The sequence below is a fragment of the Dendropsophus ebraccatus genome, chromosome 1 (assembly GCF_027789765.1).
Source record: "Dendropsophus ebraccatus isolate aDenEbr1 chromosome 1, aDenEbr1.pat, whole genome shotgun sequence".
NCBI classification, from domain to species: domain Eukaryota; kingdom Metazoa; phylum Chordata; class Amphibia; order Anura; family Hylidae; genus Dendropsophus; species Dendropsophus ebraccatus.
Genome location: NC_091454.1, coordinates 8168659 through 8310796, shown reverse-complemented (window position 1 = coordinate 8310796; position 142138 = coordinate 8168659). Strand labels below are relative to the sequence as shown.

General features: G+C 47.7%; 7 protein-coding genes and 1 long non-coding RNA gene across 8 annotated transcripts in view; 5 read left to right on the top strand and 3 right to left on the bottom strand.

Annotated features, from left to right (window-relative positions):
* Positions 1–2626: 2626 nt before the first annotated feature.
* On the top strand, positions 2627–5599 carry LOC138788344 (E3 ubiquitin/ISG15 ligase TRIM25-like). Its single transcript, XM_069966125.1, has one exon. The coding sequence runs from the start codon at positions 2629–2631 to the stop codon at positions 4291–4293; it is 1665 nt and encodes a 554-aa protein (XP_069822226.1). The 5' UTR covers positions 2627–2628; the 3' UTR covers positions 4294–5599.
* An 11252-nt stretch (positions 5600–16851) lies between these two features.
* On the bottom strand, positions 16852–18084 carry LOC138771384 (E3 ubiquitin/ISG15 ligase TRIM25-like). Its single transcript, XM_069951046.1, has 2 exons — positions 16990–18084; positions 16852–16875 (listed from the first exon to the last, which is right to left on the bottom strand). Exons 1-2 carry the CDS (start codon positions 18082–18084, stop codon positions 16852–16854), a joined length of 1119 nt encoding a protein of 372 aa, XP_069807147.1.
* Positions 18085–21544: 3460 nt separating this feature from the next.
* On the bottom strand, positions 21545–30980 carry LOC138788201 (E3 ubiquitin/ISG15 ligase TRIM25-like). The gene is made up of 2 exons (XM_069965861.1): positions 29813–30980; positions 21545–21593 (listed from the first exon to the last, which is right to left on the bottom strand). Exons 1-2 carry the CDS (start codon positions 30807–30809, stop codon positions 21562–21564), a joined length of 1029 nt encoding a protein of 342 aa, XP_069821962.1. The 5' UTR covers positions 30810–30980; the 3' UTR covers positions 21545–21561.
* A 13288-nt stretch (positions 30981–44268) lies between these two features.
* LOC138788208 (glucose-fructose oxidoreductase domain-containing protein 1) lies at positions 44269–77352 on the bottom strand. Its single transcript, XM_069965889.1, has 2 exons — positions 76767–77352; positions 44269–45756 (listed from the first exon to the last, which is right to left on the bottom strand). Exons 1-2 carry the CDS (start codon positions 77116–77118, stop codon positions 44837–44839), a joined length of 1272 nt encoding a protein of 423 aa, XP_069821990.1. The 5' UTR covers positions 77119–77352; the 3' UTR covers positions 44269–44836.
* On the top strand, positions 64185–67453 carry LOC138788240 (uncharacterized). The gene is made up of 3 exons (XR_011362568.1): positions 64185–64305; positions 64403–64563; positions 67371–67453. It is a non-coding gene; the product is annotated as an uncharacterized lncRNA (long non-coding RNA).
* Positions 77353–82564: 5212 nt separating the features above from the next.
* Positions 82565–86408, top strand: MED21 (mediator complex subunit 21). The gene is made up of 4 exons (XM_069965914.1): positions 82565–82672; positions 84193–84307; positions 85529–85629; positions 85741–86408. Exons 1-4 carry the CDS (start codon positions 82631–82633, stop codon positions 85915–85917), a joined length of 435 nt encoding a protein of 144 aa, XP_069822015.1. The 5' UTR covers positions 82565–82630; the 3' UTR covers positions 85918–86408.
* Positions 86409–100593: 14185 nt separating this feature from the next.
* On the top strand, positions 100594–124205 carry STK38L (serine/threonine kinase 38 like). Its single transcript, XM_069965926.1, has 14 exons — positions 100594–100744; positions 112916–113060; positions 113742–113793; positions 113888–114010; positions 114092–114175; positions 114280–114403; positions 114717–114871; positions 117012–117114; positions 117349–117410; positions 117545–117662; positions 117798–117921; positions 120298–120393; positions 120512–120606; positions 123441–124205. The coding sequence occupies exons 2-14, from the start codon at positions 112927–112929 to the stop codon at positions 123566–123568; spliced, it is 1398 nt and encodes a 465-aa protein (XP_069822027.1). The 5' UTR covers positions 100594–100744; positions 112916–112926; the 3' UTR covers positions 123569–124205.
* Positions 124206–137271: 13066 nt separating this feature from the next.
* Positions 137272–142138, top strand: part of BMAL2 (basic helix-loop-helix ARNT like 2) — a 24319-nt gene continuing 19452 nt past the window's right edge. The window contains exon 1 of the mRNA XM_069965876.1: positions 137272–137430. Coding sequence (XP_069821977.1) covers positions 137394–137430 — 37 coding nt within the window. The 5' untranslated portion in view covers positions 137272–137393. The remainder of the gene's footprint in view (positions 137431–142138) is intronic.

Sequence of the window (142138 nt, the reverse complement as noted above, 5' to 3'; positions counted from 1 at the left end):
CTTTCTGTTTACCGCACATGAGCTGTTTTTACTTTTTGGTATGAAATAAAGATTTTTGAATATTTTTAACACGGAGTGCTGGGACCACCAGTGTATCAAATACTCAACCCCCACCACATATCTTTGTATTCCTGAGAAAGTTTCTTTTCTCTAATCCCGCGAGTCCTCAAAGGAGCAACCACACAGAAATATGCATCTCTGAATAGGATACCAGTTAAACCTGCCGTCGCAGCCAGTGGGGTTTCCTGACTTTCCTCTACTGAACGGACAGGTTGATGAATGTCTGCGCCTTTTACGGCCAACGTTAGATGCAGAACTGGATGACAAAGTTGAATATGAATGACAATGGAAAACTGACATGCATTCTGGAACTGCACCTACTTCCTCTACATGATCTCGGGTGAGGGGCAGTGCTAGGGGCATAAATGGCTTTGAACTGGGGGAAAAAAAAACTGCTTCACAAAAACTCCCCGGAGCTTCCTTCTGCTGCACAGTCTGCAAGAGGATCAGGTCCTGCAGAGGAGGGGCCCAAGCCAAAATGTGCTGGGAGCTGCTAACTATCAAGGGAAGAGTGGAGGGGAACTAGGGGGACACTGAAGTGGGGGGCTTCTCATGTTTAGAGGTGTAGGAGCTGCTCCGGGATTGGACTCATTCAAAGCAGTTGCCTAACAAGAGGATGTGTGGTGTCCCACCACGGGTGTTGCTAGTAGATTCCACCTTCGCAAAAGCCTGCACTCCAAGTGTAAGTGGTGATGTAGTCGTATTTAAGTTATGCCACTAGATGTTGCTAGTATGTATATCCTGTATTCTGTATATCCTGCACAGCTGTAGTACTCTAGGGGTTACTGTTGTTTGTGATTTGTGCACCAATGAGAGCTCTATCTTCTTCTTTACCTATGTCTTTTCTCCTTTCTTCTCACCCACTCACAGCAGGTATTACATACCCTTTAGAAGGTAGGAGAGGAAGTGTTAGGAGTTGTTAGTCTGTTTCCTGAAGAGAAAGGACGCAAGGCAGAAGGGTCCCTACAGCAGTCAAGCTGGGCCCTGGCTTATGCCAGGTCCACTGTGAGAGGACAAGTAGTCAGTGTCCAGTGTAGTCTAAGGTGTAATAGTGAGCAGACACACATAGGAAGCAAGGACACTCTTTTCTTGAAAGCAGCACTTCTACACACTATGCAGTGCTAAAGACTCTCAGAGAGGACGAGTCAGGGATCATCCCAGCCCACGCTGAGAACCAGTCTAAAGGTGCAGGACAGTATCCTGAAGAAAGAGGAACTGATCCAGATAGAGCAAAGTTGTTAGAAGCCTACGTACTCTATCTTGCAGCATGGGTGTAACCAGAGAACACTGACCACTCTGCTCATCCCAGATAACAAGGTCTGGGGCTTGTGTTACCCTCTAGGATGGGTTGCCCAACTCTGGTGGGCAATAGGTGGTGCAAAGACCAAGGAGTCAAAACATGGGCACAAGTATTCTATTTACAAGTATTCTACTTATTCTATTTCTAAAGTTCCGGCAGAGCACAGTACTACATTGGTTTGGGACTCTCTCGACATCCTCCTCTCTACTTCTCTGAACTTACTCTACTTCTTGGAATGCAACCAAGCCAGCACGGCTCCTCTACCTCTCAAGCTCTCAGCACAAGTCTTGTCAGTCCAGTCCAAAGTTTATTGTCAGAAGTCAGAAGTCTATTGTATACCATTGTATCAAGTATTCTTGCAGCAAAGAAGAGTTTATTTATTGTAACAGGACTCAGCACCTATCTCAGCACCAACACAGTAACAGCACCTTCCTTGGGTCATCTCCCCTTTCTGTGGGTGGCGGTACCAATAGTCCGGGTGGGTCACAACTCCACTCCGGACCACCGTGATAAGCACCAAAGGGACCCCCTCGCATCCCGGCAGGTCACCGACTACAGGGGAAAGGGTATAGCCAGCCTATCTAAAATAAAAGCTGGTATGCCATCATACCGTGTGCCCAACTGGCACTGGCGTCACGACAACCTAACATCTGGCTGAGCTATACTCCGACCAACCACCACTGAAGTGGAGTCACACTTCACCATCTGGCAAGTGACCGGTCGCGCCTCACACTGGGGCAGCCACCACAGACGTACTGCCGCCAGCTGCAAAAGTTTTTTCGGTTTTGTGAACACCTCTGCTAGAGACATGCACAGCTACAGACACTGAATGATTGCCGAGAACACGGGGAGGGGGATTGGCTACAGTGGGTCTCTTATCTTGCACTTCTTTTGGTAGATGGAGAGGAGGGCTCAGGCCACCCGCTACAGGTGTTGGGACTTTGGCATTGCTGGATCCAAAGGCATAGAGACAGACTGTACCACGGGGACAGCCATGCTGAAACCTTCTGTCCTCCTCTGCAGGCAGGCAAGGATATTATTACTGTCAACCATGCTGCAGGAGTTACCAGAAGAAAACCGGTGGCAAAAAAACAAAACAAAAACATGTTCCAGGAACCCGAGGCCAATGTGGTCTCTCTTCCTGGTTCTGCATTGAAATATAACAACTATAACCTGCCCCTAGGCCAAACAGAAGAAAGCCCAGCCCTAACCTAAGTGGCTGGTGAACCTGCCCACTTACAGTTTCTATTCTCATAATTCCTGAAGCCATGGCGTCTGCTGACCTGAGAGACGAGCTGCTCTGCTCCATCTGTCTGAGCCTTTATACAGATCCTGTAACCCTGAGATGTGGACACAACTTCTGCCAGCGATGTATTGATCAGGTCCTGAATACACAGGACGAGTCTGGAGTTTATTCCTGTCCTGAATGTAGAGAAGAGTTTCCGGAACGACCAACACTGCAGAGGAACGTAACTCTACGTAATGTAGCAGAACGTCTCCGGTCTACTCAGCCCCATCAGGAGGAGATCACCGGGATCTGCTGCACTTACTGTATTCACTCTCCTGTACCTGCTGTGAGATCCTGTCTGCTGTGTGAGGCTTCTCTGTGTGATAATCACCTGAGAGTTCACAGCAAGTCACCAGAACACGTCCTGACCGATCCCAGCACTTCCCTGGAGAAGAGGAAATGTTCTGTCCATAAGAAGGTCCTGGAATATTATTGCACTGAGGACAATGCTTGTATCTGTGTGTCCTGCAGATTGGATGGAGAACATCAGGGACACCGAGTGGAGATGCTGGATGAGGCATCTGAGAAGAAGAAGAAGAAACTGAGAAATGTTCTGCAAAAACTGATGACAAAGAGAGAGAAGACTGAGGAAAGAGTCCGGAGTGTGGAGGAGCGCTGGAGAAAAGCTCAAGAAAAAGCATCTGGAGAAGCGGAGAGAGTCACTGCCCTGTTTATAGACATCAGGAGACGGCTGGACGACCTGGAGAAGAGGGTCCTGAGCGAGATCTCCAGGCAGAAAGAGCAGCTGTCACTGTCTGATGTCATCCAGAAGCTGGAAATAAAGAAGGACGAGCTGTCCAGGAAGATGAGACACATTGAGGAGCTGTGTAACATGGCGGATCCACTGACTGTCTTACAGGATCCAGAAACAGGTGACTTGTGTGATCCTGAGGAGGAGGGAGGTGATGAGGACACAGGGGGACATGATGGAGGTGATGAGGACACAGGAGGACATGATGGAGGTGATGAGGACACAGGAGGACATGATGGAGGTAATCGGGGTTTGGAGCTGATCTCACAAATATCACATAAATTATCTAATATAATAAGGGATGTAACCTTGTATATACAGGATCCGGCAGGCATATTCCTGGATGTAAACACTGCCAGTAATTATATCCAAATATCAGACGACCTGAAAACTGCAACCTGGATAGATAGAAAGCAGAATCGTCCAGAAACATCAGAGAGATTCCAGAGTCGTCAGGTGATGAGCATCAGGGGATTCTCCTCAGGGCGACATTACTGGGATGTGGAGATCTCTAGGTCATTGGGGTGGGGTGTGGGGATGTGTTACCCCAGTATAGGCAGGAGAGGAGATCAGTCATACATTGGAAATAATAACAAATCCTGGAGTTTATGTAAAGAGCGGAGGTATAATAATCAAGTTTTCATGAGATATAATAGTAAAGAGATCCAGTTACCTCACCAGATCTCCAGTCATGTTGTCAGGATCTGTCTGGATTATGAGGCCGGGCGGCTGTCCTTTTATGAGCTGTGTGACCCCATCAGACACTTATACACCTTCTCCGCCACCTTCACCGAGCCCCTTCATGCTGTATTATATGTATGGAATGGTTCTATAAAGATATCAGGAAAAGGAGGCGACGCTGTGAGGGATCATCATCTGCCCAGAGACCGGTGACATCACAGGGAGGAGAATCTGATTTCTGAAACAGAAACATTGGTGGTAGAAAAATACTTCTGCTCCATCTAGTCCGCCTTATATTATCTTCCTTATTATTTTAGGATAGATATATGTTTATCCTTGGCAGGTTCACAGGCACTTACTATGGCTGGTTGTTCCAAGCTTCTATTCAATAAAATACAGCAGTGGGAGGGGCCTCATTCGGCCTATAGGATGCATCAGTGGGAGGGACCTCATTCAACCTATAGGATGCATCAGTAGGAGGGGCCTCATTCAACCTATGGGATGCATCAGTGGGAGGGGACTGATTCAGCCTATAGGATGCAATAGTGGGAGGGGCTTTATAAAATCCCCACTTATTACCTCTCTCATATGGGGCACATATCTACCAGACACTATGGAGCAATGGCACAAATCTAATATATCCCATAAGTGACCACATATAAGAATAAGGAGAAGGAGGAGGAGTTTATGTGTAGATTAGTTTATACTGGAAAAGCATTGTTTGTGAAGTGAAATTGAAAAGAAAATGTAATTTATTCAGCAAATTGTGTGTGTGTGTGGTGGTGGTGGTGGCGGGGTAATGCCGTTCATTAGGCAGTAAAATTGCAATGTTATCTGCATTCCTCAGGTTGGGGTTGGGGGCTTGTTGTCAAATAATTTTCTGAATAAAGAAAAAATGTCATCCCATAATAAAAAATAAATTACCCCCCTTTCCCATCTTAAACAAAAATTATGAATTTAAAAAAAATTTGAGATGAGCCAATTTTTGGTAATAGTGAAGCACTTCGCTAGTCTCTCGACTTGTCAGCCGACTGCCTTTGAGCTTTGTGCCGCTTCACCCCCCTCGTTGCCTGAAAAAGTTGGATCCAGTCCTGGGAAACTTCTCCCAGTTTCCCAGAATTGGATCCAGCTTTTCCAGGAGCCCGAATCGGCCCTGAGCTCAAAGGCAGCCGGCTGACAAGTCGACCGCTGAGACTAGCGAAGCGCTTCACTATTACTGTAAATTCGCTCATCCCTATAAATAATATTTGGTATCACATGATTGATTCCTTTATATATCTTTATTATGTGATTATTCAGTATATTATTGTAGGATTTTTATATCTCTAGCTGCACATTGTATTCTGCAATATACTAATTTAGCAGCTACCGTAAACCATAAATAGTGGTGTCATGGGGTTAAGTTCCTCCCTCGGAGAACATGGTGTGTTGGCAGTTTATTAGGCATATATGTGATCTGTATCATCCTGATGTTTTCTATGACTTCATATACATATGTATGACAATAAACTAGCATTGTATTGGCTTTGGTGGGTGTTGTATGTTCTATTTTCATTTAATGTTTTATTTCCAGCTTTTCTTGTGTTCTTAGGCCTCATTTACACGATCCGTGCCCCGACCCCCTGCGTGATCCACGCCGCATGTCCAGAGGAGGATGGCAGCACGGATCCCCCAATAGAAGTGATGCTGCGGGGGCAGTCTTTAGTTATGTCAGTCCATTGAATTCTATGGGCTTGTTAGGAACACGTAGCGGTATACTGGCTTTGCAATCTACATACGGATTCTGCTGTGTGTTTTTAGCTCGGTTACTGAAGGGTTAATATTGTCCAAGTTTCGATTCCTCTGTTTCCTGGCATAGACGGCCCCTCAATTCTAAAGAACCGGTCTAACTGCTCACGTGCTGCACCCTCTAAGTGACAGATGACGTTCACTAGGATTATGTATCCATAAATAGAAGGTATTGGAGATTAATAGTTTAGATTCTGTATTATAGACCTGATACTATAATCCTGATTGTTACAGTGGGAGAAAAACATCCTCTTAGTTATGCCGGGGGCTAATGCAGATGGTGCGTGCAGCTGGTGGGCTCTGGTGTTTTGCTACTTGTCACAGTGGCCAGGACTGGTAATACCGGACGCGGGTGCGGCGACAGAGAAGACTGGAACAGTGCTTTAACTTTACTAGAAAAATACTCAATGCAATTCAAAAATAAGAACAGTCCTGGTACAAGTACTAGTGCAAAAATATACTTGGCTTTAAGAACTTCAGAGGTAGATGTGAGCAGACAGTGATAAGAGAGAGTGAGAGAGAGAGAGTGGTGTAGGGGTCGGGTAGGAGCCCTTGCCAAATTAGTAAAGTACTCTCAGGGCCGGTTTTAGACTAGATGTGGCCCTGGGCGAAGTTAAAGGTGGGGCCCCAAATGCTGAAATATTTTAGCAACAATTTAAGGTCCCCATACATGTTACTCTTTTGTTGGTGGTACCTGTTGCTCCTGGTGGGTTCGGCCATCAGTGTAAGGTGTATGGGGCTCTCTGGACAGTCCTCTGACAGATGATATCAGTGGACATAGGGGGTCGAGCTTGATGGAAAATCAACGCCCAACCTCTTTGTTCTCAGAGAGATAAGCCGGCATCAGATCTGTATGGCTATGGCTTTCCCCTCTCATAGAGAACACAGGAACACTCAGATGTGCCAAATTTCTGTGTATGGGGAGGACGGGACCGGATGGGAGAGATAATTGTCAGCTGAAGGATTGTTCAGCCAGCAGTTATTGGAAGTGTACGGCAATACGTATTACACGGCCTGATATTCCGCAGAAGCGAGCGCCAATCTGGTAGAATGGAGCTCGCTTAGAGAGCCTACTACATGGCTCTTTTATGATGCAGCAAAAGCTATGGAGGAGATTTATCAAACTGGTGTAAAGAAGAATTGGCTCAGTTGCCCCTAGCAACCAATCAGATTCCACCTACTTAGAATGTGAGTAATGAAAGGTGGAATCTGATTGGTTGCTAGGGGCAACTGAGCAAGTTTCATTTTACACCATGTTTGATAAATTTCCCCCCCTATGTGTATATATACAGTATATCATTAGTGATGTGTGTGCAATCCTTGCTGTATATAGTAAACAATAAAGATATATACTACCTGATTAAGGTCCCCCGGTGTCCTCAGGCCTTGTCTGTGATATATACTACCTGATCATGTTCCCCAGTGTCCTCTCAGAGCGATAGCGTCCTGATTCGGACAATTTTCGCTCCATGTATTAGGGCCCTTACTCAGTTCAGAAGGTTACATGCCGGGACTGCCGCTATATGCCAGGACTGCCGCTACATGTCAGGACTGCAGCTACATTATGGGTCTGCCGCTACATGTCGGGACTGCCGCTACATGTCGGGACTGCCGCTACATGTCGGGACTGCCGCTACATGTCAGGACTGCCGCTACATGTCAGGACTGCAGCTACATGTCGGGACTGCCGCTACATGTCGGGACTGCCGCTACATGCCGGGACTGCCCCTACATGCCGGGACTGCCGCTACATTATGGGACTGCCCCTACATTATGGGACTGCCCCTACATGGCAGGACTGCCGCTACATTCTGGGACTGCCGCTACATTCTGGGACTGCCGCTACATTATGGGACTGCCACTACATGCCAGGACTGCCGCTAGTGGTGTAAACACAAGAACTATTTATATGAATTGCATTAAAAAAATAAAATAAAAAAATCACTATAATCAGGACCAAATATTACCTCCATACCGTTATTGAAGAAAACACACTATATATAGGCCAATATTACCACCATAAAGTGACCGCCCCATAATGACTTTATATACACTATATACAGACCAATATTACCGCCATAGAGTGACCACCGCATGACTCTTTATATACACTATATACAGACCAATATTACCGCTATAGACTGACCACTGTATAATGAATGACTCTATATACACTGTATACAGACCAATATTATGTGTCTGTAACTCTATGGCTGTACTTTTGGTCTGTATATAGTTTATATATAGAGTCATTATGTGGTGGTCACTGTATGGCGGCAATTTGGCAATATCATTATGTGGTGGTCAATCTATGGCAGTAATGACTATATATACACTATATACCGACCAATATTAATGCCAAAGAGTGACCACCGCATAATGACACTTTATACAGACCAATATTATTGCCAAAGAGTGACCACCGCATAATGGCTCTATATACAGACCAATATTACCGCCATAGACTGACCACCACATAATAACTCTATATACAGACCAATATTACTGCCATACAGTGACCACCACATAACTCTATATACACACTATATACAGACCAATATTACCGCCATAGAGTGACCGCCACATAACTCTATATACACACTATATACAGACCAATATTACCGCCATAGAGTGACCGCCACATAACTCTATATACACACTATATACAAACCAATATTACCGCCATAGAGTGACCGCCACATAACTCTATATACACACTATATACAGACCAATATTACCGCCATAGATTGACCACTGCATGTAACACACACTACATTCATCCATTATACACCTACATTCATACACATTACACACTACATGTACAGTATACTTACCCCCTCTAGCATGCTGGGTGTAGTGGTACATCCCCCTCATGTTCCTTGCAGCAGCAGCAGGCTGTCATCCTCCCCCGGCAGCCCTCTCCTCCATCGTCCCGACAGCTCCACACCAGAGCAGGAAGTCACGTGCAGAGAGGAGCTGGAGGGAGGGGGAGGGGGAGCTACACACACGGAGCAGACACCGAGCAGCGTCCTGCAGCCTCTGCGTGACCCCTGATGGCAGCAGCCGGGGATCACTGCCAGACGCTGCAGGACGCTGTCTGTGCTCTCCTCTCCTACTGGAACTGCGGGAGGGGGCCCCTGGGGGATGGGGGCCCTGGGCATTTGCCCTGCTTGCCCCCCCCTAACGCCGGCCATGAGTACTCTGCCCCGGTGGCCTTCGCTTCCCTTGCAACACTACTATGTCACCACCCGCCGCGTACCCCTTCCTTCCTCCACCGTACAGACACTCCATGCCGCCACTCAACTACCAGCAGCCCCCGCTGCCCCCAATAAGGGAGAGGACTGGGGGACACGGGGATAATGAGGGGAAGGGGAAGGACAGGGAGATAATAAGGGCGAGGACTGGGGGACACGGGGATAATGGGGGAAGGGGAAGGACAGGGGGATAATAAGGGCGAGGACTGGGGGACACGGGGATAATGGGGGAAGGGGAAGGACAGGGGGATAATAAGGGCGAGGACTGGGGGACACGGGGATAATGAGGGGAAGGACAGGGGGATAATAAGGGCGAGGACTGGGGGACACGGGGATAATGAGGGGAAGGGGAAGGACAGGGGGGTAATAAGGGGAAGGGGGAGAGTAGTGCTCGGCCAGTAGTGTGTTTCTCGTGATGCCAGTGCTTGTCCAGCTCACAGGTGTGATGTTGGTACCTGCCTTTAGCTGTGTGGCCGGTTTGTGTCCCCAAAATGGTCGGTGACCTGCAGGGCTGTGATGGCTCACAGTGGTCCTGAATGGCAACTGACCCAAGCGGACTAGTGGTACCACCACCCACTGACCACCTTCTGCCCTACAGTGTCGAGTGACTTGTCCTCCTAGGGTGACAAAAGCCCCAGCCGTGGTTACCTAGGTGTTGCTAAGCTTCCGGTGGTGTCCCAGTTGCTTGCGTTACTAGATAGCATACGTGGACCTTCATAGGTTCATAGGAGACTGCCCTGCACTTTGTCCCTTTAAAGTGCCTAGCACTGCATACTGAGCGTAGTAACTTGCTTAGAAGAAATCTGGAGCTTTACTTGCATCTGAACTTGGTTCCTGTCAGGGGTCCTGGCAGCAGCCAGGCCCTGGCTTAACTATAGCAGGAACTGTTGTCTTGTGTGCCCTCTCTCAATAAGAATCTGACTAGAACTGAACTACTCCATTTCCTCCCACCAGTGTAAGTAACTCCCTATAGGGACGGAGTAATCTACCCTGTGAGTGGTGGGGAAGCGCGTGTGAGAAAGCAAGAAGAAGAATGATAGGTTCGAAAAGGGGTTACTAAGAGCACATGGTACATAGAGAACATCAACCCATTAGGACCTTCAGCAGTGCCTTCAACCATAGCAATACATACAATATTGACATCTAGTGGTGAAACCATAGAAATACCTTCATCACCACTTAACCTGGAGAAAGAAGCTTTTGTGACAGGTGTATAAGAGAAAAGAACACCAGTGGTGGGACACCACAAAATATATCACTGAATGCCTTGTTACAAGTTTCACTTCTGAGCTGATGTGAAAAACTAGAAGAAAGGACGGGAATTGCCTTATGTGCAGGAGGTGACGTATAAACTGGAATAACCTCCCTCCCCAGGTAATGTGCCCACCCGAGGAAGCTGCAGTATATATATATATATATATATATATATATATATGTATATATATATTTATTTAGGCCCTGTATACAAGAGAACAGATGGACCTGCAGGGACGGGGGGAATAGTATGCAGTGCCCGCAGCCTCTTCTCCGGTCCTGGGCTCAGCCTATGTAACAGAGCGGTCAGCAGGTGATGCATCAGCTGCTACCATCCAGGGAGAATAACTCATTCCTACACAGTATAAGTTATACACTGTGTGGTGTCTAGGGCTGGGCGATATGGGCCTAAATCAATATCGCGGTTTATCGCACATGTAGCGGCGGTAACGATAACTGAACGATAATTATGACACGCCCCTTTTTGCAAACCACACCCACTTGCTATGCAAACCACACCCACTTGCCATACTTGATATCAAAAAAAGTAAAAAAGCTCACTGAGCAGCAAGCCGTGGTTAGTCTATCATCATCATCATCATTATTATTATCATTTGTCATTATTAGGGGGTGTATGACTACACAGGGGGGGCCGACAGGGGTGTATGACTGTACGGGGAGGGCTGACAGGGTGTATGACTGTACAGGGGTGTATGACTATACAGGGGGGGGGGGGGGGCGGCAGGGGTGTATGACTGTACAGGGAGGGCTGACAGGGTGTATGACTGTACAGGGGTGTATGACTATACAGGGGGGGCGGACAGGGGTGTATGACTTACAGGGGGGGGGGGGGCGGAAAGGGGTGTATGACTATACAAGGGGGCCGACAGGGGTGTATGACTATACAGGGGGGGCGGACAGGGGTGTATGACTATACAGGGGGGGCAGACAGGGGTGTATGACTATACAGGGGGAGGGTGGACAGGGGTCTATGACTGTACGGGGGGACAGGGATGTGCTACTATACAGGGGGTGGATAGGCGTGTATGTATGACTGTAGTTCCCTCAGTAACAGTACAAGGCTGTAACTTAGGAGGAATGGATGGGCTGCAGCAGGCAGGATAAGCTGTAGGAGACATTGCTGTGTGTGACATCCTGTCTGCTGCAGCCCATCCATTCCTCCTAATTTACAGCCTTGTACTGTTTACTGAGAGGACTACAGGTCAGCTGCTGCTCCAGCTCTGAAATGCCGGCGTCCCTGCACACACACATGTGCAGCACTTGCCGGCCGGATGTGGGGGGCGCTCAGATGAGACCGGACCGGTGGGGGGCCTCGGACGGGTGAGGTAAGGTGGGGAGGCCTCGGACGGGTGAGGTGGGACCAGACGGGTGGGGAGATCGGGCGCTCGGACGGGACTTGTGGCGGGGGCGGGCATTCTCACCTGGACCCTGCTTCTGCTGCTCCTCCTCCTCCTCCTCCCCCACCTCCCGCTCTGATGCCGGCGTCCCTGCACATAACGTGCAGCGCTAATGCCGGGCAGCGCGCGTGTGTGCGGGAGCACTCTGACGGGACAGGAGAGGGGAGAGGGCGCTCTGAAAGGAAGATGGAAGTACAAAAATACCGCAGATACCGTCCTGGCTAAGTTGAGGTCGGTTAACCGACTCCAGTGACGGTATCGGTATTTTTGCGGTATACCGCCCAGCCCTAGTGGTGTCCCACCACAGGTGTTGCTATTGGTTACACCCTTCGTAAAAGCCTGTACTTTTAAGAGTAAGTGGTAATGTAGTAGTACCAGATTTCTGCCCCAAGATGTCGTTGTTATTGTTGTGTGTATTTAGGTATTGCACAGCTTTAGGAACCAAAGGGTTATGGGTTTGTACACAAATGAGAATTCTTTCTTCCCACCTATCATCTCTCTCTTTGCTTTTGCATGCGCACTCCTCGCCCACTCACAGCACACCTTACATGCGCTGTAGGAAGGAAGTGGGTAGAGGAAGTGTACGGTCTTTTGCCTTTGGATTCTGTAGGGGAAGGACGCAAGCTAGAACGCTCCCTGCAGCAGTCAAGTTGGGCCCTGGCCCCTGCCAGGTCCCCAGTCTAAGCTGTACAGTCTAGACGTAGACAAGAGCACATGTATCTCCTTACAATTTCTCCTCAAGCAACTTCACTACGCACTATGCAGTGTTAAGCTTCCACCAGAGAGGACAAGTCAGGGATCATCCTAACCCACGCCATGGACAAAGAGGAATACAGTGCAGGACAGTATCCATAAAAAGTAAAGGAACTGATCTGGATAGAGCATAGTTGCTAGAAGTCTATGTACTCTATCTCGCAGCGCGGGTGTAAGCAGGGAGCCCTCAGCATTCCGCTTATCCCAGGTAACAAGGTCTGGGGCTTGTGTCACCCTCTAGGACGGGTCACCCGAGCACACCGCAGCCAGCAGAGCACAGCGCCTAGCATACAGCAGCCAGCAGAGCACAGCGCAGAGCACACCGCAGCCAGCAGAGCACAGCGCCGAGCACGCCGCAGCCAGCAGAGCACAGCGCCGAGCACACCGCAGCCAGCAGAGCACAGTGCCGAGCACACCGCAGCCAGCAGAGCACAGCGCCGAGCACGCCACAGCCAGCAGAGCACAGCGCCGAGCACACCGCAGCCAGCAGAGCACAGCGCCGAGCACACCGCAGCCAGCAGAGCACAGCGCCGAGCACACAGCAGCCAGCAGAGCACAGCGCCGAGCACACCGCAGCCAGCAGAGCACAGCGCCGAGCACACCGCAGCCAGCAGAGCACAGGGCCGAGCACACAGCAGCCAGCAGAGCACAGCGCAGAGCACACAGCAGCGGGGACACCCGCCTTTCCCATAGAACGTGTGGGCGGCTCTGAGAAGACCCTTTGGATGATGGAGCGAAGAGGCAGAATTAACCTCCGAAGCCGTAGAGAGTGCGGCCCTGGTGCTTGAGGGTGTACACCACATCCATAACGGTGACAGTCTTCCTCTTGGTGTGCGGCGACGTCACGAATCACGTTGTCAGACTTTCAGGACGCCGCGAGTCTCTTCATAGATGAGGCCGGAGATGCGCTTGACGCCTCCCCTGCGAGCTAGACGGCGGATGGTGGGCTTGGTGATGCCCGGGATGTTGTCCCGGAGCACCTTCCACTAATAGTGCGTTTACACAAGCAGATTTATCTGACAGATTTTTAAAGCCAAAGCCAGGAACAGACCATAAACAGGGAACAGGTCATATGGGAAAGACTGAGCTTTCTCCTTTTTTCAAATCCATTCCTGGCTTTGGCTTCCAAAATATGTCAGATAAATCTGTCTGTGTAAACGCACCATTAGCGCCGCCCTTACCGAGACCTTTCCCGCCTTTACTGCGTCCGGACATCTTCTAAGTTATCAGCAGAATGTGACTGACTGCGCGTCTTATATAACACATGGGCGGACCTGAAAGAGAAATGTAACATGTTAATGTTTACAGGTGCGGAGCCTAGGCTTAATTTACATTACTGACCCCGCCCCTCATCACTGATTGGTTGGACAGAGGCGAAAGCGATCCTGAATTTCCTGTTCACTCTGCAGCTCTCGCGCTCTTGTCGCTTCTTATCCTAAACGTTATAGAGACTTCTCTTCAGGAGAACCGGGACCGGTCAGTCCTCAGCAGTAGGACTATCCAGCGGTAACAGCGAGGACCGGGCAGGTGTATCATTGGGCAGTATTGCTGAGATTACAAATGGAGAAGGAAGTGATCAGCAAAAAACCTGAAGATCCAGTGATCAACCAATGAGCCTAACACAACTCCGCCCACAGTGTTAACCCTTTAGTGTTCTTGTTGTTTCTGCTCCAACACCCACTTCATAATCTAATCACAATGCGATGACTAATCTACACACGAAAGATAGAATCGTATAGCACTAATGTGCCACATAGATGCTAGAAACTGTGATGGATCACAGGGGAAAACCAATACTGCCATCTTGTGGCAGCTGAACAGACTACAGAAACATCTTTCAGCATATTCTGTACATTTCACAATGCTACCACTAGGTGGAGCCAAGGTACAGTGCAGCTTCTAGAGTCAAAAGCAGAATAGGAAAATACAATCATCTGCTGCCACCCAGTGGCGATAATGCAGATTGCAGAGAATGAATGAATTTAGTTAGTCATGCATGCCAAGTTTTATCTTGTCCTGTCATGGATTCATTTACTAGTATTCTATTTACCCACAAGTATTTCCTGCTTCTCTTACCATATTATTATTATTATTATTATTATTATTATTATTATTATTACACTAATTTTGAACAGCATTTATGTGTATATTAGTATTTTTTCTTCGGTGCATTTCTTCCCTTGCATTGTGTGTTTTCACGTGATTCCAAGATTTCTTTTGTAGATTTGGGGAGTAACAAAAAAGAGCCAAAACGCTTATAGACACATAACATCATTAGGAAGGTCATTCAGGCAGATAAAGCGAGTTTGAGGGACGTCTATGGGCTCCGGCACCTCACTCAATTATTATTGCAGTCTGAAAATTAGTGCAAATAGACACATAGCATGTCAGTAAGACAATAGATGGGGGTGTAGGCCAAGCTGTTGCATCTGCCCCCATGGTGAAGGTACTTTTCAACTTAATTTTTGGGGCGTATTCCAGCACCCTCTAGCTGCACACTATTACTGCTACAGCCGCCACTACCGGCCTTACCCAGCCACATATCTCCTGCTCTGTCCGCCATATTCCTTGCTGCTGTTGGCACCCTGCCTATGAACATAGGCGCTGCTCATAGATACATGTAGATGGCCAGGGGTGAACTTGTTCCATTATAAGACTGCTTGGCCATGTGTGAGGATAATAGAGCTGATTGAGTCCAGTTTTGATATGAATCTACCAGGATGGAGGGAGTATATGTCATGGACTCGTATCTCCAGACCCCGAAATATAACAATGTTCAGATGTTTTTATCATCCGAGCTACAGTCGTATATTACTATTAATGGTTAAAGAGAATGAACACAATGGATTCACACACTCAGTCATAGGACAAGAACAACAAACATCAACCAAATAACTGACAGCCCGGGGCTGAGGGGAAGAGGACTCTGCCTGCGAGGGCTTACAAAGCTAAGGGGAGAGAAAGCGATGGAGTCAGCCGATCATAGTGCAGCACACTGACTGCAGGGTTATTGTAGGTCGGAGGCTTTTCTAAAGAGATGGGCTTCTTTTGATAATGGTGAAGGGGTAGGGGGTCTGATGGGTTTCAGAGTATGGGGGATGCAAGGGAGACAACTGTGTGAGGAGACAAGAGGAGAGAACAGACGGGGTCTTGTGAGGATCGGAGAATATGTGAGGGGACGTATGGGAAGAGTAGGTCAGAGGGGACAAGTTATGGACGGTCTTCTATATCGTTGTCAGTATACTGAGATGGAGTCACTGGGAAATAGTTGGTGAGAAAAGGAACCATCAGAGGAGGAAGAGAAGAGGTAAATTAAAAGAGAAGAAAAGTTGAGGATGGATGGGAGGGGTGCGATGGTCTTAGGAGACCACGGACGGAGAAGGATGTTGCAGTAGTAGTCCAGGTGGGAGATGATGATGAGGGCAGATGGTTTTGTCAAGGTTAAGGAGATTGTAGAAATAGTTTTGGGGTGGGAGCGGTGAGGGCTTGGATATGTGGTTTAAAAACAAGAGGAATCCAAGGTTATTGCAGGACAGTCAGGGACACAGCAATGGATGTAGAATTTGTAAATTTTCCAGGATTCTTACAGCCCTTTGGGGTTGAAGCTGCTCATTGCAGGTACACTATACTGTAGGCCCATCAATAGGTTTTTGGTACAGAGATATCTGTATTGAGTTGTGTTGAATTTTTATGGTGTCATCCAGAAAGTTAATTTCCATATTAAATAGTTTAATGTCTGATTAACGATTTAAGGAAATTCATTGAACCTTAGTGGAATTGTATTAGTTGAGTGAGTTCAGATGGTTAGTAGAGTTGAGGGAACTTTGAGCTTGCTCGGGTTCGTTGTGCTTGAAGTTTGCTCAGCTCTAATGATTGGGATATCGTCTATGTAGCTGAAGCCAAAAGCCCTAATAGAGGAGGACACTCGCCAGTTCTGCCATAAAAGTTTTGGCTGTTACTGGGCCCTTTTAATGCCCATGGTGGTTCCAGTTTGTTGTGGATATAAGAGCAATAGTTATATGGGAGTTGTATCAAACCCATTGGTGGTCAGTCCAGGACTGCAGTGTGTCAGGGTCAGTCTTAGAGAACTGTGTCCCAATATTTCATCCTACCCCCAGGAAACAAGAGAAATTATACCTATTGTAGGTAGGTACTGTAGTTTAGGTATGTTCTGTCATTTTCCCTTTTATAACACTTTTACATGTTTCTAGGTCATCTTATTTTATCTCTTTTTTTGAGCGCTATGCTTTTTATTTTAAAGAGAATCTGAGGAATGATTGACAGATCTCCCGTCCAGACAGAGCTCAGGTGAAGATCCCACAGCGAATCTACAACAAGAGTTGACGTACAGTAGATTTAAAATAGAAAAGCAGATTTATAAGGCTCAATCCACTACTACAACCTTTAGGCTAAATGCTCCACCAGTCATGATTTTTCTTTACTTGTTTCCTCACAGCTCCTGCTTCCCCTGATATCATTATTGAACAAGGGGTCTCAGTTGCGGGTGAGATGGTCTGTAGATATGTTATTATTTTAGAGAAACCTGCATGTAACACCCCTGTAATCACATCCACATCTATATCATGTGTCTTATGTCCCCCTGTGTCCTTTTTACCTCCTCTTTTCTTAGGATCACACAAGTCACCTGTGTCTGGATCCTGTAAGACAGTCAGTGGATCCGCCATGTTACACAGCTCCTCAATGTGCCTCATCTTCCTGGACAGCTCGTCCTTCTTCTTTTCCAACTTCTGGATGACATCAGACAGTGACAGTGACAGCTGCTCCTCCTGCCTGGAGATCTCACCCAGGACCTTCTTCTCCAGGTCGTCCAGCCGTCTCCTGATGTCTATAAACAGGGCAGTGACTCTCTCGGCTTCTCCAGATGCTTTTTCTTGCTGTTTTCTCCAGCGTTCCTCCACACTCCGGACTCTTTCCTCAGTCTTCTCTCTCTTTGTCATCAGTTTCTGCAGAACATTTCTTAGTTTCTTCTTCCTCTCAGAGGCTTCATCCAGCATCTCCACCTGGTGTCCCCGATGTTCTCCAGCTGAGCAATATACACAGATACAAGCGGCGTCCTCAGTGCAGTAATATTCCAGGACCTTCTTATGGACGGAACATTTCCTCTTCTCCAGGGAAGTGCTGGGATCGGTCAGGACGTGTTCTGGTTCCTTGCTGTGAACTCTCAGGTGATTATCACACAGAGAAGCCTCACACAGCAGACAGGATCTCACAGCAGGTACAGGAGAGTGAATACAGTAAGTGCAGCAGATCCCGGTGATCTCCTCCTGATGGGGCTGAGTAGACCGGAGACGTTCTGCTACATTACGTAGAGTTATGTTCCTCTGCAGTGTCGGACGCTCCTGGAACTCTTCTCTACATTCAGGACAGGAATAAACTCCAGCCCCGTCCTGTGTATTCAGGACCTGATCAATACAGCCCCGGCAGAAGTTGTGTCCACATCTCAGGGTTACAGGATCTGTATAAAGGTTCAGACAGATGGAGCAAAGCAGCTCGTCTCTCAGGTCAGCAGACGCCATGGCTTCTAGAACTACGAGAATAGAAACTGAAAGTGTTTTGCATAGGGCGTGTTCTGACACATAAGACATTGTGCAAGCTGCGGCCATAATCTGTTTATTAACCCTATAATCTGCTGGATGGGAACAGATGTGCTGGTTTTTAATCATTAATTATACATCCGAGACTTCTGATCTAATAGACTTAACCTGACTTAAAAGTCCTTATACATATGAAGAGCTGCCAGATGAAGGCCAGAATCTGCAAAAAGGCTTCATCCGCAAGTCTTCCTCTCCAGCCGGCACCCGGTTCTTCTTCCTGCAGAAGAAGGACAGATCTCTCCATTCCTGTATGGACTACCGAGGCCTCAACAAGGTGACTTGCTACCCCCTGTCCTTTCGGAGTTGGATGATCCTCTTTGCAAGGCCAGGATCTTCACAAAACTAGATCTTAGAGGCGCGCAATCTGATCACAATTCATGAAGGCCATGAATGGAAGACTGTGCCTTCAACACCAGGGATGGCCATTTTAAATACCTGGTCATGCCCTTTGGTTATGTATTGTCCCAGCGGTCTTCCAGGAGTTCGTCAACAACATCTTTCAGGATCTCCTGTACACCTGTTTCATCATGTACCTTTATGACATTTTTGATTTACTCCCCAGATCTGCAGATCCACGTGGGACATGTATGGCAGGTGCTGCAACGGTCAGCCGCCTATATGCAAAGCTGGAGAAGTATATGTTCCATCAGTCCAGCCTTCCTTTTCTTGGGTACATTGTCTCGGACTGTGGTTTTAAAAATGGATCCAGCGGAGCTCTTGGCGGTTCTTCAGTGGCCGTGCCCCATTGGACTTCGAGACATACAACGGTTCCTGGGCTTCGCCAACTGTTATCGGCAATTTATTTACCACTTTTCCACTCTGGTCGCACCGATTGTGGCCCTACGCTAACCCAAGGCCCAACGCTAACCCAAGGCGATGGCTGGCCGAAGCAGAGCAAGCTTTTTCCAGGTTAAAGTTTGCCTTCGCCTGTGCACCAGTTCTGTCACATTCACACCCTGCCAGGCCGTTCTTCTTGGAGGTAGATGCTTTCGCAGTAGGCGCTAGGGCAGTGTTCGCCCAGAAGGATTCCTCGAGGACGACTAGAATGTGTGGCTTCTTCAAGACCTTCTTTCCTGCCGAGTGGAACTAAACTATTGGGGATTGGGAGCTTTTGGCCATTACATTGGCTCTGGAGGAATGGTGCCATCTCTTAGAAGGGGCAAATCATCCGATCACTATCTACACGGATTATAAGGACCTATTCTATTTTCAGACAGCTCAGCATCTTAACCCCAGACAAGCCAGGTCGTCGCTCTTCTCCTGGTTAAACTTTGTCATTCACTTCCGTCTGGTGGAGAGGAACGTAAAAGCTCTTTCACAGGCATCTCATCTCCTGTGACAAGAAGACTCCTCATCACATTATTCCTCCTGAGCGTTTGGTTCTGGTAGCTACCTTAATTCTGCAGAGTGTCCTTCCTGGCAAGACTTATGTGCGCCCAGTGCTCAGAAGAAGAGTTCTGAGATGGGGTTATTCTTTTTTACATTTGACATCCAGGAGCCTATAATACCAGGAAGCGGATATCCCCTCACTACTGGTGGCCAAGTCTACCCAAAGACGTAAAGACAATGTGGCCTCTTGAATCACCTGTGCCCAAAACCGGACCCCTTGTCTGAGTACAGCCAGTCTGCTTCAGGCTTTGACTATCCCAGATTGCCCTTGGGCACATATTGCCCTGGACTTTGTCACCGACCTTCCTCCTTCTGCAGGCAACACAGTCATGTGGGTGGTAAAAGACTGGTTTACCAAAATGTCCCATTTTAAGCCTCTTCCTGGTCTGCCTTCTGCTCCTCGTCTGGCCGATCTTTTCTACCAGCAAATCTTCCAGTTGCATGGGCTACTGCAACTTATTGTTTAGGATAGAGGTCCTCAATTTGTTTCCAGGTTTTGGCATGCCCTCTGTTCTCAACTCCAGGTGAAGCTAGACATCCTAGTCCTTCATTGCTTCCGTCTACTTCCTCCAAGGAACCTGCCGTGGACAACTTGGTCAGAGACTTTGCTTTTATTTGGGAACAGAAACGCCAATCCCTGATACATGCAACCAGTTGAATGAAGTCCCAGGCGGAGAAGAAGAGGAGACCTGGCTTAACCCTTGCGCTTGGTCACCAAGTCTGGTTATCTGCTTATCCCTAGCTAGTTGGGCCCATGGTTCTTTTGACTATTTGTGGTGCTGAGGCACATTAATCCAATTTCCTATATACTCCGTCTGCCCCTCACCATGTGGATCCAAAACTCCTTCCAAATATATCCATCTGTAGGGTTGCAGCCACCTCAACAAGAATTATCAGAGACTTTTACAAGCAGAAGACAATTTCTTTTGGTAGATGACTTGTGCCGTGATTGCCATCACAAGATGGTAGGACATTCATTATCTCTTTGGCAATATTTCTAGCCTGGATGCAAGATGTCATACGGTTGGGCACCTCTAGCCTGGATATAAGATGAGACAATACATGTGGCTGAAGGATGTGCTGTACATATCAATGAACACCATTACACCAGCAGGGGGTATTGTGTCCTCCTCACATCATCACACCAGCAGGGGGAAGTGTGTGCTCACATCATCACACCACCAGGGGGCAGTGTGTCTTCCACACATCACACGAGCAGGGGGCAGTGTGTCATCCTCACATCATCACACCAGCAGGGGGCAGTGTGTCTTCCACACGTGTCATCCTCACATCATCACACCAGCAGGGGGCAGTGTGTCCTCACATCATCACAGCAGCAGGAGGCAGTGTGTACTGACATCATCACACCAGCAGGAGGCAGTGTATCCTCCCCCCAGATTATTACACCAGCAGAGGCCAGTGTGTCCTCTCCATATCATCACATGAGCAGGGGCAGTGTATCCTCAACATCGTTACACTAGCAGGGAACAGTGTGTAACACTAGTGTGGCCTCTGCTTAAAGGAGAACTCCGGGCTAAATGTATTTTTTAATGTCATTACATAAAAGTTACACTAATTCCTAATATACACTTATTATGGGAAATGCACATATAGTGCTATTTCCCTCAATTTAGTAGATCAGACAGGCTTCAATTTCTCTAAAAAACCGTGATGTCACGTGTAATTCATATGAAGTGTCCAGCAGGGGGCGCAGTATATGGAGAAATTACCCCCACCTTGTAGTGGAAAACGTCCCCCTGGGTGCAGCTGCTTCCCCCCCTTCAGCTACGGCTGCACATGAAGTATGTCCACCATTGTGCCCCTCAGAGATGTATTTATACCGACATCATGTGACAGGTTTTCACACAGGGAGAACCCATTCAACTTATTGTGACTCCATGTTGATGTCCAGCCAGTCCATGAGAGGGATTCCTGGCCCCACCCACCTGATGACATCACAATCACTGGAAGATTAGGAAACAGAGAACGTTGACATCACAGGAAGAGCAGTCATGTGACCCAGCCCGAAAACACAAGAAGAGCTAGAAATAAAAATAAAAAAAGAGAATATAGAAAATACAACACCCACAAAAGCCAATACAATACTAGTTTATTGTCATAGTATATAGCGTGCGATATAATTATCGCTTCTGTGTATTATCCTATAGTTTATATCTTATTTACAGCGGACAAAAAGTTTCTATTATAAACAGTTGCCCTTGTTAGTTTACATATCAACCACTAGATGTCAGTGTGGTACCACAGGTCTGTCATTCTATGCGACTATGGAACCTGAAGAGGGTCAAAAATATATAAATTGATTAAGCGCCTATTCTTAGCAGCGGCCACTAGAGGTCAGTGTGGTGTTGCAGTTCAATATGATCTCTATAGTTCAGTTCTTTCACCTATTCAAAGTATCCCCATGTAGATGACTCTATTCCAACTGGACTTGCGCTGTATAATATACTGTATCTCTATAGCTTGCTATATTATGACACTTTAAGGGCGCCCTCTACCCATCCTGGGATATGATCAGTGAGGGTTCCTACATCGATCAGCCTCCATGGATGACCAGGCGTATGTATTATAGGAAGCAATTCTGAGATTCTCAAGACTCAAAGTTTCTGTTTTTGCATTTAACCCCTTAAAGGAGAAGTCCGGCGAAAATTATTTTTTTATATGTTATTACTTATGGAAAGTTATACAATTTTCTAATGTACATTAATTATGGGAAATGCTCATATACTGCTATTTCCCTTAATTTAGTGTATCAGGAAGTGTTAGAATTATCTCTGAAGCAGTGACGTCACGACCAACGGTGTAATTCCTATGGAGTGTCCAGCAGGGGGCGCTCTATATATAGAAGTCAATGAGTACCATTGACTTCTATATATAGTGCGCCCCTGCTGGACACTCCATAGGAATTACAGTGTATGTAATGTAATGTAATGTAATGCACTGTACTGTTGTGACTTTATGAATACATTTATGGAATACTTTGGGGAGCAAGTGTCCTTGCTCCCCAAAGTATCCCATAAATGTATTCAATGAATACATTTGCAGGGCACCGAGCAGGGAGGGAGAGAGGTGCCATCTACCTCCCCCCCCCCTTGCTCGGTGCTGGGAACATATACAAAGCACTACTCCCCCATTATCTGCAGATAATGGGGGAGTAGTACCTGTGCTATCCCTATCACCGCCCGCGCCGCCGCCGCCGGCGCCGCTCACACGGGCTGCTATTCATGCCCCCCGCCGCTCTCCCTCCTCCTCCTCCCGGCATCAAACTTACGATCGCGCCGCTCTTTCCCCGCCGCCCGCGCCGCTCCTAACTACCCGCCCGCTCGCTCGCTAGCCCCGTTCCTGGCCGCCGCTCTCTGCTCATGCCGGCCGCGTCAGCCCGCCCCCACCCCGGCCGGGGACACCAGGAAGCGCCGTGCTCCCGGCCGGGGTGGGGGTGGGCTGACGCGGCCGGCATGAGCAGAGAGCGGCGGCCAGGAACGGGGCGGGCGGGTAGTTAGGAGCGGCGCGGGCGGCGGGGAATCAGCGGCGCGATCGTAAGTTTGATGCCGGGAGGAGGAGGAGGGAGAGCGGCGGGGGGCATGAATAGCAGCCCGTGTGAGCGGCGCCGGCGGCGGCGGCGGCGCGGGCGGTGATAGGGATAGCACAGGTACTACTCCCCCATTATCTGCAGATAATGGGGGAGTAGTGCTTTGTATATGTTCCCAGCACCGAGCAAGGGGGGGGGGAGGTAGATGGCACCTCTCTCCCTCCCTGCTCGGTGCCCTGCAAATGTATTCATTGAATACATTTATGGGATACTTTGGGGAGCAAGGACACTTGCTCCCCAAAGTATTCCATAAATGTATTCATAAAGTCACAACAGTACAGTGCATTACATTACATTACATTACATACACTGTAATTCCTATGGAGTGTCCAGCAGGGGCGCACTATATATAGAAGTCAATGGTACTCATTGACTTCTATATATAGAGCGCCCCCTGCTGGACACTCCATAGGAATTACACCGTTGGTCGTGACGTCACTGCTTCAGAGATAATTCTAACACTTCCTGATACACTAAATTAAGGGAAATAGCAGTATATGAGCATTTCCCATAATTAATGTACATTAGAAAATTGTATAACTTTCCATAAGTAATAACATATAAAAAAATAATTTTCGCCGGACTTCTCCTTTAACCACTTTAGGAGTTTCTTTTCATCATGACTGTTAAGGAGATATAGAGAGGGCTCAGGTCTCTAACAGAGTAATACATTGGATGCCACTGTCAAAACTGTCCAGAGCAGGAGAGGTTTTCTATGGGGATTTGCTGCTGCTCTGGACAGTTCCTGACATGGACAGAGGTGGCAGCAGAGAGCACTGTGACAAACTAGAGAGAATACACCAATTTCTGCAGGACACACAGCAGCTGATAAGTACTGGAAAAAAATTAAATAGAAGTATACAACAAATCTATATAACTGTCTGAAACCAGTTGATTTGAAAGAAAAAGATCTTTGCTGGAGTACCCCTTTAAGGGGTTACAAAAAAACATGAAACAAACTCCTCCATCTTTCCTTCCCTATATAAAGTCACTAAGGTTATGGGATACATTAGATTTGTGCAATTGCTCCATAGTATCTGGTATATATGCGCCTCATGGAAGAGTGGTAAACAGTGGAGGTTTTATAAGACTCCTCCCACTGCTGCATCCTATAGGCTGAATGAGGCCCCTCCCACTGCTGCATCCTATAGGCTGAATGAGGTCCCTCCCACTGCTGCATCCTATAGGCAGTTTGAGGCCCCTCCCACTGCTGCATCCTATAGGCTAAATGAGGCCCCTCCCACTGCCACATCCTATAGGCTGAATGAGGCCCCTCCCACTGCCACATCCTATAGGCTGAATGAGGCCCCTCCCACTGCCACATCCTATAGGCTGAATGAGGCCCCTCCCACTGCCACATCCTATAGGCTGAATGAGGCCCCTCCCACTGACACATCCTATAGGCTGAATGAGGCCCCTCCCACTGCTGCATCCTATAGGCTGAATGAGGTCCCTCCCACTGCTGCATCCTATAGGCAGTTTGAGGCCCCTCCCACATCCTATAGGCTAAATGAGGCCCCTCCCACTGCCACATCCTATAGGCTGAATGAGGCCCCTCCCACTTCCACCTCCTATAGGCTGAATGAGGCCCCTCCCACTGCCACATCCTATAGGCTGAATGAGGCCCCTCCCACTGTTGCTTTCTATAGACTCTTGGAGGAATGGCCAATGTTATTCCCATCCATAAGAAGGATAGTAAAGAAGAGGCCATGACTACAGGCCAGTTACCTGACATCTAGTAGTAAAAATGATGGAAACACTTCTAAAAGAAAGAAGAAAAATCAACAATCTGATGGATCCAAACCAGCCTGGCTTTACTGCGGGCCGAACATGTCAGACTAATCTCACAGATTTTTTTTCGATTATGGGAATTGGACTTAATCTCTGAATAGTTCAGTTGATTGGTGAAAGATATATATCAGAGGGGTTGTTTGGTAGGTAAGGATAATGACATAGGAGAAGGTTTGGTAGGTAAGGATAGTGACATAGGAGAAGGTTTGGTAGGTAAGGATGGTGACATGGGAGAAGGGTTGGTAGGTAAGGATAGTGATATAGGAGGTTTGGTAGGTAAGGATAATGACATAGGAGAAGGTTTGGTAGGTAAGGATAGTGACATAGGAGAAGGTTTGGTAGGTAAGGATGGTGACATGGGAGAAGGGTTGGTAGGTAAGGATAGTGACATAGGAGAAGGTTTGGTGGGTAAGGATAGTGACATAGGAGAAGGTTTGGTGGGTAAGGATAGTGACATAGGAAAAGGTTTGGTAGGTAAGGATAGTGACATAGGAGAAGGTTTGGTAGGTAAGGATAGTGACATAGGAGAAGGTTTGGTAGGTAAGGATAGTGACATAGGAGAAGGTTTGGTAGGTAAGGATAGTGACATAGGAGAAGGTTTGGTAGGTAAGGATAGTGACATAGGAGAAGGTTTGGTAGGTAAGGATAGTGACATAGAAGGTTTGGTAGGTAAGGATAGTGACATAGGAGGTTTGGTAGGTAAGGTTTGTCTGTTGTGTGAAATAGGATTGATATTCCTGGAGGTCTCCGTAATATGGAAAATGATTTAGCTTTACTAAATAAGTGGTTAAATTGATAAAAACCAGTTCAATGTTTCCAATTGTAAAGTAATGCACTTGGGGAAGAGGAATCCTCTATCTGAGTATCATATCTGCAGTTCTGTGTTAGTGAAGACTTCAGAAGAGTAGGATTTAGGGGCAGTGATTTCTGTCAGCCTTAAAATGAGCCAGTGCAACCAGGCGGTAGGGAAAGATAATTGTATGCCGGGCTGTATATGTATAATGGTATGCTGGGCTGTTGAGATATACAGTTGTGATGCCCTGACCCGTGTGGGTCACTTCGCAGTGCAGATGTTGTGAGCGGGCAGGAACCGGGGCAGCTGCAGGGTATAGGATTGTCACAGTACAGGGCCTGAGGATGGCACAGCTGAGGGACCGGTCTGCAGATACTGCGGTATACTTGCTACTGGGCATGCGATTCTTTGCTGTACCTAGTCAGGGCACCAGTAAACGGACACCAATGCCAGGGTTCAGTAACAGCAGTGGTTACACTTTTATTGTAACTGAGGTAACTGGTAGCAACAGTCTCTTCCGGATGCAACCGGGTATATAGCAGACTTATATAGACAGAGCTAAGGTGGTGCTGCATAGGCTGAGGTGAAACGTGCCGGATGATGGGAGTAGTAGTGAGAGAAGAATAGAGATGCTGGGTGGTTTAGAATACTTGCGGTAAATATCTTGACTTGTTGAGCAGAGGAATAACAGGAACGTCACCCAGATGAGGAGGAGATACTCCAGGCACTTGAGCAGTTGAGCAGCCAGGATCTGTACAGCAGAGCACCAAGTCCACTCTTCTGAAAGTGAAGAGAGACACAAACACACGACCTCCTTGCTTGGGAGCAGGGGCCGGAACTAACTAGCAAGGGGAAGTCACATGGTACTCCTGGCCAAAGCTCGACGGCCATTGGAGGAACCATGGTTACAGGGCATGGTCACGTGATCCTCAGCCTTTGCATACCACTGCACAGAGTTAAACACATGTACAATATACAGGAATCTGAGAATAATAGGGACCACATAGTCACAGTTGCAGTGCAAATAGTTTCCAGAACAGGCATGGCTGTAATAGGAAAAATAAACTGACAGTGAGAAGCAGACAGCGTGTTCCGGGACACTGCACAGTGGTACCTCGGTTCACGAACTTAATTGGTTCCGGAAGGCAGTTTGAGAACCAAGCAGTGTCTTCCCATAGGAAATAATGTAAATGTGATTAATTGGTTCCAGCAGCCACCAATAATTCCCTACAATCCTCATTTATTACACTGATAAGTGCTCCGTATAATCCCTACAGTACAGAACAGCACTATATACTGTACAGGACATTACAGAACAGCACTATATACTGTACAGGACATTACAGAACAGCACTATATACTGTACAGGACATTACACATAAGAAATGTTCATCAGAACCAGCAATTATAGTACAGTCGTCACCAACTCCTCACCCATCCTTTACTGTATAGCGTCCCCCCCATCCCAGCACTGCAATGTATGGGAGATGGTGGTGCACTGCCTGTACTACTACTGCACTGTATATGCACTCCAGCAGTCTTATACAGCACTGTACTGTATGTGAGGCCTCACCACTGCTTAACTCGCCAGGTACAACCCACCATCCACGCTCGCAAAAACGTTCGAAAACCAAGCAAAGTTCGAATTCCAAACACTACTTCTGGGTAAATTTTCGTTCGAATACCAAGCAGTTCGAGTTCCAAAGCGTTCGAAAACCAAGGTATTACTGTATATATATAATGGTTTGCTGGGCTGTATATATATAATGGTTTGCTGGGCTGTATATATATATATATATATATATATATATATATATATATATAAAATGATATGCTGGGCTGTGTATATATATATATATTGTTATGCTGGACTATATATATATATATATATATATATATATATATATATATTGTTATGCTGGACTATATATATATATATATATATATATATATATATATATATGCTAGGCTGTATAGCTAGAGGTATAACTAGTAGGAAGGAGGAGATTGTGACCCCGCTGTATACAGCTCTGGTGACATCACATCTGGAATACCACATTCTGGAGACCTCATCTACAAAAAGGATATTGATAACCATAGAACGAGTCCAAAGACAACTACAAAAATGGAGGGTGTGAGGCCTAAAACCAGGAAAGACCTATGGATCTAAATCTGTAAAGTCTGGAGGAAAGAAGAGAAAGGGAGGACATGATGGAAACCTTTATCTATGTAACAGGACTAAAGGTTCAGGAGGGAAGTGTTTTTTTTTTTTTAAAAAGACTAAAATAAGGCAGAAGTTGGGCACCACCAATTATACTCAATATATAGAGCAAAACCTCTGGGGTGCTACAAATGCTTATATACAGAATTGACAAGAAAGAAAAAGCAAAAACCTCTGCACACCCAGGAAAATATAGTAAAAAAAACCCCCAAAACTACCTCGGGCTAATATTTAAAAAGATTTAAAGGGAACCATTCAGCACATTTGGGCTGATTGGGCTCCTAGAACAACTGCACAGACCTCACAACCGGGTTTCCTATGGTATCGGGGGTTCTGGACTCTGCAGGCTTCATTTCGAGTAAAGTGTTTTTTTAATGCTGTGCACGAAGCAGGGGGATAGCCATGAACTGGTCATCTGGGCTGTGACTAGTCATGGCTCTCTGCAGGGTGATTGACAGGCAAGGAGGCCCGTTAGCACTGAACAGACAGACAGCCGTGACTAGTCACAGCCCAGATGACTAATTCATGGCTCTCCCCCGCCTCATGCGCAGGATTAAAAAACATTTTACCTGACAAAAAGCCTGCGGAGCCCAGAATCCCCGATACCATAGGAGACTTAGCTGCGAGGTCTGTGCAGCCCAATCACCACAGATGTGCTGAAGGATTCCCTATAAACACTCCATAGAATAGGGAGTGTCCCAAAGCAGTGTTGCTAAGCCTAATAAGCTTGAAAATGTGGATCAGGAACAGGTACTAGTCTAATACAGTGCACATCATGCATAAAATTACTTACAACAATACCATATAATGGTGGAGATTTATCAAACATGGTGTAAAGTGAACCTGGCTCAGTTGCCCCTAGCAACCAATCAGATTCCACCTTTCTGTCCTCACAGACTGGAAAATGAAAGGTGGAATCTGATTGGTTGCTAGGGGCAACTGAGCCCCTCACTTTAAGATCAGCGGTCTCTGGGCAGATTTTCTCTCTGGTGACGGCTCCTCACAGCGGCTGCTCCCCCTGATATCTGTATAGAACCTTTATATACACATAATGCAGCATGGAGGGGCTCGGTGAAAGTGGCGGTGAAGGTGTGTAAGTGTCTGATGGGGTCACACAGCTCATAAAAGGACAGCCGCCCGGCCTCATAATCCAGACAGATCCTGACTCTATTACTGGAGATCTGGTGTGGGTACTGGATCACTTCACTGTCATGTATCACTACATACAGATTATTACACCATTGCCCTCCACACAAACTCCAGGACTTGTTATTATCTCCAATGTCTGACTGATCTCCCCTCCTGTCTATACTGGGATAACACATCCCCACCCTCCACCATCCTGACCCACTGATCTCCACATCCCAGTAATGTCGTCCTGAGGAGAATCCCCCGCTGCTCATCACCTGATAATAACCCAGGAATCTCTCCGCTGTTTCTGGATAATTCTGATCTATATCTGTCCAGATTGCCGTTTTCAGGTCATGTGATATAAGGAGATTATTATGAGCTGTGTTTACATCCAGTAATATGTCTGTAGGACCCTCCCCATAGATCCCTCCCTTCCCCCCAGTCCTGACTATTACACCATCACACCCATATTCTGTACCTGACACAGGTGAAGCTTCTATGTGACTGGGCCGAGATTGGACACTGGGGGATTGTGACCTCTTTGCTTTTGGTTTTGCGGCTGAGATGGTCTGTAAATATGTCATTATATCAGAGATACCTGCATGTAGAATCCCTGTAATCACATCCACGCCTCTATCATGTCCTCCTATGTCCTCATCCCCTCCATGTCCCCCTGTGTCCTCATCACCTCCCTCCTCCTCAGGATCACACAAGTCACCTGTGTCTGGATCCTGTAAGACAGTCAGTGGATCCGCCATGTTACACAGCTCCTCAATGTGTCTCATCTTCCTGGACAGCTCATCCTTCTTTATCTCCAGTTTCTGGATGACATCAGACAGTGATAGTGAAAGCTGCTCCTCCTGCCTGGAGATCTCGCTCAGGACCTTCTTCTCCAGGTCTTCCAGCCGTCTCCTGATGTCTATAAACAGGACAGTGACTCTCTCGGCTTCTCCAAATGCTTTTTCTTGCTGTTTTCTCCAGCGCTCCAGCACACTCCGGACTCTTTCCTCAGTCTTCTCTCTCTTTGTCATCAGTTTCTGCAGAACATTTCTCAGTTTCTTCTTCTTCTTCTCGGAGGCCTCATCCAGCGTCTCTACCTGGTGTCCTCGATGTTCTCCGGCCAAACTGCAGGACACACAGATACAAGCAGCGTCCTCAGTGCAGTAATATTCCAGGACCTTCTTATGGACAGAACATTTCCTCTTCTCCAGGGAAGTGCTGGGATCGGTCAGGACGTGTTCTGGTGACTTGCTGTGAACTCTCAGGTGATTATCACACAGAGAAGCCTCACACAGCAGACAGGATCTCACAGCAGGTACAGGAGAGTGAATACAGTAAGTGCAGCAGATCCCGGTGATCTCCTCCTGATGGGGCTGAGTAGACCGGAAACGTTCTGCTACATTACGTAGAGTTATGTTCCTCTGCAGTGTCGGCCGCTTCCTAAACTCTTCTCTACATTCAGGACAGGAATAAACTCCAGCCCCGTCCTGTGTATTCAGGACCTGATCAATACAGTCCCGGCAGAAGTTGTGTCCACATCTCAGGGTTACAGGATCTGCATAAAGACTCAGACAGATGGAGCAGAGCAGCTCGTCTCTCAGATCCACAGACGCCATGGCTTCAGGAATTCCGAGAATAGAAACTGAAAGCGTATTGTATAGGGCGTTGTCTGGCAGATGTTTATTAACCCTATAATCTGCTGGAATGGAACACATGTGCTCTCTTTGGTTTTCAATCCTTCAATCCTGTACAATGGTGCAACTCTCTTTAGAGAGCAGCTGTCGTAATATATAAAGCTAGTGGGCACCACTAATAATCATGGAGTGCTAAACCAATGCATATAAGTAGTACATCATCCTCTCAAAAGAAAAATAGCATATGCACAAAAAATGGTAGCACATCACGAAAATCTTTATTATAACACTGACATAGATACAAAATACCACATAAATAAATGAATGTACAGGAGTAGTAAAATGGGGGAGACAACACCCCAAATACTGCTCTACATTAAAAACACTAAAATGTCACCATAAGTCGTGCTGGGGTTCCAGCCGGGACTAATCTACCACTCTGACTCTGGACCGTATGTACAATAACAGAAATCCAACATCTCTACCTAGACAGAGACCCGGTAAAACAAAATATAACCACAAATAATGGAGAATAGGGAAAAAAAAATTGGAAAAGATCACCATATGCAGTCCAACAGAATGAGAGTCAGATGGGATAAGGAATCACCCCACGCGTTCCGCCGTCTAGTGGCTTCCTCAGGGATGTGGGCAGTAAGGTGAGGGGCATAATATATATACCTATACAACATGTAAGAGCAATTACAGATTAGATGAAAAATCATACCATGTGCTGGAGAATCAAGCATCTCAAACATGTCTGGCGCCATCTTGGAAGAGCTGCACATGTGCAGTAGCATCAAGAAGCTGCCACTGGAGGCAGAAGTGTATGGGCTTCAAGAATATGGCAGCCGCATATATGACTACAAAAGCGATTGATAAGCCGGCGCCATTTTGGAGTAGCCGCGCATGTGCATTAGCATTGGAAGATATTGTCATTAAAGGTAAAAGTAACCAGACTACAAGAATATGGCAGCCACATATATGACTACAAAAGCGACTGAGAAGCCAGCGCCATTTTGGAGTAGTCATGCATGTGCAGTAGCATTGGAAGACATTGTCACTAGAGGTAAAAGTAACCAGACTACCAAAATATGGCAATCACCATACATATAAAGAGAAGCCGGCGCCATGACTACTCCAAGATGGCGCCGGCTTCTCTTTATATGTATAGTGATTGCCATATTCTGGTAGTCTGGTTACTTTTACCTCTAGTGACAATGTCTTCCAATGCTACTGCACATGCATGACTACTCCAAAATGGCGCCGGCTTCTTAGTCGCTTTTGTAGTCATATATGCGGCTGTCATATTCTTGAAGCCCATACACTTCTGCCTCCAGTGGCAGCTTCTTGATGCTACTGCACATGTGCAGCTCTTCCAAGATGGCGTCGGACATGTTTGAGATGCTTGATTCTCCTGCACATGGTATGATTTTTCATCTAATCTGTAATTGCTCTCACATGTTGTATAGGTATATATATTATGCCCCTCACCTTACTGCCCACATCCCTGAGGAAGCCACTAGACGGTGGAACGCGTGGGGTGATTCCTTATCCCATCTGACTCTCATTCTGTTGGACTGTATATGGTGATCTTTTCCCAAAAATTTTTTCCTATTCTCCATTTTTTGTGGTTATATTTTGTTTTACTGGGTCCCTGTCTAGGTAGAGATGTTGGATTTTTGTTATTGTACATACGGTCCAGAGTCAGAGTGGTAGATTAGTCCCGGCTGGAACCCCAGCAGGACTTATGGGGACATTTTAGTGTTTTTAATGTAGAGCAGTATTTGGGGTGTTGTCTCCCCCATTTTACTACTCCTGTACATTCATTTATTTATGTGGCATTTTGTATCTATGTCAGTGTTATAATAAAGACTTTCGTGATGTGCTACCATTTTTTGTGCATATGCTATTTTTCTTTTGAGAGCAGCTGTAGTCAGAGCTGTCATTTTAATCTACAAATAGCCGCAATTCAGAAGAGGATAGAAAGTCGTAACAGGCCTTATTCTGAGAAATGGTCTTATAATGTACCAATATCTATCTACGTGCTTTGTAAAAGCTCTTTCTATGACCACTAGAGGACGCTCATTGCCAATAAGACATAAAGAGAAGAAATAGGGGTGACATAGATGTGATCCTGGTAAAATAGTCAGCATCACACAGCAGGGCGAGCACAAATAACATCCGAGATGATATAAAGGAGGCATCTGAGAGAAGAACGTCCCTGTTGGACTTCTCCTGATGATCATTTATATAAGCCAGGAGCCCAATAGACATCACCTGAATAAGAGGGCCGTATACATAAGAACTAGAAATGAGCCAACTTTTAAAATTTTGGTTTAACCGATTCTTAAATGAACTGCACTAAAACAGCTAAACTATAGCTGTGTCATGGCCGCCACTGTCGCCTCCCCTGTCACATGCAGCGACAGATCCCACGTGCAGGGGCCCAGCACCGCTAACTCTTCAGCCCTGCACATGCCCACGCTCCTGCTCACTGTCCTCGGCATTACTGCTGACTTGCTTTCTTATCCCTTCATCTCCCTGAGCCCTCTGTTGGAGCCTGTGCAAGCTACCTAGCCTGTGGTCCTGTGGTTGCTGCCCGTGAGTCCTGCCGCCTGTGGCTTCAGCTACGAGTCTTGCTGTGTTCCTGCCTACCTGCCTTCGTGTCTCCAGCTGCACCTCACCTGCCGCTAGCAAGCCAAGCCATGGCCACAGCAAGTCCATCCCACCTTGTGGTGGGCACTGGTAAAGACTAGCGTCCCCTTAGAATTTGCTCCCTGGTGCGGCTTACGCCATCACTAGCGGTGGTACAGGGGATCCACAACTCGTGACAAGCAGCTACACTAGTGGGAATATTGGGGCTCTTTTGTGGCAAAAAACCTGTATAAAAATGTGCACTCTTTCGTGATTGTCTTTTTTTTTTTATGGGTGAAACGTCTGCATTTCTCCATGCGACCTTGCAGCATAAGCGCTTCTTCCCTCCCCAACATAGAAAGCATCAAAACCAGCGCCAGGAAAGCCTGCTAAACACCATTAGAAAGCTGCATCTCCACCCTTGTGTTTACACCCTCATAAAACTGTGTTTCTGCCTCAGTTTCCGGCCCTGCATGAAAGTGAAACCAAGTATGGTGGCAGGTTGGCAGAGTGGTGCAAATGATAGTGAGCAAGGTGTTACCGGCCATCCCTGAGTGTTTATGAGGTGGCCGGAGGAGGAACCCTGGCATCCACCTTTGTTTTGGGGGTGGCCAGAACAGGATGAGGAGCTCAGGCAACCACAAGTCCGTATGGGGTGGCCCATGGAGGAGGAGGATATGCCACCATGTCCCTTTCCATTACTGCCCAGGAAATGGAAAGGAAAGCAACAGAGTCCAGATAGGATGAGGAGCCAGTCAACGCAGTCCACCACCATCCTACTGGGAGGCCATATTGGACATTGGACAGTCTCCTCTACATGTACATGGTGTGGACAGAGGAAGGAGCAGGAGTGGGATATCAGGAGACATGTAGAACACCAAGACCAAGTGCCTGGTCATTACCCCATGTATGTGGCAGGAAAACTGCCTATTGTTATGGGGGGGGTAGTTTTCTTGAAGTTTAGTGTGTTAAAAACACACTACTCAAGTAATTGCTACTGCCGTCCTTAATAAAGGTTGATGTTTGGTGACTATCTTATGCAGAGACTCTAATGGATACTACTTGCTAAGTGCTAGAGGACCTTTATTCACAAAAAGGGACTTCTAATTCAAAGGACACTATACAGATTTGTGCAATGCAAGACGTCTCACGTTATCTTGTCACCACTACAGCAGTCACCAGACTCTTTTGTTTACAGGAAAAGTATAATAGAAAAGTGACTCTTAAAAGGTAAAGGGGTACTCTGTACCATAATGAACACTCTGCATATTTACCTATGCTGCTATAATCTTGTGTATGATATACACTCACCGGCCACTTTATTAGGTACACCATGCTAGTAACAGGTTGGACCCCCTTTTGCCTTCAGAACTGCCCCAATTCTTGGTGGCATAGATACAACAAGGTGCTGGAAGCTTCCTCAGAGACTTTGGTCCATATTGACATGATGACATCACACAGTTGCCGCAGATTTGTCGGCTGCACATCCATGATGCCAATCTCCCGTTCCACCACATCCCAAAGATGCTCTATTGGATTGAGATCTGGTGACTGTGGAGGCCATTGGAGTACAGTGACCTCATTGTCATGTTCAAGCAGAAATCGAGACTCATCAGACCAGGCAACGTTTTTCCAATCTTCTACTGTCCAATTTCGATGAGCTTGTGCAAATTGTAGCCTCAGTTTCCTGTTCTTAGCTGAGTGGAGTGGCCCCCGGTGTGGTCTTCTGCTGCTGTAGCCCATACTGTGTACTGTGCGTTCAGAGATGCTCTTCGGCCTACCTTGGCTGTAACGGTTGGCTATTTGAGTCACTGTTGCCTTTCTATCAGCTGGAACCAGTCTGCCAGTGGCGCCGCAATGATGAGGCGACCTGAGTCGTCTGCCTCAGGCGGCGCCACCAGCTGTTATCATGGGGGCGGCATTCAGTGGCGTAGCTACCACGGTCGCAGCGGTCGCCGCGACCGGGCCGCTACTGTACTGTCTGCCACTGTACTGCTCCCATCCCGCTCCTTCTTGTGACCGCAAGCAATGTTTTGCCTGCGATCACAAGAGGAGGCTGGGATGGCCCCCGGCTGACTTGCGGGGCTGGGAGCATCTTGACGGCAAAAAAACAGGTCCCGCGAAGCCCCGCCCCCAGCCGCGGTAAGCCCGCCAGCGCGCGTGACAAGAAGACTAGATGAACCATTCAGGTGAGTAAAGATTTTTTTGTTTTAAAGGGCATGATGGGGGGTGTAGTGGTATGATGAAGGAACAAGAGGATGATGGGGGTGTAGTGGTATGATGATGGAACAAGAGGATGATGGGGGTGTAGTGGTATGATGGGACAAGAGGATGATGGGGGGTATAGTGGTATGGTGGTGGAACAAGAGGATGATGGGGGGTGTAGTGGTATGATGATGGAACAAGAGGATGATGGGGGGTGTAGTGGTATGGTGGTGGAACAAGAGGATGATGGGGGTGTAGTGGTATGATGATGGAACAAGAGGATGATGAGGGGTGTAGTGGTATGGTGGTGGAACAAGAGGATGATGGGGGTGTAATGGTATGATGATGATGGAACAAGAGGATGATGGGGGTGTAATGGTATGATGATGATGGAACAAGAGGATGATGGGGGGTGTAGTGGTATGATGATGATGGAACAAGAGGATGATGGGGGGTGTAGTGGTATGGTGGTGGAACAAGAGGATGATGGGGGGTGTAGTGGTATGATGATGGAACAAGAGGATGATGAGGGGTGTAGTGGTATGATGATGGAACAAGAGGATGATGGGGGGTGTAGTGGTATGATGATGGAACAAGAGGATGATGGGGGGTGTAATGGTATGATGATGGAACAAGAGGATGATGGGGGTGTAGTGGTATGATGGTGGAACAAGAGGATGATGGGGGGTGTAGTGGTATGGTGGTGGAACAAGAGGATGAAGGGTGGTGTAGTGGTATGATGATGGAACAAGAGGATGATGGGGGGTGTAGTGGTATGATGATGATGGAACATGAGGATGATGGGGGGTGTAGTGATATGATGGAACAAGAGGATGATGGGGAGTGTAGTGGTATGATGATGATAATGGAACAAGAGGATGATGGGGGTGTAGTGGTATGATGATGAGGGTGTAGTGGTATGATGATGGAACAAGAGGATGATGGGGGTGTAGTGGTATGATGATGAGGGTGTAGTGGTATGATGATTAAGGAACAAGAGGATGATGAAGGGTGTAGTGGTATGATGATTAAGAAACAAGAGGATGATAAAGGGTGTAGTGGTATGATGATGAAAGGGCAGGAGGATGAAGGGGGTGGTAGTATTATGATGGAGGTGTTTGTAGTATGATTATGAAAGGGCAGGAGGATGAAAGGGGTAGTAGTATGGTGATAAAGGGGCAGGAGGAGGGGACAACATGGGGGGCATCTGTAAGGGGGATAAAATGGGGGGCCATCTATATGGGGGATAACATGGGGGGCATCTATAAGAGGGACAACACAGGGGGCCATCTATAAGGGGGAAACATTGGGGGCCATCTATAAGGTGGACTACATGGGGGGTGTATACAATAGGGCATGCACAGAGGGGGGCATGTACTTTAAGGGGGGTCACATAGTGTCAGGGCTACCTACTAAATGAGGGTGTAAAGGGGACAGTACAGATGTGCAGTTTTTAGAGAGATGATGGTGTCAGTGTGAGGAGCCTAATGTGTCTGTCTGGCAGATTCTGTGGATTCGTGGCCCAGAGAAGTTCTCAAAATCGCCCACAACAGATGGAGAAGATGAAAAGGGAAGAACTCCGATCAGAGAAGACGTCCCCTGTGAGTCACTTGATATAACTGCACTGTAATGTATATGGTGTATAGATCCTGTGTACAGTGCGTCCACCTCTATATGACTGTATGAAGTGATATTGGTCTATGTACAGAGGATTATATTCAGTAGCAGCGGTCGTGTTAGTCACTATGTGGTGGTATTATTTGTTACTTGTTATCTGGTACTGTGTTTTATTGGATTTAGTATACTGGATTTGGTCAGTAACAATATGGTGGTGATGGTTGTGGTGTGGCGGTAATATTTCCCCTTGTGTACTGGTAATATTGGCAATATTGGTCTCAGTAAACCGGATTTGTTTAGTAACAGTATGGCGGTGATAATATTTCCTGTATACTGGTATTATTGGTAATATCAGTCTTGAGATATATATATATACACCAATAGCATCAAGAAAGGGGGGGCCCAAGTTGACCTCTTGCACCAGGGCCCAAGAGACATTAGCTACGCCCCTAGGGGCGGCATTCAGTGGCAGATTATAATATGGGCGGTTCGGGCGGCCGCCCACATTATAATCCGCCACTGATTGTACCATGTACCAGAGACCCCTGCGCCCGGACAGCATCTGTAATTAGATGCTGGGAGCGGGGGAGACTGTATTCATAAGCGCCGCGGTGTAATGAATCAGCCACGTGGTGCTGTTACTACAGCGCGGCGCTTATGAATACAGTCTCCCCCGCTCCCAGCATCTAATTACAGATGCTGTCCGGGCTCGGGGGGACTCCGGTACCGGCATTCCACGGAACGTGGGAATGCAGCCTTTAGTCCCCCGGCTGATGTGTGGCTGCCGGAGGTGTCCCATCCTGTCTCCGGCAGCGCGCGCATCAGAGAGCTCCCTGTGCACTGGAAGTCACAGCCACAGGCGCACGGGGAGCTCTCTGATGCGCGCGCTGCCGGGACAGGACGGGACGCCCCGGGCAGCCGCACATCAGCCGGGACCAGACCAGAGAGGCTCGACGGGGGAACGGATGGCAGGTGAGTTGTGTGCTGTTTTTTGTTTTATCTGCTGTGCAGGGGGGGGGAGAGGCGAGAGGGGGACCATCTATAAGGGAGGGGAAAGAGGGGGACCATCTATAAGGGAGGGGGAGAGGGGGACCATCTATAAGGGAGGGGGAGAGGGGGACCATCTATAAGGGAGGGGGAGAGGGGTACCATCTATAAGGGAGGGGGAGAAGGGGACCATCTATAAGGGAGGGGGAGAGGGGGACCATCTATAAGGGAGAGGGGACCATCTATAAGGGGGGGGGGGGAGAGGGGGACCATCTATAAGGGAGAGGGGACCATCTATAAGGGAGAGGGGACCATCTATAAGGGAGAGGGGACCATCTATAAGGGGGGGGGGGGGGGGGGAGAGGGGGACCATCTATAAGGGAGAGGGGACCATCTATAAGGGGGGGAAGAGGGGGTCCATCTATAAGGGGGAAGAGGGGGACCATCTCCTAAAAGATCAGCACCCTCCTCTCCTGACATCCTCTGTGCTGCTGGGACTTCTCCTCTAGGATTAGCACCCTCCTCTCCTGACATCCTCTGTGCTGCTGGGACCTCTCCTATAGGATTAGCACCCTCCTCTCCTGACATCCTCTGTGCTGCTGGGACCTCTCCTATAGGATTAGCACCCTCCTCTCCTGACCTCCTCTGTGCTGCTGTGACCTCCCCTATAAGATCAGCCCCCTCCTCTCCTGACATCCTCTGTGCAGCAAGGGACCAAACATTATGTTTATTGGGGACAGCAGTTGGGGGGGGGGGGGCAGTAGTGGATTATAATGTGGGCGGATTGACCGGGGGGGGCGTCATCCTATAGTTCGCCTCGGGCAGCAGAGAGGCTAGAATCACCCCTGCAGTCTGCCCATTCTCCTCTGACCTCTGGCATTAACAAGGCATTTCCGCCCACAGAACTGCCGCTCACTGGATGTTTTTTCTTTTTCGGACCATTCTCTGTAAACCCTAGAGATGGTTGTGCGTGAAAATCCCAGTAGATCAGCAGTTTCTGAAATACTCAGACCAGCCCTTCTGGCACCAACAACCATGCCACGTTCAAAGGCACTCAAATCACCTTTCTTCCCCATACTGATGCTCGGTTTGAACTGCAGGAGATTGTCTTGACCATGTCTACATGCCTAAATGCACTGAGTTGCCGCCATGTGATTGGCTGATTAGAAATTAAGTGGTAACGTGCAATTGGACAGGTGTACCTAATAAAGTGGCCGGTGAGTGTATATGCATTGTATTTGAGAGAGAAATTTGGACTTATTGACCCATCTATGGCTGGAAGCTATAAAGGTACTTAACAGATAAAAGATCTTTACCAATTGTACTTGGCATTTGAGTAAAGTCACTGTTAAATGATAATACCTTGTCTCTCTGACTTCTACTGCACCTTACCAAAAACAAGGTCATCCCTATGATGACCTGTTGTGAGTCACTGGGTTAACTTCACCCAGGAGAGCTGTGGACAGTGGTGGATCACTGGCATACCATAACTCATTGTACGTCAGAAATCCACCAGCATCCACAGCTCTCTTGGGTGAAGTTAAATCTGTCAGTCACTTGTCAGGTTACGTCAGGTGGCCTGCTGTAAAACCGTGTCTGGCAGCAGAATAAGTGTTATTGTCAGTGACAGTTATTCTGCCGCCAGACACGGTTTTATAAGAGGCCACATGACGTAACCTGATAGGTAACTTACTGGGTTAATTTCACACAGGAGAGCTGTGGACAGAATGTACTGGCACACAAATTGACAGGAGCCATTTCACAGCTAAACAGGTTACACTACTACCCTTACACTATTCCTCCATGTGTCTCTGATACCTAATCAATCTTCTCTAACCCTCTCTCTACCTATCTGTTCCTAGCTAGTTTAAATGTATTTGTTCAGTTCACTGCACAGGAGCTAACCTGCAACTATATATAGTGAAGGAGAAAGTGTGATGTCACAGGGCAGTTCTTTGCAGCCCATTGCACAGATAACCCCTTGCCCCAGCACTTTTGCTGTAATATAATGTACTATGTGCAGCCACCATTGTGGATAAACTTCAGTGCAAACTTTTGAAAAATTCTGTTACTTCCTGAAACTATTTTTTATTTTTTTTTGCAAAGTTCAGTTTACTCTTCTCTAGTAAGAACAGCTGTCAGATGTGACTGGTAAAGTTACAGATACAGGTGGGAGAGTAAATGCTGCTTCCTCAGGGTGAGAGGTAGGAAGGGGTAGAATGCTACTTCCAGTCCATCACCAGTGCCATTCCAATAGTGCTGGTCAACACCACTTCCTTCTCTCCATCCAAACACATAGACAATGCCTGGTGGACTTGACAGTCATTGGGGAGAGCACTTTTTTCTAAGCGATGGACAGGAAACTCTGTCATACTCACCATTATTCAACCTCCTAGTATGTTTGTGAGACTAAAGGTAAAAAGAACAATCTTGAGGAAGAGCCTGAAAATTTATTGAGTTCCAAGAATACTTACCTCTTTCTATGCATATATCTGTGCTGCCATTTTCCAGTTGCCTTTCGAACAAGCATTGCATACTTACCTGTGATCCGGCATCTTTGTAAAACATGAAGCTAAACTATGCACTGCTCGTGTAATAGGCAACTGAAACCTGGCAGCACTGATCTATGCATATATCAACTATTCTTTCCAGTCTGACACAGTGCTCTCTGCTGCCACCTCTGTCCATGTCAGGAACTGTCCAGAGCAGGAGAGGTTTTCTATGGGGATTTGCTGCTGCTCTGGACAGTTCCTGACATGGACAGAGGTGGCAGCAGAGAGCACTGTGTCAGACTGGAGAGAATACACCAGTATTACACCAGATAAGTACTGGAAGAATGGAGATTTTAAAATAGAAGTAAATTACAAATCTGTATAACTTTCTGAAACCAATTGAAACAATTGGACAAAAATGCCCACATGTCGATTGTTGGTAACCAACTCGGACCTCACCAGAACGCAGACTCCTCAGCATGCCAATGATATAATCAGGTAATACAGAAGAAGCTACATTAATTGTCAGGAAAGAAACAACCAGGAGCCTTGGACTTCAACACCAGATAAGCACAGAATTTATTGTGTCCGTTCCATTAACCATTAACCACACATGTGGCATCAACCAGACGTTCATCGGAAACCAGAAGTGATGCACAACCTCCCTCTGTAAGGGCGCCGCCACCTCACCAGGAGTATCGGGAGCATTTGGCGAGCGGAAGGGAATTTCATTTGGCAGATAAGTGGCGCCAGTCTCCATGTTCTGCTCTGCGGAGGCTCCATCACAAGATGATAGGACATTCATTACTTAATGAAAGTCCTATCATCTTGTGATGGAGCCTCTTCGGAAACACGCTTTTTTTTTTTTTAGATAAATTAAACAATAAAAAACGGATAACAGGAGAAACAACATTTTCTATAAAGGAGAATCACGGCTTGTCTGTATGCGGCGACCGTCTACGTAATGAAATGTCCTCTCTATCATCTTACTCCAGTATAACTGGTCAGATCCTCCATTGGTGCAACCATAAACAGCCAATCTACTCACACAATGTGTCAGGAAGCTGCACCGTTTCTGGCCATTATATGACTTTTTTTATCTCGCACTTATCAGCAGTTTTCTCCTGTGCAAGCTCTGCATCCCGTCTCAAACGGTCAGATTTCCCTAAATCAGAACTGTAATGTCTTGTATATGTTGCATACAGAGAATAGAGGAGATCCCGCTCCCCTTCTCTCTTACATGTACTCAGCAGTAGTATGAAGGACAATATACAGCAGTACTGAGCAGTGTTGCTTTAAATCCTGCACTGGGTAAAAGCAGCAGTATCTCTGTGTCTCTCTCTTTGTGAAGTTGCCCCCCCACCATAGATTTGTATGCACAGCATGTAACCTGGTCTCTCAGCGATTTATAATCTGTCTTCTATTTGCCTCCTCAGTGCAGATTCTACAAGTAAATGATCAGTGCAGGAGGCAAAGGAGAAGAAGTGGAGGAAGACATGATACAAAGTATTTTTTAGGGGGGACAAATTTTTAAAATATTGATTAGTTTTTAATAAGGAGAAACACACCATTAACTAAAAGAAACAGAACATAAAACAAAGTTGTGTAAAAACCATCATACACCTGGTACGAGTTTGATAAAAGCAAGATGGCAAAGAAGAATGTCTACGTATCCTATCGACAATGAAGGATACTGACATCGCTGAATCGATGGATGCATTGGAGTCATGAAAAATGGGCTGTAAAGGGGCGAGCCAACTCGGAGGTGGAGCCGACCATCAGTGGCATCCTATACTAAGCTCTCATGGATATCACCGCTGCTATTTGCCGTTTACAGACAAGCTGGGATTTCCCCTCAGAACGTATCGTTTCCTTTAAGTTCATATATAGTCTAAAGTCCAGAATGCATTCCTTGGTCATGCAGTTTCTCTACGAAGAGCTGTACAGACTAAATGGATCTCAATCGCTTGGTCAGAAACGCCTGTTACCATGTATCGGGAACATACACGTAACACCGCCGTTTCCGATGGGATCATGAACAGTGTAAATGAATCTAAACTTATCCCCGTACTGTCCCCCCGATGATACTTATACAGCAAGGCGATAAACCTTATTCTAAGTATTAGCGAGCTACTGTAAATGCTGCTACCACAGGTCACTGGGTGAGAGTCTCAAGAGCACCGCTCACATGTATATGGCCAAATCCACACGTACTAGTAGCAGGTTATACAAGGCAATGTGTTATTTCCTATAGAAGGGCAACTACGTTCTATTCCCACAGAGCATCCACTATACAAAATGAAGGTTTAGGTATAAAGTGGGGCTGTATACAGATACACTGACCCTATGTTCATATGTCAATGCCTAATGGGTTAACAGGCCTGTGCGGTAAACAAGCTGCATTTTCGGTGTACTACATAAGACATATTATAGCCATTAATGGCAGACAGATCCAATTACACCATCTACCAGAAAGTAAGTAGACACCCCTGTAATCTGCGACATCTGCGGTCCTGATACATATGCTGATGCCTACTGCATGCACTACTTTGGATGACCATGTGCTTCCTACCTTGTGGCAGTTTTACGTGGTGAACCAATCAGGATGACAACGCCAGCTGTCATGTCGCGAGGTCGGCTATGGCAGTATGGGGATAATGAGGTTAATTGAATCAACTACCCAGAGCCCAGGCAATAACCCTATGGAGAACCTCTGGAACGATTGGAGCATCAACTGAAGGGGTGCCCCACAGTCCGAAATAGGTGGAACGTGTATTTCTTCTCCAAGCCAAATGGAAAAAAATACCACTAGCCATCGTACAAGGACTGGTGGAGACTATGCCTAGAAGGGTTGCAGCTGTATTCGCAGATCGTGGAGGCTCCACCAACTAGCAAAGGTGAATAAAATTTGTTTCTAGGACATATTGTATATTGGTTTACACTGGATACAACTGGAGTTGCCTAACGAACCCAATTGGGAAAGTAATTGGGAAAGTGTGACTGTGCCTGCTGGAGCAGTCTTAAGATTTTTCATGAATAAAATATGCCCATTATTGGTGGTGGGGGCTAAGCTACTCGATGCTCTGTGAAGCTCTTATAGAGGACAAGGCTAGGATAGGTCATCAATAGGAGATCGGCTGGGTGCTGACCCCTGCCCATTAGCCACTACACGGAGAACACAGACGGAAGCAGTTGACTCTCTTCTCTGTGTCGGCAGCTTCAGCTCCTATTGTACATGCACTGTCCTTGTAGATAGGAAACAGTTATCGCATATCTGGTATAGACGCAGGCCAGGAGTAATAGAGGTCTTCTTATATTATGGGAGTTTAACCCAATGTTTTAGAGCAAAGTGAGCAGAGCAGAGTAATATATATATATATATATATATATATATATATATATATATATATGTTTGTGGATAAAGATTCATCAGAACTAGTAATTTATTCACAGACACCTCTGATCATGCTGGGCTTAGGAGTCCAGTGGGCGGTCTTCCTCTCAAAGAGGATGGCTGACACTCACTGATTAGAACCGCCCACTGATCTCAGCCAAGAATGGGATGAGGTTTTATGTATAATTTACTATCTATTAAATCTTTTCCTATAGATATGTATATCAATCTGCTCAGCTCATTTGACTCTTCATCATCCTGCATGAAGCCTGTGCTGAGTTTTTAACATGATGGATTCCCTTTAAATAGGGCAGTTGGCATAGATTAAGGGTCCCGGGATGCCCTTCCAGGAAAGCTATTAGCGCTTCGGTAACGCACACTATCATACACTACAATTAGATGGCAGTACACGTCCTATACAGTAAACTACTTACAAGGAACAGTAATTCAAGTGAGATTTGTGTGCAGTGTGCTTGGACCTATAAGCCATAGCTCTGTATACAGGACACAGGCGACCACTGAGCAGTTACTATATATCTGACATTTCCTACGTGTAGAATGTGCGATGATTACCGATCTCTATAGATGTTCTGTAACGATGGATATTCATCCCGCACCACAATACATTCTGATAAATGTTCACAGCTTGTCTGTCGGGGAAGGAGAAGACTCGACTCAAAGTACAGCAGTAATAAGAAGATGCATAAGTTATCCCGTAGAGCTGTACCAAGTGGCTAGATACGGCGTCTATTTACAAATTCTAACATTCCCCTATCTGGCTAGCAATATAGAGACATCCGGCTCCGGCGCATGGCTTCGCTTATCAAGTATGCAGGGCTTAACTCCGGCTCCTCGGTCATGATGACTATATTCTGCCATTCACCAGTCTGGTTGGATTTCTTTATGGTGTCCACGACGCAAAGAGCATAAAGACAGTCATCAAAGGTGGCCGCCATTGTCAGTGGCCTGCCGTCCCACGTTCTCCTGTCCTCCTGATCTTGAAATGCCTGCCGCACCGCCTGTACCATCTTAATAGTCCCTCTCAGGTACGGGGAGGGAATGTCGCTAAAAGCCTTTTCAGGCAAGAGGGAATTGCTAACGGGTGTGGAGTCTTTTAAAAGCAGTTCCCGCTCGGAGGAGCTATTTCTCTGCCCGTAGAGATCGGTCCCCATTACGATCAGTCTCCCGGATGATCCGACAACTATGACGTCTTGCTTAAAGTCTCCGGGGACGTTAAAGTTGAGGGTAACAGTGCAGCACACTCCACCTTCCAGGACCATCTGAAATGTGCAGAAGTCATCGCTGGTGATCTGTCGGATTCCATTGATGTGGTCGGTCTGCTTTACAAAGGTTTTTAGGAGTCCATGGACCTTCACGGCTTTCTGGTTGGTTAGGAAAGTCAAGAGGTCTATGATGTAGCTACCGACCGAATGCAGCCCGCCGCCACCCATGAGATCGTCACAGCTCCAGTTATACTTCTTTCCCAGTAGACTTCCACTATGGACCTGGACCTCACACACTTGAAGCTCCCCCACATATCCTTCCTGAATCAGCTGCTTCATCTTCACAAAAGCAGGAAGAAACCGCAAGACATTTCCCATGATGCTCATGAGCTTGGGGTAATAGTGGGCAGCCGACATCATTCGGAACGCATCGAGGGGCGTTGCTGTTCTGTCACAGATGACGTTCTTACCGATCCCTGCAGGGCAAAAAGAAAAGCATTATATAAAGATATATAAGCTACTATATCATGTCAGTATTCAGACATATATTTTACATGCTCCATCTAACCTCAGAAAGGACACACTACAGGGAAACTATCCAGCAGGTCCACGGCACCCAACAACCACCACATATCTTCCCATAGATAACACCACTGACTATTACACAATGGAAAGAGCTGATTGCACATTCCATTTTCCTTTGGGTCTGGTCTGGGCTCTGTATTAGTTTAGGGGTCTGGAGTCTATTTATTTAGGGGTCTGATCTAGGGTCTGCATTACTTTCTGGACTAAGGTCTGTATATAGGGGTCTGGTCTGCAGTCTCTATTAGTTTAGGGATCTGGTCTGGGGTCTTTGTTAGTTTAGGGGTCTGATCTGGGGTCTGTATTAGTTTAGGGATCTGGTCTGGGGTCTGTTAGTTTAGGGGTCTGTATTAGTTTAGGGGTCTGGGGTCTGTATTAGTTTAGGGGTCTGATTTGGGGCCTGTATCAGTTTAGGGGTCTGGGGTCTGTATTAGTTTAGGGGTCTGGTGTCTGTATTAGTTTAGGGGTCTGGTCTGGGATCTGTATTAGTTTAGGGGTCTGGGATCTCTATTAGTTTAGAGGTCTGGTCTGGGGTCTGTAATAGTTTAGGGGTCTGGTCTGGGTTCTGTATTAGTTTAGGGGTCTGGTCTGGGGTCTGTATTAGTTTAGGGGTCTGGTCTGGGGTCTGTATTAGTTTAGGGGTCTGGTCTGGGGTCTGTATTAGTTTAGGGGTCTGGTCTGGGGTCTGTATTAGATTAGAGGTCTGGTCTGGGGTCTGTAATAGTTTAGGGGTCTGGTCTGGGATCTGTATTAGTTTAGGGGTCTGGTCTGGGTTCTGTATTAGTTTAGGGGTCTGGTCTGGGTTCTGTATTAGTTTAGGGGTCTGGGATCTCTATTAGTTTAGAGGTCTGGTCTGGGGTCTGTAATAGTTTAGGGATCTTGTCTGGGGTCTGTATTAGTTTAGGGGTCTGGTCTGGGGTCTATTAGTTTAGGGGTCTGGTCTGGGGTCTGTATAAGTTTAGGTGTCTGGTCTGGGGTCTGTATTAGTTTAGGGGTCTGGTCTGGGGTCTGTATTAGTTTAGAGGTCTGGTCTGGGGTCTGTATTAGTTTAGGGGTCTGGTCTGGGGTCTGTATTAGTTTAGGGGTCTGGTCTGGGGTCTGTATTAGTTTAGGGGTCTGGTCTGGGGTCTGTATTAGTTTAGGGGTCTGGTCTGGGGTCTCTATTAGTTTAGGGGTCTGGTCTGGGGTCTGTATTAGTTTAGGGGTCTGGTCTGGGGTCTGTATTAGTTTAGAGGTCTGGTCTGGGGTCTGTATTAGTTTAGGGGTCTGGTCTGGGGTCTGTATTAGTTTAGGGGTCTGGTCTGGGATCTGTATTAGTTTAGGGGTCTGGTCTGGGGTTTGTATTAGTTTAGGGGTCTGGTCTGGGGTCTGTATTAGTTTAGGGGTCTGGGATCTCTATTAGTTTAGGGGTCTGGTCTGGGGTCTGTATTAGTTTAGGGGTCTGGTCTGGGGTCTGTATCAGTTTAGGGGTCTGGTCTTGGGTCTGAATGACTTTAGGGCTCTATTTTGGATGAGTTTGCATATGTTTCTAGTCTGATTTAAGAATCTGGTTTGGGATAACAAATGTACAAAGTTAGGCATATGAATTTATTTAGGGGTCTGTTGTGGGGTCCAAACAAATTTAGGGTTATTGCCTGAGGTCTGAATGAATGGTGGGGGTCCTATATCTGTTTTTTATTTGCACTTGGGCATTACTTGTTTTTCCCCTATGAAGAGGTTTGCTGGGATAATATATCGTTTTCCTGAAGTTCCCAATGCTAAAAAGAAGCTCGTGGTCTATGGTCTTAGACTACAGTTTAATAAATGATTGAAAACACTATTTTTTGCACAAGCGATCCCTGCTACAACACACGCCCTGGGAAATAATCCTGACAGGAATGCGCTCCAAAAACAAGAAATAAAGCCGGAGAATTTAGGTTTCAGAACAATACGTTAGGAGTCAATAAAGGGATGCATCAGAAATGCAGGTCATAGCAGGGATCAACACAACAGCTGTATGGGGGAGTAATAAGGTTCCTATAGCTCCTATGGTGCTCTTCTATACTTATGTACAGTTTTTGTAACTTTTTGTAAGTTTATATGGAGGATGATACCTGAGTGTTCAGCTATAACATGTCCCCATGTCAGAGTATGTCAGAAAGAAAAGAAGCCTCCTATATAGGCTGACATATCTATGAATTCAGGGGTGTGGACATATAGTAGTTATGTTAGGTGTATATATACAGTCTGTCATACAGTTCAATGGGGCTATATACTGACTCATCACTGGCTCGTTACTTTTAGTACAAGACAGACGAGCAACTTCCTCATTCAAGAATCCCCATTCACGTACATGACACATCTGGCTGCAGCAGCAAATTACCAAATTTGGGCCTTGTGTGAACCTGGGCGTAGGAGTGTAAACAAACAAAAGCTTTTAAAGATTTTTTTTGTGCTGCTCCATATTTGGTTCCTCCTGCCCTCCTTCCTTCCTCTCCTTTTTTTAAATTTCTTCTTCTCTCTCTTATCTGCAGATTATTTCTGGGTTGTATCCCTCCTCATACTTGTTCCCTTCCTACAGCCACATCCTTCTTCGGAGGAGCCATGTGTCCTCAGCATTTTCCTCCACTTTGGGTCCTTCCTCTGCCCTTTCATTATAATACAAAAGTTGAAAGGTTCAGCTGGCCCCCTAATAACATGCCCCTTTCATGTATGGATTGTTCTGTGTTGCTATTATATTATATATGCCAGGGAATTCATGATCACCCATTAGCTCCTTATTTTAATATATATATATATATATATATATATATATATATATATATATATACATACACATATACACAAAATTATTAAAATCATTAAAAAGACACCAGTAATAGTGGAGCCCTTCTACCCATATTGCATTGCGTCCCAGGAGCTGTGTAGTCACAGAAATTACAAAAAAAGTAAATTTTTCTATGTTTTAAGGAGAAATAAAGTGAAAAGGTGGAGCGTGGGAATCCTGATACATGTGAGATCCATTAAAAGACTCGTAAACGTTCAGTACAAACAGATTGAGAAGCTGCTGGCAGGAAATCCGATCACATGAATATAGTTTAATCTGTTTCTAAGAGTACGCAAAGTGCTTCTCTATCACTGCCGCTCACAGAATCCCATGTATCGGCCTTCAGATTGTTTATTCATCGCCTGGGAATTTATTAGACCATCAGCAACGGCTACGTGAAAACAGACTTCTAACTGTGGGAATGGTACAAGGTTATTAGAAGGAATAAATCGGAAAATTATTAGATTTAGTTTTTTTTCCTCTCCATTATTTTATATATATATAAATATAATTTTTGTACATGTAAACGGTCTGGAATTTTCTTCATCATTAAGCGATTTTTAAAAGGTAAAAAATTATAACATCTATTTTTTAACTATCGTGAGGCCTACTAAAATCCATGGACAAAAATGTGAAAAAAACAGCCATCCTTAAGCACGATGACCGCTGCATCAGTAAAAAAAATGCCACAAAACAAAGCAAAATCCTGACTGAAATGCTGAAGAGAATAAACCATCTCAAGGATCTCAGAGATGACCACATACAGTGGAGGCCATGGTGGTGCATTTTCAGCCACTAAACTGGATGTACGTGCTCCTGGTGCATCCATATGAACCCCCAGAACGTCCATTTAGTATAGGCTGACTACATGTAGTATACATTTCTTTGTATGCTTTACAATGGGATATGTCAAAGCTTCACGTTAGGGAGATATTTTCAACCTACGTGCTGAACGTAAAGCTCAAGCCATGAAGAGACTAGAAGGTAGAATCAACTATAAGGCCTCCCGTACATGTCCATGGTGGTTATGCTGAAGGCAAAACCGATGAGCCAGTGGTACGGGCAGCTCAAGAAGTGCTATGCTCCAGCCACCCACAGTCAAGGACAAATGAAGCATCGGAGCCAGGACAGCAAATCTGGCCGACCATCTAACATGTTTAGGGGCCTTCCAACTACAAAGAAGATGAACCTTCAATAACGGCTTCCTCCCTTTCTTCAATCAGAACACATGCATACTCTATCTAGAATGTGTAATGGGGGACATAGAGCGGGATGGCTATCGGCCATGTATCGGCAGCTTTAGTGTAAACTCATTTTGACCTGTTCTCTTACAGGTTACGTAAATCTTTTTTATAAGTGTAATCTGTAGCTGCGGCTCCACAATGCTACATGAAAAATATGTCTGTCAGGAGTTAAACACAGGAGCCCCATATGACCACCCATAGGACATTGCTATTTCTAGGTTTAGCTCTTCGTAGAAATCCTGACAACTGTTTTATGCGTTAAAGCTGGACTGTCATCTAAGCAGAGACGGCCTTCCATTGCACGTTTCAGGGACTTGTTTCCCGATGATTTGCTCCATCTCTTATCCTTCTCTATTATATGAACGTCTTTCCTTAATGAAATTTTTATCAAAAACACTACATATCGGACAGGACCAAATCACACAGGTTACATACATCCTGGACAGTCGGTGAGATAAAGACACGTATCTAGTATACAGAGTACTATAAATGGCTGCTGCAGCTTAGGGACCTCCTGGAACACAATCCGCCAGCGCTCGTAAATTTTTCGGCATTCAATTAGTTTGATTGTCTAGCAAATCTGATGAATGACGCTCAGTCTGCGTTTGTGTTCCAAGAGATATTCAGAACCATTAGCCGTCCAAACTGAATATTTAATAGGATGACCTCTCCTTCCGTCCAGCTCCTACTGATTCATCAGTCTATTTATGGAGACAAGGACTCGATACAAGGTGATCGCTGAACCTAATGGATCGGTAGAGAGACAGTCATCACCAACAAGGACCACTGCCCGTCCCACCTCCTGGAACATTCCCCAAGCCAACCTCTTGTGCAGTCCAGTTTGTGTAATTGTTGCATACAAAATTCAGGGTATTCCCATCTCAAGAAGCAATTATCTATGTATAGGAGATCGGGTATAACAAGATGACTGGTGAAGTCCAAATGTTGGGAACCCCACTGATCACAGGAACAGGGGCAAAACTATCCCTGGAATAAGAGTGCACCGTGCATGCTCAGCTCTCGGCAATGTTTGGAGGCAACAGAGGAAGAACACAAATGTGCGGTGTGCTCCCAGTTATTGCGATTGGTGGGGATCTCAACTTGTTATGCCTTCTTCTGTTGGATTCTTTAGATAAGAATATGCCCTTAAAGGGGAAGTCCAGGGTCAGGCTTTTGTTTCAGAAAAGCCACACAGTGCTGGGGTCCGCTTTCCTTCCGCTCCAGCTCCTGGTTCCCTGGCCACTTCCTGGTCTGAGCGGGGACCTGGGTCATGACATGTCAAGGCCTGCTCAACCAGTCATCGGCCTAGGCTGAGCGGACCTGACATGGAGCCTGGAGGTGGGGAGGTAGGTGCATGTTATTGTGTTCCGTCACCTCCTCCCCTTAAAGGGATTATCCAGCGTTAGAAAAACATGGCAACTTTCTTCAAGAGAGAGCAGGACTCTTGTCTCCAGTTCAGGTGTGGTTTACAATTAAGCTCAATTCACTTCAATGGAATGAAGTTGCAAAACCTGCACCCAAACTGGAGACAAGAGCCATGCTGTCTCAGAAAAACATGGCCACATTCTTCCAAACACTGGATAACCCCTTTAACATTACTTTACATTATAAACGTATCTTAATATAACAATAAACTCTCCTGAAAAGTGACCTCGCTGTTCCATAAAAAAACAAACAAAAAAAACGAAAAAAAAATTCTCCTTCCTCTTAATATATATTATTATTAGTCACCTTGTACCCGGACGAGCTCATTTACCAGGGTTGACATTTGGCGACTTTCTTGATAACATTGTTTTCAATCAGAATCAGTCACGTAGTAAAGTGGGAGATGTGTCACACTACTATTCTTTGGCAACAAGAACAAAAAAAAACTGCACGTTCTTCCGGCCTTGATTACTTTCAGGATGTCGCTTTGTTCAGGTTCTAACAAACCATTTCCACTTTTTCTGCCGCTCACTTTACACCAGTATGTCCTTCTTATTTGTAAGGAAAAGGCACTTTCTCCAGCAGGATCAGAGGGGGAAGCTCAGGTCCGGTCTACATGATAGAGATCTGCTAACTACTGGCAGGCTCCAGCTAGTAACACAGTGCGGCACCGACAGGCTCATTTGTCGTGAAGGTTCCACGGGATGTTAAAGGGAGTGCTGTAGGTTTCTATGGCACGGAGAGGCAAAACAAGGGACTGACTTGTTAAATATAAATATATATATAAATATATATATATATATATATATATATATATATATATGAATGCACTTGTGTTACAAACGGAAATATACTTGACCTAACATTTTATTCAAAGACAACAATGACCAAGCCTCTAAATAAAGTTTTGATCGGTTGAAAGAAGTTGCCACTTTCACCGTAGGTTTCTTGTAATTTACTTCAATGTAAAAATCTCGTCTTCCAGTACTTATCAGCTGCTGTATGTCCTGCAGAAAGTGGTGTATTCTTTCCAGTCTGACACAGTGCTCTCTGCTGCCACCTCTATCAATGTCAGGAACTGTCCAGAGCAGCAAATCCCCATAGAAAACCTCTCCTGCTCTGCACAGTTCCTGACATGGACAGAGGTGGCAGCAGAGAGCACTGTCTCAGACTGGAGAGAATACACCACTTCCTGCAGGACATCCAGTTCTTATCAGCTGCTGTAAGACTGGAGATTTTTTTTAAAATAGAAGTAAATTACGAAGCTATAAAACTTTAACTGATTTTCGCTGGAGTACCAGTATACAGATCATCACTAACACTGGTCATATTCACCATTGGAGCTCCCCTGTATGGACGTTAGACACGTCACTCTGAAGTATACGATAACATCACATGATCAGTTTTCTATGGATTAGTTTTAGTGTAAATCCACATTAGATGGGAAAATCCAGTGATATAAGCGTGGTGATTGGGGCTAGACTAGTCGGGGCCAGGATTTTAAGGACAATTTTTTTCTTTAACAGTATAGAAAGTATTGACGGCTGAAGCTGCAGCCCTCCTGAACGCACACCTAATGCAGGAAGATTTTCTCCGCAGGACTCGCTTTTCCAGAAAGTCTTGTTGTGAAGTGCTCTGGGGGACACACACCCTGCCGCCTCGGCTTTGTACATCATTACATAAACAGCTGAGGATGAAGTGACACCCCACATTCTGGGACTTAGAGGGACGTCATATCATAAAATACACCCAATCCCTATTGTAGATGGTTTCAGCATTTAGGGGCCACGAAGTGGGAGGTTTTCTTGCACACGTCTTCGACAAGACTTCAAAAAACCGAGACCGGTGTCTACTAGAGATTTATTGCCCGTCTTTGACGTGCTTTTACATTGGGAGGTGGGGGGGGGGGGGGATTAATCAAACATGGTGTGAAGTGAGACTGGCTCAGTTGCCCCAGGCAACCAATCAGATTCCACCTTTCATTTTCCAAAGAGTCTGTGAGGAATGAAAGGTGGAATCTGATTGGTTGCTAGGGGCAACTGAGCCAGTTTCACTTTACACCATGTTTGATAAATAATCCATAAAGGGTCAATGTCATTAAAAAAAAACAACTTGTCAAAAGTTTTGATCAGTTGGGATCTAGGTAGAGATGACCGGGTTCGGGTTCTAGTCCATCCGAACCCGAACGTTCGGTATTTGATTAGTGGCGGCTGCTGAACTTGGATAAAGCTCTAAGGTTGTCTGGAAAACATGGATACGGCCAATGACTATACATATATGTTTTCCACATAGCCTTAGGGATTTATCCAACTTCAGCAGCCACCGCTAATCAAATGCCGAAAGTTTGGGTTCGGATGGACTTGAGCATGATTGAGGTTCGCTCATCTCTAGATCTAGGTGATCGGACCCCACCGATCGTTGATTATGGCTTCTCTCCCTGGCTCACTGCCATATCCATCTTACCGTAAGAGATACTGTCCAAAGATGTACTCCTGAGATGGGAGAGAGGCACTCAGCCAGACCCCGACCACTCAAAAATTATGACGCGTTTTGAGATTTTTTTAAAGGGACAGAGACGCATTGACGACGGGTTCTCTACTTACTAGAAAGGCCCCTTGACAATAGGCAGATCAATCCACTCTTGTCTGACTCATAAAAAATGCATCAGAAACTACTCATGAAACTGCATGAGAAAAGCTCCTACTGTACATGCCAAACGCCTTCCATGATGGCCCATTGTCAGGAGGAAGCCACAAGACTTTTGGCCTCCTTCGAATGGAGTAGTACACAATGCTGGACCATACTTTGGGACTCTTTAATAAACATATACATTCAATGATCACCATTTTAGCACACGGAGACAAATACCAGCATATGCCATCAGTCACAGACATGGACACGTCAACAAGCTCCAGCGACATCACTGTCCATTAAAGAGCTTCCCGAGACAGATGCCGGAACCACTTTCCTCTCTGTAAGCTCTCTCCAGAGCGGGATAATGATGACCGCCACTAGACACACATTTTGTTCTTAAAGGTGTGGTGGGCGGCTAACAGTTTTACCACCGCTCAGGAAGAGGAATGCCAGACGGACTGGCTTCTGATGATGTACCTGCTCTGATTTAGTAACTTAATGGAAAGTTACATTATAGGGGATTTCTTTGGGGACAGGTGATGTGTCCTACTGTATGCCTATAAGCAGCCTTCCATATGTCAAGAGTCCTTGGGAGGTTGGTGGTCCTTGCCTAGAAAACCTTAAGAAACTGTGAAATAGACCGGTTTCAGCAAGGTACCATTAGGCACTTAAAGGGGTTTTTACAAATAGTAAAAGTTCTCCTTATCCATACGATAGGGGATAACTATCTCTTCTCGAGAACGATGACTCAGGTCTCCCAATGGAGCCAACACTCCATTCATCCTCCAAAGGAACCATGAAAACAGTCAAATGTTGTACTTGGCTGATCTTTATAATAGGGACATAGGTCTTATACTGGAGTTGCCACTACGTTCATACTCAACAGGAGCAACAAAAACAGCCATACGCTGTACTCATCTATCTCCGGCATCACAAAGACGTCAGACTTATATTTACGGACCAGTCAATGCGCATAGTGTAATCTTAGTAAAGTCTTATAAAAACATCACGGGTGGCTAAACAGCATTCCGCTCCCTCCTGGTCTACGTGTCATAGATATACGTAATCCTCCTGCTATTTTTAACCTTTCTTGGCTGACATACGACCCTTCTGATTTGTTTGGGTTTGATCTCCTGGATATAAATAGAGGTGGATAGATGACTAAGGGCAAAAGCAGGGCTATCAATGTGGAGCAAGATGGCCCTAGAGTCAACACTTTTATGCAGCTGTAAATTCTGAGAAAAACAAAGATATTATTTGTTAAAGAATCCTAGAAGACCGCTTCTATAAACTTGTGCCAAAAGATTCGCCGATCAATGGCAGATATGGCCTATAGACGTTCTTGGATCAATAATTTAGCTTTTCATCATTCCAATACCTGGCGGTGATGCTGATAGCAGACACTTCAATAACAAGCAATTTTAATGATGCCTTCAGGGCTGAAATCCCATTGGACTGTTTCCCGCAACCTGGTGAATAGCGTTGTCACGTTACGGTGAAGACTTGTCTTTGACCTTGGCTGGGAGCTAAGGAGACATTACTCTGATAAACTATTCGGAGAACACTGGATGTCTGTGCTGGCGAGCGGACAAGAAATTCCAATTATTTCCTCTGTATAAACGTTGGTCTATGAAGTAAACGTGAAACGCAACGTTGGTTGGAGGACACGGCACAACTTTCTATTGTTTTCCCAACGTTCTGCTAATTAATTTTACATGCACTTTAAATAGATACTTGGTGCTAGGTACTATAGTCACCGCTCCCCAGAGACTCTCCATAGTTACTGAGGTGGAACAAAGGCCAAGGTCAGGAAAATAGCTGTACGAGCTTACACATATCTGAAGGAGTCCTGTGATATCTGCACCAAGATATGAGCAGCAGATCCTGTAAGGTTTGAGAAGTGGCCTCCATATCCCTGGGATGTCCCCTGTGGGGTCACCAGCAGATCCTGTAGGGTGTGAGGAGTGGCCTCCATATCCACGAGCTGTCCCCTATGGGGTCACCAGCAGATTCTGAAAGGTTTGAGCAGTGGGCTCCATATCCCTGGGATGTCCGCTATGGGGTCACCAGCAGATCCTGTAGGGTGTGAGGAGTGGCCTCCATATCCCTGAGATGTCCCCTAAGGGGTCACCAGCAGATTCTGAAAGGTTTTAGGAGTGGCCTCAAAATCCCTGGGATGCCCCCTGTGGGGTCACCAGCAGATTTTGTAAGGTTTGAGGAGTGGACTCCATATCCCTGGGATGCCCCCTGTGGGGTCACCAGCAGATTTTGTAAAGTTTGAGGAGTTACCTCCATATCCCTGGGATGCCCCCTGTGGGGTCACCAGCAGATTCTGTAAGGTTTGAGGAGTGGCCTCCATATCCCTGGGATGCCTCCTGTGGGGTCACCAGCAGATTTTGTAAGGTTTGAGGAGTTACCTCCATATCCCTGGGATGTCCCTTATGGGGTAACCAGCAGATTCTGTAAGGTTTGAGGGGTGGCCTCCATGGATGGGATGTGTTTCTCCAGCACGTCCCACAGATGATCAAGATATGGGAATCTGGAGGCAGAGTCACCACCCTGATATCTTTGTCATGTACAATGTTTGCAGTATGGCCTCCAGGGCATTATCCTGCTGCCATTAGGAGGTCCCCCTGTCATGAAGGGAAGGGACTTGGCGTGTACAATGGTTAGATAGGTGGTACGTGTAACAGTAGTATCCACATGTTGCCAGGACACAAGGTCTCCAGCAGAACGTTGCCCATCACACTTGTCCCCACCATCTTGTCTTCCTGGTGCCATCTCTTCCCCAGGTAAGTGACGCACAAGCACTCCGCCATCCACTTGATGGAGAACATGACCCATCACACCAGATGCCTTCTTTCATTGCTCTATCTGCAGTTCGGATGGTTCTGACCAGTTCTGACTGGTTTGCAGGGCCCAATACACAGTAAGCCACAATGTCCTGTGTTTTCTGACTCTTTTCTATCACGGTCATCAGAGACCTTTTCAGCAGTTTGCTCTACAGCAGCTTTTCTGTGGGATCGGACCAGACTCCTTACACACATCAAAGATCCTTGGCCGCCCATGACCCTGTCCCGTGTCACCAGTCGTCTTTTTGGTCGGTAGTACCCACTACGTACCAGAAACACCTCCCAAAACCAGCTGCTCTGGAGATGCTCTGACCCCGTAGTCTTGACCTATTGAACTTGCGCTTATGCCTAATCCAACCTACAATGGACAGGCGCCAAGGCCACCAAATATTCCAGGTTATTCACCACACTGTACAATATATAAGATAAAACACCTTATTTCCCCTCTCTACACCAGGAAAGCCTTTTATTGCAGTAAACAGGTCCTGACATAGCCGACCACAGAGTCCACAATGGCTGCAATAATGCTGTTTGGCCTAGTACCAAGCCAGAAATAGAGACTCTCAAAAAATAACTTTCGTCCGAGAGTCACAATGACGGATGGAATAGTCCTTAATGGAAGCTTAGGCAGAAACCGTACAATTTATTACAGGATCGTGACAGCTCTGTAGGCGGTGGGGACCTGAAGCAGCTGCAACACAACGAGATGAGTGCAACCCTGGGAAACGAGAGCAGGCGGCACCACCGATGCGGCAACAGAAAAGCCAAAAACAATGCTGTCTCCTCTCTACTACGTCTTCCCACCCTCTATGTCACCTCTTAAAGCTGTATACACGATTAGACAAATATGCCGGCTACAATCCAGAAACCGTTGCTGCAAATGTGCTGCCACCTACTGAAGGGGCAATATCATGGTCAGCAGAGGCTTTTTCAGCAGTTTGCTTTACAGCAGCTCTTCGGTTAGATGGGAGGGATGACAAATGATTCTTTATAGGTCTCCATGATCTACGTGATCAGCCGTTTGCTCGTATTCTGACTGATCACAGTGATTTCTCATAAGCCGAGCAGACATTTATATATATATACACATATACATACACACACGGAAAAAGTTCCAAGATAATTTGACATTTATTCATGAAATTTTCTTTTAATTCTGGACTAAGTAGTCATGTGGGCGGTCCTACTCAAAGACTGACAGCTATAACTTGGGAGAACCACCCACTTCCCTACTTAGCACAAAACAAGTAGTCAAGTGGGTGGTCCTATTCAGTGATTGATAGCTCTCTTCATGCACACAGATAGCTAGTAGAACCGCCCACTTGACTAGGAGTAGGACGGCTCACTTGACTAGGAGAAGGACTGCCCACTTGACTATGCTCATTTTTCAAGTAGTCCTATGGGTGGTCCTTCTTAGAGATTGGCAGTTGTCTCTTCATGCGCACAGCTGTCAATCTCTGAGCAGGACCGCCCACGTGACTACTTAGCCCAGGATGGGCAGAGACTTACACAAATGGATGACAAGTTATTCTGAAATTCTTCCCACATAACTATATATCAATCTGCTCGGCTCCTTCTGCTCTATAACATGATGGCCACAGACTGGATGACACTTTCAGTGCTACAGGCTCCCTTTAAGAAATCATGGGTGGCAAAGAACGTATTGAAGAAGAAGTGGAGGACGTTCTCCGAGACGTGGTTGGCACAGCGCGGCTTCTTACATATAATACGTATAAAAATAAAGTCACATTTTGGCCTTGGATCCGCTAAGCCTGACCACAGCCGTACCCATTCATAAGCAATCAATAATCAGGCTGGGTCTACGGGCCGTTGCTGAGGATCCACAAAGCAGGAGTCCCTGACAGCTGCCCATTAATATTAATGGCAGTCATCGCCTTTGCTCTCACTGATGACGCAAGTAGGATGTCTGCTCTGGAGGCTTCTGGTCTCATGGAGACGGCCTATCTGTAATAATACAAGGATCAATACAGGAGAATAAGATGCAGCTCATATCACGTGAGGCTCCGATACAGAATGTAGCACAAGACTCGTCCTTCTCTGGGGACGATATTGCCTCAAAGAGGCCGCCAGACTGGTATATGGAGTCTTACAAGCCATGCAATGCTCCATGGGAATACAGTAGCTCATTTTCAGAAGAACCTACTCTACAGTGCCACCTACTGGAGGTAGCTTCTCTACAAATTAAAGGGGAAATCACCCCAAGACATATAACCAACATAAGGTTATCAGTTATAGTACTGGCTTCAGTGTGTTTTTGCATCATTTGTCCCTAACAGGAAGTTTAAAAAGAAGAACTACACAACATGGTGTTGTCTCAGCAAACTCATCCCTCTCTCCTGAGACAATGCAGCATTCTGTGATGTCACAGAAGGATTGGTTGGCTCTTGTCTCTGAGCTCTAGTCCCGCCCACTGAGTGATGTTATCTCTGACCAGTCCCTACGGCCTACATTAACATCTCCCTGCCATATATACATATATCTCTTTACTGGGACATAAACTGAAGAATGAGGAGTCTTTACAGCACGCTGCCTTGTGCTGAGCAATGCCACAGACAGAGGAGCAGAAGGGGAATGAATGCAGCAGGTGCTGTAACTTTCACTGATGTTCTGTAACAGCTCTGGGAGGGGAATGGGCACTAGTGCTGTGGGAGAGGGGTAGGGAGGCTATAAGGCTGTAATGGAAGGCTGAAGCAATGCATTCTGGGAATTGTAGTATTTAGCAACCAGAAGTACAGAAATAAGACCCCAAAACAAATAGATTTTTGGTGATTTTAGAACTTATTTTCTTTTTACTTGATGGCGGAATAACGTAATTAACCCCAGTTGGAGTTATATTGAGGGGTCAGCAGCACCCTTTTAGCGACGGGGTGAGGTACTCTATACAGCCGAAGGCCAAGCCTGGATATATTTATGGGGCAGAGGTCTGACTAGGTCGGCAACTGTGTCAGAAATGTCTCTGGGGTGGCTGTTCCCATCTTAAAGGGGTACTCCTATGTGGCTAACAATTATGGGTCCCAGCAATAGAGGGTCCTTAACCCCATTGAGATATGGACTTTATAACAATTTTTTATATAATTTTGGATATATTGCGACTGTCCAAATCAGTTTTTTCAAGTGCGATGAAGTTATCCCCTATACTATGGATTATAAGGGGGTTCCTGCATTTGGCTCAAAAACTGTATTTTTTCCCCCCATTTTTTGCATTTGCAGCGCGGTCAGACAATCGACTCTGTTCTGCATTGTGCTTGTACTGATAACACGAGAAACCAGAAGGAAACAGGCTGACACCTGTCTATGTCACAGAGTACACCGCACATACGAGGGGACGGTCACGTGTGCGCTTAGTTGCCAGGTGATCGTGTTGTGTCCTAAGTGTGAACGTTCACAAATCACAAGAGACGTAACATACGGCGAGTGCAAGGAAGTCACAGGGGAGGCAGCCACCGTACATCTCCAGGGGAGCAGAACAGTGTGTGACAGTCTACAGCTTACACCTGACCCAAGGCAGCCACCGTACATCTCCGGGGGAGGAGAACAGTGTGTGACAGGCCACAGCTTACACTGCAGAGATGTGACCCCAGGCAGCCACCGTACATCTACATCAGACTACACAGGAACTGTTTGTTGTCTGTTACCATGGAGACAGACAGGCCTACATAGAAAACAGTATGTAATTTTTAAACTCTTACATAGTTGATTTATTTTATGTTTTCTTGCATATGTATGGATTTGATTTTTTTTTTAGATGACAGATTACATTGTATTGGTGAAACTGACTGCAGATCGTGTTGTAACAGGGAGGAAGCGCATCGTCTCAGGAGAAGTCTCGGTAATCTGTTCAGTAACAAGCGGCCGCCTGCCACAAGTGATGCAACCTGTTACACACCCTGCTGCCGGGTTTCTGTGGTTGTGATGCGATTATGGAGGAGGAAAGGAACCAGATGGCGGCTGCACCAGCGCTCATTGTACTAATGGAGGATCTGGTTATTTTAAGCTAAAAACACACAGTCAGACCTGGGTGATGGAGGGAGCATCCTTCCTTCCTGTCTTACCCAAATAGTAAGACGCAGGTCTAAAGAGAACGCCAAGGGTCAAACGATTCTGACAAGTATACAGAGGGGAAATATCCGGGAGAGTAACGTGCATCTGACAGTAATGGGAGCTGACCTGTGTTAGGCTGTATTATTGATTATTGGTGAGAAATAAAACATGGCCACCACCAAAGATGCCCCATGTAATGTATCCAGCAGGACCGTGCTGCAGGTTCCACTATCAGGACTAACACTACACAAATGATAGCCATCACACACCAAACTGATCCTGATCTACAGGTTGTCCTGCACATAAACTAAACATGGCCATACATCCTCAAAAACTGATCATCCGGCCGTCACTTATCTGCCCCATACACAGGAACAGTCCGCACGGCCAAATGTTACTCTATTCTCTATGGGGAGTGGTAAGCCGCAGCGAGAGCGCTCTAGGTGTGGCTTATCTCTCCCAGAACAAAGGGGTTGGGCGGTGATTTCCATCACGTCTGACACCTATCTCAATGGTCAGGAGAGCACCGTACACCTTAGATTGATGGTAGAATCTGTGTTTGGCCGACTAGTCTGGGGACCTTATCCTAGAGCTGGGAGTGTTCTGCCAAACACGATATATACTGTATATACTTACATCATTCCTCTGCAATCCGTGACGTTCCTACTGATGGAAGTCACAAGTCCGAGCCTGCAGAGAAAGAATTTCCTAACATGTCCTCAATATGTCCTCAAGATCGTGTGCTCAATAACACATTCTCCACGTCCTCAATAACGTCCTATGTAATACAAGTGCATCCTCCATAACGTACCGTATAATGTCTTCAATAACGTCCTCTGCCATATGTCCTCAATAACGTTCTCTACACTGGAGATCAAGGGGCCCTTGCGTCTTCTTGCCCGGGGCCCTATGCCCTAATTGTCTGCTCCTGTTCCCAATATCTATCCACTACTTATTCTATATCTAAAAGTCGGTGACACGTAAACAGGATTTGTGGAGCGCCATAAACTTGATCGCTGCCACGGACTTTCAGTTTTGTCACCATCGCGCTATAAATACACAACTGTTTTTTTTTTCCGGAAAAAATCCATCATGGATCCACCGCAGATTTCTGCTATACACAGGATGAGGGTCAACTAAATGGGTTAATCCATCTGACAGAAGGCCCTTTGGTCTCCCTGGCCGGGCCTATAAATACATTTGGGAGCTTTTTCTGCTGGAAAAACCTCTGATTTCTTTCATACAAAAATCAGAACTCAAACCTGATCGCTCGGCGGTCGATGAACCCTGAAATGAACCCAGGAAAAGATGGATACAGCCCTAGGAGACCTACAACTGTATCCCGCTTTTCGAGGCAGTCGTAGGGTTGCATCCATCTTTTCCTGGCAACGTCAATCAACGACCAAGAGATCAGGTTCGGGTTCAGGCCAACTTACTGTAAGTTCTGTCATCTCTAGTCACAACTGAATAAATACCATCATGGACCCACATCGGATTTCTCCTTTCTGGCTTCTACTGATATTTTTCACTTTCTTTGATAAGTGGCTAGATACATCTTTTATTTCTACATTGGGATTTAAAAGGAGAAGTCCAGTGCATTATAAAATCCGACAGCGGGAAAAATTGATTACAAGTACCAACTTACCTCTCCCTGTACCAGCAGTAAGCGCCAGGACCGGCTGCGGGACCCCTGATGGGTTTCAGGTTCTCCGTAGCTGACACGACCTGGCTGATGGACTAGCCGCCACTCAGCCAGTCAGTGACTGGGGTGGGACACCGTTCCAGTCACTGACTGGCCAGTCTATCAGCCGAGACAGACCGCCCCCCCCCCCAAGCCATGACGTCATCACAACAGACGTCATCGCCGGAAAATGACTTCCAGCAGTGGTCCCACGGCCGCTCCGCCGCTCACCCCGGACACGGGAGGAGGTAAGTCAGTACTTGTAATCAATTTCCCCCCTGCCAGCTGGATTTTAAGATCCGCCAGACTTCTCCTTTAAATAAATAGGATTCGTTTTTCACCTTATTTTTTCTCCTGCAAGGATATAAACACAGAACCAGTGTCACAATTGAATCAGAGTCTACCTCAGTCTCTCTGGCCGGGCCTATGAATATATTTGGGAGCTTTTCCCAGCATTATTTCCATCCATAGGGTCGAGACACCTTCTCTTGTTTTCTAGTAACCTAAGAGATTGCTTGCCCTGTTTAGTCCATCCCAACCTGTTACTAGACTTTCCAGTTATATACAATGTGCCATTCGGGTTAATTCATCTGGTGACCCCGGAGCGCGGTCTGCCGTTTACCTCATTGCCCTTCAGACTGTTTGCCTCAGGAGTGGTTACAGCAAACATAGAAACTAGAAATCCCTCGGGCTTCGCTTGTTGAGTGTTTTATGGGAGAGCGGCTCTTTACTCCCATTACCTAGACGCTCAGCCCTCTCCCCCACAGGCCGATACCTAGAACACAGCTTACAGCTAAATACCTGACTTGTTCACATAACAGAAAAAAAACGGACAAGGAATTTCTAGCCCGTAAATCTTATCGCCATAAAAAATAATTAGAGAGAAGAAAGCGTAAAGGAGAATCTAGCAAAGAGCAAAAAAAAACATAAGAAAATCCGGGGGTTTGCTGGCACAGAACGAAACATGTGGCTGTCCTACTATTGTCTGTTCTGTAATGGGAACAATCGGTTAGGAAGTCGGTGGAGGAAGGCGGCCGCTGTTTAATTTCCTCCATCGGTAATGTAACCCTGCCTTACAATGGAGGAAAGTGCAGTCATAGAGAATGGATCTCTTACGTCTCTTACATATAGTCATAGTACCAACAATTCAGGACATAGACGCTGTGTAGTCCCCAAAACAATGTAATACCATAAAACCGCCACAGAGTGCCCTAATAATAACACACTGCATAGTGCCTAAATAATACTACAGTACCCACATCACTGCAGCCCAATATAGTGCATCAGAGAGGCTGAATAGTACTACCATACAGTACCCACATTACTACGGTCCATTACACCACCAATTTTTGTCAACGTGAACCAACTACAGTAGCATCTCTCAATGGCTGTATCTTTACCTTAAAGGCTTGGAAATATTCTGGGGGTCTGTATCTAATGGGCTCTAACCTCACTGTCCATCCCCAAGTCCAATATGGATGACTAAGTAGTCCAAAGGGCACCTGATATAAGACACCTTATGCATTAGGGTGGCCATACATATAATGGTGGCCATACATTCTCAATGACTATCGGCTTAACGTTCTTTTTCTCTATAGGGAACGTTCATGTTCGGCAGAAGCTCAACCAGAACAATGGGGTCAGGTGTTAAAAACCTAACACACCCGTCCTTCTCTCCACCGGAATCATCTGTCGTGGGGTCAGGAAGCCGCGATATACCTTAGACGGTCGGCTGCACGGTGGGTTCAGATGACTTTTGTCTAAAGTGGACGGGCACCTGTAGATGATGTAGGTTGATGAAACCATCCAACACATGATCTGATGATTGCTTCGCAGACACATCAATACAATGAATAGCCAAGCCAATGAAACCGGGTGAGGGACGAACTGTCCCATTGTAAACACTATGACAACATTTCTCTCTTAGAAGATCTATTGTAGACCAATGACCTTTCCTGACCGGACAAAGATTTCACTCACGGACGACATCTTTCCAGGTAACAGTCTATCATTTAGTGACAAATTTCACCCAATAAACCAACAGTTTGGTTGGAATTCTACTTTTTTTATCAACTTTAATCAGAAAAACAGTCCCGTAACTCCTCTGGCACTTATGACTAGATTCAATGGGTGGAGACTAAAGATGAGCGAACTTCGAGTACGTTCGGGTTCCGAATCCTGTGGTTGAAGAAGTTGGAAGCTGCCCTAGGGAGTCCTGGAAAACACGAATATAGCTTACGTCCTATGGCTGTATCCATGTGTTCTAGGCAGTCTTAGGGCTGCATACAACTTCTTTAGCCACCGGCCTGATGCCCCCTCTGCTAGATCAAGCCTTACCAAGCCTACTACATGCTCTCGCTTCCCGGAGCTGTCACTGTGGCTTCAGAGCAGTCTCTGAACGGATAGGCCGCTCAGGAGGGAGATTAGTCGCCAGCAGAGAGCAGAGAACAAATGATTACACAGCGGGACCTGTATTCAGAGGTCAGAGAGGTCAGTGTTGACTTCAGAGGAGATAGCCGGGTGATGTAGCTGTAAATTAACTCTTTGTTGTCCTGTTTCGGAGCCTCATCTCCCTCCACCCCTCCCCTCTCCATAGAGAACAATGAAGACAGGGGGGAAAGCTTCAAACTGCTTTTTCATGAAAAAAAAAATACATTTTTCAGCTAATAAACCCAATTACAAAGTTTCTTAAAATTGCCTGTACTATTGATTTCTGCAAAAAAAATTAAACAGTGACACTTTAATTTAAACGGTCTGTCAAGTCTCTTTATAGTGCGGAGACCTGGGATGTAAATTCTCCAGTAAATCCTATAGACAGTCAGATACTATAATGACTCCCGCCTGAAGAATTCCAGTTTTACGTCCACTAAGGAAAAACAACGCTATTGACTAAACATCCAAAGAGATCCTGATTCACTGACCGATAGTGAAGGTCACCCGAAGCAGTAAACAGCCACTTACTGAAAACCTGCTGCTTCTGCATTATTACTCCAATGTCATATAGGAAAACATGGCCGCTCAGCGCACAACACATGCCGATAAATTAGATTTACAGTTCCGCAGGATATACAAACGGCGAAACAACGCTCGTCTTACAACCAGACACTGCAAAGAGCATTAAAGGGGTTATCCAGTGCCACAAAACATGGCCACTTTCTCTTGTCTCCAGTTCAGGTGCGGTTTGCAATTAAGCTCCATTCACTTCAATGGAACTGAGCAAAAAAAAAAAAAACCCTGACCAAGCTGGAGACAAAAATGGGTCTGTCTCTGGAAGAAAGTGGCCATGTTTTTGTAGCGCTGGATAACACCTTTAGCGAGAGCAAGTATATTATATATATTATAGCTAAGAACACAGAGGAAAAACGGATATATCCCGGGGGGTTCCTCCCTGATGTGCATTTATTACCATTCCACACAGACTATTAGATTAACAAAACCTAGAAAAACCGAACTAGATTACATTTAACCCTCAAAGCATACGCATACGTCAGTATCATCTCACAGACCAGGAATGGGGAAAGCTCCAACCCAGTGGTCACCGTGATTGGGGAAACCTCGGACCCCTGTGGTGACCAGATAATTATCCCGGTAATTATCAGGATTGGGGAAACCTTAGATTCAGGGGTGACCAGGACTTGGGAAACATCACACCCGGTGATGACCTGAACTGAAAGCCTTGGTTAGGATAGGGAAGACCTTGGACCTGGTGGCGAGCAGGATTAGTGTAACCTCAGATACCGAGTGTAAACTCAGACACCCCCTAGCCTAAAATTCCCTCAAGCCTGCCCCCCCCCTCCATCTCATATTCACAATCAATAAGTCTACGACCCCTTAGGCTCATATTAATTTCCCTTTTTGAAATAAAGTTTCCGCATATCTGATTATCTGGACCCCCCTCAGTTCCCTCAATAAATCTATTTTCCCTGGTTGTGTCTATCACAGATTGCTTGCGGTACAAGATCGGAGTGCGAGCGGGACATACAGCACTTGGGAAATAAAGTTCTCAAAAAAAAAAAAAAGGCTGTGTCAGACGGCCATGCAGCTGCAGAAGTAGGGCAGGCAGGGCGCATTCAGTACAGTCTGGCACACATTTCTCTGGAGCCGTGCCCAGTCACTGTTCTCAGATACTGTAAAATTAGGAATCCTGACGCTCTGCTCATTTTTATGGTTTTCGTTGCCTCGTATTCAGATGCGCCCGCTGACCCCCGTTGACACATATCCCAGATCAAAGGACAGCAAATAGGGCAAAAAAAAATGATAGGCGAAAAAGAATGGCCGGGACTGAAAGAGCTCCAAAAAATACGTCCAAGGAACGTGAGTCCACCGTGTTTAGTCTAGGTCCTCACCTGACAGTATAGCGATAAACACAACTCTGTCTTCTTTCTGGTAGGTGGACCCCATGGAGACGTTGAGAAAACATCTTGGAGATGTCTATTGGTCCGGCAGATAAATTGTAAACTTGTGTTTTGATAAAATGTAAACTCCTGTTTTGTAAAATTTCCTGTTTTGTGTCTCCAGCTCCTATGAAGATCTATGTCTCCATGGTAACAGACTACAAACAAACCCTGCGTAGTCTGATCCTAATTTTACAGCCATCCTCCCATCAGTTCTCTAATTCCTCCTTCCATAACCAACCACGTATAAGAATATGTTTCAGAACAGATAACAGCAACTAGTACTGCAGGATCAGACTACAAAGGGTTCGTTGTCTGTTACCATGGAGACGCATACACCTACAGCACAGAAGTTGTAGACACAAAATAACAGGAAACTTTTAATAAAGTGTTTCCAATTTCCACCTTAGATTCACTGCAGCAATAAAGAGGATTTAGTTATGAAGATGGACGAAGCCTTTATGTAACAATAAGAAGCTTGCGAGTCGTCCATCAGCGGAAGCTTGCGAGTCGTCCATCAGCGGTAACAACGAGAGGAAGAGCTCAGGGGCTCATTGCTTCATCCTCATTTCATTTACAGGGATCAATAACAAAGTGAACTCTGCCCAACATGGATTTTTCCATTTTTTAAAAGTTGAAAGGAAGAACCGAGGCGGAAACGGCAATGAGGCGTCCGACATAATTGGTTAATTTTTAACGTGAGTATGAAAGATCATGTCAGGTGTATATACACTATGGTCTGGTCTGAGCGTCAGCTGGGCTTTCATATCATATCTCACTAAGAAAATTTTGGGCCTACATTTTGGTCTTATCTTAAAGGGAATGTGTCACCTAAATGTTCTCTTACTGATCAGTCAGAAACGGAAAACTTGTTTCTATTTTATGACTGTAATTTTTTTTAATATCACTTTTTGTACATTGATATGGGGGCAGCCATATTGTCTGGGCTGTTCTTAACAGCATTTAGTGACATGCTTTACAGCAAGACTCATGGACATAGATGACAATAGACAGACTCTGTCCCCTCTTTGAAAGATTACTGAGCGCGCTCTGAGACCTGTGAAGAGGTCATTCCACAGGGAGCTGCTGTTGTCTCCTCTGTCTACTGGTGTCACCTGACGCTGCATTGCTGCACAGATCACTTTACAGCAGCCTCCTCACCACAGACACAACAGGAAGTCTCAGCTTAGTTTCAGCCCCAGTGGTGAGAATAAGAACTGCAAGATCTCAGGATTATTTTATAATATAGAGAGAAAAATGAAAAATTAGAAAAAATGTAAAAACAAATTCTTAAAAAAATGTTCAACATAAAAACATTTTCTGATGACACATTCCCTTTAAGTACATATCTGACCCTCCAAATGTTCAAAATATTTATTTCAGCTTTCCAAAAAATTTTAAAAAAAAAAAATTCTTTAAATAATATTCTCATAACCTCCATAGCAGTCTGTCTTATCTCAGCCCGGCACAGATCCCCACATATATACGTATCCGGCGTGTAACACACACATCGCTTCCTTTTATGGCTGTGACTTGCTTACACTGCGGTGACACATTACTATAGGACGGTATGAAAACCATAAGGAAGTACAAGATACTTCTTCAGGCCTGTGCGACCGGTCACTAACATCGCTGACACGGATTCCGGCACAGATTCTAAAATTCACATCAAATCCAGCGACGTTCCGGATCCCATTCATGAGAACTGAGTTTCCGCATCTCCATTCAGGAGCTGGGAAGAAGCTGGCGGATTAGTGTGTCTGAATGGGGCTAATACTCCGGCGGACTCACGGCACCTAATACTGCACATCCCCGGCAGGAACCCAAGTATAAGCCTTGGATTTCCGCCCCGGACCGTGCGGGATTATACAACACACATCAGTGGTTTACGAGCAGCTCTGAAGTTCTATCTGTTGCCGCTTGTGTTATTCCTAGGGATGAGTGAACCGGCTGAGGTTCGGGTTCGTATGAACCTGAACTATCGGCTTCTGATTCCCGGGGTCTGCCAGCTCCGTGGAGAGGGTGGGATACAACCTGAGGACCGCCTGGAAAACTGGGATACAGCCATAGCCATAGATTTCAATTTACAGATTAGATCCAGATAGTAAAATATATGTTCTTTTAGGCAAATTGGTTTCTATTTCCTGACTAAAATTTTTTTTAAATAACATTTTGTAAATTACTATGGGAGCGGCCATCTTGCTATTGTTAACAGCATTTAGTGATATGCTTTACTGCAAGAATGGAAAAACCTTACTGGACATACTCTTTGTCCTTGGAAGAGGTCATTTTACAGGGAGGGGGAGGCTGAGCCATGAGCTTCATCTATTGTCTATCTACTGTACAGATGACTTTCCAGCAGCCTCCTCCTTATCATCCTCCTTGTAAGAGTTTTATTTCTATAGTAAAATGGAAAATTTTAAAAATCCCCCCCTTGAAATTTGATGGTCATTTTCTGATGACATATTCCCCTTAAGATAAGGATAGGGGACCCTTCACTACCAGGAAGTGATCGGATCCATGGGGGAGAAGAACTTTAATTAGAAACAGCACATTTGTCCTTTACGTTCCTATAAATGATATATTTTATATACGATTTTATCAACTTTTACTTTATGAAACAAAACCCTTCAAGGGGTCAAAGTCTTTGATGGAAAGAAGTTACATCATTCATCGACAAGAGTTCAACTTCTGTTTTCTAAACGGCGCAGGAAACTGATGAAACTCGGACTCTTCGAGGCGACAAAATGGGTTTTCTAAGAAACACTTTAATGACTAAAGGTCAACTGATCAATATGGAAACTGAGGTCATAGCGGAGGCGTTGTTCCATAGTCTAGGAGAGGTAACCACCATAGATGGAAATAAAGAGGTGGTGGTTGGGGGGGGGGGTACGTCTCAACCATTCTGAATCCTGAATTCATGAATCCTCGTAATAAGGATTGGGTATTGAAATTCTGCATGGTCGATCCCATTGGGAGGGCGTGGGGACCCCATAGAGGAGGGTATGCGCGGCTGTGTCTCTATTACATGGCTCGGTAATACATGAAGGACTGGTAGATCATTTCTGTGGCCCTTTATTGGCATCACTCCTGCTGCTGCATCTCCTTTGTTACACAGGGAGATAAGCGGCCAACAAAGAATGATTTCTAAATGGATGTGACCCAATCACCCGGCGAAGGGATTCACCCCATGTAATAGGGGCGGGACAGGGTCTGTACGCACTGGGGCGGGACAGGGTCTGTACGCACTGGGGCGGGACAGGGTCTGTACGCACTGGGGCGGGACAGGGTCTGTACGCACTGGGGCGGGACAGGGTCTGTACGCACTGGGGCGGGACAGGGTCTGTACGCACTGGGGCGGGACAGGGTCTGTACGCACTGGGGCGGGACAGGGTCTGTACGCACTGGGGCGGGACAGGGTCTGTACGCACTGGGGCGGGACAGGGTCTGTACGCACTGGGGCGGGACAGGGTCTGTACGCACTGGGGCGGGACAGGGTCTGTACGCACTGGGGCGGGACAGGGTCTGTACGCACTGGGGCGGGACAGGGTCTGTACGCACTGGGGCGGGACAGGGTCTGTACGCACTGGGGCGGGACAGGGTCTGTACGCACTGGGGCGGGACAGGGTCTGTACGCACTGGGGCGGGACAGGGTCTGTACGCACTGGGGCGGGACAGGGTCTGTACGCACTGGGGCGGGACAGGGTCTGTACGCACTGGGGCGGGACAGGGTCTGTACGCACTGGGGCGGGACAGGGTCTGTACGCACTGGGGCGGGACAGGGTCTGTACGCACTGGGGCGGGACAGGGTCTGTACGCACTGGGGCGGGACAGGGTCTGTACGCACTGGGGCGGGACAGGGTCTGTACGCACTGGGGCGGGACAGGGTCTGTACGCACTGGGGCGGGACAGGGTCTGTACGCACTGGGGCGGGACAGGGTCTGTACGCACTGGGGCGGGACAGGGTCTGTGTGCACTGGGGCGGGGCAGGGTCTGTATATACTGTGGCGGGACAGGGTCTGTATATACTGTGGCAGTGCAGGATCTGTATATACTGTGGCAGGGCAGGATCTGTATATACTGTGGCAGGGCAGGGTCTGTACACACTGGGGCAGGACAGGGTCTGTATACACTGTGGCGGGACAGGGTCTGTATACACTGTGGCGGGACAGGGTCTGTATACACTGTGGCGGGGCAGGGTCTGTATATACTGTGGCAGGGCAGGGTCTGTATATACTGTGGCAGGGCAGGGTCTGTATATACTGTGGCAGGGCAGGGTCTGTATATACTGTGGCAGGGCAGGGTCTGTATATACTGTGGCAGGGCAGGGTCTGTATATACTGTGGCAGGGCAGTGTCTGTATATACTGTGGCAGTACAGGGTATGTATATATTGTGGCAGGGCAGCAGGACTATACACAGCACCAGGGCTGGCACAGTGTATACAGACACTGCACTGACACAGTGTATATAGACTCTGTATATACTGGGCCAGTCTCCTCCTTGTACTGAGGCACCGGTGTCCCTGGTGGCAAGGAGAGAGGAAAAATCGGCAGGTTTTTGAATTTGGCTCTGGAGGCCGCAGCGGGTAACCGCACCACTCAGGCCCTGAGCGCCGCTGCTCCACCTGCAGAGGGAGAGCGCAATCTTTTGGTTTTAGTTAGTATGGTTGCTCTGATGACTCTGATACAGGTCTCACCATAGAGAAGTGATGGAACTGGATGGAGGACTCTCACAGACAGAGAATGACAAATAACCACCAAAGGCAATGAGGAAAGTCACCACCTACAGAATACCTCAGCTGGGTCACAAGTCACAACCCGAGCAATGTGGAAAAGCGGGAATTTCTGGTGACTGAAGATGTGATACAACCAGACGCCTGCCGGTGAACGGCCACGAGCCGGGGCTGATCCCTCTAGTCTGTCTGTACAAAGGAGGATGAAAAGGAGAAGAGCGAGCAGGAGCGTCAGGTATCTACACCCCCCAGGGAGTCACAGCCCAAACCGGGGAATCATATAAACTTCTATAAACATTGGGGGAGATTTATCAAACATGGTGTTAAGTGAAACCGGCTCAGTCGCCCCCGGCAACCAATCAGATTCCACCTTTCATTCCTCACAGACTCTTTGGAAAATGAAAGGTGGAATCTGATTGGTTGCTAGGGGCGACTGAGACAGTTTTACTTTGCTCCATGTTTGATAAATCTCCCCCAATATTATGTCTACTCCATAGCGTTCCTATTATAAACCCCACAACAATGAGAAATGAAAGCTGAGCTGCGGTTGCTATGGGCAACACGGCGAATCCTACCATAAGGCAGAGCACAAAATCTTCCCGTCTCTCTAGCGCCACCTAGAAAGGAAACTGCCAGTGACCATTGCACTGGGATGGGGAACCAGGGATGGGGCACCTGCGGCCTCCAGATTAGCAAAACTACACTTTCCATCATGCCTGGACAGCCGATGCTTTACACGTTGTATAGTCGGAGATTTCCCCACTGCCGCACCCCTGGTGATTGCTGCTCGCGGTTCTCACACAGTGCGGTTGGTGCCATATTTAGTCAGACTACTGAAATAACTCTTCCTCATTACATCACCGTATCGCCGGCCTAGGCTGTTTCCCCCTCTTCCTCATTTACAACCACGGAATTGACTTTCATTGTGCAGAGGTGAAACCAATATGTACTGCGACATCGCTTATGGGGTCTGAATGATTGTCGAGGTCTGGTCCGGGGGCCGAATATTACACGTCTGGTCCGGGGGCCGAATACTAAAGGTCTAGGGCCTAAATGTTATTGGTCAGGACTATTACCTTAATATTAGAGGTTGAATCTTAGGCCTGAATATTGGGTAACTAGCTGATCAGTGGGAATCAGAATACCGAGATCCCTAACAATCACAAGAATGGAGGTCGGCTGTCCTGAGCGAATACTATACCACAACACCGGGCCTTTACCACAACACCGGGCCTTTACCACAACACCGGGCCTTTACCACGACACCGGGCCTTTACCACGACACCGGGCCTTTACCACGACACCGGGCCTTTACCACGACACCGGGCCTTTACCACGACACCGGGCCTTTACCACGACAAGTCTAGTTCCCCCGCTATACATATTTCAGGAGCCGTCATGGATTATTATAGCTTCCTCCATGGATACAATATAACAGCTACTCAACCATTATAGCATTATTATAGTTTCCTCCTTCCATGGATACAATGTAACAGCTACTGATCTATTATAGGATTATTATAGGCCTCCTCCATGGATACAATATAACAGCTACTCATCCATTATAGGTGTATTATAGGCCTCCTCCATGGATACAATATAACAGCTACTCATCCATTATAGGTGTATTATAGCCTCCTCCATGGATACAATATAACATCTACTCATCTTTTTTAGGATTATTATAGACCTCCTCCATGGATACAATGTAACAGCTACTCATCCATTATAGGTGCATTATAGACCTCCTCCATGGATACAATATAACAGCTACTCATCCATTATAGGTGTATTATAGACCTCCTCCATGGATACAATATAACATCTATTCATCCATTATAGGATTATTATAGACCTTCTCCATGGATAGAAGCTTCTTACACACCAGACCCCCCGGACTATCCTGGTGACCTCCCCTCCATCCTCCCACCTCAGTGACTATACATTATCTGCATTTCCTAATACCCCGATAGCCTCACAGCAATGATCTCCTGTGCCCGTCCAGCTGCTGCACAACTACAACTCCCAGCATGCTCTGTGCTCAGAGGTGCAGCTGGACGGCCACAGGTTGGAGGACCACGGCCTTACAGCATTTCCTTCTGTAGCTGCTCAGGGCCTGATCCAATGCAGTGAGGGGGCGACCCAGGATTCCTGATCTGCTGTGGGCACAGGGCACCATGCAGGCTGCTCAGTGGGCAGCATGTACTTTACTGAATGGTCAGTGGGCATCATAACTCTACAGACCTGTTATTGAGCATCGTGCACTCTGCAGACCGGTCAGTGGGCATCAGGAACCCTACACACCAGTCAGTGGGCATCATGAACCCTACACACCAGTCAGTGGGCATCATGAACCCTACACACCAGTCAGTGGGCATCATGAACCCTACACACCAGTCAGTGGGCATCATGAACCCTACACACCAGTCAGTGGGCATCATGAACCCTACACACCAGTCAGTGGGCATCATGAACCCTACACACCAGTCAGTGGGCATCAGGAACCCTACACACCAGTCAGTGGGCATCATACATTGTATACACTGGTCAGTGGGCATCATACATTGTATACACTGGTCAGTGGGCATCATACATTGTATACACTGGTCAGTGGGCATCATGAACCCTACACACCAGACAGTGGGCATCATACACTGTATACACCGGTCAGGGGTCTTCCTGCACTGGTCGAGAGGCATCATACACTGTACATCATGGTCGGGGGTCTCGGTGCCCTGTATATAATGGTCGGGGGGTCTCCCTGCACTGTTCGGGGGGTCTCCCTGCACTGTATATACTGGTCGGGGGTCTCCATGCACTGGTCGGGGGGTCTTCCTCACTCACCCAGGGTCTTTACGGCGATCTGCTTGGTGAGGGGGGGGGCGGCAGCATACACTGTATATACTGGTCGGGGGTCTCCCTGCACTGTATATACTGGTCGGGGGTCTCCCTGCACTGTATATACTGGTCGGGGGTCTCCCTGCACTGTATACACTGGTCGGGGGTCTCCCTGCACTGTTTACACTGGTCGGGGTCTCCCTGCACTGTATACACTGGTCGGGGGTCTCCCTGCACTGTATACACTGGTCGGGGGTCTCCCTGCACTGTATACACTGGTCGGGGGTCTCCCTGCACTGTATACACTGGTCGGGGGTCTCCCTGCACTGTATATACTGGTAGGGGGTCTCCCTGCACTGTATATACTGGTCGGGGGTCTCCCTGCACTGTATATACTGGTCGGGGGGCACCATACACTATATACACTGGTCGGGGGGCACCATACACTGTATACACCGGTCGGGGGTCTTCCTGCCCTGTATACACTGGTCGGGGGGCACCATACACTGTATACACCGGTCGGGGGGCACCATACACTGTATATATCGGTCGGGGGGCACCATACACTGTATACACCGGTCGGGGGGCACCATACACTATATACACTGGTCGGGGGGCACCATACACTATATACACTGGTCGGGGGGCACCATACACTGTATACACCGGTCGGGGGTCTCCCTGCCCTGTATACACCGGTCGGGGGGCACCATACACTGTATACACCGGTCGGGGGGCACCATACACTGTATATACTGGTCGGGGGTCTCCCTGCTCTGTATACACCGGTCGGGGGGCACCATACACTGTATATACCGGTCGGGGGGCACCATACACTGTATATACTGGTCGGGGGGCACCATACACTGTATATACCGGTCGGGGGGCACCATACACTGTATATACTGGTCGGGGGGCACCATACACTGTATATACTGGTCGGGGGGCACCATACACTGTATATACCGGTCGGGGGGCACCATACACTGTATATACTGGTCGGGGGGCACCATACACTGTATATACCGGTCGGGGGGCACCATACACTGTATATACCGGTCGGGGGGCACCATACACTGTATACACTGGTCGGGGGGCACCATACACTATATACACCGGTCGGGGGGCACCATACACTGTATATACCGGTCGGGGGGCACCATACACTGTATACACCGGTCGGGGGGCTCCATACACTGTATATACTGGTCGGGGGTCTCCCTGTCCTGTATATACTGGTCGGGGGTCTTCCTGCCCTGTATACACCGGTCGGGGGTCTCCCTGTCCTGTATACACTGGTCGGGGGGCACCATACACTGTATACACTGGTCGGGGGGCACCATACACTGTATATACTGGTCGGGGGGCACCATACACTGTATACACCGGTCGGGGGGCACCATACACTGTATACACCGGTCGGGGGTCTCCCTGCACTGTATATACTGGTCGGGGGGCACCATACACTGTATACACTGGTCGGGGGGCACCATACACTGTATACACTGGTCGGGGGGCACCATACACTGTATACACTGGTCGGGGGGCACCATACACTGTATATACTGGTCGGGGGGCACCATACACTGTATACACCGGTCGGGGGGCACCATACACTGTATACACCGGTCGGGGGTCTCCCTGCACTGTATATACTGGTCGGGGGGCACCATACACTGTATACACCGGTCGGGGGTCTCCCTGCACTGTATATACTGGTCGGGGGGCACCATACACTGTATACACCGGTCGGGGGGCACCATACACTGTATACACCGGTCGGGGGGCACCATACACTGTATATACTGGTCGGGGGGCTCCCTGCCCTGTATATACTGGTCGGGGGTCTCCCTGCCCTGTATACACCGGTCGGCGGGCACCATACACTATATACACCGGTCGGGGGGCACCATACACTGTATATACCGGTCGGGGGGCACCATACACTATATACACCGGTCGGGGGTCTCCCTGTCCTGTATACACCGGTCGGGGGGCTCCATACACTATATACACTGGTCGGGGGGCTCCATACACTATATACACCGGTCGGGGGGCACCATACACTATATATACTGGTCGGTGGGCACCATACACTATATACACCGGTCGGGGGGCACCATACACTATATATACTGGTCGGTGGGCACCATACACTATATACACCGGTCGGGGGTCTCCCTGTCCTGTATACACCGGTCGGGGGGCTCCATACACTATATACCCTCACTCACCCAGGGTCTTGACAGCGATCTGCTTGGTGAGGGGGGGCGGCAGGTTGATGCACACCAGGTCCACATCATGGTGCAGGAGGACGTCGTCCATGCGGCTGGTGTAGTAGGGGACGCTCATCTCCTTGGCCAGCTCCTCCGCCTCCTCCGGGGTCCGGCCCCATAGCGCCTTCACCGAGAAGCCCTCGTCCTTCAGTAACGGGATGATCACCCGGGATGTCAGGCTGGTGCCGAACACCCCGACCCCCGGCAGCATGGCCGCCCCGACCACCTCCTCCAGCAGCAGCAGGGCGCAGGGGTAGTGGGCACAGGGGCAGTGGGCGCAGTGGCGGTGGGCGCGGGGCTGCAGAGGCATCAGATGCCCGGGGATGCCCGCCTCACCTCTCAGGCTGCAGGGGCCAGGCGCTTCCCTCCATGTCCTGCATGGATCCCGGACAATGCGGGGAGTGTGCGGGGTCTCCGGGGCCGGCTGCGGGCGGTGCGGGCTCCGTTACCGGCGGGCACTCCCCTCCTCTGCCATGATCGCAGGCTGCCCCCTCAGTGCCGGGATACGGCGGCGGCGGTGGCGGAGGGGAGGTGGGCGGAGGCGGCGGCTACTGTCACCTACTGCTCTACGGCTGTTCCTGCAACGCCCCCTACTGGGCTGAGGGCGATATAACCCGGCTCTCCCCCTGCTGTCTGTATATACCTGCTGTATGTGTGTGTATGTATATACCTGGTGTATATATGTGTCTGTATATACCTGCTGTATGTATGTGTACCTGCTGTCTGTATATACCTGCTGCTATATACCTGCTTTATGTATGTGTCTGTATATACCTGCTGTATGTATGTGTCTGTATATACCTGCTGTATGTATGTGTCTGTATATACCTGCTGTATGTATGTGTCTGTATATACCTGCTGTATGTATGTGTATGTATATACCTGCTGTATGTATGTGTCTGTATATACCTGCTGTATGTATGTGTATGTATATACCTGCTGTATGTATGTGTCTGTATATACCTGCTGTATGTATGTGTATGTATATACCTGCTGTATGTATGTGTCTGTATATACCTGCTGTATATATGTGTATGTATATACCTGCTGTATGTATGTGTCTGTATATACCTGCTGTATGTATGTGTATGTATATACCTGCTGTATGTATGTGTATGTATATACCTGCTGTATGTATGTGTCTGTATATACCTGCTGTATGTATGTGTATGTATATACCTGCTGTATGTATGTGTCTGTATATACCTGCTGTATATATGTGTATGTATATACCTGCTGTATGTATGTGTCTGTATATACCTGCTGTATGTATGTGTCTGTATATACCTGCTGTATGTATGTGTCTGTATATACCTGCTGTATGTATGTGTACCTGCTGTCTGTATATACCTGCTGTCTGTATATACCTGCTGTATGTATGTGTCTGTATATACCTGCTGTATATATGTGTCTGTATATACCTGCTGTATGTATGTGTACCTGCTGTCTGTATATACCTGCTGTATGTGTGTGTATGTATATACCTGCTGTATATATGTGTCTGTATATACCTGCTGTATGTATGTGTACCTGCTGTCTGTATATACCTGCTGTATGTATGTGTCTGTATATACCTGCTGTATGTATGTGTATGTATATACCTGCTGTATGTATGTGTATGTATATACCTGCTGTATGTATGTGTCTGTATATACCTGCTGTATGTATGTGTATGTATATACCTGCTGTATGTATGTGTATGTATATACCTGCTGTATGTGTGTACCTGGTGTATGTGTGTATATGTGTGTACCTGGTGTATATGTGTGTACCTGGTGTATGTGTGTATATGTGTGTACCTGGTGTATATGTGTGTACCTGGTGTATATGTGTGTATATGTGTGTACCTGGTGTATATGTGTGTACCTGGTGTATGTGTGTATATGTGTGTACCTGCTGTCTGTATATACCTGCTGTATATATGTGTATGTATTTATCTGCTGTATGTATGTGTATACCTGGTGTATATGTGTGTACCTGGTGTATATGTGTGTATATGTGTGTACCTGGTGTATATGTGTGTACCTGGTGTATATGTGTGTACCTGGTGTATATGTGTGTATATGTGTGTACCTGGTGTATATGTGTGTACCTGGTGTATATGTGTGTATATGTGTGTACCTGGTGTATATGTGTGTACCTGGCTATCAGCATCTCTCTGCATACAATATCCGGCCGCCGCCCCACCCTGTGTATACAGACACTCAGAGGGAAGAGGATGAATAGACATTTACATAGCAGATCCGGTAACACAGGGATACAGCCCCCCCCCCCCTATATACTACAGGAGACATGCCCCCCCCCCCCAAATACTGCAGGTGACATGGACCCCTCCCCCATATACTGCAGGTGACATGGACCCCCCCCCCCCATATACTGCAGGTGACATGGACCCCCCCCCCACATATACTGCAGGTGACATGGACCCCCCCCCCACATATACTGCAGGCGACATGGACCCCCCCCCCCCCCCATATACTGCAGGTGCCATGCCCCCCCCCATATACTGCAGGTGCCATGGACCCCCCCATATACTGCAGGTGCCATGGACCCCCCCCCCCTACATACTGCAGGTGCCATGGACCCCCCCATATACTGCAGGTGACATGGACCCCCCCCCCTATATACTGCAGGTGACATGGACCCCCCCCTATATACTGCAGGTGACATGGACCCCCCCCCCATATACTGCAGGTGACATGGACCCCCCCCCCCATATACTGCAGGTGCCATGGACCCCCCCCCCCCCTATATACTGCAGGTGCCATGGACCCCCCTATATACTGCAGGTGCCATGGACCCCTCTATATACTGCAGGTGCCATGGACCCCTCTATATACTGCAGGTGCCATGGACCCCCCTATATACTGCAGGTGCCATGCCCCCCCCCCCCTATATACTGCAGGTGCCATGGACCCCCCTATATACTGCAGGTGCCATGGACCCCTCTATATACTGCAGGTGCCATGGACCCCTCTATATACTGCAGATGCCATGCCCCCCCCCCCCTATATACTGCAGGTGCCATGGACCCCCCTATATACTGCAGGTGCCATGGACCCCTCTATATACTGCAGGTGCCATGGACCCCCCTATATACTGCAGGTGCCATGCCCCCCCCCCCTATATACTGCAGGTGCCATGGACCCCCCTATATACTGCAGGTGCCATGGACCCCTCTATATACTGCAGGTGCCATGGACCCCCCTATATACTGCAGGTGCCATGCCCCCCCCCCCTATATACTGCAGGTGCCATGGACCCCTCCCCCATATACTGCAGGTGCCATGGACCCCCCTATACACTGCAGGTGCCATGGACCCCCCTATATACTGCAGGTGCCATGGACCCCCCTATATACTGCAGGTGCCATGGACCCCCCTATATACTGCAGGTGCCATGGACCCCCCCCCATATACTGCAGGTGCCATGGACCCCTCCCCCATATACTGCAGGTGCCATGGACCCCTCCCCCATATACTGCAGGTGCCATGGACCCCCCTATATACTGCAGGTGACATGGACCCCCCCCCCCATATACTGCAGATGCCATGGACCCCCCTATATACTGCAGGTGCCATGAACCCCCCTATATACTGCAGGTGCCATGGACCCCCCTATATACTGCAGGTGCCATGGACCCCCCTATATACTGCAGGTGCCATGGACCCCCCTATATACTGCAGGTGCCATGGACCCCCCCCCCCCCATATACTGCAGGTGCCATGGACCCCCCTATATACTGCAGGCGACACTCCCCCTCTCTCTATAGGTAATAATGGATCACATTGGAGATCAGGGTCTGTCTGCTATTTATCTGCCAGGTGTGAATAGGAGCAAATAGTGGGAACATCTTGGACTACAAGGGGCAATACTGGGCCCCATAGGAGACCCCCAAAGATGTGCTAAGCTAATGTATATATTACTGTAATGTAAATAATAGCAGACCCCTAATTCTCAGAACCCTAAACTATCACCTGACAATTACAGGGTCTGACTCCAAACCAATCCCCTAAATTACCTGGGATGGGGGTCGGATCTGGGGGGCTAATTGACCCCCAAACTAATACAGATCCTTAATTTATTAGACCCTAGACCAATTAATTAAATTATCAGATCACAGACCAGACCCCTAAATGGTGAAAGTCCATAAAGAGAATCCAGAGAATATCACCAATGTGGGGGGCTGGGACCTCACCCTCATGATGATTAAACTCCAGACCAGACACCCCTCCCCCAGATATCAGACTCCAGACCAGACACCCCTCCCCCAGATATCAGACTCCAGACCAGACACCCCTCCCCCAGATATCAGACTCCAGACCAGACACCCCTCCCCCCGATATCAGACTCCAGACCAGACACCCCCTCCCCCAAATATCAGACTCCAGACCAGACACCCCTCCCCCAGATATCAGACTCCAGACCAGACACCCCTCCCCCAGATATCAGACTCCAGACCAGACACCCCTCCCCCAGATATCAGACTCCAGACCAGACACCCCTCCCCCAGATATCAGACTCCAGACCAGACACCCCTCCCCCAGATATCAGACTCCAGACCAGACACCCCTCCCCCAGATATCAGACTCCAGACCAGACACCCCCTCGTATTCTATAATGGACACCGCGTCATGTCTTCTGCTCAGTCAACAACACAGAACAAATGTAGGAGATTCCCCGGCAACTTTTGTTTGCGGAAAGACAAGTTCTACATGTTTAGTATTTTCCGGGTTCTTGTATTAACATACACCGCCCAGCCATAACATTAAAAGCAGCCATAATAGACACAATGACGCCCAGACCCCATAGCCATGGGATGTCCTAGGAGGCCCAGACCCCATAGCCATGGGATGTCCTAGGAGGCCCAGACCCCACAGCCATGGGATGTCCCACGTGGCCCAGACCCCACAGCCATGGGATGTCCCACGTGGCCCAGACCCTACAGCCATGGGATGTCCCACGTGGCCCAGACCCTACAGCCATGGGATGTCCCAGGAGGCCCAGACCCTACAGCCATGGGATGTTCCAGGAGGCTCAGACCCTACAGCCATGGGATGTTCCAGGAGGCCCAGACCCCACAGCCATGGGATGTCCCAGGAGGCCCAGACCCCACAGCCATGGGATGTCCCAGGAGGCCCAGACCCCACAGCCATGGGATGTCCCAGGAGGCCCAGACCCCACAGCCATGGGATGTCCCAGGAGGCCCAGACCCCACAGCCATGGGATGTCCCAGGAGGCCCAGACCCCACAGCCATGGGATGTCCCAGGAGGCCCAGACCCCACAGCCATGGGATGTCCCAGGAGGCCCAGACCCCACAGCCATGGGATGTCCCAGGAGGCCCAGACCCCACAGCCATGGGATGTCCCAGGAGGTCAATGTTGAATCTTTCCATTCACTGACAGCATGCAGAGGTCCTAAAAAAGCTGAGGAATAGAAACACAAAGTCTATTAGGAAGTTGCACAAGTTTTTATTATAAAGTTATTTTAGGGATTGTTCACCCTATAAACGCTTGTGACCCAATAATCAGAAATCTTAGATTTCCCATCATTACATATTAATATCAGGCGACACCTGCTGCTTCTAAGTGGCACTGCATGCTTTTGATCACGTGATAAATTTGTATGGCACGTTCATCCAGGTTGGGAGGAGCTTCAGAACATTGTAAGGTTGAGTGATATCAATAAAGTTATTACGTAAAAAAAATACAGTGACGGGAGGGCAAGACGCCTGACGTTCAAGCCACGCCTACAAACTACTGGCCAATAGGAGATCACGTCGCGGAGACTGGGCGCAGTTTCGGTTTTGCCCGAGACTAAGATGGCGGATCGCCTGACGCAGCTGCAGGACGCGCTCAATTCGGTGAGTGGTTTCCCGGTCCCGGTGTCTGCAGCCCCGGAATATGGCGGCTACAGCTGTGGGGCTTAGTGTGCTATAGAAAGGGGAATATATGTAATACTAACATCATATTATCCGCCATTATACAGGGGCACTGTGACTGTACCACGGCTATAGTATATACAGCAGAATAGTGAGTGCAGCTCTGGAGTATAATACAGGATCAGTAATGTAATGTATGTACACAGTGACCCCACCAGCAGAATAGTGAGTGCAGCTCTGGAGTATAATACAGGATGTAACGCAGGATCAGTAATGTAATGTATGTACACAGTGACCTCACCAGCAGAATAGTGAGTGCAGCTCTGGAGTATAATACAGGATGTAACTCAGGATCAGTAATGTATGTACACAGTGACCTCCCCAGCAGAATAGTGATTGCAGCTCTGGAGGATAATACAGGATGTAACTCAGGATCAGTAATGTATGTACACAGTGACCCCACCAGCAGAATAGTGAGTGCAGCTCTGGAGTATAATACAGGATGTAACTCAGGATCAGTAATGTAATGTATGTACACAGCGACCCCACCAGCAGAATAGTGAGTGCAGCTCTGGGGTATAATACAGGATGTAACTCAGGATCAGTAATGTATGTACACAGTGACCCCACCAGCAGAATAGTGAGTGCAGCTCTGGGGTATAATACAGGATGTAACTCAGGATCAGTAATGTATGTACACAGTGACCCCACCAGCAGAATAGTGAGTGCAGCTCTGGGGTATAATACAGGATGTAACTCAGGATCAGTACAGGATCAGTAATGTAATGTATGTACACAGTGACCTCATAAGCAGAATAGTGAGTGCAGCTCTGGGGTATAATACAGGATCAGTAATGTATGTACACAGTGACCCCACCAGCAGAATAGTGAGTGCAGCTCTGGGGTATAATACAGGATGTAACTCAGGAACAGTAATGTAATGTATGTACACAGTGACCCCACCAGCAGAATAGTGAGTGCAGCTCTGGGGTATAATACAGGATGTAACTCAGGATCAGTACAGGATCAGTAATGTAATGTATGTACACAGTGACCTCATAAGCAGAATAGTGAGTGCAGCTCTGGGGTATAATACAGGATGTAACTCAGGAACAGTAATGTAATGTATGTACACAGTGACCCCACCAGCAGAATAGTGAGTGCAGCTCTGGAGTATAATACAGGATGTAACTCAGGATCAGTAATGTATGTACACAGTGACCCCACCAGCAGAATAGTGAGTGCAGCTCTGGGGTATATTACAGGATGTAACTCAGGATCAGTAATGTAATGTATGTACACAGTGACCCCACCAGCAGAATAGTGAGTGCAGCTCTGGGGTATAATACAGGATGTAACTCAGGATCAGTAATGTAATGTATGTACACAGTGACCCCACCAGCAGAATAGTGAGTGCAGCTCTGGGGTATAATACAGGATGTAACTCAGGATCAGTAGGCTGTATAAATGTCAGTAACCTTATGGCTGTTGTATGTTTGCAGCTTGCAGATCAGTTCTGTAATGCGATCGGCGTCCTCCAGCAGTGCGCTCCCCCCGCATCCTTCAATAATATTCAGACGACCGTAAACAAGGAGCAGCCCACCAACCCCACAGAAGGTGAGTGGCCGGCCCTGTGTGTGTTACCCTCCTGTCTGTAAGTTCAGGATCTGATGTGATATCGGTCACTTTCTGATCATCCAGATCCCTGGACCTCGCACCTTCCTGCTTCTGTGTGTCCTGTGTATAGATGACAGACAACACAGGCGAGGTTCAGGGCTTGTGAAGAGCAGGAAATTCTGTTCCCCTTTAGAGGGCGCTGTGTAGCCTTTTATTAGTCCTGCAGCTCTGGGTAATATACTGTATATATTATATACTCCGGTTATAGCTGGTATACTGTATATGTTATATACTCCGGTTATAGCTGATATGCTGTATATGTTATATACTCCGGTTATAGATGATATACTGTATATATTATATACTCCGGTTATAGCTGGTATACTGTATATATTATATACTCTGGTTATAGCTGGTATACTGTATATGTTATATACTCCGGTTATAGCTGCTATACTGTATATATTATATATTCCGGTTATAGCTGATATACTGTATATGTTATATACTCCGGTTATAGCTGGTATACTGTATATGTTATATACTCCGGTTATAGATGATATACTGTATATGTTATATACTCCGGTTATAGCTGATATAGTGTATATATTATATACTCCGGTTATAGCTGAAATACTGTATATATTATATACTCTGCTTATAGCTGATATATACTCCGGTTATAGCTGGTATACTGTATATATTATATACTCCGGTTATAGGTGATATACTCCCTCTCTATCTGGTATATATTATATACTCCCTCTCTATCTGGTATATATTATATACTCCCTCTCTATCTGGTATATATTATATACTCCCTCTCTATCTGGTATATATTATATACTCCCTCTCTATCTGGTGTACAGTATATATTATATACTCCCTCTCTATCTGGTATATATTATATACTCCCTCTCTATCTGGTATATATTATATACTCCCTCTCTATCTGGTATATATTATATACTCCCTCTCTATCTGGTGTACAGTATATGTTATATACTCCCTCTCTATCTGGTGTACAGTATATGTTATATACTCCCTCTCTATCTGGTATATATTATATACTTCCTCTCTATCTGGTATATATTATATACTCCCTCTCTATCTGGTGTACAGTATATATTATATACTCCCTCTCTATCTGGTATATATTATATACTGTCTCTATCTGATGTCCGCTCTCCTTTGCACTGATTGTATTTTCCCATCTTCCAGAATACGCTCAGCTTTTTGCCACCCTCATCGCTCGTACAGCGAAAGACATTGATGTTCTGATTGAGTCTCTGCCCAGCGAGGAGTCTACAGCCGCCTTACAGGTGAGGCCACCGCCCCGGGCAGCTGCTGGCTTGTGTGTTATAAGGGTCAGGGCTGGGGGAGTCTGATATAGTATAATATGGCTTACAGGACTCGCCTTCTTGTCTTTAAAGGCTGCCAGTCTGTATCAGCTAGAGGAGGAGAACCATGCGGCAGCGGCCCGGCTGGAGGAGGTGGTGTACCGGGGGGACATGCTGCTGGAGAAGATACAGACAGCGCTGGCCGACATCGCTCAGTCTCAGCTGAAGACCAGAAGCATCATCCACATGCAGCCAGTACCTGAGAGCTAACAGCAGGGGGCGCTGTCTATTATAAGAACTGTCCACCCCCAGACGGGTGCCCGTGCCTAACATCAATTAGCCGCCTGCTGGTACCACACTACTGTCTATGGGGGCGATATAAAACACATGGGTGAACTTATACGTTATCAGAGGCATAGCTATCCCTTCTTTAGCTATGGGAGCGATTGGATAGCTGAGGGGGTGACTCTCCGCCACCTGTGAAGGAAGCAGAGCCTACAATATTGGGCAATGGCGGGTTATACACTTCTCTAATATTTGTGTAAGTTCCTCATTCCCCAGAACGGAGGAGAGTTCCGTCATATCTGCTCTGTGTGTCCTTCCCACTGGTGACCATTAGGGGGCCCTGTATTAATGGATGAACTCTTACAGCAGCTCTCCTCCTGCCAGGACGGGTGGCACCGGGGATCCCCACCGCCCGCTCAGCCGCTTCTTTTCTATCAGGTTTTTTTCATAATAAATTTGAATGAATTGGTGCAGAATGTTCCGGTGCTACGAGAAATGTTTTGTGCTTGCGAGGTTTCAGGCTGAGTGGGAGGGGCCTAGACAAGGGGCGGGGTTTTCATCTCAGAGATCAGGTTACTATTGGTATAAAGTAGGGATGTGGAACCTTCTGCTGTAGCAAAACTACAATTCCCATCATGCCTGGACAGCCAAAGCTTTGCTTTGGAACAGCGGGAGGGCTGAAGGTTCCCCATCCCTGTTATAAGGTGAGGCCTATGTCCCGGCTACATTCCCTTACTCAGGTGGTCAAACCTATGACCCCCTCCCAGCTGTAGCAGAACTATAAAAGGTTTGGCTGTCCGGGCATGATGAAAATTGCACTTACACATAGTGTAAAAAGTCATAAGCCCTCTATGACTGCAAGAAGTGAAAACTACAACTCCCAGCATGCCCTGCACCAAACATTAGCAGGTCTAACGGAAGTACTTGGGGGGGGGGGGGGATGCAGCTGCAGTTACTTTTTCTTTCATGTTCTTTCTCACTCTGGGGGGGGGGGGATGCAGCTGCAGTTACTTTTTCTTTCATGTTCTTTCTCACTCTGGGTAATGCTGTACGGTGATCAGATCACATGACCATGGGGGGGGGGGTGATGTCACGATTATGATATGAGTCAGTCACTTCCTCTGATGAGTTCATCTGTGTCCAGTCACGTGATGTCACAAACCATAAATACATAAGTCAACTAGTTAATCTATTTAAAGGGCCGGTCCACTCACACACGATACATATACCCAACACTGTGATCAATTCACAATCCTTAAATCATTGTCTAATGATAGTTATTAAATAAATAATAATATTAAAGGGTTAGTTTACCAATTATTTGTTTGTTTTTCAAATGAACTTTGGCCAGAAAGTGCCAAAGATTTATAACTTCTATTAAAATATCACCAGTACTTATCAGCTGCTGTATGTCCTGCAGAAAGTGGTGTATTCTCTCCAGTCTGACCCAGTGCTCTCTGCTGCCACCTCTGTCCATGTCAGGAACTGTCCAGAGCAGCAGCAAATCCCCATAAAATACCTATAAGAATAAGAAAAATATGTTCTTAAAAACCTAATAAAAACATTGAACCAGAAAACCTCTCCTGCTCTGGACAGTTCCTGACATGGACAGAGGTGGCAGCAGAGAGCACTGTGTCAGACTGGAGAGAATACACCACTTCCTGCAGGACATACAGCAGCTGATAAGTACTGAGAGACTGGAGATTTATTATGAGAAGTAAATTACAGATCTCTGGCACCAGTTGATTTAAAAAAAAGTGAACAGCCCCTTTAATTTCCTAATATTCTGTTCCCAGTAAAGCCGTGTGACCTGCAATATGGCTCCCATTACCGTGCCCATAAGTTTCATCACAGCCCTACTGCTGATCCCTTCTGTATCAATGAATAAGCCCATTCAATGGCGGCCATAGCTCCGTATTTCTCAGAAATAGACACAGTCTTGTCCTGTCTCTAGTATGATCACTGCAGGATCACTAAGGGTGCCTTTACACAGACAGATTTATCTGACAGGTTTTTGAAGAGAGGCGAAATCTCAGTCTCAGTCCTTTATGACCTATGTTTCTGATTATAGTCTGTTCCTGACTTTGGCTTAAAAAATCTGTCAGATAAATCTGTCCGTGTAAAATCACCATAAGGGTGGGTTCAGACTACGGAATAAATTCCGTGGAATTCTGTCGCCTGCACGCGCTCACGGCCGCTGGCTCTATAGACACCATTCTATGGGCCGGCTGATTTCACGTTCTGCCGAAAGTATTGACGCGCTCATCGGCGGAATCAGCCGGCCCATAGAATGGTGTCTATGGAGCCAGCGGCCGTGAGCGCGTACAGGCGACAGAATTCCGCAGAATTTATCCACGAGAATTCAGAAGTCTGAACCCACCCTAAGGGCCCCATTACACCGGACGATTATTATGCGACAAATCGTTATATCGTTAAAATTTAAACAATAATTGCTGTCCCTCCTAGGGGACTATTACTAGCAATCATTGGATTGCGTATACTGATCAATGCGATGCCGTAGCATTGCATTGATCAGTGTAATCTGTGGTCATCTCATAGTCTAAAACTCTATGAGAAGAATGGGTAACTCCTCCGGTAGTCATGGAAATTGTTCAGGACTCTCGCAGTCACACCGCGGGGGTCCAGATTGGAGAGCGACAAGAGACTCTCTTAAACAGCGTCCATGCGGTACTGTCACAGCTTAGGTCTTCTAGGGGTTAATATTCTGCCGAATCAGTCATCGCTCCCAACGTTGATTGGCTTTTGGTCCTGACCTAAAAACGCTGATGACCGACCACGCGTCGCTATGGGTCCTATTAAACAAAGCGATTTTTAATTAACGATAAACGATCTCGTTCGCGATGGTTTATCGGTAACCTGAAATTGTTCACTGATCGATCGTTTACTCCATGTGGAATCACACTGAACGATTAGTGACCGAATGAAGAATTACAGCCACTTTGGTGTCAGCGCAGAACGATGAACGATTTCTCGTTGGTCATGTGATCGTTCCTGCATTTACACTAAACTATTATGGTTTAGATTCCAACAATATAATGATGATCTGCAGGATAATGGCCCCGTGTAATAGTGACGCACGGCTGAGTACTGTGTAATGACCATAACCCAGACATACTGCTCCGCCCTCCCTAATGTCCTGTAGCTTCGGCTGAGACACTGCGGGGAGCGGGCCCAAGCTACAGGACATCAGAGAGGTATATGTACTGCTTTATTATTGTACAAGGACTGCACGAACATCGCTAGCTATATATATAATATACACACAGCCCTGGCTGCACGATTATCGGGCCGTATATGGGCTCAGTAAGCAGCATGTAGGATACAGGAGGTTCTGGCACCCGGCATCATGTAGTATACAGGAGGTTATGGCACCCGGCAGCATGTAGGATACAGGAGGTTATGGCACCCGGCATCATGTAGTATACAGGAGGTTATGGCACCCGGTATCATGTAGTATACAGGAGGTTATGGCACCCGGCATCATGTAGTATACAGGAGGTTATGGCACCCGGCAGCATGTAGGATACAGGAGGTTATGGCACCCGGCAGCATGTAGGATACAGGAGGTTATGGCACCCGGCATCATGTAGTATACAGGAGGTTATGGCACCCGGTATCATGTAGTATACAGGAGGTTATGGCACCCGGCATCATGTAGGATACAGGAGGTTATGGCACCCGGTATCATGTAGTATACAGGAGGTTATGGCACCCGGCATCATGTAGTATACAGGAGGTTATGGCACCCGGCATCATGTAGGATACAGGAGGTTATGGCACCCGGTATCATGTAGTATACAGGAGGTTATGGCACCCGGCATCATGTAGTATACAGGAGGTTATGGCACCCGGCATCATGTAGTATACAGGAGGTTCTGGCTCCATCTTATATACCTCCCACCCTTCTAATCCTAAAAAAGGAAATTCCTGGTATTTGGAAGCTGCGTCATGGCGCTATATCCATCAGCCGAGGCCGGAAGCTGCATCTCCCCCTCACAGACTCCGATACTTCCAATAACTGTTTATGTTATGTGGGTTTTCTGTGCCCCTCGCCCCACTGTGCTCCTCCCTGCCCCTCACCCTACTGTGCCCCTCCTGCCCCTCTGTGCCCCTCCCTGCCCCTCGCCCCACTGTGCCCCTCGCCCCACTGTGCCCCTCCTGCCCCTCGCCCCTCCCTGCCCCTCGCCCCACTGTGCCCCTCCCTGCCCCTCGCCCCACTGTGCCCCTCCCTGCCCCTCGCCCCACTGTGCCCCTTGCCCCCCTCTGCCCCTCGCCCCACTGTGCCCCTTGCCCCCCTCTGCCCCTCGCCCCACTGTGCCCCTCCTGCCCCTCGCCCCACTGTGCCCCTCCCTGCCCCTTGCCCCACTGTGCCCTTTGCCCCCCTCTGCCCCTCGCCCCACTGTGCCCCTTGCCCCCCTCTGCCCCTCGCCCCACTGTGCCCCTCCTGCCCCTCGCCCCACTGTGCCCCTCCCTGTCCCTCGCTCCACTGTGCCCCTCCCTGCCCCTCGCCCCACTGTGCCCCTCCCTGCCCCTCGCCCCACTGTGCCCCTCCCTGCCCCTCGCCCCCCTGTGCCCCTCCCTGCCCCTCGCCCCACTGTGCCCCTCCCTGCCCCTCGCCCCACTGTGCCCCTCCCTGCCCCTCACCCCACTGTGCCCCTCGCCCCACTGTGCCCCTCCTGCCCCTCGCCCCACTGTGCCCCTCCTGCCCCTTGCCCCACTGTGCCCCTCCCTGCCCCTCACCCCACTGTGCCCCTCACCCCACTGTGCCCCTCTTGCCCCTCGCCCCACTGTGCCCCTCCTGCCCCTCGCCCCACTGTGCCCCTCGCCCCACTGTGCCCCTCCTGCCCCTCGCCCCACTGTGCCCCTCCTGCCCCTCGCCCCACTGTGCCCCTCCCTGCCCCTCGCCCCACTGTGCCCCTCCTGCCCCTCGCCCCACTGTGCCCCTCCTGCCCCTCGCCCCACTGTGCCCCTCCTGCCCCTCGCCCCACTGTGCCCCTCGCCCCACTGTGCCCCTCCTGCCCCTCGCCCCCCTGTGCCCCTCCTTGCCCCACCCCTCTGCCCCTCACCCCCCTCTTCCCCTCCCTGCCCCACCTCTGCCCCTCGCCCCCCTGTGCCTCTCTCTGCCCCTCGCCCCCCTGTGCCTCTCTCTGCCCCTCGCCCCCCTGTGCCCCTCGCCCCCCCTCTTCCCCTCCCTGCCCCGCCCCTTGCCCCCCTGTGCCCCTCTGCCACCCTAATACAACCGCCCGCTTATTAGTAACCGTCTCCAGGATGATGGGGGGGGGGGGGGGGAGATGGCGGAGTTCAGGCAGGGACTTGGGGAGAAACATGAAGGAGTCTCCAGCGTCCGAGAACACTTGTGTCATTGTATAATAATACGGCCGGGGGGGGGGGGGGGGGGGGGGCTGACTATACTGGGGGATGAGGTCATACTGGGAAAACCAGAGGGGCCGTCTGTCTGATCACTGGGGGGACGCATGGGGCAGATATATATATACTAGTTCCTATTTAAGGAAAGGTTTTTTTTTGTTTTTTTTTTAGTGGGACAAAAATCCTTAAAAAAATACTAATCATAAAAGAATGACTCTGGGGTTCAGGGGGGCAAAGGGGTTCCTAAAATTATCCGCTATAGGAAATATAGATTATAGATTATATTCAGATTATATAGGAAGCAGCCATTAAAGCTATTTAAAGGGATTGTCTGGGATGAAACCGCGCCAGTCGTGTGTGCAATAAAATGCAAGTGTGAACATAGCCTTAAAGGAGAAGTCCCGTGAAAATCTTTTTCTTTCAAATCGCTGATGTCATTTACGTCTATTTAAAAAAAAATCTTCCAGTACTTATCAGCTGCTGTATGTCCTGCAGGAAGTGGTGTATGACACAGTGCTCTCTGCTGCCACCTCTGTCCATGTCAAGAACTGTCCAGAGCAGGAGAGGTTTTCTATGGGGATTTGATGCTGCTCTGGACAGTTCCTGACATGGACAGAGGTGGCAGCAGAGAGCACTGTGTCAGACTGGAAAGAAAACACCACTGCCTGCCGGACATACAGCAGCTGATAAGTACTGGAAGACTGAAGATTTTTAAATAGAGTTTGGTTACAAATCTATATATATAAAAAAAAGGAGAATGGGGGAGGATGAAAGAAGTAACATACTCTCACCTCCCCCGCTCCAGTGCTGCTTCAGTCCCCTGGTCCCGGCCGCTGATTGGCTGAGCAGGCCTGACACATCCCAGGTCCCCTCTCAGACCCAGAAGCATCCAGGACCGGGGTAGATGAGAGCATGCTATGTCTTTCATCCTCCCCAGCACCATTATCACCCCAGCCCGGAGTTCTCCTTTAAGATGTCCTCTGCTATTAGACCTTCCCCAGCTCCTTGGAGTTGTCACCATCCCCCCATACTTCTAGCTGTATACAGGTAAGTACGGCCACATACAGGATCCCTGTTATACGTTTGGCTGCAGACGTCGCATAATCAGAAAGGAATTCAGTGGCGGCTCGGGGTGGAGACGCTGCAGCCGCTGCGTGTTCTGCCTCTAAAACAGAGAATCCTTTCCTGACGTCCTTATGGGGTAATTGGTGACAGTGTAAGGAGCCGCACACACCCTGGAAACTTGTGACTGAGCTGCGGCGGTACGGGGGCCCCTGAGAGTGTACACGCCTGTATACATATATACACACACACTGTCACTCCCTCCTCTCCGGCCGGATTCTGTCAGTCCTCACTGCAGTCCTGGAATTGTATTCAGGAACTGGTAGTGCTGATTATATATACTGTATGTGTATATATATATATATATATATATATAATGTAGGGTCTGTATAGCACTATTATTTGGATTAGAAATAGGTGGCGGTACTATGATGGCGGAATTATGTAGGGTTTGTATAGCACTATTACTTGGAGAAGAGGTAGATGGGGAGTAGGCAGCAGTACTATGTGGACACTGCATTGCAGTATTATGTAGGTTCTGTATAGCACTATTACTTGGATAAGAGGTAGATTGGAAGTAGGTGGCAGTACTATACGGGTACATGGCAGTATTATGTAGGTTCTGTATAGCACTATTATTTGGCTAAGAAGTAAGTGAGAAATAGGTGGCGGTACTATGTTGGTGCTGCATGGCGGTATTATGTCGTTTCAGTGTAGCACTATTACATGGATAAGAGGTAGATAGAAAATAGGTGGCAATATTATGTAGGGTTAATATAAAACTAGTATTTGGATGAGAGGTAGATGGGAAGTAGGTGGCAGTACTATATGGGCACTGCACGGTGGTATTATGTAGGTTCTGTATAGCACTATTATGTAGATGGAAAGTAGGTGGCTGTTCTATATGGGTACTACATGGCAGTATTATGTAGGGTTTATATAGAGCTATAATTTGGATGAGGTAGATGGAAAGTAGGTGGCAGTGCTATATGGGCAATGCATGGCGGTATTATGTAGGGTTTATATAGAACCATTATTTAGATGAGTGGTAGATGGGAAGTAGGTGGCAGTACTATATGGGCACTACATGGTGGTATTATGTAGGGTTTATATAGCGCTATAATTTGGATGGAGGTAGATGGAAGGTAGGTGGCAGTACTATGTGTGCACTGCATGGCGGTATTATGTAGGTTTTGTATAGCACTATTATTTCGATGAGAGGTAGATGGAAAGTAGGTGGCACTACTATATTGGCACTGCATGGTGGTATTATGTAAAGTTTATATAGAACTATTTAGATGAGAGGTAGATGGGGAGTAGGTGGCGGTACTGTATGGGCACTGCATGGTGGTATTATATAGGTTCTGTATAGCACTATTATGTAGATGGGAAGTAGGTGGCAGTACTATATGGGCACTACATGGTGGTATTATGTAGGGTTTATGTAGTAGCTATTATTTGGATGAGAGGTAGATGGAAAATAGGTGGCAGTACTATGTGGGCACTGCATGGCGGTATTATGTAGGGTCTGTATAGCACTATTATGTGGATGGAAAGTAGATGGCAGTACTAAGTGGGCACTACATAGTGGTATAATGTAGGATCTGTATAGCACTATTACTTGCATGAAAGTGGTAGATAGAAAATAGGTGTCGATGTTATGTGGGTGCTGAATAGGGGTTCTATGTAAGTTGTGTAAAGCGTTTTGTAAATTTGTCCATTTCTGGAAAAGCCGGGTGACAACCAATATGTCCGCCTACGCGGCTCTTACTGGGGTTGTCACCCAACTTTACTAGATTCCTTAACGTCAGATCAGCCCCATTGTACATCTACATCCTCCATGCCTGAATTTTTTTCTGGCCTTTAAGAAAGCTGGGTGACAAGTTGTAGTCCACACTAGGCTTACCCAGCTTTCCCAGAAAAGGATTTGGGATTTCCAGCAGTGAGTGACGGACTATGGGAACCTGATGTTATCTGTCATTTCCATGTGACGGTCAGGTGACCAGGCACGAGGGCGGCCATCTTGGCCAGGCTCCAGAGTCTCATTGTGTCTGCTTTTCCCTTATTAGGTGACATCACAGGAGGAGGAAGCGTCCTCTGTGATATTACTAAGCAGTATAGCTCATATACAGTGATGTCACATGTTATCAGGGCAGACAGGAAGAGGCGGCACCGAGAGATTACCACGAGCCGCCATGATTACAGATCACAAGCTGAAAGGAAGCGGGGGGGGGGGGGGGTATAATTACACTTCTGTTCACGTCCGTCCTCTATTCTGACCTATCTTGCTTTGTCCGATTCCCAAAACAGCCAATATGGCTGCCATTGTAGGGTTTGTAATGTTCATTTTCACTCTCAAAAATTTCATTTAACTTAGACCTTAAAGGGGAACTCCGGCATTTATTTTTTAATCAAATGGTATCAGAAAGTTATATAGATTTGTAATTTACTCCTATTTAAAAATCCCCAGTCTTACAGTACTTATCAGCTGCTGCATGTCCTGCAGGAAGTGGTGTATTCTCTCCAGTCTGACACAGTGCTCTCTGCTGCCATCTCTGTCCATGTCAGGAACTGTCCAGAGCAGCAGCAAATCCCCATAGAAAACCTATCCTGCCCTGGACAGAGGTGGCAGCAGAGAGCACTGTGTCATACTGAAGAGAATACACCACTTCCTGCAGGACATGCAGCAGCCGATAAGTACTGGAAGACTGGAGATTTTTAAATAGACGTAAATGACAAATCTGTATAACTTTCTGAGACCAGTTAATTTGAAAGAAAAAAAAAATCACCAGAGTTCCCCTTTAAGACATTGCCGGAAGGCAGGTGCAGCATTGGCAATGTGATTAAGATGAGAGATGTAATTAGAATTTATGGCGTAATGATAGGGGCCCTCACTACCTGGGGGCGGGAGACGGTATAAATAATACTGCCATATATCAGAGAAGCCACATAGCGGTGTCTGATAGCAATCATTACATAACCAGAGTCCTCGGCACCCGCCATTCACATTAGTCAGCCGTCATTATGGTCACGTGCGGTTATTGTCCGTCGTAATTACGCCTGTCATTCAGGAGTCAGGGGCGGCTGGTTGTTGGGGACACACGTAACCCTGATTCACGCAGATTAGTTATTACTGTATCTTCTGTACACGGGTGTGACACGTCTATAACGCTGCAGCAGCACCGGGCCACGGCCGTTATTAACATTCCAGCTCAGGTGATAACTGCGAGGAGCAGCGGGGGATGATGATGATGAAGACAACTTCTAATCCTATTACACAACTATGACATGTAGGGTTGTGCTATTGTTCTCTGTTTTCATCCCTTAGGATACGTTCACACTTACCGGATCCGCAGCGTATTTTCTGCTCCGGATCCGCAGCAGATTTCATTTAAATAACTGAACACAGCATCAAATCTGCTGCGGATCCTGTAGGTGTGAACGCACCCTTAAAGGGGTTGCCGACAAATTGGGTGAAATGACGTGATGGCTGATAGTCAACATCACTCAGCTTTCCCAGATGTCACCAGCTCTCAGGACTCTCAGAAAGCTGTATGATTTTATAGGGGCTGATATGGTGGCCATATTGGTCTCTGCATTAAAGTGGTTGTTCAACCAAAAATTTTTTCTTTCAAATCAATTGGTACCAGAAAGTGGCAATTTATTTCTATTAAAAAATAATTAAAAAAAAAAAATCTCCGGTCTTTCAGTACTTACAAGCTGCTGTATGTCCTGCAGGAAATGGTGTATTCTTTCCTGTCTGGAGAGCAGAATAGGTTTTTTCTATGGGTTTAGTTCCTGACATGGACAGAGGTGGCAGCAGAGAGCACTGTGTCAGAGTGGAGAGAATACACCACTTCCTGCAGGACATACAGCAGCTGATAAGTACTGAAAGACTGGAGATTTTAGAAGTAAATTACAAATCTCACCAGTTAATTTGAAATAATTTTTTTTTTTTGTGAACAACCCCTTTAATTTCTGGAGTCAGACTACCATGGGGTGTGGCCGCCCTCCAGGGACGATTACTGCACTGTGCCCAGCAGGGCGGCGCTGTGTTCACACATCAGTCAGGACATGGGTGTGACAGCGCTGACAGGCTGTTGTAAGGATTTTACTAGCGCAGAACCCGCTCCGGCCGGTTTTCCATCTGATAATAAAGAGGAATGCTGTAAAGTCTGATACAAGTTTGGTGCTGAGTACACAGGACGAGCCCCGACTAATAACTACACACAGTGCGTCCTGTCAGATAGCGAATGCAACACTAGAAAACTAACTGAGATGTCCAAAAGTTTTCGTTGCCCCTAGCAACCGTATAAAAATGAGAGCTGCTCTTTGATTGGTTGTTAGGAAATGGCCTAACTGAAAAACTCCATAGCAACCAATCACAGTGCAACTTTCTGTTTCATATGTAATTGAAGCCGCACTGTGATTGGTTGCCGGGGGCAACAAAGTTTTGCTTTTAGACGGTTTCTGGGAAAGCTGGGTGACAACTAATATGGCCGCCATTATATTGTCACCCAGCGGTCTGAGGCTTCTGAGTGTCAAACTATAAAGTACTATAAAACCCTTTAAATTTATCATTCGGGAAACTGGGAAAGCCGGGTGTGAAAACTATGGCGACCATTTGCTCCTATAACATTGTGTTACCATTCACGGCAGCTTTATACTGTCACCCAGCTTTCCCAGACTCCTGATTTAGTAGATATGCCATTCAGGAGTCTGGGAAAGTTGGATATGGCCACTATAAGCTGCTGCATCATTGTATAAACGTACAGATTTGTCATTGGGGTTTGCTGTTTGATGTCATCCATCTTTACCAGACTCCGGTAAAAGAAAGCTTGTCATTCAGGAGTCTGGGAAAGTTGGGTATCAACATGGCCATTAGCTGCTGTATTATTGTGTAACAGGACGCTTTCTCAGACAACCAATATGGCCGCTATTACTACTTCCACAAGATGTCACTGCATGACTAGACAGATATGCCATTCAGGGGCCTTAGAAAGCATGAGTGAAAGATGGTTATGGCGGCCATATTGGTTGTCACTTAATACAATGGTCAGAAAATGACAGAAAAAGATGACCCACACAAACTCTATGTGATTAGGGCTCTAGGACCCATGGAGAACCGGGTTGTATGGTGTGAAGGGGTTAACAGACGCCATCTTTTCCTTGCGTGTCTTACAGGTGTGACCACTAACCCTTAAATATGTTACGAGATCAATTTCAAGGGCATTTTTGGATAAACAAGTTTTTGACAGTGTTGAAAAAGGCGGGATGATCCCTCGAGGCTCCGCGCTGACTAAATGTCATCTGGGGCGAAGGTCACCAAGAGTGAACGACAAAAAAACGTGTGAGGTGAATGTGTAATGAGGACACATGGCCGGTATGGACAGGGCCAACCAGAGGTCACAGCTGTGTCCGGGCCCCTGTACCTGAGGAGTCTGAGGAGGGGCCTGCTACTGGCGGCCATCTCATGTAAGGGCAGCGCTAACAACACAAGGTCCTGGAAAGCGGCCATGATTAGTTATGGCAGTGTCGTCATGACAACCACAGGCGCCCCATGTAGTACAGTAACGGACAATCACACAGAGCCGCTGTTGGACGTGGGACGGATGTGGCAGTGTAGGGAGCAATACGAGCCATTTTGTAGTCCATGTTGGTTATGGGGCCGGTCTGGGGTGTATGGGATGTAGGGTAATACCTGCTCTGCTAGGGTACCTGTAGTCGCCATGGCAACCATGAACTGTGAGGTCAGTCGCTTATATCATAAAGAAGGTTCCATAAAAGAAAGGCTCCGTCCTTGATGTAATATGGAGGTTCTAGAACAGGGATGTCAAACTCTGCCCGCCGTCCAAATAGTGGTGCCATTATTTTTGGCCTGCAGACGAAATCAATTGATTTTCTAGATCTGGCCCGCTAAAAGGACAGCTCAGCTTATTGTAATATGGGCGAGTACTTTATGGGGCACTATTTAGGGGGGTTGACTACTATATGGGTCACTATTAAGGGGCTGACTACTATATGGGGCACTATTGAGGGGCTGACTACTATATGGGGCACTATTGAGGGAGCTGACTACTATATGGGGCACTATTGAGGGAGCTGACTACTATATGAGGCACTATTGAGGGGACCTGACTACTATATGGGACACTATTGAGGGAGCTGACTACTATATGGGCCACAATTAAGGGAGCTGACTACTATATGGGGCACTATTGAAGGAGCTGAATACTATATGGGGCACTATTGAGGGAGCTGAGTACTACATGGGGCACTATTAAGGGGGGCTGACTACTATATGGGGCACTATTAAGGGGGGCTGACTACTATATGGGAAACTGTTGAGGGAGGTGACTACCATATGGGGCACTATTGAGGGAGCTGACTACTATATGGGAAACTATTAAGGGAGGCTGACTACTATAAGGGGGAACTGTTGAGGGGGCTGACTACTGTATGGGACACAATTAATGGGATTACTTACTGAGTGGGGGAAATTAATGGGGTAACTACTCTGTGGGGGCAACTACTTTATGGAGCAGCATAAGGGTGCCTTTACATAGAGAGATTTATCTGACAGATTTTTAAAGCTAAAGCCAGGAATGGATTTGAAAAGAGGAGAAATCTCAGTCTTTTCTTTATGAGCTGTTCTCTGTTTATAGTCTGTTCCTGGCTTTGGCTTCAAAAATCTGTCAGTTAAATCTCTCTGTGTAAAGGCAGCCTTAGGAGTTACTATTAAGGGAGCTACCACCATGGGCTACAGAAGGTGGTATTTTTAAGATTTTGCACACCATGGATAGGGAGCTTGTATATAGGTGGGTAGGAGGTGCTATAAAAATGCAGTGCCTAAGGTGAACTATAGATATAACATAGGGGCAAGTTCCGTGACCAGCCCGGGGCCACTGGTGTATGTACCACCCATGACACTGGATGCTTCCTGCCATAGAGGAGCCATACATCCCCATAGGACACGTATGTGCATCAGGGGTGGTACATGCGGCAGTGACGTGGACGGATCCCTGACAGAATGCCACACGGACGCTTCAATAAATATCAAGGGTGGCCCGCGACTTTGTTTAATTTTTAAATTTTGGCCTACTGTCTGTTTGACTTTGACACCCCTGTTCTAGAAGAAGAAGAGGGGTTGTCTCCTGAACACTACCCCTGTAACTGAATCTCCACCATCTTGGAGGGTAGACCTGGATCTGTAAGGGAGAAGAGATACTTCTTCCCAGTGACTAATAAGGTGACAGCTATGGCGGCCAGATCTCTCTCACATTCACTGTAGTATATATGTAGTCTATCTTTATTATGTTGTCTATAGATCTGATTATGTTCGTATTACCCTCTAAGCCCAGAGAAGGGGCAACTCTCTAACCATGGCTCTCTCGGTTTCCTCCACTGGGGGTTTTTCCCTCAAGGTTTCTTCCACTGGGGTTTCTTCCTTGCCTAATTGCTAGAGGGGGACTCTTCATGAGTCGGGGGTCTGTTGTTATTTCCAATATCATGTGATTTTTAAATAAAATTGAGACTGACACCTGATGACAATGTGTTGTGTCTTCATTGTGTGTTCTTAGGTTTCTTTTATTTCGCCTGGGAGTTGGTGATCTATCACGTACTGCACAGTAACAAAGCCGGACATCTGCCCGCCAAAGAAATACCTTCCCCATTCCAGATTTTGTCAATTACGGCTTCCCATTGATTCTAACTCAGCTTTGGACTGAGGTAGATATGGCAACCTGGGAAAGTCCATTCATTTATTTACAATTTTATTTACAATCTGTTAATTTTTATCCATAATATAATCCTGGTACAATATAGTATTATTAAGACATGTATCTCTAATTTGTAGCCTATGTTCACTTCAATTAACAATAAAGTTTTACATCTTTTGAAATGTCACTTATCTGAATGGCTGGACAAATGCACCAGAAAATTCGAAGCAAACGATAATACGTCACTTTAGGGAAAACTAACTATAGGAACAAAAGAGATTTATCAATTTTAAATATCTGTCACCAAATAAGCGTCCATTTTTCTGGCGACTATAAGTGCGCTTCAACGAGATTAGTCTACTACAAAATGGAGTCTTATGGTGAGAGCTGACGGCATCGGTTGCCCTCTAGTGGCAGGACGGAGTGCTGACGACGCGTGGAGGGGGCGTGTCCCTGCGCTCAGGCTGCGGGTGTGACAGGGGGTGGTGGGGGATGCCGGGACAGGTGCGCAGATCTCGCGAGAAGTGTCTGCTAGAGCGGCCGGAGGACGAGGCTGAGCTCAGTGCGGAGTCTGCTTACCGGTGGAAGCGGAGTCCCGGGGCAGCGGAGGCTGTAGTGAAGAGAGGGACCGGGGACGAGAGCAGGTGAGGCGCCTATACTATATATCCTATATACCCTGCACTCACTATTGTATGGAAATGTCGCAGTATCTCTGATTGCTGTCAGTGAATTGTCGCATAGTTTGTTAACATCCAGTAACCTGCACAGACCTGATACTTCTCACAGCTGAGGGTCTGGATAGTTGTATCAGCGGGGACACTATATAGGTGACCGAAGCAGCAGCCCTGATCCCCCTGCTGTGCTGATGATCTGTTACAGTGTATCAGTGTGGAGCCTGATCCCTCTGCTGTGCTGATGATCTGTTACAGTGTATCAGTGTGGAGCCTGATCCCCCTGCTGTGCTGATGATCTGTTACAGTGTATCAGTGTGGAGCCTGATCCCCCTGCTGTGCTGATGATGTGTTACAGTGTATCAGTGTGGAGCCTGATCCCCCTGCTGTGCTGATGATGTGTTACAGTGTATCAGTGTGGAGCCTGATCCCCTTGCTGTGCTGATGATGTTATAGTGTATCAGTGTGGAGCCTGATCCCCCTGCTGTGCTGATGATGTTATAGTGTATCAGTGTGGAGCCTGATCCCCCTGCTGTGCTGATGATGTGTTACAGTGTATCAGTGTGGAGCCCTGATCCCCCTGCTGTGCTGATGATGTGTTACAGTGTATCAGTGTGGAGCCCTGATCCCCCTGCTGTGCTGATGATGTTATAGTGTATCAGTGTGGAGCCTGATCCCCCTGCTGTGCTGATGATGTTACAGTGTATCAGTCTGGAGCCCCCTGCTGTGCTGATGATCTGTTACAGTGTATCAGTCTGGAGCCCTGATCCCCCTGCTGTGCTGATGATGTGTTACAGTGTATCAGTGTGGAGCCCTGATCCCCCTGCTGTGCTGATGATGTGTTACAGTGTATCAGTGTGGAGCCTGATCCCCCTGCTGTGCTGATGATGTTATAGTGTATCAGTGTGGAGCCTGATCCCCCTGCTGTGCTGATGATGTTATAGTGTATCAGTGTGGAGCCTGATCCCCCTGCTGTGCTGATGATGTTACAGTGTATCAGTCTGGAGCCCCCTGCTGTGCTGATGATCTGTTACAGTGTATCAGTGTGGAGCCCTGATCCCCCTGCTGTGCTGATGATGTGTTACAGTGTATCAGTGTGGAGCCCTGATCCCCCTGCTGTGCTGATGATGTGTTACAGTGTATCAGTGTGGAGCCTGATCCCCCTGCTGTGCTGATGATGTTACAGTGTATTAGTGTGGAGCCTGATCCCCCTGCTGTGCTGATGATGTGTTACAGTGTATCAGTGTGGAGCCTGATCCCCCTGCTGTGCTGATGATGTTATAGTGTATCAGTGTGGATCCCCCTGCTGTGCTGATGATGTGTTACAGTGTATCAGTGTGGAGCCTGATCCCCCTGCTGTGCTGATGATGTTATAGTGTATCAGTGTGGAGCCTGATCCCCCTGCTGTGCTGATGATGTTACAGTGTATTAGTGTGGAGCCTGATCCCCCTGCTGTGCTGATGATCTGTTACAGTGTATCAGTGTGGATCCCCCTGCTGTGCTGATGATGTGTTACAGTGTATCAGTGTGGAGCCTGATCCCCCTGCTGTGCTGATGATGTTATAGTGTATCAGTGTGGAGCCTGATCCCCCTGCTGTGCTGATGATGTTACAGTGTATTAGTGTGGAGCCCCCTGCTGTGCTGATGTGTTACAGTGTATCAGTGTGGAGCCTGATTCCCCCCCCCCCCCTGCTGTGCTGATGATGTTACAGTGTATCAGTGTGGAGCCTGATCCCCCTGCTGTGCTGATGATCTGTTACAGTGTATCAGTGTGGATCCCCCTGCTGTGCTGATGATGTGTTACAGTGTATCAGTGTGGAGCCTGATCCCCCTGCTGTGCTGATGATGTTATAGTGTATCAGTGTGGAGCCTGATCCCCCTGCTCTGCTGATGATGTGTTACAGTGTATCAGTGTGGAGCCTGATCCCCCTGCTGTGCTGATGATCTGTTACAGTGTATCAGTGTGGATCCCCCTGCTGTGCTGATGATGTGTTACAGTGTATCAGTGTGGAGCCTGATCCCCCTGCTGTGCTGATGATGTTATAGTGTATCAGTGTGGAGCCTGATCCCCCTGCTGTGCTGATGATGTTACAGTGTATTAGTGTGGAGCCTGATCCCCCTGCTGTGCTGATGATCTGTTACAGTGTATCAGTGTGGAGCCTGATCCCCCTGCTGTGCTGATGATCTGTTACAGTGTATCAGTGTGGAGCCTGATCCCCCTGCTGTGCTGATGATGTTATAGTGTATCAGTGTGGATCCCCCTGCTGTGCTGATGATGTGTTACAGTGTATCAGTGTGGAGCCTGATCCCCCTGCTGTGCTGATGATGTTATAGTGTATCAGTGTGGAGCCTGATCCCCCTGCTGTGCTGATGATGTTACAGTGTATTAGTGTGGAGCCTGATTCCCCCTGCTGTGCTGATGATCTGTTACAGTGTATCAGTGTGGATCCCCCTGCTGTGCTGATGATGTGTTACAGTGTATCAGTGTGGAGCCTGATCCCCCTGCTGTGCTGATGATGTTATAGTGTATCAGTGTGGAGCCTGATCCCCCTGCTGTGCTGATGATGTTACAGTGTATTAGTGTGGAGCCCCCTGCTGTGCTGATGTGTTACAGTGTATCAGTGTGGAGCCTGATTCCCCCCCCCCCCTGCTGTGCTGATGATGTTACAGTGTATCAGTGTGGAGCCTGATCCCCCTGCTGTGCTGATGATCTGTTACAGTGTATCAGTGTGGATCCCCCTGCTGTGCTGATGATGTGTTACAGTGTATCAGTGTGGAGCCTGATCCCCCTGCTGTGCTGATGATGTTATAGTGTATCAGTGTGGAGCCTGATCCCCCTGCTCTGCTGATGATGTGTTACAGTGTATCAGTGTGGAGCCTGATCCCCCTGCTGTGCTGATGATCTGTTACAGTGTATCAGTGTGGATCCCCCTGCTGTGCTGATGATGTGTTACAGTGTATCAGTGTGGAGCCTGATCCCCCTGCTGTGCTGATGATGTTATAGTGTATCAGTGTGGAGCCTGATCCCCCTGCTGTGCTGATGATGTTACAGTGTATTAGTGTGGAGCCTGATCCCCCTGCTGTGCTGATGATCTGTTACAGTGTATCAGTGTGGAGCCTGATCCCCCTGCTGTGCTGATGATCTGTTACAGTGTATCAGTGTGGATCCCCCTGCTGTGCTGATGATGTGTTACAGTGTATCAGTGTGGAGCCTGATCCCCCTGCTGTGCTGATGATGTTACAGTGTATCAGTGTAGAGCCTGATCCCCCTGCTGTGCTGATGATGTGTTACAGTGTATCAGTGTGGAGCCCCCTGCTGTGCTGATGATGTTACAGTGTATCAGTGTGGATCCCCCTGCTGTGCTGATGTTACAGTGTATCAGTGTGGAGCCCTGATCCCCCTGCTGTGCTGATGATGTTACAGTGTATCAGTGTGGAGCCTGATCCCCCTGCTGTGCTGATGATGTTACAGTGTATCAGTGTGGATCCCCCTGCTGTGCTGATGATGTTACAGTGTATCAGTGTGGATCCCCCTGCTGTGCTGATGTTACAGTGTATAGGTGCGGAGCCCTGAGGGTTGTCTGGTCTGGATACAGGTGAGGTCGCTGCCTGTATACACAGCTGGGCTGTACATGATGTCCTCCTATCTCTGCAGATCTGTGTGTCACGGCTCAGGGCATGCTGGGAGTTGTAGTCTGGCTGGATAATATTACTGTATACACAGCTTATGTCTGTATCTTCACCATACACCAGGGCATGCTGGGAGTTGTAGTCTGGCTGGATAATATTACTGTATACACAGCTTATGTCTGTATCTTCACCATACACCAGGGCATGCTGGGAGTTGTAGTGTGATCACTCTGTAAGACCATAGGTTTCCCTGCAGCGGCCCCTGCTGGTGACTTGTAGTATTACATGATGTGGATGTTAGAGGGGGTCCCAGCGGCATCAGTTTGGCTTCACTGTCTAACACAACTCCCAGCATGCCCTGACAGCCCTCGCCTGCATGCTGGGAGTTGTAGTGTCCCCACCAGTTGGGGGATCCCGGCAGGATTACATAAAATGTCCATGAGGTGTTTCTTCCACACGTGTGCGGCACCGGGCTCGGCCACACCTCCCCCGCATCCATCCTGTCCATCTGTATGACCTGGATCCTCCGTCCTGTCCGGTGTCTGTGTGTCCGTCTACACTGATATGCTGCCCGTCTATTCCTGGGGATGGCAGAGCTGTACATCTATATACGGGTAACCTGTCAATATATACGGGTAACCTGTCAATATATACATCTATATACGGGGTAACCTGTCAATATATACGGGTAACCTGTCAATATATACATCTATATACGGGTAACCTGTCAATATATACATCTATATACGGGTAACCTGTCAATATATACATCTATATCAGGGTAACCTGTCAATATATACATCTATATACGGGGTAACCTGTCAATATATACATCTATATACGGGGTAACCTGTCAATATATACGGGTAACCTGTCAATATATACATCTATATACGGGTAACCTGTCAATATATACATCTATATACGGGTAACCTGTCAATATATACATCTATATCAGGGTAACCTGTCAATATATACATCTATATACGGGGTAACCTGTCAATATATACATCTATATACGGGGTAACCTGTCAATATATACATCTATATACGGGGTAACCTGTCAATATATACATCTATATACGGGTAACCTGTCAATATATACATCTATATACGGGTAACCTGTCAATATATACGGGTAACCTGTCAATATATACATCTATATACGGGGTAACCTGTCAATATATACATCTATATACGGGTAACCTGTCAATATATACATCTATATACGGGTAACCTGTCAATATATACATCTATATACGGGGTAACCTGTCAATATATACATCTATATACGGGATAACCTGTCAATATATACATCTATATACGGGGTAACCTGTCAATATATACATCTATATACGGGTAACCTGTCAATATATACATCTATATACGGGTAACCTGTCAATATATACGGGTAACCTGTCAATATATACATCTATATACGGGGTAACCTGTCAATATATACATCTATATACGGGTAACCTGTCAATATATACATCTATATACGGGTAACCTGTCAATATATACAGGTAACCTGTCAATATATACATCTATATACGGGGTAACCTGTCAATATATACATCTATATACGGGATAACCTGTCAATATATACATCTATATACGGGGTAACCTGTCAATATATACATCTATATACGGGATAACCTGTCAATATATACATCTATATACGGGGTAACCTGTCAATATATACGGGTAACCTGTCAATATATACATCTATATACGGGTAACCTGTCAATATATACATCTATATACGGGTAACCTGTCAATATATACATCTATATACGGGTAACCTGTCAATATATACATCTATATACGGGTAACCTGTCAATATATACATCTATATACGGGTAACCTGTCAATATATACATCTATATCAGGGTAACCTGTCAATATATACATCTATATACGGGGTAACCTGTCAATATATACATCTATATACGGGGTAACCTGTCAATATATACATCTATATACGGGTAACCTGTCAATATATACATCTATATACGGGTAACCTGTCAATATATACGGGTAACCTGTCAATATATACATCTATATACGGGGTAACCTGTCAATATATACATCTATATACGGGTAACCTGTCAATATATACATCTATATACGGGATAACCTGTCAATATATACATCTATATACGGGGTAACCTGTCAATATATACATCTATATACGGGGTAACCTGTCAATATATACATCTATATACGGGATAACCTGTCAATATATACATCTATATACGGGTAACCTGTCAATATATACATCTATATACGGGTAACCTGTCAATATATACATCTATATACGGGTAACCTGTCAATATATACATCTATATACGGGTAACCTGTCAATATATACATCTATATACGGGTAACCTGTCAATATATACATCTATATACGGGTAACCTGTCAATATATACATCTATATACGGGTAACCTGTCAATATATACATCCTCCCTCATACATAGGTCCCACAGCTTCTTCTGACTGCCGTCCTCGTCCAGTGTACACAGGAGTCACGTATCATCAATGTGCAACCGAGTGTGACCTGTGCCAGATTCTCAGGGAGAAGGGGAAGTGGGTGTGACAGCTGCTATACACAGCACAACCGCCACCACACCTACCACTACTACTGCTATCCACCAGTTATATCTCTGTATATAGGATGCAGTATTATAGTAGTATATTCCTGTATATAGGAGGCAGTATTATAGTAGTATATTCTTGTATATAGGAGCAGTATTATAGTAGTTATATTCCTGTATATAGGGGCAGTATTATAGTAGTTATATTCCTGTATATAGGAGCAGTATTATAGTAGTTATATTCCTGTATATAGGAGCAGTATTATAGTATATTCCTGTATATAGGAGGCAGTATTATAGTAGTATATTCTTGTATATAGGAGCAGTATTATAGTAGTTATATTCCTGTATATAGGGGCAGTATTATAGTAGTTATATCCCTGTATATAGGAGCAGTATTATAGTAGTTATATTCCTGTATATAGGGGGCAGTATTATAGTAATTATATTCCTGTATATAGGAGCAGTATTATAGTAGTTATATCCCTGTATATAGGAGCAGTATTATAGTAGTTATATTCCTGTATATAGGGGACAGTATTATAGTAGTTATATTCCTGTATATAGGGAGCATTATTATAATAGTTATATTCCTGTATATAGGAGCAGTATTATAGTAGTTATATTCCTGTATATAGGAGCAGTATTATAGTATATCCCTGTATATAGGAGCAGTATTATAGTAGTTATATCCCTGTATATAGGGGCAGTATTATAGTAGTTATATTCCTGTATATAGGGAGCAGTATTATAGTAGTTATATTCCTGTATATAGGAGCAGTATTATAGTAGTTATATTCTTGTATATAGGGGGCAGTATTATAGTAGTTATATTCCTGTATATAGGAGCAGTATTATAGTAGTTATATTCTTGTATATAGGAGCAGGATTATAGTAGTTATATTCCTGTATATAGGAGCAGTATTATAGTAGTTATATTCTTGTATATAGGAGCAGTATTATAGTAGTTATATCCCTGTATATAGGAGCTGTATTATAGTAGTTATATTCTTGTATATAAGAGCAGTATTATAGTAGTTATATTCCTGTATATAGGAGCAGTATTATAGTAGTTATATCCCTGCATATAGGATCAGTATCATAGTAGTTATATCCCTGTATATAGGGGGCAGTATTATAGTAGTTATATTCCTGTATATAGGAGCAGTATTATAGTAGTTATATTCCTGTATATAGGAGCAGTATTATAGTAGTTATATTCTTGTATATAAGAGCAGTATTATAGTAGTTATATTCCTGTATATAGGAGCAGTATTATAGTAGTTATATCCCTGCATATAGGATCAGTATCATAGTAGTTATATCCCTGTATATAGGGGGCAGTATTATAGTAGTTATATTCCTGTATATAGGAGCAGTATTATAGTAGTTATATTCCTGTATATAGGAGCAGTATTATAGTAGTTATATTCCTGTATATAGGAGCAGTATTATAGTAGTTATATTCCTGTATATAGGGGGCAGTATTATAGTAGTTATATTCCTGTATATAGGGGGCAGTATTATAGTAGTTATATTCTTGTATATAAGAGCAGTATTATAGTAGTTATATTCCTGTATATAGGGAGCAGTATTATAGTAGTTATATTCCTGTATATAGGAGCAGTATTATAGTAGTTATATTCCTGTATATAGGAGCATTATTATAGTAGTTATATTCTTGTATATAGGGAGCAGTATTATAGTAGTTATGCGGTTCAGGGAAGAAACAGAGTGCTGCACCTCACACCTATGGCTGATACTAGTGCCGCTTGGCTAAATAAAAAACACATCAGAATTTTGTGTATGAATTGATCAAGCCATACTGCCCCATGTACCTCGTGCCGGTATCTGATACACATGGGTCCCTACACTAAGTCCACACCGTGCCAGTCAGTGGCCACCAACCCCGCAGGCGTGCACAGCCAGGGAACGGGGGCCATGGGACGGCCCTGCGACCCCCATGCCACAGGACCAGACCCAAAAACACCACACCAGAACCCGGCCAGCACCGCCGGCGGAGAAGGTCGCCCCCAAGCAGCACAAGTCTGGATAAGGTATTGCGCTCACCATAGCTATCAAAGATAGAATGGGACAGACAGGAAGGGTGCAGGATGTGAGGTGCAGCACTCTGTTTCTTCCCTGAACCGCATTTTGTTTCTCTCTTTTCTCCGTGTATTGCACTCCTCCTGGTGAGACCCACATGACCGCAATTAGCAGGAGACACCTGAGTGCACATGGTTTTATCCCTCCTGTTCAGAGTGCCACAGTCCCAAGAGGCTGATTAGAATAGAGGCTGTGAGGGCATGCTGGGAGTTGTAGTTTTGCACCAGCTGCAGATCCATCTCTTTCTATGTTTAGCGCCCCCTGGCGGTGGTTCTGAGGGGTTCGGCAGCGATTCCAGCTCTGTGATATCCGGCCGCTGTATACACATCAGACCTTGTGCGGTGTATACGGCTGATGTAAGGTGCCCCTCCCTGCGGGGTGTGTGGCCCCCGGGGGCCCGGCTGCAGCCAGAGCAGATGCTTCTCTTCTCTATATAGAGTCAATCCCAGAAGAGGGGGAGGGGCCACAGATAGTGGGAGGAGCCTGCAGGGCCCAGGTGACTGCGGGTTGTTATGTGCTTAGATACACCTGGTGATACGCTCTGGACTCCCGGAGAGCTGGCGGCTGCTGGCGGCTCTGTTCTTGGTGCGATTTCCTTATTAAGGGTACAAACACACGCAGCAGATACGCAGATTTGATACTGTCTTCAGTTATTTAGATCTAATCTGCTGCGTATCTGCTGCGTATATGCCGTGTGTGTTTGTACCCTTAAGGTATAAACCCACACACCGTATACACAGCGTATTTACTGCTGCGATACGCAGCGAATACGCAGCAAAAACGCAGCAGATTAGATCTAAATAACTGAACTCAGCATTAAATCTTCACCATCAAACTGCTGCGTATTTGCTGCGTATACGCCGTGTGGGTTTGTACCCTTAGTCTTGTTCGTCTGATGTTTCTTCCATTGAAGCCTCAGCCCCCCCCCCCCCATAAGCCGCGGCCGTCGTCAGACAATGAGAGGGTGAGAGCGCCCCCCCCCCCCGTCTGTCACCGCCGGCCGCACCCCACCACCTACTTACATAGCCTCCCCGCACGTGTCACCCAGCTCTCCCTTACATAGCCTCCCTGCACATATCACCCACCACCTACTTACATAGCCTCCCGGACGTGTCACCCAGCTCTCCCTTACATAGCCTCCCCGCACATATCACCCAGCTCTCCCTTACATAGCCTCCCCGCACGTATCACCCAGCTCTCCCTTACATAGCCTCCCTGCACATATCACCCACCACCTACTTACATAGCCTCCCGGACGTGTCACCCAGCTCTCCCTTACATAGCCTCCCCGCACGTGTCATCCAGCTCTCCCTTACATAGCCTCCCCGCACATATCACCCAGCTCTCCCTTACATAGCCTTCCCGGACGTGTCACCCAGCTCTCCCTTACATAGCCTCCCCGCACGTATCACCCAGCTCTCCCTTACATAGCCTCCTCGCACGTATCACCCAGCTCTCCCTTACATAGCCTCCTCGCACGTATCACCCAGCTCTCCCTTACATAGCCTCCTCGCACGTATCACCCAGCTCTCCCTTACATAGCCTCCCTGCACATATCACCCACCACCTACTTACATAGCCTCCCGCACGTATCACCCAGCTCTCCCTTACATAGCCTCCCCGCACGTGTCATCCAGCTCTCCCTTACATAGCCTCCCCGCACATATCACCCAGCTCTCCCTTACATAGCCTTCCCGGACGTGTCACCCAGCTCTCCCTTACATAGCCTCCCCGCACGTATCACCCAGCTCTCCCTTACATAGCCTCCTCGCACGTATCACCCAGCTCTCCCTTACATAGCCTCCTCGCACGTATCACCCAGCTCTCCCTTACATAGCCTCCTCGCACGTATCACCCAGCTCTCCCTTACATAGCCTCCCCGCACGTGTCATCCAGCTCTCCCTTACATAGCCTCCCTGCACATATCACCCAGCTCTCCCTTACATAGCCTCCCTGCACATATCACCCAGCTCTCCCTTACATAGCCTCCCCGCACGTGTCATCCAGCTCTCCCTTACATAGCCTCCCCGCACGTGTCATCCAGCTCTCCCTTACATAGCCTCCCCGCACGTGTCATCCAGCTCTTCCTTACATAGCCTCCCTGCACAAATCACCCAGCTCTCCCTTACATAGCCTCCCCGCACGTGTCATCCAGCTCTTCCTTACATAGCCTCCCTGCACATATCACCCAGCTCTCCCTTACATAGCCTTCCCGGACGTGTCACCCAGCTCTCCCTTACATAGCCTCCCCGCACGTATCACCCAGCTCTCCCTTACATAGCCTCCTCGCACGTATTACCCAGCTCTCCCTTACATAGCCTCCTCGCACGTATCACCCAGCTCTCCCTTACATAGCCTCCCCGCACGTGTCATCCAGCTCTCCCTTACATAGCCTCCCTGCACATATCACCCAGCTCTCCCTTACATAGCCTCCCTGCACATATCACCCAGCTCTCCCTTACATAGCCTCCCCGCACGTGTCATCCAGCTCTCCCTTACATAGCCTCCCCGCACGTGTCATCCAGCTCTCCCTTACATAGCCTCCCCGCACGTGTCATCCAGCTCTTCCTTACATAGCCTCCCTGCACAAATCACCCAGCTCTCCCTTACATAGCCTCCCCGCACGTATCATCCAGCTCTCCCTTACATAGCCTCCCTGCACATATCACCCAGCTCTCCCTTACATAGCCTTCCCGGACGTGTCACCCAGCTCTCCCTTACATAGCCTCCCCGCACGTATCACCCAGCTCTCCCTTACATAGCCTCCTCGCACGTATCACCCAGCTCTCCCTTACATAGCCTCCTCGCACGTATCACCCAGCTCTCCCTTACATAGCCTCCCCGCACGTGTCATCCAGCTCTCCCTTACATAGCCTCCCTGCACATATCACCCAGCTCTCCCTTACATAGCCTCCCTGCACATATCACCCAGCTCTCCCTTACATAGCCTCCCCGCACGTGTCATCCAGCTCTCCCTTACATAGCCTCCCCGCACGTGTCATCCAGCTCTCCCTTACATAGCCTCCCCGCACGTGTCATCCAGCTCTTCCTTACATAGCCTCCCTGCACAAATCACCCAGCTCTCCCTTACATAGCCTCCCCGCACGTATCATCCAGCTCTCCCTTACATAGCCTCTTCCGGACGTGTCTTGGCTAGTTATAGTTGTCAGTCCCACCAGGAGACTCAGGATGAACAAAGCGATAGGTCTTGTGTATTAGTTGTCTGTGGTTGATGCCCCCTGCTGGTAACATGTGGTATTACACGGTTCCCACCTCTGTCCTAATACCCTGAGGTGTAAACCTTATAATACTATGAATTGGGGTTTGTCCAGATGGAGTGACCCCTATATGATTATCTCCAAAATGGGGCGATACTATGAGGGTCTCCAGTGTAAAGGGTCCACGCTTAAAGCGGTATTCGAGGACGTCCTCCTCCTCCTCTGACTCCTTACAGCTGGTGAGGGAATACCAGGAGGAGGAGGGGGATAGTCCGAGATCACTCCCAGCCTCCACCTGCTGCAGAACTACAATGCTCAGCATGACCTGACAGCCCCCCTTGAAGGCCCGTCTTACCCAGCTGGGGGGGCCCTTGAAGCTCTCGCTGGTAGTTCTCCCCCCACCCTGTATATGGGAATCCATCAGGGCATGCTGGGAGTTGTAGTTTTACAGCAGCCACTGGTTGGGGAACGTTCTACAATATTGGGCATTGATGTATAGGTGTGGGGGTGGGATGGCGCCGGCCGGTGCCCCTGTGGCCTCTGCTATTTCTGGATTGGTCTCACCCAAAATTTGTTCTTTTTTTCCAGTGCTCGTTGCTATGGCAATGACGGCCGGGAACGCCACCGCCTTCCCCATGAGTAACCACACCCGGGAGAGGGTGACCGTGGCCAAGCTGACGCTGGAAACCTTCTACAGCAACCTGATCCTGCAGCACGAGGAGCGGGAGACCAGGTACTACGCCCCCTACTGGTGCAGACTACAACCCCCAGCATGCCCTCACCACGCTCAGCATGATGGGACTTGTAGTTTTGCAGCAGGTAATCATGTGACACTTGTGTAATCTTTATATGGGACCCCCCCCCACACACCCTATGATGTAGTAGCGGTTCGGAGTCACTCAATCACATGATTTCATCATCTACCCCAGTGCTCCGGCTCTCTTAAAGGGGTACTCTGTCAAAAAAAAATTTTTTTTTCCTCTTTCAAATCAGCTGGTCCCAGAAAGTTATACAGATTTGTAATTTACTTCTATTTTTTAAAAAAATTCCAGTCTTCCAGTACTTATCAGCTGCTGTATGTCCTGCAGGAAGTGCTGTATTCTCTCCAGTCTGACACAGTGCTCTCTGCTGCCACCTCTGACCAGAGCAGGAGAGGTTTTCTATGGGGATTTGCTGCTGCTCTGGACAGTTCCTGACACGGACAGAGGTGGCAGCAGAGAGCACTGTGTCAGATTGGAGTGAATGCATCACTTCCTGCAGGACATACAGCAGCTAGTAAGTACTGGAAGACTGCAGATTTTTAGATAAAAGTAAATTACATATCTATATAACTTTCTGATGCCAATTGATTTGAAAGAAAAATATTTTCACTGGAGTTCCCCTTTAATGGAACTTGCAATTTCCTTCCTAACAGGCAAAAGAAGTTGGAAATTGCGATGGACGAGGAAGGGCTGGGAGACGACGAGGTGAGTGACATCTCTGTATAGAGCACTTGTCTGCCCCTAGTGTCCAGACTGAGAACTGCTCCGTCCCCTAATACGTTATTATTCCTCCCTGTAGAAGAGACTGCGGCGGTCGCAGCACGCCAGAAAGGAGACCGAGTTCCTGCGACTCAAGAGGACCCGGCTGGGCTTGGACGATTTTGAGTCTCTGAAGGTTATCGGGAGGGGAGCGTTCGGAGAGGTGCGTCTCTGGGGGTAATAGAGATTGCTTATAATGCCCTGATCCCGGAGGTGTGAGGAATATTCTTACTCTCTATGGCAGGTGCGGCTGGTGCAGAAGAAGGACACAGGACACATCTATGCAATGAAGATCCTCAGGAAAGCCGACATGTTGGAAAAGGAACAGGTGAGGAGTGACGTTATGTGCTGGGAGCGGCTGTAGGGGGCGCTAACCTGTATGTATCTGACCTCATCCTGTGTGAGTCTCAGTCTCTATACTCCCCTATGTAGGTGGCGCACATCCGAGCCGAGCGAGATATATTGGTGGAAGCGGATGGAGCCTGGGTGGTGAAAATGTTCTACAGCTTCCAGGACAAGAGGAACCTGTATCTAATCATGGAGTTCTTACCTGGAGGTAAATACATGCCCAGTGTGATTTACTGTATTATACTCCAGAGCTGCACTCACTATTCTGCTGGTGGGGTCACTGTGTACATACATTACTGATCCTGAGTTACATCCTGTATTATACCCCAGAGCTGCACTCACTATTCTGCTGGTGGGGTCACTGTGTACATACATTACATTACTGATCCTCTATTATCCTCCAGAGCTGCACTCACTATTCTGCTGGTGGGGTCACTGTGTACATACATTACTGATCCTGAGTTACATCCTGCATTATACCCCAGAGCTGCGCTCACTGTTCTGTTGGTGTCCCTGTGTAGGTGACATGATGACGTTGCTCATGAAGAAGGACACGCTGTCTGAGGAGGAGACTCAGTTCTATATTGCGGAGACTGTATTGGCCATTGATGCCATTCACCAGTTGGGCTTCATTCACCGAGACATCAAACCAGACAACCTTCTGCTGGACGCTAAGGTGCCGTATGTGTCTATGTGGACGGGCTATGCTGTAGATTACTGTGTTTGTTACATCATAGCTCCTACCCATTGACTGTGCAGTTGAATACAATCTATTTGTCTCTGTTATCAGCCTCTTTAGGTGGTGAGCGATCAACTGTACTTTGTCTGTAAAAGTAGGAGACCTCTTTTAACAAAGCAAATTATTTTACATAAATCCACAAAGTGCAGGTCATCTAGTAGTGGAAATTGCTTCCGCTTGTTAAGGATGAGGAGGTTGTTGTAGTTTTGTTTGTAATGAGAAGAAGGTTGTGATTGTTGAGGAGTAGAAAGTTCTCTTATTTTTGTTGAGGTTGTGGTGGTGATTTTTATGTTGAAGTTGTGGCTATTCTTGGTATTGGAGAGTTTGGTGGTGAGAATGAAGAGGTTGTTGTGGTTGGGGAGGATGAAGAGGTTGTTGGGGTTGGGGAGGATGAAGGGGTTGTTGTGGTTGGGGAGGATGAAGAGGTTGTTGTGGTTGGGGAGGATGAAGGGGTTGTTGTGGTTGGGGAGGATGAAGGGGTTGTTGTGGTTGGGGAGGATGAAGGGGTTGTTGTGGTTGGGGAGGATGAAGAGGTTGTTGTGGTTGGGGAGGATGAAGAGGTTGTTGTGGTTGGGGAGGATGAAGGGGTTGTTGTGGTTGGGGAGGATGAAGGGGTTGTTGTGGTTGGGGAGGATGAAGGGGTTGTTGTGGTTGGGGAGGATGAAGGGGTTGTTGGGGTTGGGGAGGATGAAGGGGTTGTTGTGGTTGGGGAGGATGAAGGGGTTGTTGTGGTTGGGGAGGATGAAGGGGTTGTTGTGGTTGGGGAGGATGAAGGGGTTGTTGTGGTTGGGGAGGATGAAGGGGTTGTTGGGGTTGGGGAGGATGAAGGGGTTGTTGGGGTTGGGGAGGATGAAGGGGTTGTTGGGGTTGGGGAGGATGAAGGGGTTGTTGGGGTTGGGGAGGATGAAGGGGTTGTTGGGGTTGGGGAGGATGAAGGGGTTGTTGTGGTTGGGGAGGATGAAGGGGTTGTTGTGGTTGGGGAGGATGAAGGGGTTGTTGTGGTTGGGGAGGATGAAGGGGTTGTTGTGGTTGGGGAGGATGAAGGGGTTGTTGTGGTTGGGGAGGATGAAGGGGTTGTTGTGGTTGGGGAGGATGAAGGGGTTGTTGTGGTTGGGGAGGATGAAGAGGTTGTTGGGGTTGGGGAGGATGGGATAAGGAGGTTGTAGAGATGGTGGTTTTTGGTGGTGAAGATAAGCTTGTGATGGTGGCTGTTGATAAGGATGTGGGGATTAGGTGGTTAGGGAGGAGATTGTTGGTGGCAAGAATTAAGTTGTGGTTGTTTGTTGTGTGGATGAGAAGGTTGTTGGTGGTGCTCTTGAGGAACAGGAGGTTGCTGGTCCCTTGAGAATGAGCTGGTTGTTGGTGCTCTTGAGAATGAGGTTGTTGCTGGTGGTGCCCTCAAGTAAGAGGAGGTGGTGGGGCTCTCAAGGATGAGGAGGTTGGTGGTGGGGCTCTCAAGGATGAGGAGGTTGGTGGTGGTGCGCTCAAGGATGAGGAGGTTGGTGGTGGTGCGCTCAAGGATGAGGAGGTTGGTGGTGGTGCGCTCAAGGATGAGGAGGTTAATGGTGGTGGTGCGCTCAAGGATGAGGAGGTTGGTGGTGGTGCGCTCAAGGATGAGGGGATTAATGGTGGTGCGCTCAAAGATGAGGAGGTTAATGGTGGTGGTACTCAAGGACGAGGGGGTTGGTGGTGGTTATCTTGTGGATGAGGAAGTAGTTGGTGGTTCTGTTGTGTATGAGGAGGTTGGTGGTTCTCTTGAGAATGGGGAGCCTGCTGATGGTTATCTCATGGATTAGGAGGTTTGTTGGTGGTGCTCATGAGGATGAGGTTGTTATTGGTTCTTTTGAGGGTGATAAGGTTGGTGCTCTCGAGGAAGAAGCGGTTGTTGGTGGCACTCTCGAGGATGAGGAGGTTGGTGGCACTCTCGAGGATGAGGAGGTTGGTGGTGGTTCTCTCGAGGATGAGGTGGTTGTTGGTGGTGTTGAGGAGGAGGAGGAGGTAGTTGAAGGTAGTACTATTGCTGAGGATGAGGAGGTGGATGACAATGAGGCTGATATAACTGTTCCTCTTCCCACAGGGTCACGTCAAGCTCTCAGACTTTGGTCTTTGCACAGGCCTGAAGAAGGCTCATCGTACAGAATTCTACAGGAACCTCAGCCACAACCCGCCCAGTGACTTCAGTGAGTAGAAGGGTCTAATCCATTCATGTATAGGTGCCACCTGATCTGACCGATCACCCTATAAACCTTTATACCAATGGCCATGTGTCTGATACAGAGCAGGGGAGCTCCGTATACACGCCGCTGTAACTCCGCAGAGGGTTTGGAGCTCTGTATCAGAAGATGGGATCTCCGACCATTATAAAGATATAATAAGCAGAGATTCTCTTTAATATCCATGGTATTTTATTCTAGCTTTTCAGAATATGAACTCGAAGAGGAAAGCGGAAACCTGGAAGAAGAATCGGAGGCAGCTGGTGAGATGTTTTCTGGTTCTCCGCTGAGGGGCTTTGGTTCTTAAAGGGCCACACACCTCTAAATATCCTCAATCACAGGGGCAGCTGTATCCGCTCTTACGTTTTCCTTGCATTAACATTCTCTCTTTGTGCAGGCATATTCTACAGTGGGGACCCCTGACTACATTGCCCCGGAGGTCTTCATGCAGACGGGATACAACAAGCTGTGTGACTGGTGGTCCCTGGGGGTCATCATGTATGAGATGCTGATAGGTACGACCATAGTGATACACGAGGTGGGAGAGCTCATCCTGGATTTGTGTAGTATTATGACCCCCCCCCCCATTATATCATGTGACTGGGTTATAATTAAGCAGGACGTAATAAGCTTTGTTCTGCCCCTCGCAGGATATCCTCCGTTCTGCTCAGAAACCCCACAGGAGACGTATCGGAAAGTGATGACCTGGAAAGAGACGCTCGTGTTTCCTCCCGAGGTGCCAATATCTGAAAAGGCCAAAGACTTAATTCTCAGGTGGGTGTGACGGCAGCTCATGTGATCCTGTGCGCGCACACACAGGCCAAGGCCGGGATTGTTGGCACCACTTAAAGGGGATGTACCATCAATGGCTGACCTCAGTGACCCCTCGCATTATATGCAGGAAGTGCAGTGCCAAGGTCTCCCGTTGGCTCCCGACCAGTCGGGCTTTGATGGTAAACAAACACATCAGCCATTCATAGCAGGATTCCAATAACCGGAGTGATCCGGCAAAGTGCTGGACTATTGGAAGTGTAAGACGCCCCAATGACAGACATCTTGTAGGCCAAGCAGTGCTCCAAGGGAAGTAAGCATCAGAATGGGCTGGCTCTCTGGTGCCACCTACTGGATGTAGCTTCAGTGTAAGGGCCCTATTACACGGGACAATTATCGTTCGAAAAATCATTAATCGTTCGGATTTGAACAATAATCGCTTAGTGTAATAGCAGACGATTAAAGGAGAGATCGTTGGTCGTTTGATCATTTGCAAACCGTTCGCGTGGAGTAAGACGTCATTCGCAGTAGCGGCGACAAGTAACGATCATCGTTCTGTGTAATTGGGTGAACGATTTTGGGTGGTTTGCCATATAGATCGTTTATCGTTAATCGTTGATCAGCGAAAAATGGCTTTGTGTAATAGTAGCCTAAATCAATGCTCCACCCCTTAAAGGGGTTATCCAGTCTTTCCACATTCTGTCAGACTATTAATATTAAATTACTGGGGATCTGACTCCCAGCACCCCCGCCAGTCGGCCATTTAAAGGGCCAGTTATATGACGGACGTACTTACAGTAGCTGCAGTCCCAGGTACTACTCTATTGCCTTGTTCACTCGAATTGGACCATGCAGCACTTAAGGGTAAAAGTGTAAGAGATTGCAGCTCTCACCGCCCCTTTAAATAGCTGATCAGCGGGGGACCCCCACAATCTAACATTGTTCGACTTGAATTGTAGAGTTTGTTTAACAAAATTGCCAGAGATTTGTAATATAGTTCTATAAAAAAATCTCCAGTCTATTAAACAGAGGTGGCAGCAGAGAGCACTGTGTCAGACTAGAGAGAATACACCACTTCCTGCAGGACATACAGCAGCTGATAAGTACTGGAAGACTAGAGATTTTTTTATTTTATTTTTCTAAATAGAAGTAAATTGCAAATCTCTGGCACTAGTTGATATTAGAGTAACCATTTTTTGTTGTTGGGTGAACAGCCCCTTTAAGGGATTGAGCACACAGCATGCATATACACTGAGCTCAGATTCCCTTGTGGGTGCATGGTTATAGATCAGGAGACTTGGTGTCAGTGTATAGATCTCTGGGTGGGACCTCCTCATATTACCAGCCTGGGCTGTGCAGCATGTTACTAAGAGCCGGAGCCCCGGGACACGAGGAGCGGACACACCAGACTGACAGCCAGATTCCTGTCTCATCCGGTTTGGGGACCATTTGGGCGACACGCCGGTTTTTCAGGTTTTCGTTCTAGAGTGCCCCCCCCCCCCCCTAAGATAATGGCTACCTTTTCTGGATTATCCTAAGATTCTGGTTGGATCTACGCCATGTTAGCTCTGTGGGGTCTGACTGATGATCCCCTGGCGCTGTATCCCACTATATCACATTATATCATATTATATTACACTATATCCCACTATATCATATTATATTACACTATATCACATTATATTACACTATATTACACTGTATCACACTAGATCACACTATATCATATTATATTACACTGTATCACATTATATTACACTGTATCACACTATATCACATATCATATTATATCACACTGGATTACACTATATTACACTATATCACATTATATCATATTATATTACACTATATCCCACTATATCATATTATATTACACTATATCACATTATATTACACTATATTACACTGTATCACACTATCACACTATATCACATTATATCATATTATTACACTGTATCACACTATATCACATCATATTATATCACACTGTATTACACTATATTACACCATGTCTCATTATATCACACTGTATTACAATGTGTCATGTTATATCACACTATATTACACTGTAATGTTATATCACGCTATCACACTATATTACACTATATCACACTATTACACTGTCACACTGTATCACACTATATTACACTATATCACACTATATTACACTGTAATGTTATATCACGCTATCACACTATATTACACTATATCACACTATTACACTGTCACACTGTATCACACTATATTACACTATATCACACCGTATTACGCAATGTCTCATTATATCACACTATCACACTATATTACACTATGTCTCATTATATCACACTATATTACACTATGTCTCATTATATCACACTATGTCACATGTTCTTACAGGTTTTGCACAGACTCTGAAAACAGAATTGGCGCCAGCGGAGTGGAGGAAATAAAGAGTCACGGTTTCTTTGAAGGCGTGGACTGGGGTCACATCAGGTATGGGTCGGGGGGTCTTATAATAGACATATATAAGGGGTCCGCCCTCCGTGCAGTGTCTCAGACCTCCATTGTCCCCGCTGTCTAATGTTCTGTCTGTCATGTTTTACCCATTTAGGGAGAGACCGGCGGCCATCACCATAGAGATAAAAAGCATCGATGACACGTCCAACTTTGATGAATTCCCAGAATCGGATATATTACAGCCGGCCGGTAAGTGTCAGACTAGTCAGGTGTAAATTATATATATATTATTCTCTCCTTCCTCTGCTCCCGACCCTCCCCTCCTTTCTCTGCTCCCGACCCTCCTCTCCTTCCTCTGCTCCCGACCCTCCTCTCCTTCCTCTGCTCCCGACCCTCCTCTCCTTCCTCTGCTCCCGACCCTCCTCTCCTTCCTCTGCTCCCGACCTTCCTCTGCTCCCGACCCTTCTCTCCTTCCTCTGCTCCCGACCCTCCCCTCCTTCCTCTGCTCCCGACCCTCCTCTCCTTCCTCTGCTCCCGACCCTCCTCTCCTTCCTCTGCTCCCGACCCTCCTCTCCTTTCTCTGCTCCCGACCCTCCTCTCCTTTCTCTGCTCCCGACCCTCCTCTCCTTTCTCTGCTCCCGACCCTCCTCTCCTTTCTCTGCTCCCGACCTTCCTCTGCTCCCGACCCTCCCCTCCTTCCTCTGCTCCCGACCCTCCCCTCCTTCCTCTGCTCCCGACCCTCCCCTCCTTCCTCTGCTCCCGACCCTTCTCTCCTTCCTCTGCTCCCTCCCCTCCCCTCCTTCCTCTGCTCCCGACCCTCCTCTCCTTCTTCTGCTCCCGACCCTCCTCTCCTTCTTCTGCTCCCGACCCTCCTTTCCTTCCTCTGCTCCCGACCCTCCTCTCCTTCCTCTGCTCCCGACCCTCCTCTCCTTCCTCTGCTCCCGACCCTCCTCTCCTTCCTCTGCTCCCGACCCTCCTCTCCTTCCTCTGCTCCCGACCCTCCTCTCCTTCCTCTGCTCCCGACCCTCCTCTCCTTCCTCTGCTCCCGACCCTCCTCTCCTTCCTCTGCTCCCGACCCTCCTCTCCTTCCTCTGCTCCCGACCCTCCTCTCCTTCCTCTGCTCCCGACCCTCCTCTCCTTCCTCTGCTCCCGACCCTCCTTTCCTTCCTCTGCTCCCGACCTTCCTCTGCTCCCGACCCTTCTCTCCTTCCTCTGCTCCCGACCCTCCCCTCCTTCCTCTGCTCCCGACCCTCCCCTCCTTCCTCTGCTCCCGACCCTCCCCTCCTTCCTCTGCTCCCGACCCTCCTCTCCTTCCTCTGGTCCCGACCCTCCTCTCCTTCCTCTGCTCCCGACCCTCCTCTCCTTCCTCTGCTCCCGACCCTCCTCTCCTTCCTCTGCTCCCGACCCTCCTCTCCTTCCTCTGCTCCCGACCCTCCTTTCCTTCCTCTGCTCCCGACCCTCCTTTCCTTCCTCTGCTCCCGACCCTCCTCTCCTTCCTCTGCTCCCGACCCTCCTCTCCTTCCTCTGCTCCCGACCCTCCTCTCCTTCCTCTGCTCCCGACCCTCCTTTCCTTCCTCTGCTCCCGACCTTCCTCTGCTCCCGACCCTTCTCTCCTTCCTCTGCTCCCGACCCTCCCCTCCTTCCTCTGCTCCCGACCCTCCCCTCCTTCCTCTGCTCCCGACCCTCCCCTCCTTCCTCTGCTCCCGACCCTCCTCTCCTTCCTCTGCTCCCGACCCTCCTCTCCTTCCTCTGCTCCCGACCCTCCTCTCCTTCCTCTGCTCCCGACCCTCCTCTCCTTCCTCTGCTCCCGACCCTCCTCTCCTTCCTCTGCTCCCGACCCTCCTCTCCTTCCTCTGCTCCCGACCCTCCTTTCCTTCCTCTGCTCCCGACCCTCCTTTCCTTCCTCTGCTCCCGACCCTCCTCTCCTTCCTCTGCTCCCGACCCTCCCCTCCTTCCTCTGCTCCCGACCCTCCCCTCCTTCCTCTGCTCCCGACCCTCCTCTCCTTCCTCTGCTCCCGACCCTCCTCTCCTTCCTCTGCTCCCGACCTTCCTCTGCTCCCGACCCTTCTCTCCTTCCTCTGCTCCCGACCCTCCCCTCCTTCCTCTGCTCCCGACCCTCCCCTCCTTCCTCTGCTCCCGACCCTCCTCTCCTTCCTCTGCTCCCGACCCTCCTTTCCTTCCTCTGCTCCCGACCCTCCCCTCCTTCCTCTGCTCCCGACCCTCCTCTCCTTCCTCTGCTCCCGACCCTCCTTTCCTTCCTCTGCTCCCGACCCTCCTTTCCTTCCTCTGCTCCCGACCCTCCTTTCCTTCCTCTGCTCCCGACCCTCCCCTCCTTCCTCTGCTCCCGACCCTCCCCTCCTTCCTCTGCTCCCGACCCTCCTTTCCTTCCTCTGCTCCCGACCTTCCTCTGCTCCCGACCCTTCTCTCCTTCCTCTGCTCCCGACCCTCCCCTCCTTCCTCTGCTCCCGACCCTCCTTTCCTTCCTCTGCTCCCGACCTTCCTCTGCTCCCGACCCTTCTCTCCTTCCTCTGCTCCCGACCCTCCCCTCCTTCCTCTGCTCCCGACCCTCCCCTCCTTCCTCTGCTCCCGACCCTTCTCAACTTCCTCTGCTCCCGACCCTTCTCAACTTCCTCTGCTCCCTCCCCTCCCCTCCTTCCTCTGCTCCCGACCCTCCTCTCCTTCTTCTGCTCCCGACCCTCCTCTCCTTCTTCTGCTCCCGACCCTCCTCTCCTTCTTCTGCTCCCGACCCTCCTTTCCTTCCTCTGCTCCCGACCCTCCTCTCCTTCCTCTGCTCCCGACCCTCCTCTCCTTCCTCTGCTCCCGACCCTCCTCTCCTTCCTCTGCTCCCGACCCTCCTCTCCTTCCTCTGCTTCCGACCCTCCTTTCCTTCCTCTGCTCCCGACCCTCCTTTCCTTCCTCTGCTCCCGACCCTCCTCTCCTTCCTCTGCTCCCGTCCTTCCTCTGCTCCCGACCCTCCCCTCCTTCCTCAGCTCCCGACCCTGCCGCCATCGCTCTCGCTCTCTTTCTCTCATCCCTTCCCAATATATTTATAATGGGACCAGTTTTTGTTTCACCTCCCTTAGTGCCAAACACGACAGAACCGGACTACAAATCCAAGGACTGGGTCTTCCTGAATTACACCTACAAGCGCTTTGAGGGTCTGACCCAGCGCGGCTCCATCCCGTCCTACATGAAGTCCGGGAAGTTATGAGATTCATCACGGGAAAATGTAATAAACTAAAGGAAAGAAAACGCAAACGATTCTCAGGTATCTGCCAAGCGGAGATGTGACCGGCGCACAGGACTGGTGGAGACGCCGCCGCCGAGGAAATTCTGCCAGCCTGGGATTTCCCGCTCACAATGGCGGAGCCGGCCGGGGATCTAGTTTTGTCCTTATTATTTTCCCTTCTTTTATATCGAGGAAACAGGGAGTGTGTAAGTTATGTTTGGAGGAGCGCTCCGCCCCATCGCTGGGCACTGGGGTAAGGGGTCTTTTATTTTTAATGCACCATTCACTGCACTGTGAGACCCCCAGAGCTGCGCTCTGCTGCCGATCACCGGATCTGACGACGACCGTTCCATGACGGGATTACAGGGGCTGTGTTTTGTTTTAAAGGGGCAGCTGCCGGACAAAAAGGGAAAGTCATGAATTTCATTGTTACTTTTTTTTTAACATTTTTAATTTGTATGATTATTTATTCAGCGGTGTCTGGTTTATGTTTCTTTTTACTCTCGGGGATGGGATCTACACCCTCCTCCTCACGTCTGTGTATTAGTAGACCCTCCATTTACTGACCTTGTGCGTACGAGAGATGGAGGACGCGGTGTCTGGGAACGGATGAAAAGAGTGGGAAAAAAAATCAATAAAAAAATAATTTTATTTTACAGTTTTACATCTAAGTGTCACACTGAGTAACTATCTGCACTACTCCTGCAGTCATGAATATAAACTAGAATGTTCCATTCACTGACAGCAAAGGGAGATTATGAAATGATCATTAAAGGGCTTGTTCACCAATTTTTTTTATTTTTTTTCTAATCAACTGGTGTCAGTAAGTTATACAGATTTGTAAATGACTTCTATTTAAAAGATTTCCAGTCTTCTAGTACTTATCAGCTGCTGTATGTCCTGCAGGAAGTGGTGTGTTCTTTCCAGTCTGACACAGTGCTCTCTACTGCCACCTCTGTCCATGTCAGGAACTGTCCAGAGCAGGAGAGGTTTTCTATGGGGATTTGCTGCTGCTCTGGACAGTTCCTGACATGGACAGAGGTGGCAGCAGAGAGCACTGTGTCATACACCACTTCCTGCAGGACATACAGCAGCTGATAAGTACTGGAAGACTGGAGATTTTTGAATAGAAGTAAATTACAAATCTCAAAGCACTTTCTGACACCAGATGATTTGAAAGATTTTTTTTTTTGTGACCTACCCCTTTTAAGAGTGTAAAAAATCATGATGCATGTGGCTGCTGCGGAACTACAACTCCCATCATGCCCCAAAAGTCATAGATTTAGAGTTGAAAGTGTGCAGCGGCAGTAGAGCCCAGGTGCAGGATGCTAGCTGTTTGCATAGAGCCGGACAGGGCTCTATAGAAGTAAATGACAAATCTCTGGCACTTTCTGGCACCAGTTGATTTGAAGGAAAAAAGATTTTTGGTGAACAACCCCTTTAAACACAAGGAAGGGTGCAAATATTTCATTATAAAATGTTTAATCTTTATATATAGAGATGCCTTTAATATTGGTGGAGACAGGTAAAGCCCCATCTATGTCCTGAGCTTATAATATATCTGTATGGGTGAGATGATTCGTGTATATCCTGTATATATCTGTATGCTGAGAGCTCCCCCTAGTGGCGGTTGCAGGTAGATACAGTGGTTGTTCAGTGCCATAGCGCTTACACATGTACACAGACACACACATATGATCTGTTTCATCTCTCCACATCTATTCCCAGGCATGTATACACACAAAGATACTGCGGCACATGCACTTACACAGATAATGGGACCCAGTCACACGTATGGGATTGGACACAGTGGCACATAGGTTTACACCGTTGTGTATAGATACTGTGGCCCATACAGTCACATACACACAGATACATATAGACAGGTACATATACAAACACGTATAGTTACAGATACAGGCACTGTGGTATGTAGACTTATGTATAGGTGCTATAGCTCATACACACACATATACAGGCAGTATGGCACTTACATCAGGGCCGTATCACCAGCTGCTGCCCCCGGCACTACGCCTGCAGACCCCTCTGTCTTCACTGCACCTGCAGGCCCCTCCCGTCTTCACTGCACCTGCAGGCCTCTCCCGTCTTCACTGCACCTGCAGGCCCCTCCCGTCTTCACTGCACCTGCAGGCCTCTCCCGTCTTCACTGCACCTGCAGGCCTCTCCCGTCTTCACTGCACCTGCAGGCCCCTCCATCTTCACCAATCAGCATCAGGATTTCTTAGTTTCTAAGCATCATATTGATACCTGATCAGTCTCAGGCCGCGTTATCACATTTACTGTATGACACTACATGCAGCTAAATACCACCGCCATACTGTGACTGGATACCACCGCCATACTGTGACTGGATACCACCGCCATACTGTGACTGGATACCACCGCCATACTGTGACTGGATACCACCGCCATACTGTGACTGGATACCACCGCCATACTGTGACTGGATACCACCGCCATACTGTGACTGGATACCACCGCCATACTGTGACTGGATACCACCGCCATACTGTGACTGGATACCACCGCCATACTGTGACTGGATAAGACCATCATAACAGTCCCCCCTAAAAAAAGACACCTGATTTACTGCCAATTCGCAAAGGGAGGTGAGAGACTAAAAAAATAAAACAAGAAATAGTTTCCTTCCTCCTGCAAGGTGCTACCCCAGTCACTGGACAACGGGTGCCTAGTGGTTAATATGGCCCTGACTTACATACAGGCACTGTGGGGCACACGTACGTATAGGCACTGTGGCACACACACACACACACACACACACACACGTATAGGCACTGTGGCACACACACACACACACGTATAGGCACTGTGGCACATACACACACACACACACACACACACACACACGTATAGGCACTGTGGCACACACACACATATAGGCACTGTGGCACACACACACACGTATAGGCACTGTGACACACACACACACACACGTATAGGCACTGTGGCACACACACATATAGGCACTGGCACACACACGTATAGGCACTGGCACACACACACATATAGGCACTGTGGCACACACACACACACACATATAGGCACTGTGGCACACACACACACATATAGGCACTGTGGCACACACACACACATATAGGCACTGTGGCACACACACACATATAGGCACTGTGGCACACACACACACACACACACACATATAGGCACTGTGGCACACACACGTATAGGCACTGTGGCACACACACACACACGTATAGGCACTGTGGCACACACACACACGTATAGGCACTGTGGCACACACACACACGTATAGGCACTGTGGCACACACACACACACACACACGTATAGGCACTGTGGCACACACGTATAGGCACTGTGGCACACACGTATAGGCACTGTGGCACACACACACACGTATAGGCACTGTGGCACACACACACACACACGTATAGGCACTGTGGCACACACACACACACACGTATAGGCACTGTGGCACACACACACACGTATAGGCACTGTGGCACACACACACACACGTATAGGCACTGTGGCACACACACACACGTATAGGCACTGTGGCACACACACACACGTATAGGCACTGTGGCACACACACACACACACGTATAGGCACTGTGGCACACACACACACACTGTGGCACACACACACGTATAGGCACTGTGGCACACACACACACACACGTATAGGCACTGTGGCACACACACACACACACACACGTATAGGCACTGTGGCACACACACACACACACGTATAGGCACTGTGGCACACACACACACGTATAGGCACTGTGGCACACACACACACACACGTATAGGCACTGTGGCACACACACACACACTGTGGCACACACACACACACGTATAGGCACTGTGGCACACACACACGTATAGGCACTGTGGCACACACACACACACACACACGTATAGGCACTGTGGCACACACACGTATAAGCACTGTGACACACACACACACACGTATAGGCACTGTGGCACACACACACACACACACACACATAGGCACTGTGGCGAACACACACACACACGTATAGGCACTGTGGCGCACACACACACACACACGTATAGGCACTGTGGCGCACACACACACGTATAGGCACTGTGGCACACACACACACACACACACACGTATAGGCACTGTGGCACACACACACACACCTACCTACCTATAGGCACTGTTGCGCATATATATATATATATATATATACACACACACACACACACTGGAAATGTACGTTTTTCGTCACCTTCCTGCTGATAACGTTGTCCGCCATCTGCTGGTTACCAGTCATCTCTTGCCATATAATCCTCTTTTCCCAGCAGACTACCAGGCAGAGGAAAGCTATAGGGATAAGCCAGTGAGTGTGGGTAGGGTAGGTCCTCGCTGTATTCCCCTGCCCCCCTACCACCACTCATAGTATCTGGATACCCAGGTCTTTTGTGCCGCCCTGTACCCAGACAGCAATAATAAAGATCTTCTCTCAGATCTGTTTGTCTATTGTGGACCCTGTGTGCCTGCAGTGACGTGTCTCTATCTCCTCCACTAGAGGGCGCTCTCGCAGTGGTCATCTTCACCATCAGGCCTTTTATTTTCTTCCTTTTTTCTTGTGCACTATTATTATTATTATTGTCTATATGTGAGCGGTATACCACTAGTCTGTGCGTGCTGTGTTCTTGGACAGTGATCACATAGTATGGCGGAGAAGTTCTGCCTGTATACTTCTGGCTATATATCACCTGCCGTCAGTGTACACGCTCAGCTCTGCTCCTATGGCCTCAGGCTGCCGGTATAGTACTCTCTATACGATAGCTCATATGTCATGGTGCCAGTCACTAGATCATACATAGTACAGGTGGAGCCTCCTCTCCTGGCATCACTCATATACTCAGACCTAACCCTAATGTTCTGCCCAGGCACGCTTCTCCCCACCGCCTGGCATCCATATGTAATAGCTGCAGCACATGGTGGATACAGTCAGAGGCCCAACAACCTTGTCAGCCCCAGTGCACCCCTATCATCCCTACAGCAGCCCTCCAACCTTGCTGCAGACAGTGCCTCTATGGCATCCGGCTTCAGAACCCCAATATCATTCACAGTAAGTCAGTGGTTCCATCCTTTTTTTTTTTAAGGGGGGGGGGGTGCTACTTACAATTTCTGGGAAATGTGGGCAGAATACTGGCAGCTAATAGAGCTCCAGAGTGTATGGACAACCTCCCAAAGCCATCCAGGATTATAAGGCTGATAGACGCTGATCCTGCTGATCTCATTGGCGTCTCTGATGTACAACAGCAATTATCCCTGGTGATGATTATGTGGAGATAAATGTGCAGTGTGGAGCGACGACGGCATAAACTACTCATCTATTATACAGAGATGACGGATGACGCGTCCAGAATAGTCAGAATAATCTATAGATGACGTGGAGAAGCTTTGTAAATACATTAGATCATTTATCCTGGACTGATCCTGAGTTACATCCTGTATTATACTCCAGAGCTGCACTCACTATTCTGCTGGTGGGGTCACTGTGTACATACATTACTGATCCTGAGTTACATCCTGTATTATACTCCAGAGCTGCACTCACTATTCTGCTGGTGGGGTCACTGTGTACATACATTACTGATCCTGAGTTACATCCTGTATTATACTCCAGAGCTGCACTCACTATTCTGCTGGTGGGGTCACTGTGTACATACATTACTGATCCTGAGTTACATCCTGTATTATACTCCAGAGCTGCACTCACTATTCTGCTGGTGGGGTCACTGTGTACATACATTACATTACTGATCCTGAGTTACATCCTGTATTATACTCCAGAGCTGCACTCACTATTCTGCTGGTGGGGTCACTGTGTACATACATTACATTACTCATCCTGAGTTCCATCCTGTATTATACCCCAGAGCTGCACTCACTATTCTGCTGGTGGGGTCACTGTGTACATACATTACATTACTCATCCTGAGTTACATCCTGTATTATACTCCAGAGCTGCACTCACTATTCTGCTGGTGGGGTCACTGTGTACATACATTACTGATCCTGAGTTACATCCTGTATTATACTCCAGAGCTGCACTCACTATTCTGCTGGTGGGGTCACTGTGTACATACATTACATTACTGATCCTGAGTTACATCCTGTATTATACTCCAGAGCTGCACTCACTATTCTGCTGGTGAGGTCACTGTGTACATACATTACATTACTGATCCTGAGTTACATCCTGTATTATACTCCAGAGCTGCACTCACTATTCTGCTGGTGGGGTCACTGTGTAAATACATTACATTACTGATCCTGAGTTACATCCTGTATTATACCCCAGAGCTGCACTCACTATTCTGCTGGTGGGGTCACTGTGTACATACAATACATTACTGATCCTGAGTTACATCCTGTATTTCTTTTATTAAAATTTTAAACGTAACAATAAATAAATACAGAAATAACGCATCATATCTAACCAGAACAAAACAATAAATAGAAAAATGAAACCATAACATAAAGCACCGGTCCATCCCCGCACTCATTCCTCAACACAGACAACCCATATACCTATATACAATATATACACCCATATACCTATATATACACCCATATACCTATATACAATATATACACCCATATACCTATATACAATATATACACCCATATACCTATATACAATATATACACAATATAAACTATTTAGCTAAACATATTAATAAACTATATACACTACTATATACAAACCTATATATACTACTATATACCATACACCTATAAATACACCTATATACAATACACCACTATATACTATACACCTATATAAATAACTAAATGTGAATCCCCTGGCCCAGTTGCATTGTGCACAACCTAATACCACAGTCACAATTATACTCAACCCAACACCAACTAAACAAGACATCATTACACAAATAAACTAAAACTAAACAAGACACAATGCAAAATAATAACCTACAACTAAACAATACATATAATATTTTTTAATATATATTTTTTTGGCCCTGAGCTGGTCCCGCATCCCATGCCCCCAGTACATGATCACGGACGTCCATGAACCAGCCCAGGATTTTATATATATATATATATATATATATATATATATATATATATATAAAAATCCCCACAAAGTCCCACAGAAACCCCCTCCCCCCTTTCACCCACCACCCAACCTATCACTAAACCCGAACCCCAGGTGCAAACAAAACATATATAATATACAGTATATACAATTTATACAAACATACAAAGATAATCACAAAGACAATCACAATACACAAACTTTTGAAAAAATATATTACATACTAAACCCAACAATAATGAGACTTCTCAGCCCCACACACAGCCCGAAAGCCCAAGATCAGCGCCTGCAAGCCCCATACTCCAGTATCGCTACAGCACAAAACAAAAGACTAATGTGCCAGCATCAGCGACCACCAGGAGAGGAGACGCAGGCTAAGGAACCTTATAGGCAAAGCCCCTCCAAAGCAAGAGGCCCTACCAGCCCCCAGCCTCTCGTACTCCAGAGAGCGCACCTTCACCAGGTCACCGAGTGTGCCCCTAACCACCTCATCCACAGGGGGCGCTGTGCCTCTAACCACCTCATCCACAGGGGGCACTGTGCCTCTAACCACCTCATCCACAGGAGGCGCTGTGCCCCTAACCACCTCATCCACAGGGGGCGCTGTGCCCCTAACCACCTCTACCACAGGGGGCGATGTGCCCCTAACCACCTCATCCACAGGGAGGATTTTACGCTGCGTCGACACTAAACACCGTGCACTCCACGTGTGGTACCTGACCACTATGCTGACTAGGAATAAAGTGCTCCGGTCCCAGCCATCAAGGTTTCTGAATGCTCCATAGGCCCATTCCGCATAGGAGAGGCGGGCCAACCTGGGCCACCCGATGGAAGCGCCCACCCTGTTGTAAACCTCTGTATTAAAGGGACAATGAAGCAGAAAATGCTCCATTCTTTCCAGCATGCCTCCACACTCCTCCCGGGGACATCCCCGATCCTCAGAGCTCCTGCACTTCAGATTGTCCCTCACATACAGTTTCCCATGGAAGCAGCGCCAAGCCAAGTCCCAAAACTTCAAGGGGATCCTGATGGAATTCAATAGGCCCAAACCAACCTCCAGATCTCGGCTTGGGCAATCCTTGAGCGCCAGCGGTTTTTGGAAATGGGATGACAGGACCCTATTGTCAAGGAATTTCCTCGACAGAGTCCTAATCTCCCACATCCCCAAACCCCACCAACGAATGACCTTCAGAACCAGGGTAGCATAAGCCGGAAGATGCCCGTGTAGTGTGCGGAGATCCTTCACTTGCCCTCCTGTCTCCCATTCCTGGAAGAAAGGCCGAAACCATCCCCTCTCTGGAGAATACCCACGGAGGAGCCCTCTCTTTCCAGAGGTTTGCAATGTTGGTCTTAAGAAAGGTATTCACCAGGAACACCACGGGGTTGACCATACACAACCCCCCTTGTCTCCTCGTACGGTAAGTAACCTCCCTCTTCACTAGGTTCAGTCTATTCCCCCATAACAGTTGGAAGAACACACTGTAGACCCGAGTCCAGAGCGGCTCTGGCAAAAGGCAAACACTGCCCAGATATATCAGCAAAGTGAGCAGGAATGTTTTGATCAGGTTAACCCTTTCCCTGAGGGTCAACGACCAACCCTTCCACTGATCCACCCTCTGAGCGGCGATCTTAAGCCTGCTGTCCCAGTTTTGTTTGGGGTAATCCCCTTGGCCGAATTTGATGCCGAGAACTTTTGCAAACTCCTGGGGCTCTGGAAGGGTGTCCGGGAGATCAAATCCAGGATCTCCAACTCCCAGCCAGAGACTCTCACACTTATCCTGGTTGATCTTGGACCCAGATGCCTCTGAGTAGCGCTCCACCTCTGACATCACACACTGCACCTCCTCTTGCGAGGAGACGAATATGGTGACATCATCGGCGTACGCTACCACCCTTAGAGTGGAATCCGGCACCGCAGGGTCCATTCTCACCCCTGCCAACGGTCCACAATCAATCCTCCTAAGGAAAGGATCAATTGCAAACACGTACAACAGTGGGCTCAAAGGGCAACCCTGACGGACACCAGACCCAACCTCAAAAGAGCGGCCAATCCAACCATTCACAAGGGGGAAACTCTCTGCCCCTGCATACAAGGTCTTAAGCCAATCAACAAAAACCCCTGGTAGGCCATATCTCAGAAGAACAGACCAGAGGTACTCGTGGTTAACCCGATCAAACGCTTTTGCCTGATCCAAGGACAGCAAGTACCCCTTCCAGTGAACTGCCCTACCCTGCTCCACAGCCTCCCGGACACCGAGCTCAGCACTTAAGGTACTGCGGCCTGGAACAGAGCAATGCTGGGCCCCCGAAAGAAGCTGGGGTGCAAACTTCACCAGCCGATTAAACAGCACTTTTGCCAAAATCTTTCTGTCCACATTGAGAAGCGCTATGGGACGCCAATTCTCAATGCGGGACGGGTCTTTACCCTTTGACAAGATGATCAATGCTGACCTCCTCATTGACCTCGGCAGAGTGCCCGAGGAGAGACACTCATTAAATACCTCAGTCAAGAGGGGTACCAAAGTGTCCTTAAAGGTCTTATAAAACTCAGATGTTAAGCCATCTGGACCGGGTGACTTCTTGAGGGCAAGACCATCAATAGCCACCCTGACTTCCTCTTCTTGGATCATCTCTGTCAAAACGTCAATAGAGGGGTCTACCCCTGGTTCAGGGACGGTTTCAGTCAAGAAAGCTGAGGCCTTATCCCGCTCTAGATCTTTCCTTCCCAAGAGGTGCGAGTAAAAGGATCTGACGACCTCCAGGATCCCCGATCTGGACCTTTTCAGGGATCCTGTACTATCAATCAGTCCTGAGACGATTTTACTATTCACTGACATCTTGCAGTTCCTGTAAGGGTCGGGCGAGCGGTACTTCCCGTAGTCCCTCTTAAAAACCAAAGATGCGTGTCTATCGTACTGGCACCTCAATAGCAAGGCTTTCACTCTGGAGATATCATCACGACTACCTCCAGTCGAGACAAGACGTTCAAGTTTCTTCCTCAGGCCCTGGTACAGGCGATACCTGTCCAAACTCCTGAGGCTCGAGAGCTGGCAGAAGAATCTCGCAACCCTGAGTTACATCCTGTATTATACTTCAGAGGTGCACTCACTATTCTGCTGGTGAGGTCACTGTGTACATACATTACAATACTGATCCTGAGTTACATCCTGTATTATACCCCAGAGCTGCACTCACGATTCTGCTGTTGGGGTCACTGTGTACATACATTGCTGATCCTGAGTTACATCCTGTATTATACTCCAGAGCTGCACTCACTATTCTGCTGGTGGGGTCACTGTGTACATACATTACATTACTGAGCCTGTACTGATCCTGAGTTACATCCTGTATTATTTGACGAGTAACAATAAACAAACTTAAACGACCGCTATGGCGAACGACCTGAAATCGTTCACCCAATTACATGGAATGATGATAGTTACTTATGATCGTTATTGTCCTCGTCCTGTTGTCACCACTGTGTTCGCCGCTACTGAGAACGACCGAGCGACGTCTTATTACATGCGAACGATCAACGATAAAAATAGGTCCAAATTCTATTAAACCACCAACGATTTCTCGTTGGTCGTTTAATCGTAGTCTGCTATTAAACCAAACGATTATCGTTTAAATCTGAACGATTTAACGATTTTTCGAACGATAATCGTTCCGTGTCATACAGTCCTTAGTTTTATCATTTGGATGCTTGTGGATCGCTTGTCCGATATGTCTCATTTTGTCCGTTGTTTGTTCACCCTCTGCTCAACTGGCTGTGACCTTTTTCAAGGAGAGTTGCCGCCTACTCCCATTGACTCCGATGTGTTCTAGAGAGGAGCGGGTACAGCCCTACACATTGTCCCTGGTTACTATCCTCCGAGGGATATTCCAATGAAGCAGATCCTCCCCCAGGATTGAGCTGCTTTCTTAGAGTTTGTTCACAACAGTCCCATCTCTCCCCAGGCAGGAAAGTCTATGGACTAAGCCCGATTATTCATCTTCTGATCTCCGGTCATCATCTAATGCCTGCTGTGGTTATAGATATGGGGAGCCATGGCTCATCAGGAGAGGGCTGCATGTAACCATGATAGTAAATGCAGATCTCGCTTGGTTGGCGGTGATGTCATCCAGATTCCCGTGGGTTTGTAGCTGGTGACATCACACAGGCTTCCTTCTCAGAATCCACCCACCAAATCGCTCATTTCTCTTCCTGGAAAATTCTTTCTGAGCTGCAATTATCCCGATGACTCAGAAGGCGACATATTGTGAAGAATTGCTCTGTGCTCACGGCTCCACCGTAGTAGTAAAGGTGAATAGTAGTATCAATGATGATGTCATCACTTTGTGTTATTTCTAGTCGGAGTTTTAGGCGCTCTTACAGGGTACCATGTGAACGTCCATTAGCCAGGAGACCCCTTTTACATCAGACGCTAGAATAAATACAAGTACGCCAATGCTTTCTATCTTTCCGCCATGTTTCCTGGGACTGTGAGCTATGATGTTGGGGTCCACTGGGCCCCCTCTTAATCTGATGTATAATGGCTCCAGCACGGTGTCATGGAGTCTTTTATAAACAGAAGCTATAACATCAATGTGTGCCAGGCAGAAGCGGATTATAATAGGTCCTTTTCGGGTGGTAGCCCGGGGCCCTGAGTACCTGGGGGGCCCATGGCCACCAAAACAGACCTATACTTTCAATACAGTATTGTCCCTGGCTACAGTTTTGCCATAATTAGCAAAAAATTGCTACTTTTTTTTACCACAATTTAGCAGAAATCAGGGCAGCATGACATTATCTATCCTGTACTATTAACGCCAGGCTAGTGCTACCATATGTACAGTAGGGTAGGGCGGCCCAGGATTAGTGAACAGCCCAGGGCCTATGGTAAAGGTAATCCGCCCCTGGTGCCGGGCCTGTAAGGAGGAGTAGGCAAAAAGCACATGGCTCTCACAGCTTCCTCCATGTTGTGCGCCATGACACGGCTGAAGACTCCTACACTGTCCCGGCCTCGTTAGAAGACAACAGCACCACCACCAGGCTCGGAGTGGCCCACAGGTAAACAGGGGAATCCCCTGGTGGGCCCTACCCATTGGTGGGCCCCTGAGCAGGAGGTCTGCATCCCTGTTTAGCAGCTTCAGTATGACATATAATCCCCCAGTTAGTTTCATGGGACTTCAACTTTCAAGAAACTTAAAGGGGTTATCCAGCGCTACAAAAACATGGCTACTTTCCCCCTATTCTTGTCTCCAGTTTGGGTGGGGTTTTGAAACTCAGTTCCATTGAAGTAAATGGAGCTTAATTGCAAAACCGCACCTGAACTGGAGACAACAGTAGGGGGAAAAGTGGCCATGTTTTTGTAGCGCTGGAAAACCCCTTTAAGTGGACGGCTGTGCTGTTTGCATAGAGCAGGTATGGGGAGCCTTCAACCCAACAGCAGTTGCAAAACTACAACTCCCATCATGCCTGGACAGCTCCTATACACTAGAACAGGGATAGGGAACCTTCAGCCTTCGGCTGTCCGAGCATGCTGGGAATTATAGTTTTTCAACAACTGAAGGGCCGAAGGTTCCCCATCCCTAACATAAGAGTGTCTGACCAGTTACTAACAGTGAGCAAGCATTGCCGGTCACATACACAGCACTGTGCAAAGTCCCTATAGTAATACGAAAGGTTTGGCACTGGGTATATCTGGTGTATGTAGGGTGGGCCCCTAGAATAAAATATTCCCTGGTGGGCCCAAGGTACCCCAGTCCGACACTGACCACCACTCATGACCAACGGCCCTAGCTGCCCCATGAAAGAGGGTGGTGATGCAAGTCGCACAAGAAGATGCCGGCTCCTGGGTGCCATAACTAGCACATCGGCCGCTCTGAAGAGAAGGAGGTTCCCATATAAAAGGACAGATTTGGGGGCACAGTCACATGGCGTGCAGGGATCTCCCTGATGGGGTGCCACCAGTATCAGATGGGGAGCCCTCCAGCCAAAGTGGTGACAGGAGTGAGGCGGCACAAAACAAAAGTGCCCAGCCACCCACCAGTGATAAATTCTGCCAGGCCAGGGGCTAACTAGTGGATCTAGGGGGGTCCAACCGCAGGGACCCCCCCAACTATGTCAAGAACGGAGAATAAACAGAGCGCACCACACGTGCCAGGCTAACACTCCATTCAACCCCTATGGGCCTTCCCCCGCTAACAAGCTAGGTAACCGCTATACTAGAGATATCTGACTAGGAATCATGGGAAGTGTTGCTGGATTGCTGCAGTTTCCCCTTCCTTGTCTACAGCAAAGGAAAGAAGTTGCCCATAGCAACAAGATTCCAGCTTTTATATAGTTAGTAGGAAAGCGAAAGCAGCCCCCTGATTGGTTGCTATGGGAGACATCCCCTCTGTCTATCTCCTCATTGGCTGACTCCTCAGTCATGTGACTCTTCCCTGAAGAGCCCTCCAATCCCCTCAGCCTCTGCTTCTCTGATTACTTAGCATCGCCGTTACCTTGGAGACCCACCGCCCCGCCTACCACAATTCTCGCGCTAGTTGCTCGGACCAATAAGGCGTCTTCTCGGAGTTAGGGGCGGGGTGCGGTTGACAGGAAGGGGCGCGGTCTGTCATCGGGCTGAACAGTCGGAGCCGGCTCCGGCCAGGAGTGCGGGATCCTCAATGCCGTCTGCCCGGGATCATCATGTCCGCTGCCGGGGGGGACGGGGAGGAGCTGCCCGGTAAGTGCTCCGGGATTGTACGTCCTGCGCCGCCTTCTCCCCCTGTCTTAGTGTTTCCTACGTGGCTGCTGTGGTTGTAGTTAGTAGTATACAGCTCTGCGGACTGACAGCATCGGCTCTGCTACCTCCCCAGCTGTGGGCTCTGCTACCTCCCCACCAAATCGGCTCTGCTACCTCCCCACCAAATCGGCTCTGCTACCTCCCCACCAAATCGGCTCTGCTACCTCCCCACCTATCGGCTCTGCTACCTCCCCACCTATCGGCTCTGCTACCTCCCCACCTGTGGGCTCTGCTACCTCCCCACCTATCGGCTCTGCTACCTCCCCACCTGTGGGCTCTGCTACCTCCCCACCTGTGGGCTCTGCTACCTCCCCACCCGTGGGCTCTGCCACCTCCCCACCTGTCGGCTCTGCTACCTCCCCACCTGTGGGCTCTGCTACCTCCCCACCTGTGGGCTCTGCTACCTCCCCACCAAATCGGCTCTGCTACCTCCCCACCTGTGGGCTCTGCTACCTCCCCACCTGTGGGCTCTGCTACCTCCCCACCTGTGGGCTCTGCTACCTCCCCACCTGTGGGCTCTGCTACCTCCCCACCTGTGGGCTCTGCTACCTCCCCACCCGTGGGCTCTGCCACCTCCCCACCCGTGGGCTCTGCCACCTCCCCACCCGTGGGCTCTGCCACCTCCCCACCTGTGGGCTCTGCTACCTCCCCACCTGTGGGCTCTGCTACCTCCCCACCCGTGGGCTCTGCTACCTCCCCACCCGTGGGCTCTGCTACCTCCCCACCCGTGGGCTCTGCCACCTCCCCACCCGTGGGCTCTGCCACCTCCCCACCCGTGGGCTCTGCCACCTCCCCACCCGTGGGCTCTGCCACCTCCCCACCCGTGGGCTCTGCCACCTCCCCACATTTAGTACAATGCTGTATAATGACATATATGTTGCAGAACTACAACTCCCAGCATGACCTGAGACCACATCTGTGTCTGCATGCTGGGAGTTGTAGTCTTGCTCCAGCTGGATTAGTGACATGTTCCTGTATATAGTCTCCCCGGAATCCTCTGTATACAGGTATATACATTGGACTACGTTATATAGAAATGTTGCCACCTTGTGGTGAGGGTGCGTATTGCTGTCTAATATTGATTTTTATTAATTTTTTTAATGTTTATTTACTGTTTCCGTCCCTATTCTACAATATTGAAGAAGAACGTCCCCTATCGGCCGGGTGATATCACTAGTGCAGTTAACCCTCACACTTGACCAGCAATGTATTTTTATTTTTTTGAGGCGGGGGTGACCATCCTGTGTAATAATCCGGGGGGTGTACGTACAAGTCTGTTTGGCGTGAGTCATGTTACACGCGGCAGGGATGAAGCAATAATTAATGAAGCCATCATATATATATTTATCCGTCGATTCCGGATTAACCGGTTGTCGCGCCGCTCGGATCACGTTGGTGCCAGTTATATAAGTCGCTCACGTGTGAAGTGAAGCAAACGCTGGGTGACTGCCGCAGATATCGCACTGCCAGCCCTGAATGGGTTAAAGGGGGGGTGCAGATCCTACTGATCCAGAGTATAGCGGATGGATCAGTAACCTCCATTAATTCATGCGACTATTGACGACCTCCATTCTCAGGATTGGTGGGGGGCCCAGTGGTCTGACCTCCATAGATCACATTGGTGGGGGTCCCCCTAGTCTGACCTCCATAGATCACATTGGTGGGGGGCCCAGTGGTCTGACCTCCATAGATCACATTGGTGGGGGGCCCAGTGGTCTGACCTCCATAGATCACATTGGTGGGGGTCCCCCTAGTCTGACCGCCATAGATCACATTGGTGGGGGTCCCCCTAGTCTGACCGCCATAGGATAAGTCCTCTATCCTCCCTTCTCTCTGTCGGGGGGGGGTCCTGTCATCCTATACCGTTACCATATTGGGGAATCTCCCTTCATGGCTGGCGCTTTGGCTCCAGATACAATGTTTCCTTTGTGATGTTACAAAGTATCAGGAGACCGATGCATTTACATATATACCTGAAGTCCTGACTGGATACTATTGTAGAAAAGGATCTCTCAACCTCTCCAGCTGTTTCACAACTACAACTCCCAGCATGCTCTGACAGCCGCGGTTGTAGTTGTGAAACAGCTGGAGAGCCTGACATTTACTGACATGAGAATTACTATATTACTGTTCCCCTTCACTGACCGTAAGCAGAGGCCCGGGGGTTATACGGACATGTGACCTGTGTTTGGGGGCCCCGTCTGCCACACGTGTAATGAAATGGTTAATACATCTCATAGCTGTGTGTGCCAGCTGTATAAGGAGGCCGGCGCCTCGTTGTGGCCCCGCGTAGGCGTGGCGGCGCCTCGTTGTGGCCCCGCGTAGGCGTGGCGGCGCCTCGTTGTGGCCCCGCGTAGGCGTGCCGGCGCCTCGTTGTGGCCCCGCGGAACTAGTATTCTAGTCTCTAAATAATAAGCACTATAGGGCCCGCACAGATAGGGGGCGCCCTGATGAAGCCGCTCCGTGATATGAAGGTAGATTTCATAACTTTAGTCATGCAACAGAAAATATAACTGCCTACCAGCAGCACAGAGTATTTCAGGAGAGGAGGGCGCTTATGAAAGTCCTCTGTGCTGGTGGGAGGGTTCTCTCCCTCCTACTAGATAAAGCTCAGACTATGACCTCCCACCAGACTCCTCTCCTGAAATCCTCTGTGCTGCTGGCAGGGTTCTGTCCCTTCTACTAAATTACTCAGGCTGTACCTTCTACTATGTTACTTTCACAGCACACCCATCTCCTGAAATCCTCTGTGCTGCTGGGGGGGCTATACCTTCTACTATGGTCCTATTACACGGAGCGATTTTTAACGATAAACGATCGCAAACAAGATTGTATATCGTTAACCTAAAATCGTTCCCCTTATTACACAGAACGATGGTCGTTAGATACAATCGTTATTACGATTGCAATAACACTGAACGATTAGTAAAAAAAATGCGGAATAACAGCAAACGATTTACAATAATATTAGGTTCAGATCTAGATCAACGACATACGAACGACTTTTCGATCGTTGCCTGCAATTACACAGAACGATTATCGTCTAAATTCGAACGATATAACGATTTTCCGCACGATAATCGTCCCGTGTAATAGGGCCCTTAGTCATAGGCCTGGCGTTCTATAGAAGAAGGAGCAGAACCCTCCCAGCTGCACAGAGGATTTCAGAAGAGTTATGTGTTAGGAGGAGTGGAGTTTGCAGCAGCACAGAGGATTTCAGGAAAGAAGTGCACTACTCCTGAGGTAGACTGAAGTTTGATGGTTACATAGAAGAGGAAGCTGGATCTGTCCTCAGCGCAGAGTATTTCAGGAGTGTGCTGGTCTCGGGGAAGGTCCTGGACGTGGCGTGGGGGAACCGTCCGCCAACACGGTGAGGACATTGTAGTTTTGCAACAGCTGAAGGGCCAAAGGTGTTTATTGGGGAAGTGAGCAGAGTTTCCCAGCAGCACAGAGTGTTTCAGGAAATATAGTCACTGTATAGTATAATTAGTTATAATGGAAGGAGTAGAGTCCCCACCCCAGCAGCACAGAGTATTTCGGAAGAGACAAGCTACTTTTGTGGCGTTCATATCCTTTATAGTTATATAGTGGGAGACACAGGGGTCTGCAGCAGCACAGAGTATTTCAGAGGAGGAGTCTGAGAGTTACATAGAAGGAGCTGAGTTTGCAGTAGCACAGAGTATTTCAGGAGAAGAGGAGTACCTCACACACATCTCTCCTGAAATACTTTGTGCTGAGGGGGGGGGGTCCTCCTGGGTCTCGGTTGGTGATGCCGGTGCAGGGCGGATCCTCTGGTTGGAGGAGGCGGATGAGACTTGCCGGTTCGGCAGGAATATTAATGCGATCAGTCAGGAGTGCCGGTGACTAACCGGATGAATCATGGCGCCGTCACTCTCACATCTGCTATTTCATCTCCACTCTGCCTCTGTGGGAATGTGTGCAGGAGAGCTGCGTACCTGAGCGCCCCCCGTCTGCAGATATGTGCTGGGGATGAGCAAAAAACTGGTGTCTGGCATTGCCAGAGATTCGTAATTTACTTTTATTTTAATATCTAGTCTTCCACTACTTATCAGCTACCGGATGTCCTGCAGGAAGTAGTGTATTCTTTCCAGTCTGACACAGCGCTCTCTGCTGCCACCTCTGTCCATGTCAGGAACTGTTCAGAGCAGTAGCAAATCTCTATAGAAAACCTCTCCTGCTCTGGACAGTTCCTGACATGGACAGAGGTGGCAGCAGAGAGCACTGTGTCATACTGGAAAGAATACACTACTTCCTGCAGGACATACATCAGCTGATAAGTACTGGAAGACTGGAGATTTTTAAATTGAAGTAAATTACAAATCTATATAACGTTCCTGTTGATTTGAAGGCAGATTTTTGGCGGAGTGCCCCTTTAAAGAAGCAGTGGCCATCTAGACATCCACTAATGGCAGAGGGGGGTGATCCTGCTTCCTGCAGACATCAATCTTGGCTCTTTTCTGTTTTGATTCACTGTTCATCCAGAGCCTCCTGATTCATGATCAGTAAATGCCAATTTCATGACTTTCTTAAAGGGATTGTCCATAAATTAGAAAAACATGGCCATCATAGTGCAGCAATACCAGGTAAAACCTGTGCACTGGGGTGGCGCTGTCTTATGAACCTGACA

Coding starts and splice junctions, on each gene's coding strand:
- LOC138788344 (XM_069966125.1), top strand. CDS start 2,629: ATGGCGTCTGCTGACCTGAGAGACGAGCTGCTCTGCTCCATCTGTCTG.
- LOC138771384 (XM_069951046.1), bottom strand. CDS start 18,084: ATGGCGTCTGCTGACCTGAGAGACGAGCTGCTTTGCTCCATCTGTCTG. Junction 16,876..16,989: donor CAGGAGCTGTGAGGAAACAA/GTAAAGAAAAAT, acceptor CTCTTGTTGTAG/ATTCGCTGTGGGATCTTCAC.
- LOC138788201 (XM_069965861.1), bottom strand. CDS start 30,809: ATGTGTTCCATTCCAGCAGATTATAGGGTTAATAAACATCTGCCAGAC. Junction 21,594..29,812: donor CTTACAGGATCCAGACACAG/GTGACTTGTGTG, acceptor TTTTATTTCTAG/CTCTTCTTGTGTTTTCGGGC.
- LOC138788208 (XM_069965889.1), bottom strand. CDS start 77,118: ATGCCTCTGCAGCCCCGCGCCCACCGCCACTGCGCCCACTGCCCCTGT. Junction 45,757..76,766: donor GATCGCTGTCAAGACCCTGG/GTGAGTGAGGGT, acceptor TTTGCCCTGCAG/GGATCGGTAAGAACGTCATC.
- MED21 (XM_069965914.1), top strand. CDS start 82,631: ATGGCGGATCGCCTGACGCAGCTGCAGGACGCGCTCAATTCG. Junction 82,673..84,192: donor TGCAGGACGCGCTCAATTCG/GTGAGTGGTTTC, acceptor GTATGTTTGCAG/CTTGCAGATCAGTTCTGTAA. Junction 84,308..85,528: donor GCCCACCAACCCCACAGAAG/GTGAGTGGCCGG, acceptor CCCATCTTCCAG/AATACGCTCAGCTTTTTGCC.
- STK38L (XM_069965926.1), top strand. CDS start 112,927: ATGGCAATGACGGCCGGGAACGCCACCGCCTTCCCCATGAGTAACCAC. Junction 114,011..114,091: donor GGAGGGGAGCGTTCGGAGAG/GTGCGTCTCTGG, acceptor TCTCTATGGCAG/GTGCGGCTGGTGCAGAAGAA. Junction 117,115..117,348: donor CAACCCGCCCAGTGACTTCA/GTGAGTAGAAGG, acceptor ATTTTATTCTAG/CTTTTCAGAATATGAACTCG.